Below are 128,171 nucleotides of genomic sequence, written 5' to 3'. Positions count from 1 at the left end.
CTGTGTAGACTCAATCCCCCGTAGGTCTCTAATGATCACAGAGCCCAAATACTGGAGGAGAAACATTGCAACAACATCATATAAATCCACTGGAAACAACATCATTCATAGATTGGTTAGAAAAACAGAAATCAAACTTCCACATTTATATGAACATTTATTCATTTAGTGTACCGTTCTAGCCAAAGCCATTTAACATAAGGTATGTCTGTGAGATGTAAACACAGACACAAATCATCTTGATAAATCAAATAACATCAGACTGATTCCTTCTAAATGGATTGCTGTGACTGAATTGATTGTGCGTCGCATCCTCTCGGTTTGATTCCAGGAGTCACATTTGAAAAATAACAATGATGAATCAAAAGAGCTCTTTAATATTTAATGAGGTGCTAATTACTGGATCTGTCTTTGTGGTTTTGAATATTTATGACTTGAACCACAATCCTTTCAAAAAACTATTCAGAGTTGGAGCCGTGGCCCATTGGTTAGTAGTGCACATGATATATTGAGCCGTGGTGCTCATGGTGACTCCATGAATTCGATTCGGAGTCGTGCCGTTTTCCCGATTCCATTCCCTCATCATATCCTGTCATTCCTCTGTAATCCCTGTCAATAAAAGTGGCTGATAAATACAATAACCAACCCTAACATGAAAGACTTACTTTGGCCTCATAAACACAGGACTCTGTGATGAGCTTCTCGGGGTGATGGTGCCAGGTGGAGACAGTGGTGTAGGTGGCAGAGTGGCTCGATGGACGGACATTTAGACGAGATTGCCGATCTGCACGACGATCCTAAAGGAAACACAACAAGTGAAATCTGTGTCTCACAAACCGTGTATTGTTTAAAAATGCATTATATTATATTATATTATATTTTGGCACCAATTGTGGTGAATCAATGATCAGAAAGCATAGCTGAGTTCTAATGTAACATGACAGTATATATACACACATTTATTTATATGGAATATTTGATTCTGGTCACTTCAGTTCTTGAGTGTTTTGGTTGAATCCTTGTTTACAGCAAATGGGAGATTCCACCGTCATTTTTCCAAAGCAGCTGAGAATTTATTTTTAAAAAGAAAGCTTTGAGGTTTGAGTTACATTTAAATATACTACATTTTTTGCAGCATTGTACTATTCTTCAACACATTAAAAATGCAAAACAAAACAACTTATAAATGATTTATGTGTTTTGTGTTTTTAGACAGTTGTGTAATGCTGGTGACATCATAAACATTAACACCAGAGACATGACTGTTGACAACTCCATAAGTCAAAGTCATATTTAATGTGTATATATTTTTATATATAAATAATGAGTAAACTTTAATGTTGAATATTTTCAGAATTATTTTGACCCAAAAATTTGTGCGATTAAATTGTTAAGTTACTCCAAAGGTGTGGTTGATCTGTTAACATTAAAAGCGTTATTATATTAAATTTTTAAACTATTATTCTTTATTGTCTTTTAATTATATTTTCAGACCCTTCAAGGGCTTTGAAGGTTCCTGTTAATTTGTATAACCTCTCCAAACAGAAAATGGATTAAAACCTCTTTCTGTTTATCTTTAAACGACGATATATCGCGTTACACCGCGGACACTGAATTGTTGGACGAATTTAAAACCTAAGTGAATAATGTTTCATCTCTTTTAAAGATATGTATTGAAATAAGTGTCCTGAGACATCTCACCGGCTCTGTGACAGCTCTAGACTTTGTAAACAGCAAACAAAAATGTATCCGTGGACTGTGGACAATGACGCTTTTCACCTGTCAGTCATTCTGCTCGTTCTCATAGTGTTGTATTTGAAGTGGATCAGTGAGGATGTGATTCATAATGTTTGTCAGTTGAGGGCGCTGTTGTGCCACTGTTGAACTTGACAGCCACAGGAACAAACAATGCTCTTTTGCTCAGTTTTGGTCTCAAAATGATCTTTGGAGGGCGGAGTTTTGGAACCAGGGGGCGTGGCTAATTCAACGGCTCAGTCACGTGAAAGCACCAGAACGCTAAAATCGCTTACAGCACCTTTTAATACTAACATGCTGTATAGGGGCATCACTGAAGCATGTTTATTGTATTTATTTTGAGTCCCTAATCCTACCCTTAAACCTAACCCTAACCTCACCTTACAACATTAAACATGGTTACAATATAAACACCATATTACTGTAGTAACACCATAATTAATTGCATTAAAACTATGGATTCTGCATAAAAACATGGTTACAACAATATTACTATTGTTAAACCATAGTTAATTTTACATGGATCACGATGGATTCAACTCCTAGACCGTCATCGTGACCAAATTTTTATATTCATTTTAATTTTTTATTATACGTATTATTAAACGAGCTATTAAGAGTGGAGACAGGAAACAGGATGGGAAAAAGTGAAACAAAAGGGGGAATCAAACCCAGCTCATCTTCACGAAAAAAGCGCATCCACACAGTTGTTTTTACACTCTACGCCACTGCAGCGACACTACGGGCACTGCTTGTTTTCTGGACTACTGAAGTGCAAATGGCCATGCTGTGTGAGAGGTGCTATTTACCCTAGTGCAAATAGTCACTTTGTATATTTGAGTTTTCATTCATAAAATGTTTATTCCTCACATGTGAACGTGATCTTTCACCAAAGGAGCGGAGGGAGATACTGCCGTCCTGGTCCAGCGCTCTGCTCTTCCTGCCCAAATCCCCCAGCGGTAGCAACATGTCCATTGAGCGACTGGTGTACGGATCCCTATAACTGAGTGGTGAAGTGTTCTGAGACAACAGGTCCTGAATCTGATAAACAAAAACATTGTTGAATGTGCATTGATTACATTGATTGGGCAGATGGATATTGAGCTGTCTTGTGCTGACTTTTGTTCTGCTAAATAAATCATGTCCGTCACCTTGAGTTGGGAGAATCGGTTGGATTTTGAAGGTGCTTCGTCATACGGTCTCTCTGTTATTGAGGCTATGATCCTTTTTCTGTGACCAAGAAGGCCAATTTTTAACACCTGCATAGAGAAGATATGATTAATCAATGTATGATTACATGAAGTACAACAATCACAGGGGCCCACAGGGGCCTGCACTCAACAATTATCACTATACACATTAACACAGAGTAAATTTATGTAGTCAACACTGGAAAAAATTCATTTTCTTGTTTTCTAGGAAAAAATAACTATATATTATTCTACATAATATAACATTATTGGTTGAATATTTCTCTCATCCCATTGGCAAATATACCACACTAAGCATAAACAACACCAACTTCTTAGAGATTTATGTTTAAAAAAAATGTAGACAAATATAATGTTTAAGAAAAACTTTTGTGTATTTTTTATGAAGGCTAGAAACATAATTACATTGACAATTTCAAGCTCCCACAGGTTCTTCACACATTCCAAGGTGCGGTAGCCGCTGGACAGGAAGTTCTGCAGATACTCTCCAAGACCCAGAGTTTCTAACCATGAGGCCAGAGAGGTGCTGCCATCGCATCCCAGAGCTTTTACCTGAAAAACATTCTCTCAAAATAAACTGCAAAACAGTTTTATATAGCTTATATAATTCACTTGAGAAAAGCCCAGAGATAGTTTCTTGGTCACAACTATAAGAAATGTTCACTGTTAAATAAAGAAAACCGTAGGAGAAGTGGTAAGTGATTTATTTTTTTGGACATTTAGCCAAACTTAATAATGCATGATTGCATTAGATAATAAAATATAAAACTAAGTGTCATCTCTGCTCAAATGCAGCTTGAGCTTTTCTCAGAAACAAAATACATGCCAATTGGTTTTATATATTAAGTTGTATAATACAAAGACATTCATACATTTTAAGTGAGGCTTAAGTGTCCAAAATACTTCTTGGAGCCACTGTATATTACTACTGGAGGAAAAAAGAGAGTTACCTTCGGAAGGCTTTTTGCTGCATGAAGGATTTTCTTCCTGTGGCCAGGGTCTGTGATGCCAATTCCATGAAGGTCCTCATCTTCCATTACGTTACTCCCCTGAATGCATGTATGAAAGTACACATGATTTACTATTTCAAAGACAGACTGACTGACTGGCAGACAGACAGACTGAAAATTCTCCCCAACCCTGAATAACCTGCTGTGCCAATCAATGCCCCCCTATTGGACATATAAAAGCCACTCACCATGAAGCGCAGGTCATCGAAGCCGTTGAGCACCAGTTTGCTCTCGTACTGAGGGAAGCCCACGTGTTCCAGCCACTCCCCCACCGACTGCTCCAGCACACGGCTTCCTGCTGCATCTGTCGACAAAGCATGCCGTTTGAGCAGTGAAAAACCATTCAGCCTGTAGCAGCGGCACTCCGAGGCCGAGATGTGGCATTGCCACATCATCTTTGGCCAGCAGAGCCGTGGGCAACAGCAGCAACAGCAAGGCAGTGTTCAGGCTTGAGCAACGGGCCTCCACTAGAAGCAGGGGCCCAGAAATACAGACTAAACTAATGATGGAGATACCTCCACAAGCCCTCAGTGTTGCAGGGATGAGAGCCAAGGCTGAACAGGGTATGGAGGTAGACCTTGGCAGGTAGTCCTTTGAAGTTTAGCGTCAAGTAATAAAGTCCTGTTAATTGGGACAATTTGGCGTTACTCTTCAAGACAAGGGCAAAAAAATTAAGCAACAGTTTTCTTGGATTAAGGAAGATCTTATAAGTTCAACAAGAGCTTTTGGCTCACAGTAAATTATCGATATACACAAAATGCTACTAGGAAGTCGCAGAAAATATATCTTTGCATGCTCTGCCTCTACGAAATACGCTTTCCAACACAATGCAAGATTTAAATTTGTCCTTAAAATGGGCTGCAAGACCCTTTTGTGAAGCCCTAAGAATTGTTTGGAAAATAAGAATAATGCCAATGAGTACACTAGGAGTCAATGACCCTTAAACCCAATGACCCAACTCATTAATGAACGCTCCACCACAATGCCAGTTCTTCAACTTCAGAAGCCTTGCATGACACCAAGTCATCCTTTGAAAGTTCTTCATCGCACATTCACCCATTTCTTCGTTCTTCTGCTTCCAACTTGTTGATCAACAATCCCTCCTATGATTCGAGAGTAGACCAGCGTTCTGGTCACAGTAATCCACGGATTGCTGGTACTTCCATGGAGTATGCCATCAAAGTGAGGAAAAGCCAAGCCTTGATCCAGCAGAAATAACGTGAGCACGAGCAATGAACATATAACCCAATAAGAAAGCCCCTTTGGTGGCTCAGTCTCTCTTCTTGAAGCTCAGCCCCCTGTTCTGGTCACTCTGTTTCTCTAGCAAATGTTTTTAAGGATCTTGCGGCCCCTGATCATGCAGCGTTCCAGTCACTGTAATCCAAGGACTGCCGGTCCTTCTGAGCTTTGATGCACCTCGCTGGGCTAACATGCCAGAACAGAGTGCCCCATTAAAGCAAGGTAAAGCCAAGCCTTAATCCAGCAGAAATAAGGTGAGCTACAACAATGGACAGATAACCCCATATGAATGCCCTGTTGGTGGCTCAGTCTCGTTTCTTGCAGCCAAGCCCCCTGTTCTGGTTGCTCCGTTCCTCTAGCAGACGTTCCAAAGGGTCTTGCACTCGGGGGCAAGGTTTGCTTCATCCCTGATCCAGGAATGCTCAGTCACAGCCGTAGCTGCATTCAGCGCTCACAAAGCACAACATCCAGATGACACACTGCTTCTCCAGAAAGCCATCGGTAGCGCATTTCTTTTATGGTTGCAGCTGGTAATCACCTTAAACATATCTTTCTCCTACAGTTTTGCTTGGCATCATCTCTTTCTACTCTTCCTCTCTCTCTATCCTCACTCACTTGCTTTCTACTCTCAATCTCATTGACAGAGTCATCTCTATAAGCTCTGCAGGGCTGCCATATGCTGTCTGTTGCCGAGACCCGCTGCACGGCATATACGCTCTGTTCGTTCTTCAATCCCCCTCCCTCCCCGTCTCTCTCTGCCTCTCTTTCTCTATCTGTCTCACATACACACACTCTCCAATTGTGGCCATCAATCCCCCCTTTCTCTCTGCCTCTCTCTTTCTCTCTCTCTGCCCCTCTATCTTTTCCCCACTCCCCGTACTGATTAAAATTGTACGCAGACTCTCTGATCTTGTTGGTGCAGAAAGGACACCATCGGAAGCAAAGTGACAAACCCAAATTTCATACTACTGTGCCAGGATCAGCCAGAGGATGAATGAAGAGAGAAACGTACAGGTTCCACTGTCCATCCATCCCCCATCCCCATCCCATATCCCCACCACACTTAAGTGCTTCCAAAGTCTTTGCACTCTCACTATGAACAATTAAATCGCAGCCAAGCCAAATACTAAGGTAAATCATCAGAGGAATTACATTTATGAACGTGTCACTGTACCACTGGGGGCAGCATATTAAATGTTAAGTCAGCGAAATGCACCGTGCACATGCTGCACATAATGTAATCCCACCCGTTGCCCACCTTCGCATTGGACACATACGAGTTGAATTGTCAACATTTGTGAGCTTTGCCAGATTTTCATATGTATGTGTCTTCCATACAGATGGTGTCAACTGCATTTCCATAGCATAGCATGTTCTAATTCAGTGTCACACATGAGTGCTGCTGCATGCATGCATGGAAGGCGTTATCTGCATGCAGCTGAGAGCAGGGGAATCATATGAACTGTCAGCCTGCCAGTGTGTAAACAGACATTGAATCATGCTTGAGATGTAAAGTACATCCAAACACCCGCAGACTTGAAAGGACAGTAACCTCTATAGGAGGGATAACTATCAGGACATCACTAACCTTGTTAAGCCACATAAACACTGAGAAAACATTGCAGAGTTGGTGACTCACCTTGCTATTCATATCACTTACAAAAAGTGGTGTTTCCATGGTTTTGTGCACATTTACATTTAAATTTCCATTTGCAGACGGTTGCATTCAAAGCAACTTGCAAAATGAGAAAAATACAAGCAATTTATCAAAAAGGAGCTAACAATGTTTGCAATGCTGCAATATTGCCATTTTTTGGACATGGAAATACCCTTGTAAAAAGTACTGTGATGGTACTATGGTCACTTGACGTCACTTACAAAAATGTACCCTCACAGTACCAAAAATACCATGGTACATGTCAAAAAATTCATAGTACTTCCACAGTATTTTCGGACTGTTTTATTGTAAGTATTGTATGTACCATGGAATTTGCATGGTGTTCCAGGGTACTAATAATGGTGCTACCATGATACAAGTCCAAATAATCCATTATAGTACCATGGCACTTTTGGTACTTTTTCAAACACTTACCCTCATGGGATCACATGTGATCACAAGCACATTCCAGTACTAAAAATACCATGGTCTCCCATAGTATATATTCAAGAAACCATGGTACTATCATGGCATTTTTGGTACTGTTAGTGTGTTTTATGTAAGTGTGGAACTGAAAATCATGTACTATTGTATTTGTATGGTGTTCCAGGGTACTACAGAGGGTACTACCATGATACATGTGTGGTGTGGTGGTGGTGGTGGTGGTGGGCTAAAGCACATAACTGTTAATCAGAAGGTTGCTGGTTTGATCCCCACAGCCACCACCATTGTGTCCTTGAGTAAGGCACTTAACTCCAGGTTGCTCCGGGGGGATTGTCCCTGTAATAAGGGCTCTGTAAGTCGCTTTGGATAAAAGCGTCTGCCAAATGCATAAATGTAAATGTAAATGTAATACATGTCCAAATAATCCATTATATTATATTATACACATGGGATCACAAGCACCCTTCCAGTACTAAAAACAGCATGGTCTACCATAGTATATATCCAAGAAACAATGGTACTCCCAAGGTATATTCAAACTTCAAGAGTACTTTTTTGTAAGTGTGTTCTTCCAAATTTCTTCTGTAAACACCATAGTACTACTAAGAAATATAGTGATGTTCCTCCATATATAGCTACTACTTTGGGAGGCACTTTGCAAGAAGAGAGAAATATCAAGACCTAATTACTGAGTATCGTGTCATGGCCACGGTAAATGGATCTCGATCTCATCTATTTAAAGTAGGCCCTCGGGGCCCATTGGGGATAACTGTGTCAAAATAGCAGGTAAAGAAACATCAGACACAGACCAAATTTGGGTGGAAATAGAGACCATGTGGTGAAGAGAGTGAATCATTGGTTGTTTAAGATGGTGGTGAAGTAGATGACTCAAGGGATGATTCAACCAAAACAATGCTTTTTACAAATACACCATCACTCTTTGTTGGCTGTCACAGTGTCTACGGTTAAAGGCATTGTTCTCCTAAAAATGTAATTCCTAATTCCTAACATCGCCTTTCGTGTTCCAAAGAAGAAAGAGCATCATAGGGGTTTGGATTTAGATGAAGCCAACATGATGATGATGGCAGAATTTTTAGGTGAACTATCCCTTTAACTTTGGCAGTCATACTTCAAAAACCACTTTACATTCAGCATATTGTTTTACTATTGTTCATTGCTCTTATCGTACACAGCTGGAGAGAGACAGCCCATCTCTCCTCACTCAAGTGCTGCTGTCATCTTTACCTTCTAACGCTGGCTGATGCTCCTCAGAGATCTCGATGCTGGCAATTAGACTCATGATCCTTTCAATCTAAGACACAACAACAAGAACAGAAGGGTTATAAAATGCAATAAAATATTTAATTTAGCTGTAATCTGCCATGACAGGTTATTCTCCACCGGACTTTGTTAGAACTGATTTAAATTCATAATTCATATCTGTTGTTTGCCAGGACACACGTTTTGCATTCAGAACAACTGAAAATGTTTAGGCTACCACTCTTACTATTTCTGCAGTATATAGAATGTATACTGTGCACAATATGCACATTTTCAGTATGCATAAAATACCTGGACGACCTATGACATATTCCAAAAAGTGCAGTAAATGGTTGGACATACGCTGGTAAATACGCTGACTACCAAACCTGGAGTCACAAGTTAAAGTCCAGGGCGTGCTGAGTGACTTCATTCAGGCTTCCTAAGCAACCAATTGGCCAGGTTGCTAGGGAGGGCAGAGTCACATGGGGCAACTTCTTGTGGTCGCTATAATGTCCAATGTTCTCGCTCTCGGTGAGTTCTGAGTGGATGCTGCGGAAAATAGCGTGAAGCCTCCACACGCCCTTGGTCTCCGCGGTAACGCGCTCAACAAGCCACATTAATATGTGCAGATTAAGTCACTACGCCACCATGAGGACTTAGAGTGCATTGGGAACTGGGCATTCCAAATTGGGGAGAAAAGAGGAGAACCCTTGGTTTAAACACTCATACCCCGGTCATTGCATCGCAAGTGCAACACTTGCAACACTCGGATGAGCTACATTGCAATTTGATCCCGCTCAAACAAGCTCATAAATGCTGAATGTTTATAATGCAAACATCAAAATGGATCATCTTACTAGTCATGCACTGCAGTAAGTGTTTAGATGCCATAAGATAGCATTGCGTGAGGAACAGGGCAAAAAGTAAATGTTTATGCACTGATAATCTGTCGTTTTACTCGTGATTTGTGTGCAAGGGAATAAAAGTCATTGTTGTTGTAGCACCTCTAGTGTTCATTTCACCTGGAAACTGCTACGAAATGCACAACAAGCCAAGTAAATATAAAAAAACTCAAGCATAGTAATGCGATTCTATAAGGTCAGGTTGTAATATTAGGCAGCATGTAGCGCATAGTGCACAGAATTCAGTAAGTAGTAAGCTAGTATTACATTCTGAACACAGTCATCAACTATTTCCAGCGAAACTTTCTCTCTGTGTAGGTTTAGAAACAGCCAGAAATATAAAATAAATGGAGGTGGTATTCACATTAAAGAAATTAAATCGGATCAGTGAGAGCCTAAAGGAAATGAATAACCCAGTTAGCACATACTGTATATAAGAACTCCTTTCCTTTTCTGAATGAAAGCTTAGAGATTACTCGTCTCCAATCAATTAACTTTTAGGAGAGGTCTGAAATAGCAAAACGTTGGTTTTTCATGTAATATTTAACGTCTGGAGAAGTAATCTGCTGTGTGCTTGTGGCATCAACGTGCTAGCAAGCCACTGGATTCATTTAGCAGTCAGATGCCACGCTCCACGTGGTAGATGCCCTTTAGCGATACAGCCCTTCATTTTTCCCACTTTCAAGTAACCTACATACTAACTTACAGTGTACTATACACTCTCCATGTCAATCCATTATAGAATGCATATTACATCATCACACTCTCCCATGGTAGACCTCACAGTTCCCTGAGCTGACTATATAATGCACATTCCAGACTTCATCTGCCATTATGTGTTCTGGAGCACAGTCAATTTATAGTTCATGTGATGAATCTCAGCTCTATATAAAGCTCTTGCTATATATCTATCTATCTAAATAAATGAATGCTGGTGGCTTGGAAACTCAACACATTAAGTGACGTTATTTATTCCAAAATATGTGAACCATGTGAACTCAAAATGTACTGTATTGAAGGCCTGAGTATACTTGGGTTCTGCATGCTGCTATGTCTTGCACACTGTGTGTTTTTAGTATTTTCTGTCTGTGCGAGACGTCTGCACATGCACCTGGCATTGACTGGTGCAAAGGAATATCACAAAGCAATTGTAGTGCACATGTGTCGAATGCATCCATTCAGGCTCAAAAGAGTATGCTTTGAAGTTAAAATTGTTGCAACTCTATGTTTAAATCTTTATATGTTGGATAATTAATTTGATGTCGTTTATGTAAAAAGGCCATTACATTGTCAGACGATAGCTACTTTGTAAAAGTTACTTTAAATGTATAAAAATATATTCAGATGAGATCTAACAAGATTTTGAAATGAAATAACACATTTTATGAATAACTTTTAAAACTAGCATGGACTGATGGCTTCAACAGAAGCACCTACCATTGATTAATGGGCTCACTGTATACTCACTTTAAAGTTGTATAGGCTATCGTTAAAGGGACATTTCACCCAAAAATAAAAAATGTATCCTCTCATCATTTACTCACCCTCACGCCATCTCAGATAAGTATTTATAAATGTGAATTTCTTTCTTCTACAGAAAAAATATTTCAGCTCTGTAGGTCCATACAATGCAAGTGAATGGTGGCCAGAAATTTGAAGCTCCAAAAAGCACACAAAGACACCAGAAAAGTAATTCATAAGACTCCAGTTGTTTAATCCATGTCTTCTGAAGAGATATGATAGGTGTGGGTAAGAAACAGATCAAAATGTAAAATATATACTATAAATCTTCGCTTATGGCAAGACCTGACAAGTAGGTGGCAATATGCACGAATAATTCTAATAAATTTTTTTTTTAAAGAATAATGTGAAAGTGAAAGAGGAGATTTATACATTTACATTTATGCATTTGGCAGACGCTTTCTATCCAAAGCAACTTACAGTGCACTTATTACAGGGTCAATCCCCCCGGAGCAACCTGGAGTTAAGGGCCTTACTCAAGGACACAATGGTGGTGGCTGTGGGGATCAAACCAGCAACCTTCTGATTAACAGTTATGTGCTTTAGCCCACTACACCAGCACCACTCCATATAGTAAAAAAGGACTTATAGGAATATTTTGGATTCAATACAAATTATGATCACTCTATAGCATTTGTGGCATAATATTGATTACCACAAATAATATTTTGTTTTCTTAATAAATAAAAAAAGTTACAGTGAGGCACATACTATAGAAGTGAATGAAAACCCTAAAATAAGTGTAAAAATTTATATTTCTTAACTTTGCAGCTCAAATAATACATGAGTTTTAACAGAAGAATTCATTTAAATGCTTTTATAAAATTATAAGCTTCACATTTCTGCCTTTAAACCCTCCAAAAAATTGCCATTGCAAGTGCCTCACTGTAACCCAGATTTGTGCTTTTTTTTTTTTTTTGTGGTAATAAATATTATGCCAGAAATGCTGTTGATTGAGCATAACTCGTATTGAACTCTACTTTAAATACTGATCTGTTTCCCACCCACAAGTCTATCACTTCAGTATTGATTAAACCACTGGAGTTGTGTGCATTACTTTTGTGCTTTTGATCATTTTGGTACTGTGCTGGGTCACCACTTGATGTCCGATGCAAAATCTGGGTCCTGAAGCAAAACCAGCTGATATCCACTGATCTAAAAAAATTTGCAGATTAGTAATATAGTTTTTGAGGAATATACTCAAGTGTAGTCTTTATATCACCTCTGGAGAGACCAAGAGAGAGACAGAGAGGGTGGCTAGAGTTATTGCGGTCTTCATCCTAAGACATGGAGTTCCAGGGCAGTTCATGAAAGGCGAGCGGGTTCTTTCTGCAGAGACAGCAGTATGGAACATCACACAATGTCCAACCTAATGAGTGAATATGTATTAGCCAGCGACTTGTGAGGTGGGGGAGTAATAAAGATTTCATACAGCCCTGCCTCCTTCCATGTGCCAGAGTAGTAACAAGATTACAGGCATCAGAGTCCAGTTTCAATATACAGTAATGGAGTGATGGCAGAGACATCAAGCCAGGACTGGAGTGAATCAGGGTGGGATAACATTACCACCACAGTCTCAGTGTGGAAGCGACACATTTTGCCATTTACGATTCATAAGAACTAGAATGCATAATGAAGATGGGCAACCATCGGAAACATCCAATCTATTTGTGATAAATGTACTGTACATTCAGTAATGCTAGAATATATAGATACAGCATTTTACATTATACATTTAGCACCACAATATATCTTGTTTGATTTTGAAAGTCCACGTGTGTTTGGCTTGAGAATATAAATAATATTTTAATAAGAAATTTAAAAACACACACACACACACACACACACACACACACACACACACACACACACACACACACACACACACACACACACACACACACACAGGTGTCGGACAGCTGCCTGTAAATCCCTCTCTGTCGCACTGCCATCTTCGGTCGGCCTTTATCCCTCTGAGGGCTAATTAGCCTGATTAGGGGCCAGGTGTGCGGAATCACGACCTGGCCCCGCCCTCCACCCTGCCACAACAGTTTCAGACATAGTGTATGTATGCAAGTATCCATTGTTAAATATAGTGTGTGCGTTTTAAGAGAGTTTATTTTATAGACTTAAAATGAACAACAATGACAAAAGTGCCCATAGCGGAATAAACACCCTTCATTTGAACTCTTTCAAAAATGCAAAAACTGAACACAAAGCTTGTAAAAACTCTAAATCATCTAAAGCTTTTTAATTACATTTTTATTTTCCAATAAATGTTTTTATTGTATGCATTCATTTACTCAAGCAAAGGCACATAAGCTCTGATTTTCAGTGAAAAAGAGAACTGCCGATGAGTGTTATTTGAGGCAGTGCTCCGTGCACATGCAGAGCTATAAGTGTTTGGAACGGGTCGTACAGTTACTGCAGGCGAAAGCATTTCCCACCCACTTCTTTTCCCCCGTGCACATCTTTCACTTGCCATCTGAAGACATGCTCCCCTGACATCTTCCGTTAGCATATGAATTATGAAGAGACTTATATTGCCATCTGTGGAAAGCAGGATTGACCGCTCACCCAAACACAAAATTATTTTTAAACAGGTTTTCTGCAGAAGTACTGAAACATTAACATACTGAGGTATGGTGATCGTATAGGCACAGCGAGTGTTTAAAATGTGCACGTCCTTTCTATAAATTCAAATATAAGCAATATTGTCATGTTTGGGGTAAAATGGATTGAATCAACATGTGTTGAATGCGGCAGCCAAAAGTTTGGAATAATGTACTGAAGGAAATTGATACTTTAATTTTAAAAAAGTGGCATTCAACTGATCACAAATTATAGTCAGGACATTACTGATGTAAAAAACAGCACCATCACTCCAACAACTTATCCTTGAGTAATCATGCTAAATTGATCATTTGGTGCAAGAAAAACACTTGCCATTATATCAAACACAGCTGAAACCTATTTGGTTCACTAAATGAAGCTTAACATAATCTTTGTGTTTGTTTTTGAGTTTAGACTGGCATGTCTTCAGGCCAATATTAGATCAAAAATGGCAAAAAAGGAACTCATCAGTCAATCATTGTTTTGAGGAATGCTTGAAATTGCCAAAAAACTGCAGATTTCATACAAAGGTGTAACTACAGTCTTCAAAGACAAAGGACAACTGTCTCTAACAAGGACAGAAAGAGATGTGGAAGACCAGATGTGCAACTAAACAAGAGGATAAGTACATCAGAGACTCTAGTTTGAGAAATAGACGCCTCACATGTCCTCCGCTGACAGCTTCATTGAATTCTACCTGCTCAACACCAGTTTCATGTACAACAGTAAAGAGAAGACTCAGGAGGCCTTATGGGAAGAATTGCAAAGAAAAAGCCACTTTTGAAACAGAAAAACAAAAAGAAAAGGTTCGAGTGGGCAAAGAAACACAGATATTGGACAACAGATAATTGGAAAAGAGTGTTACGGATCTTAACCCCATTGAGCTTTTGTGGGATCACTTAGACCGTAAGGTGCGTGAGTAGTGCCCGATAAGAAAGAATGCCAGACAGAATACAGGAAGTGTGGGGTGAAAGGTCACCGGAGTATTTTTATTGTATGGAAAAAAGATGTAATGAATGTGAATGGTGACTGAGGTTAACATTCTGCCAAACATCTTTTGTGTTCCATCCATCCATCCATCCATCCATCCATCCATCCATCCATCCATCCATCCATCCATCTTCAACCGCTTATCCGAAGTCGGGTCGCGGGGGGAGCTGCTCCAGCAGGGGGCCCCAAACTTCCCTATCCCGAGCCACATTAACCAACTCTGACTGGGGGACCCCGAGGCGTTCCCAGGCCAGTGTGGAGATGTAATCTCTCCACCTAGTCCTGGGTCTTCCCCGAGGCCTCCTCCCAACTGGACGTGCCTGAAACACCTCCCTAGGGAGGCGGCCGGGGGCATCCTTACCAGATGCCCAAACCACCTCAACTGACTCCTTTCAACGCAAAGGAGCAGCGGCTCTACTCCGAGCTCCTCACGGATGACTGAGCTCCTCACCCTATCTCTAAGGGAGAAGCCCGCCACCATTCTGAGGAAGCCCATTTCGGCTGCTTGTACTCGCGACCTAGTTCTTTCGGTCATGACCCAACCTTCATGACCATAGGTGAGGGTAGGAACAAAAATTGACCGGTAGATCGAGAGCTTTGCCTTTCGGCTCAGCTCTCTTTTCGTGACAACGGTGCGATAGAGCGAGTGCAATACCGCCCCCGCTGCCCCGATTCTCCGGCCAACCTCCCGCTCCATTGTCCCCTCACTCGTGAACAAGACCCCGAGGTACTTGAACTCCTTCACTTGGGGCAAAACCTCATTCCCTACCTGGAGTACCTTTTGTGTTCCATGGTAGAAAAAAGTAATACGTGTTTGGAGCAACATAAGGGTGCGTAATATACGACAGAATTTTCATTTTTGGGTGAATGTTTCCTTTAATGTAAGTTCAGAAGTTACTAATGAATCTGAGGAATGTGACCATTGGCTTATACATACGGGAAATGCTGATACAGCTTTTTCCACCAGGATACTATATGAGTGCACACCAGCAGGTTGGCTCTGTCTCACTGCACATTAGGGCTCTGCTCGGACTTAGAGGTTGTTTTGTATTGGTGTGTGGAGAGTAGCACCACATCATCCTCTGCCTACCCTTCAAACAGTCATTTCTCCAAATGCTCTCCATCACTCTCTCTTAGGCCTATAAATTTAATTCAAACATGATGGGAAATGCCATTAGTGGACAAATGCAGAACAGGATGTTTGTAAAGTGATAGTTAACCAAAAAATGAAATGTCTGTCATCTCTCACCACTGTTATATGGGTATTCAACAACATGATGGTGAGTAAAATATGTAAGAATTTTCATTTTTGCACGAACTATCCCTTTAAGAACAGGACCCTCCACCCAGATGATCTGACAGCAGTTTGGGTCTTTCCATAAAAGTGGTTTAAAGTAAAGTTTGAATAATGCTCCGAGATCCGACAATTGGATAATTCTACACACTTTCTTAGACTCACATTAGGCTACTGTTTTATAAAGCCTTGAGTATAAATGTGATCACCTCTAACATTTCCCTTTAAAAATGGGCAGTGGTATAAAAAATAAAAAATAATGTTCTGAAAGCATAAAGTGCTTCTCAAGCACACTGATGCGTGCACCGTCAGCAGAGCTCACGCCAAACTCCAGCGAAAATATTAACAAACAAATATAAAATTTGATGGTGAATGCAAAGCTCTCCGGTTTCACTTTAATTTAACAATAGTGTAAAATATTTTTCTATTGCATGATCTAATATAATCTAATATAATGTTATATAAATATTTTTTTTATTAATAAATAAAAAAAGAGTTCTAAAAAAATAATTGTAAATGTAAAATTTTAGCGTAAGTATTTTTTATTTTTTAAAGTATTTAAAAATATTTTGATTATTTAAAAAGTAATTTTTCATGGCATTCATAAAGTTTTAAAGCGTTAAAAAGAAATCAAATATAAGTTTTTTTATCATTTAATTTATACTGCATATTTTAAGTTAAATATGTAAAAGTGTCTTCTTTAGCAGAATCCAAACAAAGATATTTAGCAGAATATCTCAGCTCTGTAGGTCCTTACAATGCAAGTGAATGGTGAGCAGACATTTGTAGCTCCAAAAATCACATAAAGGAAACATAGACGTAATCAATAAGACTCCAGTGTTTTAATCCATATCGTCAGAAGCAAGTGTGCCGCACAAGCCCTCAAAAGTGAAGCCAAATGTCTCGATCGCCCCCCGGTGACTGGTCCTAGTATAGGTCATAAACCCCACCTCCCCATGTTATTCAACGGGACGCGAGACCAACTAAACAATTAAATTACACTTCACAAATCTTTTTTTTAAAAGATAGTTTCTGTCATTTACTGTAGTTTCTATCACGTTGATGTAATTTCAAGTGTTTGTTTTCAAAATAAGTTTGTTTGTAGTTATTTGATGCTATAAAAACGGTGCTGTGACATCATGATTGACAGCTGTGATTGACAGGTTCTCTGAGCGAAGTAGTCACTGAAGCACCAACTGACTTTTTTCAGGATCTTCAGAGGACTGAGGAGATTGGAGCTTTAAATTTAATATCTAAATTTCTATAATTAATCATTTCACACCGTGATAAGTCAAAAGTCAAAAGTGCAGGGTCGTGTCCTTGCGATTGATTCAGCAAGAGTGAGGGCGGGGCCTTGATTTGGCAGCTTTACTTCCTGCTCACTACTGCGCAGGTTTGGTCCCGAAATCGCAACTGAGCAGATTCAAGTCCCAAGATGTCAGCACCATATCGGGATACTGGAAGCTTCAGTTCTCACCAATGGAAAAGAGCGAAGGGGCGTCGTCCATCTTTTTTTACAGTCTATGGTCAGAAGTAATAGAATAAGTGTGGGTGAGAAACAGATCAAAATCGAAGTCCTTTTTTTACTCTAAATCTCCACTTTCACTTTTACTTTCAGATGCGACTTTCAGATAAAAAGATTAAAAGTGAAAGTGGAGATTTAGAGTAATAAAGGACTTCAATTTTTGGAGCTACAAATGTCTGATCACCATTCACTCGCATTGTATGGACCTACAGAGCTGCGATATTCTCCTAAATATCTTTGTTTGTGTTCTACTAAAGAAAGAAAGTCATACACATCTGGGATGGCATGAGGGTGAGTAAATGATGAGAGAATTTTTTTGGTGAACTGTCCCTTTAAGGTGAATGAAGCACCTATATTGACATAAGACAATTTATATGAGAGTTAATCGTGAAAGACCTAAGAGAAACAATTAATCATCATAGCCCTAAAACAGACAATTAATCGTCAATTAATTCATAATTGTGACAGCCGCATCGGGAGCATCATCTTGACGTATCCCAATGGCAACATTTCGTTTTCTAAACTGTCATTATTTGCTATTACTGATGTAACTTTTTACGTTAATGTTCACAGGCACTGAATTGCTGCATTAACTTTTGGTAAGATTTTAGAAAGCCTGCATTGCCTACAATAGTAGCTGAAAACAATGAGCTTGTTTGCATGCACAGTCTTACACCAGTTCTGCTTAATAATCTGACAACAAATGCGGTCATATTAACACCTTGAAAAGCTTTCCTTTATCTGGGTTATAAATGGTTTAACCAAAAGGCATGTTACTAAACTACTTGGCAAAATACCTTTGTGTGTGTGTGTGTGTGTGTGTGTGTGTGCGTGTATTTATCACTTTGTGGGGACTAAATGTCCCCATAAGGATAGTAAAACCCAAAATTTTTGACCTTGTGGGGACATTTTGTCGGTCCCCATGAGGAAAACAGCTTATAAATCATACTAAATTATGTTTTCTGAAAATGTAAAAATGCAGAAAGTTTTCTGTGAGGTTTAGGTTTAGGGGTAGGGTTAGGTTTAGGGGATAGAATATAAAGTTTGTACAGTATAAAAACCATTATGTCTATGGAAAGTCCCCATAAAACATGGAAACACAACATGTGTGTGTGTGTGTGTGTGTGTGTGTGTGTGTGTGTGTGTGTGTGTGTGTGTGTGTGTGTGTGTGTGTGTGTGATTATTTTATATGTTATACTTACATTACATTAATTTTACTGAGGTTAAGGGGATTTTGGACACCAACAACACCCCTTAAAAGGAATGTACCAAGCTCAATGCAAGTTAAGCTCAATCAACATCATTTGCTGCATAATGTTGATTACCATAAATATTATTTAGACGTGTCCCTCTGTTATTTAAAAAACAAATGCTGGTTACTGTGAGGCACATACAATGAAAGTGAATGGGGTCAGTTCATAAACCAATACATACTTTTTCAAAAGTACAGTCACAAGACATAAACATTATATATGTTAACATAATGTTTAGTGTGATAAAATCACTAACAAACCTTACCTGTGAAAGGTAATACCCAATATTGCAACTTTATTGTCATGACAATGTAACGTCATATATTTACGTCTTGTATACAATTGTATAATTGTATACAATAAATGTTTATCGACTGGCCCCATTTAATTACTTTGTAAGTGGCTTACTGTAACCGTGATTTTTGCTTCTATTAAATAGATGAGGGAGGAGTCTAAACCAATGCATTTAATTGATTTTAAATTGCTTTAAACCTGGAACATTCCTGTAACCAAGGTAAAATCAATGTAACAGATAGTCTTGAGTGGCCATATCACCAAAAAGATGAACACATTTGTCTCAAAAATTGCCTGCGAGATATCTTCACAAAAGTAACAGGCGATGGTTAGAATAAGCATGATCAATGATTTAATCAACAAGTGTGTAATTTTCCCAAACACAAACTGCTAGTGGTGGGAAAATTAAGCTTTGTGAAGGAATGGGGGTTTCATTACAAATGTATAGACTGTTCAAATTACTGCCACCTGCTGGTCAAAAAAATAAAGCATTTTTAGCTAAAAAGTACTTAAAAAGGGTTAGTTCACCCATAAATGAAAATTATACCATAATTTACTCACCCTCAAGCCATCCTAGTTGTATATGACTTTCTTCTTTCAGCCAAACACAATCGGACTTATATTAAAAAATATTCTGGCTCTTCCAAGCTTTATAATGGGAGTGAATGGTACCTTAGATTTTGAAGCCTAAAAAAGCTCATCCATAAATAAAAAAGTAATCCATACGGCTCCAGAGGGTTAATAAAGGCCTTCTGAAGCGAAGCAATGTGTTTTTGTAAGAAAAATATCCATATTTATAACTTTATAAACTATAATAACTGGCTTCCGGTAACTGAGAAGCGCACGTTATTTACAGCAAAGTAAATGGCATTTTTTTTAGCTATACTGTAGTATTATATTAGTCTTAAAATGGTGCTTTCGTGCATCTATCCAGTCATTCCAGTCGTCCATTCATGGCAGCAAACACTCTCAGCCTCTGTTGGCATTACCTCACATTTCCTGCATGAGCACCACCACGTCTCCCGAACTCTCCGTCTACCAGATCCTTGTGTTTGTGCCGCTGCTGCAGCCTCCTCCATCTCCCGGTGTTCCTGGTCGGTGTACTCCGGTTCAAACAAATAGGGCTGGGCAAAAAACTAAATCTCCTCTTCTCTTAAATCGAAATCCTCTGACATTTTTCTTTAAAAATCCTTGTTGTTGTCTTCTTATTCGTGACCGGCATTTTGTTTTGCTTTATCCTCTGCGCTTCTGCATTCGTCATTTCTCACAGGCGCTTACGCTACGCCTACGTCATACGCTGGAACTCGACTCTCTTGTGAACCTGCGGACGGCTGTTACCAGAAGCCAGAGATTATAGTTTATAAAGTTAGAAATTAGTTTTTTGTATTTTTCACACAAAAACACATCGTTTCACTTCAGAAGGCCTTTCAAAACCCCTAGATTACTTTATTGATTGATGAATGCACTTTTTTGGGCTTCAAAATCTAAGGTACCATTCACTCCCATTATAAAGATTGGATAGAGCCAGGATAGTTTTTTTAATATAACTCTGATTGTGTTTGGCTGAAGGAAGAAAGTCATATACACCAAGGATGGCTTGAGGGTGAGTAAATTATGGGATAATGTTTCATTTTGGGTGAACTAAACCTTTAATATTCATCTTTTTCACACCAAAAGCCACTAAAGACTAATTCATTTAAACGCTGGTGTCGTGTGGATGATGTTTATGCTGAATGTCTGTGATTTTTGGAGCTTTTTTTTGCATTTTAAGGACCTACTGAGCTGAGATATTTTTCTATTTTTATTTAAATGTGTTCTGCTGAAGAAAGAAAGTCATACACACCTGGGATATCATAGGGGTGAGTATATAATGAGAGAATGTTATTTTTGGGTGAACTATCCCTTTAACTTGTATTGAACCCGGAATATTCCTTTAAGCTCCGATAAGCGCTTCAATGTGATATATGTTGTTGTTGTTTTTTCCACAAGCTTTGAAGCTTTGGTATCAAACGTCACATCACTACAAAATGCTGATAAAACATCATGAGGTGTGAAGGCAGCCGCAGCAACCATTCTGGTTATGACTAAAGCTCTCACGCACGGGGAGGGGAGCTGTTGTGTGTGCAGCGTGGGCTGACCCCTGGGAAGCTTACAGAGAAGATGCGGAGTGACAGTTCAGGCTCAATTAGCCCCATGTGCTGCAGCCAGCGTAGAGCAGCAGAAGGACTGATGGGTCTAGCCAAGCGTTCAGCCTTCAGCCACTGGCGCAAATACTGTCAAGCTCTTCCTACCTCTCTCTTCAACCTTACCCACTGCTATAATTCCTATTCCACAACCAGTGGCAAGAAACGTTCATTTAAAAACAAAGCACACTATGATGTTTTGTTAAGCTGGCTTTACACTAGCAGACCCAGAACAACTCGAATTGGGTGGGAGGTTCACACTTAATGACTGTTTTCGCTAATCTTGCCCTCCTAGACAGTGAGCCTGTCACATTTACCAATTAAAACGGAGTGAAGGTGTCACACTAAATGACAGAAAAATTAGCTAAAAAAACACTTTATACATGAACTGCATTCATTGGTCACTGCCTTCGTGGCGTGTTCCCACTCCACCCACAGCCAGTGATAATTTCAAGCAAGCTGTATATGTATTTTCAGTGTTTCAAAGCATTAAATCAGCTGGGAGTCCAGACAGTCAAGTGATTAATACCTCCTGCTGAGAGGTGCTAATGGGCGATCTGTCTCCTTCTCTCTGGCAAGTGATTATATTAATGAAGCTAACATCTGAAAATCATTGGAAAATCAGCTAGAAGTTTTGCATATAGCCAGAATATTGACTATCTGCAAAACGACTGATCCACATTGCAGCTTATTCTGTCCATGTGCACTAATGCGTCTAAAGCTGAAGTGTGACATCTCTGCACCACCGGAATGGAATTGCAAAAATAGACATTGTTTTCAAACTGCTTTCCGAATACGTCCCCCATCTGCTGCTGATCGCACAAACAGATGGTTCAGCCTCCAACCAGAGGTGGAAAGTAACTAATTACATCTACTCTCGTTACAGTACTTGGGTACATTTTTCAAATTTTTCAACTTTTTTAAAATAAATAATAGTACTTTTACTTTTACTTGAGTTGATTAAAAAGTAAGTATTCAACTTCACTACAGTTACTTTTCATCACAATTACAAAGTACAAAAAAAATACATAATATTTCTGAATATTTGTGAAGAACTGTAATACAGTGATTTTCTGCATATTTCATTTTATTCTGGAAAGGTGCCGTTCATTCAGGTACGAGGGAACCGTCTGAACACTTAAGCACTGATCAAACTTCACTTGTTTTTAAGGTTGGCAAAGTTTTAACTGTGTCAAACATTAACACAATGTAGTTTAACATATGTGGGGGTATCTTGTTTACTTGCTAATATATGTCTAAAACAAACTTTTTAAATAGCTTAGAAAGATATTTCTACACCAATAGTGTCGGAAATTAACAGGGCCAAATTTTTTTTTAAGAAAAATTCAAAATATGGGGGCAAAAAATTCCCACGTAACGAGTTCCCGTATTTTATTAATAATATCTGATATAGTTACAATTACATACATTGCGATCATCTTTTGACATTTCACTGAACATAATTTTTTTTCCCGCCGTCCTGTTCCTCGCACCATCGTGCACACAGACGGGCTCTCCACTTCTGTCAATCCACATCAGTGCGGAATTGTGCTCCAGCATTAAATTCCGTAACTGTTTGCCCGTCTTGTTATAATATAAACCGTCCTAGCGGTTAACACTCTCGCTCATGGTGCTGTTCTGTACTTCCCTGCCCTGTGCTGCTGTTTATCTGTCTGAAAAGCCTCACACACTAGAGGCCAAAAGTGCGCAAGGGATGGATGTTATATAAAGAAGGTATGAGAAATCCCAAAACAATGTAACCAAAATGCTACAATTTACTTAATACTAATATCTCAATATGTTAAATAAACATAATGTTAATTAAGACTTTATTATTATGACTAATACAATAATACATATACAGAACAACCACTTTTAGTGTTTGACTCAATCATATCTCTCACAAAACACTGTGTGAAATGTTTATTTTTGCCTTATTTTATTCAGTTGGCATGTAGAAGTTGATAAGAGTTTGCTTAATTATATCATAAGACATATCATTGACCCTTTAAAGCACTTCTAACCAATCCTGTCTTGGCAACTGTTGCCCTGCCGAGTTTAGTGAAGGATCAATTAAGCTTCGGTCGCAAAACTCTGTAGGTTCCTTATTTTTGTACATTTATGTAAATAAACAGAAAAGTGTTACGATCAAATACACTTCAAAATTCCGCCAAAAGTGTCTAAAGTGAACGTTAATGGTGGGACAAACAAGCAGATTTGCAGCAACTTAATGACTACAGACCCGTCGCTCTGAAGTCTGTTGTCATTTGAGAAACTGGTGTTGGTGTTGGGTCCATCACTGGACCCTTTCTAGATCCCCTTCAATTTGCTAACAGAGCAAACAGGTGTGTGGATGATGCAGTCAACATGGGATTGCATCATATCCTGCAACATCTGGACAGACCAGGGACATACGCAAACGCAAGGATCCTTTTTGTGGACTTCAGTTCGGCTTTCAACACCATCATCCCAGCTATACTCCAGACTAAATTAAACCAACTCTCTGTTCCCACATCTATCTGTCCGTGGATCACCAGCTTTCTGACAGACAGGCAGCAGCTAGTGAGACTGGGGAAATTCACCTCCAGCACATGTACGATCAGCACTGGTGCCCCACAGGAATGTGTGCTCTCCCCACTACTCTTCTCCATGTATACCAATGACTACACCACCCAGGATCCCTCTGTCAAGCTCCTGAAGTTTGCAGACGACACTACAGTCATCAGCCTCATCCGAGATGACGATGAGTCTGCATATAGAAGGGAGGCTGAACGGCTGGCTCACTGGTGCTGTCAAAACAACCTTGAGATTGGCATACTCAAAACAGTGGAGATAATTGTGGACTTAAGGAGGAACAACCCAACATTGACCCCGCTCACCATTCTGAACAGCACTGTGGCAACAGTGGAGTCATTCAGGTTCCTGGGCACTACCATCTCACAGGACCTGAATTGAAAGACCCGCATTGACTCCATTGTGACAAAGGCCCAGTAGAGGTTGTACTTCCTTCACCAGTTGAGGAAGTTCAACCTGCCACAGGCGCTGCTGATACAGTTCTATTCAGGAGCCATTTGGCAATTTTCCACTGCACATTACAGTTTGACTCGCCTCAACTCTACTCGCTTTACTTTTCTGAGCTTGCATTTCCACTGCAGTTTAGTGCCTCCTCAGCGTGGGTGGAATTAAAGGCTGATTGTCTACTGCTGTGACATCATTTTAAACACGACACAAACTGACCAAAACAATACCACAACCGCTAGCTGTTAGCTACTAGCTCATTGTGCTGAATAAAGCAGTTGTTGCATGGTGATTTCACACAAGTGTAACAGTTAAATTGGCCTGTTGATTTAGAAGCAAGCTTCCAGTAGTTGGTCAACTAAATAAAAGTGAAGCTTTCAAGCAGAGTATAGAGTTAACATAACAAAACGTACCATCCTCCATCGTGGATCAACGCCAGTACAGGGCACTCTCCCTCCCATTGCTCGCCGGTTTAGATAGCGTCCATTTGGTCGAACCACTTCCACTTTTCCTTGATGGTTCTGTAGTTACTTTTACGTTTTTGGAACTTTTCCCTACACTGTTGGTAGGTCCGGTGGAAGCCGTGTGCGACCAACAGCTGAGACACTTCCTCAGAGATTTTTCGTTTCGCTCATCACTAACGAGTGGACCGTCTGCACCTCGTTTATTGACCATGGCGTGGTTTTGCACACAGCTGTTTTTTTTTACTCAATTCGAAAGTCGCGTGAACAAACGATACTGCTATCGCTGTAACTAACTTTAAAACTAGCGGGTTGATGTCGCGTGTCAGACATCCAGTGATGCTGGTAGTGACGATTCTCCCTGAACAATCAGTGATCTGCAGGATTTTGACGTCACATTTAGTATTGGCTTGGCTCGCTTGGAACCTCGACCGAGGTGGTACTAAAAAAAGTATCAGGTACCAGGTACTATCCACAGTGGAAAACCCCAAAAAAGCGAGCAGAGTCGAGTAGAGTAGAGTCGAGCTGTACTATGCAGTGGAAAAGCCCCAATAGAGTCTGTCCTCTGTACTTCAGCAACTGTCTGGTTTGGTTCAGCCATGAAATCTGACACCAGAAGACTACAAAGGACAATTCTAACCGCTGAGCAAATTATTGGTTGCCCTCTGCCCTCCGTTTAAGAACTATACACATCGGGAGTGAGGGAATGGGCTGATAAAATCACTCTGGACCCCACTCACCCAACCCACTTAATTTTTGAACTGTTGCCTTCTGGCCGGGACTACAGAGCTCTGAGCACCAGAACCGTCAGGCACAGGAACAGTATTTTCCCTCAGGCTATCCATCTCATGAACAGTTAAAACTATACTATAACTGATTTTCATTTGTTTCTATATATTGCTTTTATTTTATTACATTTGTTCTTTGTTCACAATTACAGACTGTTGACTTGTCTTGGATAATTACTAGAGAACTTGAAACAATGTTTCCATAATTAATAAACTAAGTGTTGTTATTTGTTGTGGTTTTAAAACAGGCATAGAGAATCCTCAGATTTCACTCCGACTCTATATTGTGTATGGTAGATCTATAATAACATTGTGAAAAATTAGATCTCGTTCTATAGAATTGGGAGCACCCCTGCTGTAGACTTTTGTGAATTGTACAGATAATTTCAGAGACAAAGCAGAACACACAGTTCTGCTCATAGACATCTAGTTTACTTAGTGCTTCAAAACAAAACACCAAGACTTGATGCTACTAACCTAGAAAACATTTGCAAATCTTGTAGCTACTTAGTGCTTCCGGAAGAAGATTGTGCACCTTGCCGCATGACATTTGTGTAAATCCAGCCAAACAGCAATTTTCAGCTTTTTCTCCATTGATGGCCATTCAAAAGTAGCCATGTAGCGTTCTGATGATCAGAAAACTCCATGTTGGTTAGGATGCTGCCTGCCACAGAAGGCAGCTGTCTATGTTTTGGACCTGATGAATAGTGATCAACTGACATTTATAGTTCAAGTGTTTGGCTAAGGAAATCATTTTTATATGATATATGCTCTTGATTCAAATGAGGCAGCCACAGAAAAATCCTGAAATCATCACTGCTTCGATGTCAAGTTAATCAAGTCAGTGAAATCACTTAAACTAAAATGGAACAAAATGAGTCTCCGCTCCTGTAATGCATCCACTGGCAAAGAGCTGCAGTTTTGCTTGGTTTAACAAAACGAAAAAAAACATAAAAATAAAATAGACCAGTATAGCATTCACATTCAATATTCCTTATTTGGGTGTGAAAAGGGTGTTTAGATTTGGAAACCCTCCCCCAAGAACCCTCATTCCATTCATACTCTGCCCTGTTAGTTTGTCAGATCTTACCTCGTCCCATTCGGATGCAAATGAGGGCATCTGCTCCATTTCCTTCCCTTCAGCTGCACAGTTGGAAAGGGATTCGCTTCGGTCACCTAGAGGCCCGTCTTCCTCACAATTAGAGGAAGCCATCAGGTCAGATTCGGATTTTGAGAGGTTGCACGTCAGCTTCAGATGCCCTGGTGTCTTCGTCCAAGCTTGGGTTGATGCTTCACTCTTAAACTGGATGCAATGGCCCGATGGGGCGTCTGCGGCAGGATTGGACATTCCTGGGTTAATGCTCCAGGTTTCTGTCTGGTTTCTGGACTCTTCTGTGAACCAAATCCTCTTACCTGCATTCACCAGACAGTTAGTCCACCTGGTATCAGTTAGTGTAAGCCTGTATTTTCCATGGAATTAATCTCAAACTTAGAGGCTCTGTCCTGATCTACAGCAGTTTTAACCACTGTTTAATGCACTCGTGGTAATATAGTGTTTTAGAACTAAGTAATGTGAGGGTGCCTAGTCATTGTCACAGGAGTCCACCCCCAGTTTGTGTTCCTCCCCTTGCCAAGAAACTCCACAGGGTTTATAGAGATCATTTCCTTCCCTTCCCTCCCTGTCTGTTTCACTCACGCTCTCTGATATACATGCCCCATTTCTGTGATGTTCACTAAATAGCACTTTAAAACAGCCCTAACACTAGTGAATGGGGCCAGATTGTATTCAAGTAGCATGCTCTAAAATGTGCAAAATACTGCCTGAAATAACAAAAGGGTTTCAAGGAGGATTCTTTAAAGGTTGTTAAAAACTAAAGTGAACTAAATTAAAATAAATCAAATAAACTTAAAGGTATATTTCAACCAAATTAAATGAAATATTTAAAGGGATATTACACCCAAAAATGAAAGTCATTCTTTACTCTCCCTGTCTGAAATGAAAGTAATAGGTGTTAAAAGGATGATTATATAAAGGTTTTAATAAGGTTTGAAATAAATAAATAAATACACTTAATGGTATATTTCAACCAAATTAAATTACATTTGATTTATAATTTAATTTAAAGGGATATTTCACCCACAAATACAAATTCTGTCTTAAATAACAGTGATAGGTGTAAAAATAATGCCCCTAGAAAGGATTTTAATTAGGTTTATAATAAAATAAAACAAAATAAAATAAAGGGTTCACACTAAAAAAATTCTGTCATCATTTACTCACCCTCATGTGTTCCAAACCAGTGTAAACAGACAAAATGACAGCCTCAGTCACCATTCATTTTCATTTTATGGGGGAAAAAAACACAATGAACTAGAATGGTGACTGAGAACATTCTGCCTCTGATCTAAAAAATAATTTAATGCTGGAATGGTTCTTTGTGTTGGAGTTTAAGGTCCTTTAATCCAATTGTATATATCAAACAACAAAAAAGGTTTGTGCAATAAGCACCAAAAAGGGTTCTGCTATTGCTATAAGTCATAGAACTCTATATTTGGCTATTCAGAACCATTACAAACTTAATCCAAATGTCCATCTCAAAGATATTACAATGTTGCATATTTTTGTACAAAAGTCTGTTGCACGCTGTACACAGCAATGCAGTGTCTACATTAGCCCTGACCGCCATCTCTAAACCTGAATTTGAAATGTTGATTATCGTAAGCAAACACACATGCATGCATCTTAAGGAACTTACTTCTTTGTGTCTCCTGTTGTGGTTAGTTCTCCCAGACTTCTTTGTCATCTCACTCTAGCTGACACAGCGATGCTTTGGTCTTGTACCCTGGATCACAGACCTGGCCTTATTACTAGTGACAGCCTGGCTAATCAGGTTACTGAAGCTCTCACACAGGCCTGTAGGTCTGGCTTTTCACGTTACATGAGGTTTGTTGTGGGGTCAGCCTCAGTGAATGTTTGGTGTTGTGGACAACGTTCCTAGTTCCTAAGCTGCCAGGTGATGCAGCTTATTGAATAGGTTGTATTGAACAGAGTGTACGAAATGCATTTGACCATTATCATACATGTTGAACCAGGGGCGGACTGGGACTAAAAAGTGTCCCTGGACTTCTGGCCCAGAGCGGCCCACCAAACCAAGCCTGCAACACACAACACCATAACTTTTCGTCTTTACCACTGAGCTACCCAGACCCCCATGTCATGCTTCATATGTTGTCTTTGGTTGTCACCATCATTGTGATTTGTATGTCAAAATCCACAGGAGGTACAGAAATAATGCACTCAAACAGAAATGCACTACAATGTGCAAGAAATTAAAAAATATAAGTCATTGTCTCGGCTTTACCTTACGAAGTTCATTGAGTGTTCACTCTGTAACTGATGCGGGCATGATGGAGCCCAGGGCATCTGCCTATTTCGCCTGTAGGATGGGCTGGTAATTGCCTAGCAATGGGCTGGCCCAAATTACCCAGCGATCCACTGGGAAAACTCCCGGTGCTCCTGATGGCCAGTCCACCACTGTATAGAACAAGTGGAAAGCCATCTAATGACTAGGGTAGAAACTACCCGTGAACAGGCTTGGTATTGCATTTACAAACAACACATCTTTTTTTTTTTTTTTTTTTTTAAGAAAACTGAAAATATGGAAAGTATTTTGACAGTCAACACTGCAAAAGTCTTAATTAGTATCTTTGTCTAGTTTTCACATAAACCTTCCCTAGTATTGTAAAAATGAATGAGACTATACACTGAAGATAAGTTATCTATGTATAAAACATATGCAGTTTTACTTCTCAGGGCAAGTTTACCATGTTTAAAGGATGCTTAGGTATTTTATTGGAAAACACGACACTAAGTGGATGAAATAATTTGTGTGTGTGTGTGTGTGTGTGTGTGTGTGTGTGTGTGTGTGTGTGTTACATCTACCATAACTATATACCATAGTGCTACCACAATACGTTTTTGTAAGGGATGTAAATACTTTACTACTATTGTAAAAGGATTATTGTACACTGAAGACACATTCGAATAGCAACAGCTGACGTCGCTCCGCACCACAGTGACGTCGCAAGTGACGTCATGCCCCGCCCCACCCGCCCGCAGCCATGCGTACTGAGCTTGTTGTCGGGTCGCTTGTTATGACTGGAGAAGGCCTCGGACTCAATTAAAACTTATCCCCCGTTCCTGCCCCGGGACAGCCGCGTGCTCATGGAGGGCATGGACATAGATCTGGATCCGGAGCTCATGCAAAAATTCAGCTGCATGGGCACCACGGATAAAGATGTTCTCATTTCGGAGTTCCAGAGGCTGCTGGGCTTTCAGCTCAACCCGGCTGGCTGCGCCTTCTTTCTGGACATGACCAACTGGTGAGTCTGGGGATTGGACTGCGGCCTAGTGGGAGTGCTGGGTCTTTTGTCAACATATAGAGTTTACTGCTGCGGCTTTCTTAATTTGAATCACTTAAATGTCAAATATAGCATTGAAATGACTGCTGTCGTGAGTTATGTTGAGTTTAAACGGATCTGAAGCGAAAGAGACAACAAGCTAACAGCTAGCTGTATGTTTCTATAGCCAGCAAATGTGCGCGTTTCGATTAATTATTATAAAACTATAAAAAGGTTATAAAAGCCATGTTTTAGATTAGTGAGCCATTTTAAAACGTTCTGATAAAATATGTCACAAATCACATATTTTGTTTTATTTATATCAATTGGCAACCATGTAGCTTGTCCGTAAAAGCTGCTAGCTACTACGTTGGCTGTGTCTCAAAACCTAGTGAGCTCCCTGAGCAACATTTTTGAGCATCTTATTGCTATTCTGCTGACTTGGAACGCGTCATTGAGACCCCAAAAATACTGGTTGCTTGAATTATGCTGTTTCAAAAGCGCTTACTATGCCCAAAAATGCTGTCTAGGTAGAGAGTTAATTATGTTTTGAGACACGGACTTTGTCTAATGTTGCTCAGTCACGACTCAACTAACGTATTCTGTATTTTTTTTTAATGCTAGTGAGATGTCAGTTTTATTATTAACTAGCAATATTTTCAAGTGTTTAGATTGTAAGAAAAATGACTTTGTTTGTTTGCCTAACCGGTGTGTTTACTGACAAGGGGAGGTTGTTGTAAAGTTTTTGCTCAAAGTTACGTAATGCACGAGTGTACTTGTATCTCACACCAGGTCAACGCAAGTTTGTCCCTTAATAATGGCAAATGAGACGTGTACAAACCTGCTAAAAATAGTTACATAATTAAATTCCATAAGAAATTTTTGAAAACCAAATGTGCATCCAGCCTTACAAAAAAAAAGTACTGTGAAGAAGGGGCATAGATTCCACGGGGTAACCAATAATCAAAACAAGCATGTAACACCCCCCCTTCATGCTTCAACCCCCCCCAATATTCAAGCCAAATCTACGCCATTGCTGTGACAGTGGTACCATGGTAAAGTGATGGTATGAGATGGTAATTGCATGCCATGTAACATGACCATAAACCTTGATACTTTGAGAAATGCCATGGCACTGAATGATTACCATATTCCTGCTACGGTCTTGACACCATGCTCTTGATAATTCAGTGCCATGAAACCTTTCTTGTTGATCTGTCTGTCTTATCAGGAACCTTCAAGCAGCTATTGGTGCATATTATGACTTCGAGAGTCCAAACATCAACACACCGTCGATGTCTTTTGTGGAAGATGTGACGATTGGAGAAGGGGAGTCAGTTCCTCCTAACACGCAGTTCACAAAGACATGGAGGATACAAAACACAGGTGTGTGTTTTCTAGGTGTCATCAAAGGCTGAAGTTTAACTAAGTAAAAGGTATGAGAGGCTGTGCTGTATTTGTAATATAGTTTTGCCTAAACAGTGTTATATTAAGAGGCAAAATTAATACAGATTTTGAGAATATTGTCAAAATATGGGGAAGTGACACATCACTGCCCTGTATTTAAACTATGCTCTGCTCTGTCAAACTTTGATGTTTTTTTAATCTGTATGCATTACAGGTACAGATTCGTGGCCGCCAGGTGTATGTCTGAAGTATGTTGGTGGGGATCAGTTTGGTCATGTGAACATGGTGATGGTGCGGTCTCTGGATCCTCAAGAGATCTCGGATGTGAGCGTGCAGATGCGCAGTCCAGCAGTACCAGGGATGTATCAGGGCCAGTGGAGAATGTGTACAGCCACCGGACTCTTCTACGGAGGTGAGGCGCTAATGATAAAAACAACAGTCAATGGGCCTTCTACACGAATGGCTATTTAAATTGTACCTAAAACTACTTGGTGAGTAAATTGTCCCATTAATTTGAATAGAAAGATTTGCATACTAATTCATAGCTGACTAGGTCATGGTCAAAATGTAATACTAACTCTCTGCATACTGTGAGTGTATATTGTTTATTGCCTAGCACTGTATAAAAACAATTGGATTTGAAAGAGTATTCATCGATAAACATTTTCAAACAGTAGTATGCTACAGTGTTGTGACTTGATCTCATTATGTTGCAAGTTTAATTCATCAAGTGTCATCCACTTATTGTAAAAAAAATTAATAATAATTCTTGCATTCTTTTGGAATAATTTAGCAATTTTGAATTTATCATATATTTTTGAATTCCATCTGACGGGTTAAGTAGAATTAACATGTATGGTTGACATTACTTCTGGCTCATTCGTCACACCGGAAATGCAATTGGACATGATCAACCATGTATGTTGTACATTTTGGCAGAAGTAGTAGGGTATACCATGTATAAAGAAAACTTCATACTACATACTGCCAAAGTAGTATGAAATTCTGAACATATCCATTAGTTCTACAACCATCTTTGCTGACTTGAAGGACACATTACTCACCGAAGTCCCCCTGTTGTATAGATGTGATCTGGGTGATTTTGAGTGTGGAGGAGGGAGGTCTGCTGGGCGTCACACAGCAGCTGTCCTCCTTCGAGACGGAGTTCAACACACAGCCACACCGCAGTCTGGAGGGAGACTTCAACCCCTTCGCCTCACCACAGAAGAACAAGCAGGACACCAATGAGGATCATCTAAAAGACCCTGGGGGCCCCTGGGAGGCCCCCCTGGACTCCATTCAGCAAGATCAAAATGGACTCAATCACAGCTCTGTAAATATTACACCAAATGGTCTCCAAAACAACTTATCAGTAGAGACTTACAGCCTGGTATGTATGCAGTTTTGAATATTTCATTTAATTGAATACCATGCGTCTTGAGATATACTGTTGGTTATCATGAAAAAAAGAGAATGGGAATGAGTAACGGCGAAAGATATAGCTAAAATGAAATTTATCAATATTTTTCAGCCTTTTCTTGATATTAATTTGCTCAGAATTGACTTAAAACGGTCAAATGCAATAAAACTGTCAAACTCAGTCAAAAATAATGTTTTAAGTTTTGATTTTATATGTCTATTAGATGTGAGTAAACAGACATATTTACGTACATAAAATCTTTTCTACATGATAAATGCCTGTAGGACATCCGTGAACATTTTTGAGCAACGACTCAAAGGAATCAAATCGAATCAGTTTGATTGATTGAATCATAATGTTTCAACTTTCAAACCCTCAAGCTTTTACATTTAATTTGTGCTATTGACTGTTTAAATGTGAGACAATTAAATTAAAACAACATCGCGTGACCAAGAGGGACTGCGTATTGGCCAACTCATCTTATGAGTCTTTAGCCAACTTTATGCTAACTCAAATGTTTGTTAAAATCATTGCAATATTTTAAATGTTTCTTGTTGTTCTCACCAACAAAATCATTGTCAGTACTAGGGGTGTAAATCGGATGTTTCATCACGATATGATCGTATATCGATTCTCCAGGCCTGACAGAAATGCGTACGGAGTACGGACGTGGCGACATGAGAGTATTTAAATAAAGGTACATTTAAAAAAAAAAATTATACCGATATTTACTCGTTGTATCGATAACATTGAATTGTTGGTTATTGGATCAATGAATCGTTACACCCCTAGTCAATATGTAGTAAATATCCAGTATATCCCTTGGTCCTTGGTGGGAGCTGTATTTCAGAATTATGAACTATTACTATTCACTGTCTCAGAATAATTTTCAACAGTCCACGTTTGTGAATATGATACAAACAATTGGGCCTTTTTTTCCAAAGAAAAGATTCAGTCCAGAAAACCAAGATTGAACTAGGGTTGTGCCAATGGACGATATCATCGTCCATTGTGATGGCTGACCAACATCATCATGTAGAGCCACCATCGTGATGCCACGCCCCCTTTTGCGAGTCTTGCTAGTGTGACTCACTAATCCTAGTCTCTTCTATAGTTAACCTAAAAACTTTGCAGGGATTGCTCTGTAAATTAAATTGAGAATATAACTAATGCATATATGCTATTTTAAATACTGTAGTATATGCCAGAGACGTGACGTGTTAGTCTGTGAAAATACCGTGTCAGGCAGGCTACACAAATATTGATCTTGACATTGTTAGCTTCTTGTCTTTTTTTACATGTCTTAACACTGTACATTTAGATTAAAATATTTTATGTTGTAGGCTACAAGAAAATAGCCTTTATTAATTAATTATTAGTAGTTGTAGAGTCTCAGAAAATCTTGCTCATTGTCACATAGCTCTTGTATACACTGAAGCGGCAGTTTAAGATAAACCCAGACCAGCGAACGTCAAATAACTTTTGTCTGGTTAATACATTTAAAGAAAAATTTCCTTGGCCATAAATCCATAATGTCAAATCAAATGAAAGAAACAAGGTGAATATGAATAACACACATTTATTAAAACATAGAAGAACAACAAATAAAGAACTAGAAATCGGGAACAACACTCAGACCGAAACTCGGCATTAACATTTCACTTATAATTAGCAGCACAATTAACTTCAGCACAGGCTACAAAATAAATTATGTTATTGAAATATTGTAAAGTGGTCATATGAACTACACAAATGAACGTTTAAAAAATAATATGCAAAATCGAATAGCTCACAGAACGGATGGCTGAAAAATGCGTAAAGAAGTCTAATATCTTTCACCATAGACCATGTTTAAATTTCGATGTTTCTGGCCAGAAATACCAACATATTCACTTTATCTGGTTTTAATAAGCTGGATTGGAGTAACTACACTACCCGCTGTGCTGAAGACCCTCTCTGATGGAGTACTGGTAGCACATATGCACAGATATTTCCGTGCTAATCTTGCCATGAACGGAAACCTTTTGTCGTTCGTTTTCCACCAAGTCAGCGGGTCCTCTTCCCCATCAATGGCCATTTCCTGCAGGTACATGGTCATTTCTGCCTCAACCTTTTGCTCATCAGTGAGTAAAATAACGAAATTATAGTTTTTAAGTGGAAAATAGTATTTATATAAAGAGATATATTAAAATAAAAAGTGCACAACTCTTCTTAAGTGAAAGCTAAAAAAAAAAATGCTTCACGTGTCGTGCAACCTACTGATAAAGCGCCGACGAGTCATTAGTTGGGTTAGTAAAATAACGAAATTATAATTTTTCATATACTTTTTGAAAATTATATGAAATTATATAATCCCCCCGCCCCACCCCACCGACGATATCATCGTCCCATCGCGATGTTTTACTGTCAACATCGTCAACTGCCAATTTAGGGGACATCGCCCAACCCTAGATTGAACACTCATCAAGTTTTTTCACCACCCTCTCAAATCTTCCTTTCATGCCAGAAGTCTAGATTTGAAACCTCTCAGTGTGCTGACTACTGTGTAGACTCACATAGAAGGTCATGAAATGAAAGAAAGGCCCTTCCCTTTCCAACAACATGTCACCTTTTTGTTCCCTGCCCTGTGTTTTGTGACAACTAACTTAAAAAAGCACATTGTGATGATTCACAGCATTTGGTTACACCTTTCCTCATTCTGTGCACATGTGATACAATAGCCATTTATTATATTCCAGACCCAACCAGATGCTTATTGTAGTACACTATCGGTCGAAAGTTTGGGTACACCTACTCATCCTTTATTAATACTATTTTATATTTTTTACTATTTACTAGATTTAAACATCAGCACTATTTATATTTGTCAACAAAGATAATTTCAAGCATTTCATCACAAGCCTTTAAATCAAAAGATTTCTAAGATCATGAGAAATGTAAATTCAATCAAGTGTGTCCAGACTTTTGACAGTGGGTGTTTTTTTTTTTTTTACCGGAGAATAGTAGAAAGTTATGATCGGTAAATTTCCATCTAGAACATTAAAAAGGTCGTATTGGCTCACTGCTTACATTATTAAACCAGCCTATTTCATAACATTTGTTTTCAGCAGATATAAGCATTTAAAATCTACAGTCAGAATTGTTTTTGACATGATTTACTGCAAAAATTTTGTCCAGTAAAATTTACATTCACATTTATGCGTTTGGCAGACGCTTTTATCCAAAGCGACTTACAGAGCACTTATTACAGAGACAATCCCCCCCGGAGCAACCTGGAGTTAAGTGCCTTGCTCAAGGACACAATGGTGGTGGCTGTGGGGATCGAACCGCCAACCTTCTGCTTAACAGTTTAGTGCTTTAGCCCACTACACCACCACCACTTCTTTCTGGAACGAGAAGGCACCCTTCCCCTCGATCTGATCAGTGCATCTAGCTGTGTTCTAACTGCCGCTGATCATGACTTTGCAGGGTACTTAAAAGGGAGCACAATCCATGCTTTAGGGTAATTCCAAAAATATTTTTAAATAAGGTTCACTTAAAAAGGAAGTTGATAAATGACCGTTCTCACTTTTCAGCTCTTTGAAGCTTTCACATTTGAGGGTCTTTAAGGTCTGTAAAACAACAAAGGACCTCTTCACATCATTTCTGCTGCCAATATGAAATAAAAACAACATTTGTTTCTACTACATCATCCAGAATGCTAAAACGCATGCTTATGTGTTGTTTATGACAGAAAAATATTTACACACTATGTGAATTCATCCAAAGCGACTTACAGTGCACTTATTACAGAGACAATCCCCCCGGAGCAACCTGGAGTTAAGTGCCTTGCTCAAGGAGACACAATTGTGGTGGCTGTGGGGATCAAACCAGCAACCTTCTGATAAACAGTTATGTGCTTTAGCCCACTACGCCACCACCACTCAGTACTTAAAGGGTTACTTCACCCAAAAATGTAAATTCTCTCATGATTTACTCACCCTCATGATATCCCTGGTGTGTCTGAATTTCTTTCTTCAGCAGAACACATTTTTTTTTTCTTTCAAAAAAATAGAAAAATATCTCAGCCCAGTAGGTCCTTAAAATGTTAGTGGATGGTGATCCGACTTTTGACAGTCAGCATAAATGTCATCCATCCATCCATCCAGCAGTTAAATGAATTAGTCAAACAATTGCTTTTGATGCACAAAAGATCAATGTTTAAGTACTTTTTAACTATAAACCATCGCTTCCAGTCAGCAGCATGCGTAATCGCGTTGGCATGTTCACGCGAGAACTGAAGCACGTGCGACACGGACACATTCCGTAACAGCAGTGCTGTTTTAACTGAGTAGGAGGAACAGAAGCTTGATTTAGAGTTGTATCAGTATGTTTTTTACTATGGTGCATTTGTATGTCTTAACCGAGAGAAAAACTTAAGATTATGTCCGTAACATGAAAACGTGAATTCGTCACACGAGGGACCATGTGAACTCAGTGCTCTCGTGAATGCGTATTCTGCTGATGACCGCAAGCGATGGTTTCAAAGCAATTGTGTCACTTTAGAGGGCTAATTAGTTTAACCGCTGGAGTCGTATGGATGATGTTTATGCTGACTGTCTTGACATTTCTGGAACTTTAAAAGTCGGATCACGATCCACTATCACTTTAACTACAAAAGTCTGTCTTTGGGCTGTGACCAATGAATACATGGTCTGTGTGCACTTCAGGGAGAATGGGTGAGGTGACGCTCTGCTCTGTGTGAGCTCGCATGATCAGAGTGGTTCATGTGTATTGTGGAAGTAAAGTTCTGCAGGTTCACACAATCACGCAATTCCAAACATTTTTAACCTCTACAAGTTAGTATTTAAAAAAAAACACGACACGGTATCTGATTTCTGTTTAGTCATCAAATTTTAGTCATTTATTTGCACATGAAGAAATGTTTAATATATTAGGAAGAAGGAAATAACAGTACACACAGTAGTCCAGCAACCATGTTAGCGATCAATTTTTTTGGGATCTACATCACCTGAAGCTGTTTGGAAAGTTTAGAGTGCGTCTGGACTGTGGTCTGTGTAATTCTTCCTCTCCTCAATCAGACACGAACTGCAGTGCTGTTCTCGCATTTCATCATTCAAGTTTAATGTGATATCATGTTACGTTAAATGAGATTAATCGACTTTTCGACGAAGAACGTTTTTGTCGACAATTTTTTATTATCAACGTTTTCGATAATGTCGACTAATAATTTCATCCCTACACAAGATGCTGGATCTGCTCAAGTTTTGAGAGGTTTGTTTATATAAAACGAGATATGTGCATATTGGCATACGGTATATTATATTAGTTTTATTGATATTTACCTTTTTATCATTATACAAGACAATTAAAAGTTACAGGGAACATGAAGAGAGACAAGGAGAATGAAACAGGCAAGCACTTTAACATTATGAGGTCAAACACGTCTGCCGTGGCTCTGATTGCGGGCCGTTTAAATGAGACACATAACAACAAAATGAATTGTGATTGGTCTTTGAAATGTCTCCGTTACTTCAAATGCAAGCTGGCAATTTTCGGTGCCCTCAAGAAACAAATTGGCCAAACAGGAAAATGTATTGGATTTATCAGCCTTTGCGATATACAGTTGAAGTCAGAAGTTTACATACACTTCGGTTGAAGTCATTAAAACACATTTTTTAACCACTCCATAGGTTTAATATCAGCAAACTATAGGTTTGGAAATTAGTTTAGGACATCGGCTTTGTGCATGACACGTAATTTTTTACAGCAGTTGTTTACAGACAGATTGTTTCACTTTTAATTGACTATATCACAATTCCAGTCGGACAGAAGTTTACATACATGTTAAATGTGCCTTTAAGCAGCTTGGAAAATTTCAGAAAATGATGTCAAGCCTTTAGACAATTAGCTTCTAATAGGAGGTGTACTGAATTGGAGGTGTACCTGTGGATGTATTTTAAGGCCTACCTTCAAACTAAGTGCCTCTTTGCTTGACATCATCGGAAAATCAAAACATACAAGACCTCAGGAAAAAAAAGGTGTGGGCCTCCACAATTCTGTTTTATCCTTGGGAGCAATTTACAAACGCATGAAGGTACCACGCTCATCTGTACAAACAATAGTATGCAAGTATAAACACCATGGGACCACGCAGACAACATACTGCTCAGAAAATCAATCCTAGGACAACAGCAAAGGACCTTGTGAAGATACTGGAAGAAACATGTACACAAGTATTATATCCACAGTAAAAAGAGTCCTATATAGATATCCTGAAAGGCTGCTCAGCCAGGAAGAAGCCACTGCTCCAAAAACACCATAAAAAGCCAGACTACAGTTTTCAAATGCACATGGGGACAAATATCTTTTTGGAGAAATGTCCTCTGGTCTAGTGAAACAAAACTTGAACTATTTGGCCATAATGACAATCGTTATGTTTGGACGAAAAGGCACAACATCCCAACGATGAATATTGGGGGTGGCAGCATCATGTTGTAGGGGTGCTTTTAGGATAGACTGGTGCACTTCACATAATATATGGCATCATGAGGAAGGAAAATTATGTGGATATATTGAAACAACATCTCAAAACAGCTGCCAGAAAGTTAACGCTTGGATGCATACAGGTCTTCCAAATGGACAATGACCCCAAGCATTCCTCCAAAGTTGTGGCAAAATGGCTTAAGGACAACAGAGTCAAGATATTGGAGTGGCCATCATAAAGCCCTGACCAAAATCCGATAGTACATTTGTGGGCAGATCTGAAAAAGCATGAGCGAGCAAGGAGGCCTACAAACCTGACTCAGTTACACCATTTCTGTCTGGAGGAATGGGCCAAAATTCCAGCAACTTATTGTGAGAATTTGGTAGAAGGTTACCCAAAATGTTTGGCACAAGTGAAATAATTTAAAGGCAATGCTACCAAATACTAACAATGTAAACTTCTGACCAACTGGGAATGTGATGTGAGAAATGAAAGCTGGAATAAATAATTCTCTCCACTATTATTCTGGCATTTCACATTATTAAAATAAAGTAGTGATCCTAACTGACCTAAGACAGGGAATGTTTTGTACAATTAAGTGTCAGGAATTGTTAAAAACTGAGTTTAAATGTATTTAGCTAAGGTGTATGTAAATTTCTGACTTCAACTGTATTGGTTTACCACTAATTTAAATATATTTAAATTAGCAATTAGTGGTCGCTATTTTGGCAGGCAGCACAAGGGGGACCTTCACAATATTAGGCAGGTGGTTTTAACATTGTGGCTGATATGATATAATATAATGCCTATATTGTTCAAAAGTTGAAAAAATTGTTATTCATATTTTTTTTTTTTAGCTATATCGCCCAGCCCTATATAGAAGTACGCCATCCTGAGTTGTGTGTCTTTGGGATGTGAAGTCTGTAACTAGCATTACAGTGATTGTTGAAGAGGCTGGTAAGAGAGATTACCTCTCACCACAAGATGGAGTACCATGCAAACATTTGAGCTAAAAATTTAGAAGTGTGATTAACCAGCAAAAAGAGTCACTGTTGATTTGCCAAAAATTAATGACAGCAAACTCGTTGAAAAAATGTGTTCTCTCTAGTGTAGCCTTAAAATATTCCAGGTCTTAATTTAAGTTACAGGCTATTTGAGATAACAGTAACCTGAGGGGCTAAAATTTATGTAAAACTGGATGGTGTTAGTGGAGCTTGCAAAGTAAAGCATCACCATTATTGTTGCTCATACTTGTTAAGGGTGTAATTTGTCCCAAACCATTTGTACCACAGACATGAATGACTAATCATGCAGTTTGTTTCTTAACTGTCATATTTAGGATTTTCACCTGGCAGCTGATAAAATCCCATTTCTAGAAACCTAAATGTCATACTTGTGTGGTCTCTAAAGCACAAACTGGTAATCAGAAGGTTGAAGGTTCGAGCCCCATAGCCACCACCATTGTGTCCTTGAGCAAGGCACTTAATCCAGGTTGCTCTGAGGGGATTGTCCCTGTAATAAGTGTACTGTAAGTTGCTTTGGATAAAAGCCTCTGCCAAATGTATAAATGTAAAGGTCTTATGACTTGGTAGCAACCATCTCAATATCCCTAGCGACCATGTAGCAACATGCAAAATAAACACGAAAAAATAAAAAAACTCTGAACTTCTTGAGCAACTTCATAGCAATGCTCTGGCAACCACACCACAACAACCCAACGTCATGATGACTAATTTTGCACTGGCAATCACGATTTTTTTATTTTTTGGCAGAAAATGTCAAAATCCAGTTACAAAGAATCTAGTTTTTCTTTTGTTTGCTTTTACATTAGATCTTTATCTCACTCTTTCTCATTATCCACAGGGCATTAATGGACCCTTCCCATTCGGGCAGTCTTAAGGAACAGAATCCACCTGGTAGCTCATCGGAACTGCTGCATTTGCCCTTTTCTGGGGTTCAGTGAGAGGAGGAACAGATTTATTCTAAAGACTTGGTGACCCTCCCTTCACCCTGATGCATCACAACATCACATTAAAGTGTGGACAGATCTGTTTGGCTCCAAAATCACTATTCAACCAACACTGACACCCGAGATACGCATGTGTGAATGCTAGATTTAGATGAGTGCTAGAAATCCTAAAGAGATATGAATAATACACCGTTTTTGATCTATATTGTCACATTGCAGCAGTAAATTCAGAGGTATGTGTGGGTGAATGGATGAATGTTTGAATGTTTGAATCTCATGAAGAAAATAAAAGGGGGGGCGGTTATATTTTGCTTTAGAAAATGATGCCTATTGAGGACCAATAAAATTATTTGCATTGTTATAATATTTTATGACATTTAAAACATTTTCTACAATTATCTTTTATTGAACTACCTAATTTGATCCAGATATTTGAGTTTTTGTTTTTTAAATATATAATATGGTTTTACAGTGAATTATACTGACGTACCATGTTTATTTTAAAAATTAAAACCAGTACATCAAATACTAGCATGATTTATAAATACTTCACAGTATTGTAGGCTTCATTTTCTTTATGCAAAGTATTTTTTCTTGTGTCTTTTGATTTTAGGGTGAAATGTGACTGGGACATGGTCTTGACAGGTTTCGTGAGATTCACCCAAATATGTGTGCGTGCGAGTGTTTCAACCATGCGCAAAAAGCCATCAACAAAGATTTAATGCCTGTTAAGTAGTTTTATAATTTAGATCAATGTTCTTTGACTTTACAAACTCAACAATTTCAAGTAAATAAAGGTCAACATGCCTACTTGGAGGTTTAATTGTGTAATTGGTAGATTTCCAATTCTCTGTCATCCACTACAAAATTGTTCTTGAAATCTGCTTTTGGATCAGTAGAAATCCACAACTACCAGTACTGCATACATGAGCACATTATGCGTCATTTTATTGCAATATACAACTGTACTGCCATCACACAAGTCAAATGATAGCTGTTGTCAGAGATGCCCTCACTATCTTGTTGCTGTTCTCATATTTGTTTACATTTATGCTTTTCTGAGTTATTGAGTGCTGATGTTGGTTTCCATTCATAATAATTCATCAGATATAATAGCAAGCTGGAGATGTGGCTTTGGTTCCCTTGTTTACTGGCCTAAGAGTCCATAAGCACATCATTGGAATATTTTCCCAATTCATATTTTCTGTCATTCATATAGACCTTAGATGGTAGTTGTCTTAAATGAAGGTTGAGCTGAGGGTGTTTTAATGTGGGAGAGAGTAGGAATTGGTCCAGTTAAAGGAATATTCCTTGTTAAATAGAAGTTAAGATCTATCAAAAACACTGGTGACACAGAAAATAGTTTTGACTTGTACCTTAGTTTGTAAAAACTCACACATGCACTGTCAGTTATGAACTTAAAATGGAAGTCTAAGGGGGCAACCGCTTGCCCCATAGATGTCCATTGTTAGTCCATTTCTCATCACCCTTTTGTTTTACTGTCTGAATGATTTTCTGTGGTCACAGATACTGACGAAAGAGCTTAACTTGCATTTAACCCAGAATACTCTCTTAATTTGAATGCCCTTGAGTAATAACTGAATGTAAGAAATTGTCAATTTTGAGCTCAAAAGCTTCAAAACATTTGAATGCGTGAAAAAAAATGTGGAATTATTTTGGTTTAAATAGTGCCTCTGTATTGATGGAAGCCTCTTGGATGTTTATATCTTGCTAAATATATCTGAAAGGTCATTTTCCGTAAACTCACCGTAAAGATTAAAGTCTTCATAGATCATAAACGAATCAAATCTTTAAAAAAACAGTCCCCCATAATGCTTTTCTTTTTATTTGTCCATTTAATAAGAGACAAGTTGGGTCATGCAATTCAAAAATAATCACCTGGTAACCTAAAGCAGAATGCAAATAAAGGACTGACATTATTATGTCAAGGCACAAGAGATTTGTGCAATCATGTCATGTGAATGGAATAGTCAGGCGTTTTTTGTCAAATTCCCCCTGAGTTCTATGCACTTGGAAGGTTTTGCCATTAACAACACCAACATAGCGTCCAGATTTGTTTTATTTACTGTGTGGCTTCACTTTTACATTGCGACAAATCTATGCAGTGTTTTAAGGGACAGTCCCTTCTATTTTTCAAAAAGTTGCACTCAGTTAAAGCATAAAAGTGGTAAATGCTCTTGAGGCTGGTCGCCATTTTACATTGTCGTAAGGACTGATGAAGACTCTTCACTTAGAGCTCGGCCCATAGACGGCTCATTGGATGATGTCATAGATTTATCATTTAAGTCTTTAAACTGTTCATTTTGAATGTCCTCATCCCAAGCACTGCACACATCATAGCCTCCTTCCAATTTATAATTACCCTCTGGATTTTTATTTCTATTTTTTGTGTTGCTTATGCATGTGAGAAGTGTGATTGATTCATTACTGCGTTATTGTCTTTTTTTCTGATTTCTCTTTTTTTTTCTGTTAGATCTGTTGGGTTTTCTGCACCGTGGCATGGTGTATGATTGAGATGAGAGTTTGCATAGTCCTATGATAGCACAGTGAAAAATAAGATATGAAAAGCCTTTTCCTGTATGTACAATTTGAACATTTGTATGATTAAATTAACAGTGAAACAAAAGAGTATTTTGTTTGAATGTCTTCTGCTACATATTTGAGGGATATGATTGTTAAAGGAATAGTTCACCCAAAAATGAAAATTCTCTCCTCATTTACTCACCCTCATGTGTAAGTCATGTGTATGACTTTCTTTCTAATGCAGAATACGAATTAAGATTTTAGAATTTCTCTGCTCTGTAGGTCCTAAAGGCCAAAGTTTGCTTTGTTTACTTTGTTAAGAAAGTTTACTACGTCCGCATTGCTGATCGCTCCACGCCTGCATGCGTGATATACATTTAGTCATAATGCAGTCCACACAGACAGCGCACCGGACAGATTTTCTAGACCTTTGCACGCGGTCATCTGCATTTCCGGCACTGACTCTACTGCAAGAGTTTCACAATAAAAGTTGTGGTGGGCATGTGTCAAACGTGTTCATATTCGCTCGTGGTCAGAAGAGTATACTCACAAAGGCAACGTGGTCAGTCAGAGACACCAGACTTGGCAGGATGGTTCCAATTCCCTCCTACTAAGGTGCCCAAACACACATCTGTCAGACACTAGGTGGTGCAATCTTATGTTTTTTTGCTGCCCAGATGCTTTTAGTGCAGAATAATAATAACCCTGACCCTTACCCTAATTGCCTTAAAGTCCTATTTGTACTACTGTGATTAAGTTATTGAGTGCCCTTGCATCGCAAATTGATTAAATTATGCGAATGTCAATAACTCAAACCCTAACCCTAAATCAAACCCTAACAAGTAACCCTAAGAAGTATACCAGGGCCTTCACAATGCAAGTGAATGGGTTCCAAAATTTTGACACTACAAAAAGTACATAGCATAAAAGTAATCCATATCTTCAGAAGTGGAATGATAGGTGTGGGTGAGAAAAGTAAATGTTTGCTAAAAATTCTTCTCCCTGCCCAGTAGGGGACGTATGCATGAAGGAAGTGTTTCACCAAAAACACAAGTGAAAGTGGAGATTGACTGAGCAGGGAGGAGAATTTATAATAAAAATGTACTTAAATATTGATCTGTTTCTCACTCACACCTATCATATTGCTTCTAAAGACATTAACCTCTGGAGTTGTATGGATTACTTTTATGCTGACTTATGTGATATTTGGAGCATTAAAATGTTGGCACCCATTCACTTGCATTGTATGACCTGAAGCTGAATGGAGCTGAAATATTCTTCTAAAAATCTTAGTTTGTGTTCAGCAGAAGAAAGAAAGTCATACACATACGGGATGGTATGAGGGTGAATAAATGAAGGAATAGTTCAACACAAAACGAAAATTGTTATCATTAACACACCTCCGTTTGACTTTCTTCCATGGAACACAAAAGGAATTGTTTTGGTTTTCAAATTTAGCATGCAAGTCTTGTGGACTGCTTTTATGGTGTGTTTTTGTCCTTTTTTTTTTAGCTTGATGGCACCTGATCGCTGTTTTAATTGTATGGAAATAAGCAGCATGGGCATTGCTCTGCTTAACATTTCCTTTTGTGTTTAGCAAAAATAAATAAAAATCAGGCTTAGAGCATGAGGTTGAAGATGATTTATTTGAGGTGAACTCTCCTTTTAAGAGTCAACTCGGTCAGTTTATTATTTGCTGCATCTTTTTTTTAAACTTTCATAAATGTATCGGTAGTAAATAGCCTATGAAAACATGACTTTCAATTTTTAGGCTTGCATCATCTACATAAACTAACCTACTAGCACTCATTTTGGGAATTACCCATTGTAGAGCCTTTTGATATGCAAATACGGTTGGTAACGAAGCTGTTCTACCTATCTGTACAAAGATGGGGAGCTGTACCTTTAAAGGAATATACTGTGTTCAATATAAGTTAAGCTCAATCGACAGCATTTGTGGCATAATGTTGATCAACTCCATATTCATTTTGACTTCTCCCTCCTTTTTCTACAAAAAAATAAAAGCAAAAGTCTGGTCACTTCCATTGTAGGTGCCTAACTGTAACCTCAATATTTTCGTTTTTTAAAGGAAGGACGAATTTAATTATTTTTTGTGGTAATCAACAATATGCCACAAATGTTGTCGATTGAGTTTAAGTTGTATTGGACCTGGAATATTCCATCAATGGGTGAATCTCACAAAAAATGTCAAGAACACGTCAGTGTCATGTTTCATCCCAAAATCAGAAGAAAAAAAATTAGAGAAGAAGATTTTCCTCAAAAGAAAATAGTCTAATTTTGGACCATCAACACTTTTTGCATTGTCATGGCAACTGAGCACTCCCACTCCCATATGAAGGGACAAATGACTAAAAGTGTAATCATTCAATATTTAGATATGTAAATAAATATATCTAATTAAAAATATAATGCTTAAAAACACTGTAAAATCATTAATTATTAAATCACTAAATAAATCAATACATTTCCCTTGAATTTCATTTGAGCACTGGTTTGCATTATTTTTCATTTAAGCACAAGCTTTGTGTTTTTATTTTCAGGGTTATGGTTATCAGCACATCACTATAAATATATGAAATATACTTAAAAAATTAACTACTTAAAGATTTATTTTGAGTAGTTTGGCCCTTCATACTTCCCTTTTATTACTGTAATGGGGAATATATATATATATATATATATATATATATATATATATATATATATATATATATATAAAATAAAAGTTTTACAAAATGTATTTATGCAGATTAAATGTTTATTACCATAATGAGAATCACTATTTAGAAAAGTTAAAATTACAAATGAACTTAAAATTTAGAACTAGAACTTTTTTGCTTTATGCGATATATATATATATATATAGCTAAACAGTTTTGGTGTTTTTTATGACCAAAACCATGTAATTATATCTTGTCCTTATCATTATCTGAATTCCAGTACAACACAAGGCAACCCTGATATGCTATAACCCTTCAGCAAGAACATACCCTTGTTAAAACTAATTACCTGGGCTGGGATGTGTTGATCTGTAGTGAGGAGTCCATATCTAAGCAAATATTTGCTCACATCTCAGGTCTTGTGGAACTTGCCTAGGCACTATCGCAATATAACCCACCTGACAAACACACACGATCGTCGAAAGCCCTTAAACAAATGCAAAGCATTTCCTCTTGGTTTGACAGCTGTTTTCCCCCCAGACCTGCAACCACTTGTGTATATTGAAGCGGCAGGCAAATTCTGTGGTATTAGGGTGATGTTAATGGGGTCTTGTATGAAAACACTGATTTGAGCTAAACTGAGCCTTGAGCATTTTTCCTTCCTGTGCTTAAACACTTAGCAATAAAGTGCAACAGTAGGGTTCCAGAGGTAAAAACTAAGATTTTCACCATTGAGAAATTTATTTTTAGTGAATAAAGACAGACCTCCAATAAGCTAAGCTAAAGTAATGTTTTTATGTAGTTGTACCTGCACATTAAACTGGGATGGTAAAAAGTGTTTTAACATCAAGAAAATGTCCCACTTTACTTTGAAGCCACAAGTCAGTGTTATTTCAACATCGTTTTTTAAAAACCATGTTGAATTGCCGAATTCCCAATGAAGAACTACACTACCCATGATGCTGAAAAGAGATCCACCAATCAGAGAAGTCACATTACAACAATGGAAGTGAATTGGGCAAATGTCTGAAGGGTATAGAGGCAGAAACATGAAGCTAGTAATTTTATAAAAGCACTTACGTTTTGTGTAGTTTTTGAGCTGTAAAGTGGATAAAATAACGGTTTTAAGATTACAGCGTTCTGTCGTCTTGGCAACAACATTGTAAAATTGGTGAGTGATGTTATTACACTGAAATCATGTTAACATGCATATTATTTACATCCTGTGGCTATAGTTTTGAAACAATGAGTATGTTAACATTTAATTATTGGCCTCACTATAACCCTGATTTTAGCTTTTTATGTTTTTTTTATTTATTTATTTATTTTATAAAGGTGAGAGAAGTAGAAATACATTTTTGTGATCAATATAATGCCACAAATACTGTCGATTGAGCTTGTATTGAAACAGTAAAATTCCTTTAAATACTTCCAAATCTAAAGCTGTGAAAATTCACAATTAGTATTCACAATTTTTGTTTCATATACTTAGATTAACATCTGAATCCAATACTGACATTGAAGCCTCGAGGACCAGGACAATTGCAAACAAGGAACTCATTTGCATTTGTATATTTCACAAGAACACAATTTCCTTCAAACCTACATTGTGTATGTCATTAAGACGTGCATTTTCATTGATGATTCCCTTGTGTGGGAGGTAAACACACAAATGTGTATTGACACAGATGGGTGTAATAGTGTATTGGTATGGTAAGTAATGTTGTTGTGCACTCTTGAAGTTCAAATGGCTGGCAGCCCAAATATTTTGTTTGGCATCCTAGCACAGTTAGCTAAAAGGATATCTTATAGACTTTATAAAGTGTTTTAGCCACATACTGATAAAGAATAACAGTTCTTACGTTTTGTCGATGCTCTGTCCGATACTGATCCTAACTCCTCAAACGAACATACTTTCAGTTCGCCAGCATTTTTTGTGCACCAGATGAAAAGAGCCCGTAATTTAACTTTTTTGTGGTTATTAAAGCATTGTATGTAAATGCTGTTGAAACATCCCTTATGTAGCTAATATGATTAATTGCAATTTTTTGGAATGCTGTATGTACTTTTTAAGACTTTTAAGGTAAATGAAAGTGGTACCTGTTCAGTATGGTATATATTCAGTATATATAACGATCTGATACCATCACTAGACTTTGGACTATGTTTCTGCAACAACGATTGTATAATAGTCATGTACATTTAATAATCATATTCCTAACATTCCTGTTACAGCACTTTTAACTCAACATCTCAATGTACAGAGGGGAGACAGCCAATGGACAGCCTAACCTAACCCTAATACACCGTTTGAATCTCATTAAAAAAAAGTTCCAGTGATGGAAATGTTAAAGAAGCAATGATAGTGGTCTAATTACCATTGCTTCTTTAAAGTTTAATTAAGTCAAGTAAAAAAATTTTATTGCACTTTTCACAACACACATCGTTTCAAAACAGCTTTACAGGAAATCATGCATTAACAAAAACAAACTGTAATATCTATAAATTCTTAGAGTGATTATTGTGTAGTTTGATTAAAAATATTTTAAAATGTGTATAGAAATTAAATAATAATTTTATTTATAACCCCAGTGAGCAAGCTGAAGTCGACTGTGGCGAGGAACACAAAACTCCATATGATGTTGGTTAATGGAGAATAATAACCTTGGGAGAAACCAGACTCACTGTGGGGGCCAGTTCCCCTCTAGCAAGACAACATGAATATAATGCCAACATTAGTTATTTGTGTGCAGTGCAAGTCATGGTTTTAAATGTATATATTAAGTAGGCGTTAAGGTCCAGTGTTTTTTAAAAATAAAAATACAATATTTTTTCTGAACTTTTAAGATTAATGTCTTTGATGTCAATCCTGGATTAACTGCAAAAGTTCACATATATTCATTGTCCTTTGTTAGTCTTTTGTTTTCTTTTTTTTTTGTCCAATCTGTAATTTTTTGTAACTCTGTTTTGTTGGAATTGAGTAGATTGATACACTCTACAAATTTGGAGAATGTTGAATTTTCATTAGGTTTAGAAGAAATATAAAGTTGGGTATCATCGGCATAACAGTGTAAACTTATTCCATGATTCCTGATAATATCTCCCAGGGGAAGCATTTATAAGGAGAAAAGCAGAGGTCCTAAAACTGATTCCTGTGGCACTTCATACTTTACTTTTGTTTGGTTTGACAATTCCTCATTTACATATACAAAGTGGTAGCGATCTGCTAAATAGGACCTAAACCATGCTAATGCAACTCCACAAATGCCAACACAATTCTCTAGCCTATTCAAGAGAATGTTGTGATCTATCGTGTCGAAGGCAGCACTAAGAGCTAAAAGCACTAGAAGAGAAATGCTGCCATGACCAAATGATAGGAGAAAGTAATTTGTAACTCTGATAAGTGCAGTCTCTGTACTGTAATTTGGCCTAAATCCTGCCTGAAATTGTTCATATATTCCATTTCTTTGTAGAAATTAACATATTTAGGTGGACACTACCTTTTCCAGTATTCTCAACATAAATGGTAGATTTGAAATCTGTCTGTAAATAGCCAATTCTTTAGGATCAAGCTGTAGCTTATTAATAAGCAGTTTGAAAACTGCCATTTTAAAGTTTCTTGTGACATGTTCTAAGGATAGCGAGGAGTTAATAATATTAAGAAGAGGTTCTGAGATTACTGGCAATACCTCTTTTAAGAACTTAGTTGGTATTGGAGCTAACATACATGTTGTGGCTTTTGATTGTTTTATACGTTTTGTTAGATCTTCATGAACAATGACAGTGAAGGATTGAAGTTGCTTGTGAGCAAAATTATGAGACACTGTTTTCTGAGGTGCTGTGATAGTTCATTGCATAATTTTAATTTTATTTCTGATTATTAAAATTTTTATCAGTAAAGAAATTCATGAAGTCATTACTATTGTGCTGTGACGGAATATCTGGTTTAGTCGATGCTTTATTCTTTATATTACTGTCGTAACTTCCGTTCCTTGATGGAGGGAATAAGACGTTGTGTCCCTCTTGCCACAACACTGTACCTAGCCGCTGAAATGGCCGGACCTTGTCTCGGCTCCTCAGCACAAAACCTGAATGGAATCGCATTCGAGCTCCTTTTATACCTGTATATCCAGGGGAGTGGCATGCAAATTCCACTCGCCAATTCTCATTGGCCTATTCTCAAAGAATGGGAGGTGTTCATGGCTCTCAAGAGCGACCCCTAGTGTTACTACATCGACACAACATCTCGTTCCCTCCATCAGGGAACAGAGGATAAGACAGTAACCAAGATGGCACTATCCTTCCATGCACTGCAAAATAACTCTAATTTTGCATTCTTCCACTTGCACTCCATTTTCCAAGCTGCTCTCTTGAGAGCATGAGTGTGATCATTTTACCATGGTGCAGGGCTTTTTTCTATAATTGTCTTATCAATCGACACTATCAAGAGAAGAGAAGACTGTTTATATTTTCTGTAATTTCATAAGTTCTTCTAGATTTTTTGTCTTACTGAGTATGTGAGACAATTCTGGAGGATTATTAGTGAAGCTATCTTTAGGAGTTGAATGAAAAGGACTACCTGAGTGATAGCATGGTGTAGATTGATTGACATTTGCTGATCGCAACAAACAAGAGACGAGGAAATGATCTGAGATGTCATCGCTCTGCTATAAAATTTCGATAGAATCAACATCCACTCCATATGACAGATTTAAATCCAGCGTATGATTATGGTGATGAGTTGGTCCTGTCACATTTTGTCTGACTCCAAGAGAGTTGGGAATATCAGTAAATGCTAATCGCAATGTGTCATTTTCATTTTCTTTGTGAATGTTGAAGTCACCAACAATTAAACTCTATCTACAGTATATTAACTACTAGATTTAATTTGATCTCTGACTAGTGAAGTCGGACATCATTAGTGCCAACATAAATAACAATTTTAGAAAATCTAAATTTTGCATTAGCCAGCACTTGATGTAAGATGTCCGAGCACCCAAAATGCATTTAACAATGTTGGCTGGAGTCTCTATTTCCACGTTCTTTACAATAGAATCACCAATTATTAGGGCTCTTTCAATATGATTCTCAGTGGGTGCATCACTGAGTGGGAAGAGTCAATTGGCAACCCTAACAGAAACGGGAGAGTGGTGTCACTTAGCTGAGCGAGTATGCCGCCAAGACATCACCTGATTGCCCTGCTGTGGGGGCTCTAGACCCGGAACCACAGTGTGTGTGTGTGTGTGTGTTGCTCACTGCACAGAAATGGTTGCGCGTGGTATAATACACACAGATGAAACAGTAGAAAAGCAGAAAAACATGAAGTACACAGTAAAATGACAAAGGATAAAATGATGAACGTATAAGAATAAGCAATGTTGAGCAGGTTACTCATGCAGCGTGCCATCAGCAACATGATTCATACTTTGAATCAATAGTGCCATATTGCCACTACCTCATTGTACATAGTGATGGTACACTGATATGGTTAATTTACTAGGAGAAGCCTTGTTGCTTCGCCTTAGATGATCTTCCATGACTCATCGATTTAGCCTATCTGTAGCAACAAGATTTTGGTTTTGCTTAACCTACTTTAGAGGCAACATTATGTGATTGTTCAAATTGTAGTACTACATTTAGTCCTATTGAACTCAAACCGATTAAGGCTGTATGGTTTTATCCCATTCTGAATATGTGGTTGCATCCTTCTGTGTACTCATAAATACTTGTTCTTGCTATTCGAGGGCTTGTTGTGGAGGTACCGATAAATAAATAAACTTTAACTTCATGCCTAAAAGGCACTATTCCCTCATGTTTTCATCATCAATCATGGGAAAGTCTGATGGATAAAGGATTAAACCCAACTCAAACTCCAAGGATTTCATGTGTATAAAGTCACAATGAACCACTGACAGCATCAATTGAGATCTGCTCCCATTCTGATAAATGGCTTAAATGAACTTCATCTTAAACAGTCACCTTTGGCTGTGGCAATAACCTTTCTGTTCATAAATGTTATCTATTGCTTGAGAATGCTGTTTCAAAGTAAGACGTTGAAAGGAGCACATCTTAAACGTGCAGTCTTTCTAACTGCCATGCAAATTAGCCCCCTCTGGGAAGTGTGCTTGACAAACACCAATTTCAGAGAAGGAGCGTAAAGTCAACCTTTGTTTGGAGCTAGACATTCCCCATGCTTCCTAATTCTGATCTGAACAGTGCATCTCTTTGTAGACTGGGAAAAACATTCAAAATAGTTTGACACTAATACAAGAAATATTCTGGAATCATATAGTGCAGCAAAATATATAGTTAGCAAAAAATTTGTATCTCTGTCTTGTTTTCCAGTTAAATCTCTATATATAAACATTCTTAAATCAAAATAAATTTACATGAGAAGCAAAATTGCATTAGAAATTAAGATTTGTTTTCAGAGAAAGTATCTTCATCCATCCATCTTCTAGAGCCACTTGTCCTATGCTGGGTCACGGGTATTGCTGGAGCCTATCCCAGCTGTTTCGGGACGAAGGCAGGGAAACACCCTGGACAGGTGGCCAGTTCATCACAGTGCAACACACACAGACATAGGAATAGCTTAAAATGACAGGCTGACGTACAATCTTTCGCACTCACCCTTTTTAGTTTCTATTTTTAATTAAGTCTGTGTTAAATGCGTATATGGTTTGCATTGGCGTGTCTGTTTCACTGTGCAAACACTGCACCATGCTGAGTGCTTGTAGACAAATTATAAGCTCATTGACGCAAGCACAACTCTCACACACTCAAATGCGCATAAAATATATAGAAATGAATTTTAGGTCCTACATAATGATTTGTTACAGGCCTTTGAACACAGCAAGACATCAGTACTGAACATTTGCATACTAATTAGGTTTAATGACTATATAAAACCAACTTGCTTCTTAATATATATATTTTTTTTCTTTCAAGCTGCATGTAAACACCTTTACCAGAGTTACCGGTTTATCCAATGTGCGCAAGTGTTTTGAAATATAATGCAGAGAATAATCCCTTGATTTCAAATCTCACGTAAACATGTTTTTCTTGCGTTGTTTTTTTTTTTTGATAGTTATAAGCAGATTTTTGGCAGTTATCAGCGTATTGGTGTGCATGTATAACATGCTCTATTTGGGTATTTATAATGTCATAAAACAACCCCATCTACATCTCTGAACACCAAAGAGTAGTTTAGAAAGGCCGTCATCAAACTATTGATCATGCACATTTCTTTCAATAGTTTTCATTTGAGATTAAAAAACACAATCTCAGACATTTCAACAGGCAATTCATCTGAATATTTTTCTTTTTCCTCTTCTGCATGGGGGGTTAGTGGTCCACAACAACAGACTGGCATGTCAAACGCCTTTAGGCTGGGAATGGGGCACTGAGACAATGTTTACACAGCTTAATAATGCCTGTGTATAAAAGTGAGACCTGGAGTCAGTGAAGCAGGCATTCCTTCACTAACTTCAAGTCTTGTGCACACCCATATCAGGTATACACACACACACACACACAGAGGCCAATGAAGGTTGTCATTGGCAGTATTAGTCATTGAGGTTAGTAATGTGGCGCAACACAACTGCAGTTTGTTGCATTTATGATAGAACTGTCGCATTCGATAGCGTGTTGAGCCTGAAGGAGAAACAAGAGGCCTATAATTAGTCCCTGCATCTGCAGACCTGCACATCTGAAACGACAGGAGACAGGAGATCCCTTCCCTCTTGTACCTGCAACACTGTCTTTACCTGGACAGGTAAGTCTGCATTCATCTTGTATATTGATATCGACCTACTGTCAAGGGTATAGCATCTAAGATTAAACCATAAATGTATTTTATGTTAAATTCTATTAAAGAAAGACACACTTGATTGAATGCATGTTTCTTACAATATAAAGAAGCTTTTGATCCAAAGGCTTAAACTTGAGATTAGCTTTGTAGGGTGTCTACTTATGAATTTTTTACAAAACTGAAATTTTAACCTTAAAAGTTTTTGAAATGGATGAACTGGAGTGGATAGTGAAGGAAAAGGAGTCACCAAGTGTCCAGCATACATGGGATCTCCTACAGTAGTGTATAAAAAGCATCTCAAGAGGCATTTCTAGATAACAAATGGAAATTTTGCTCAACTAAAAGACATAATTCGGTCATTTATTAATTCAGATACTTCCATTTGCATTAGCTGATCATTTTGATGACTTTATTGCTTTGTTAAATGTGGGAAATAGTAATCATAAAGGGTCGGTGCATCCAGATTTTTGACGAGTAGTGTATTTCTGAATGTAGACCACTATTTGTGTCATTTCGAACAGCACAAACAAAGAAATTTATCTAAAAGGTGAGTATTTTAGTTCTGTGTGCAGAAGAATGAAGAATGTAATGCTTCAGCTTTATATGCCTGATATAAACTGAAATTCTGAATGCACTTGTTCAAAACTGACACAGTTCACCTGCCATTCACAGGCAACGAGTCTTCATATAAAAAGATAAAGGGGTATTTGTCACCAAAAATTATAAGGTGCAAAGCTCCATGGTTCTAATCTGGCCTGTTTCCAGAACAACACAGGCAAACTGCAAATGTCTGTTTTTTCCCCCGAAGGCAAAAGAGCAAGTGACTTGTATATGGCTCACGTCCAGATGCTTCAAAAGAAGAAAAGAGCTTAGTTCCCCAAGGCAAATGTAAAGTTTCATTTGACTGCCACTAGGGCTGAGCACAGTATTGTGACTGAGCAAAACGGACTCAACTTATAATAGCTTTAAGTTGAGATAGCTCACAGCAAATTGTTCACCCAAAAAATGAAATAATAAAAAAGTATTTATTTAGCTTTTTGCTCGTCCCAAACCTCTATGACTTTCTTCCTTGGAACACAAAAGGAGAAATCTCTTCTCTTTTCCCATTCAGTGAAAGTGGACAATGATTTTTGCTGTCATGCTTCAAGAAGAAGAAAGTAATCCATACAACATGTGTGCTATATTTAAAATCGTCTGAATGCGTGAGGAACCCACCAACATTTATGACATTATTCGCTGAACATTCTTAGCGCTCAAATCTCATTTGCACTTCTGCATATTCATAATTGGATTTATTGACGTCAAAATTTGTGCGATGCATCGTCACACAGCATTTTTTTATATATGTAATTGCGACAAAATGGGCTTTATACGAAAACGTACAACTTTTATTCCCATAGAGATCATCCAATAAACAAATAGAATTTCAAATCAATAAAATATAGACACCAAATTTTAGCTAGCCTCCTATCCAACCATTTATTAGGTTTATGGTGTGGGTTCGATTACTAAGAAAAACTTGCTCTTTTGCCTTCGGGGCAGCTGTGGCTCAGTTGGTAGAGCGGGTCGGCCACTAATTGCAGGGTTGGTGGTTTGATTCTCAGCCCACACGACTCCACATGCCAAAGTGTCCTTGGGCAAGACACTGAACCCCAAGTTGCTCCCAATGGCAGGCTAGCACCTTATGAATGTATGAATGTGGGTGTGAATGAGTCACAGTGTAAAGTGCTTTGAATACCGTTAAGGCTTAAAAAGGCACTATGTAAGTGCAGACTATTTAGGTGTTAAACTTTGGGAAAATTTGATTTCTTACGGTTTTGCCATCTCGTACTACTATTACATCTTGTAATGAGACCTGAGTTGGACTTGAATGAGATTTGAAAGCTGTTTCAGAGGGTACAATTTTCGTCTCTCACTCGAAGCTATGGTATAAGTACACGGGATACTTATAAGCCCCCATGCACACTTCCAACCAAATCGAAGAACAAAATGGGTGTGACGTTGTTTAGAACTAAATCTGACCAAAAAGGTGTCTTTTGAGTTCGTGTTGTTGGATCGTGACAGCTCGCCAGGGCAAACTTTAAGGGAAACTTCTTCCCGACTTAACTCCCTCTTACTGCCATTGGTCCACGTTGTCATCGGTAGTTGTGACCTGGAGCTCCCCCTACTTTGAAGCCGATAACTTCTGTTTAGTCAGATAAGATCTACATGAACACACTGGCATGCAGAGTTATTGCGAGTTGGTACAAATGTACCTACATCTGTACGATCGTTCGCATAGAGACCTTTTCCAAGAACATGTCATGTGATTTCTTTCTTTAATTAGTCTACACAAAAGTAATCGAATCTACTCAAATACTCGTAAGTGCTCATTCACTCATGTGCCACCTGTAGCCGAAAGCCTGTTCTGCCCAAAGTGAGACATGCCAATCAACATTGTTTGTGTACAGTATATTCTGACACTTAACACTGTTTTATACACCCATCTTTGCAGTGGTATCGGTGTCATCATAAATGACAATAACAGATTGTAATAGGCACAAATTATGGCTGCGTATAGCGTGTTAGCGCATTAGCACCATGAATGTAAAAGGTAAACATTACAAATTACACATTATCTTTTCAGTGGTTAAAAACAGCTTCTTTCACTGATCTTGTGTCAATTATACTCATAGAATGAGACACGTAATCATTGATAATACATTTTAATGGCACAATTGTTAATGCTTTACATCAATTAATATACATCCTCATAGTATGAATGTTTGCAAGCAGTATGTCGTTGCTCAGCTGTTTCGAACTTCCTTTTGGCTCTGAGCAAATAACAAAGAAGTACTTTGCTGTGAGTGTGCCAGGGCCTTAAAAGTGCTTGTAGGCCTACAGTGCTTTTTTTTTTTTTTTTACTTTTTGGAGTCTAAAATATCATCCACTTACTTTATATGGAAAAAAGTGGCTCAAAAGTTCTTCAAGATATATTGACTTCTGTGAAATGTTAGAAGGAAAACCAAACAGTTTTTTAATGATATGAGAATGACAATATAATTTTAATATTTGGGTGAAGTGTCACTTCAAAGATTGAATCTCAATCTTTTGTCCCCTGATGGTGACATGACAAGCTTGACAAGAAGATAAGGTCAACTTTATAAAACACAAGCCTGAGAAAACCTGGCACAAGTGCATCACACCTGCTTCAGACGTTAAGGAAGTAGACAGAAAACATTCACAATAAAGAACAAATGCGATCTTGAATAATAATAAAAAATCCCCGTTCGACCACACTTGGGCCTAAAGCTCACAGAATGCATCAGAGATTTTGATCAAAACGTTAATGTCATCGGTTGAATGACTTAATATGACAATTTGCATATTTTTGTTTTTGTTTTGTGTTTTTTTTCTTCAAACAGCTGGGTGAGTTGTGTTTGTTAAGACATTACTGCAAAAGTTTTAAAGTTGTTACAGCATCAACACTGATGCTTTAGTAAACATTGAAATGTAGGAGTGTGTTTCTGAGCAATGCAACAAATTGGCATTTTAATTTCAAAAGCTGTTTTGACCTTGAATATTGTTTTTAGAGCCATTGTTGACGATTGTTGGTTCAGCCAATCGTTGTGTGACACCTCACTGAAACTCGATGTGATATGATATGTTAGGGGAGCCACTGCACTAATTGCTTTTAATGATTGCCAAAGTGTTCATGTCCTTACAATGTAAATAAGCCGAGTATTGAGCAGAAGTTGTTGAAACCATGGAGTCAACGGAGCATTTCTTCCAGTAAGAGAGATATTTACTGATATTGTACCATCACTTGTGCACATTCATACTGAATCTCTCTCATTCAGTGCAGAGACTTGTTATTAATTAGTAATCTTTTTCCATTGCACTCAGCTGTGCTGGTTGCTATGCCGGAACAAATTCCATCATATAATGAAACAATACTACAGTGATCCTATTTTGAGGGGATTTTTGTATTTATTTGCTGAACATGTCACACCTGACTAAGACATGGATTATAGATATGGAAATATGGAAGGGTTGTCTTTACATATCAGAAAATTGTTTTAAAGAGAAGTTGTTTGATGGTTATCTATAACCACTAAATGTATTGTAACCCATGTCTCTTGTCAAAAAGTTAGTCATGTAGTCCATTATATGTGTAAGTTTAATGACCAAATATGATCAAGAACCATTTTTAATGTATAGGGTTTTTGAGTATATTTGTCTATATATATATATATATATAAATGACCAAATCTTTCTTATTCTCCATCTGTGCTGCGTTCTTTAAATCAGATGATTATGGGAACATATTTACTTATGATGACATGAGCAGAGGAGACTGCTCAACCAATGCCCTCACAGACTCTATTTATGGAGAATTTATAGCATCTAATAAAACTTACATTACCCAAAAGACTGCAAGGTCACTTTTTGGGCCTTTTTGCCAATTTTCTTAATAGCCACAGTTGAAGATTAACAGGAAATGGCAATGAGAAAAGGGGGAAACAGGATCAGGAAACTCATATTAGTGGTGTTTGCTAGGGCGATCATCACTATTAATACTGCTCAAACGTGGAGTTAGTGATTTCAACAAAGCTCTACTCAAAGCATTAAACTTTGGCACATAACTTTCCCTGTTAGTGCTGCATGCATGAAAGATTCCTCAAACTTTGATATGAACTTGCATTAAAGTAGGGACTCGAGCCATATGTATGGAAAAGAATATCAGAGAGACTTGAGGGTGTACTCTTTTTTTTGGACCAGTTAGCAACCACCTAGCAACCCCCCCAGAACACCTTAGCAACCGTATAGTAATGGTCTAAAAACCTTTAGAATAATAAGCAATTAAAGTACTTTGGCTGACAATTGTCTGGGACTAGCAAGCACTTATGCAGTATATACTGTGTGTGTGTGTGTGTGTGTGTGTGTGTGTGTGTGTGCGTGTGTGTGTGTGTGTGTGTGTGTGTGTGTGTGTGTGTGTGTGTGTGCGCGTGTGTGTGCGTGTGTGTGTGTGCGTGTGTGTGTGTGTGTGTGTGTGCGCGTGTGTGTGCGCGTGTGTGCGCGCGTGTGTGTGTGTGCGTGTGTGTGTGTGTGTGTGTGTGTGTGTGTGTGTGTTTATATATATACTGTATGAATAAGACTTGATGTATGACATATTGATATATTTAGATTTTTGGTCGCCCCCTACTCTTTAGTTGGTTGAGATTTTGTTAGTCATATATATATAAATAAATGTACATATATATATATATATATATATATATATATATACTGTATATTCACACACACAGAACTGTGTATACTATATATATACTTTTTGCCGATAACAAATCTCATAAATGTGAATCTCAAAAAAACATGTCTAGGCCACATTTCAGCCCAAAATTAAAGAGGAAAATAAAAAGAAATAAAAGATAAAGAATTGGCAAAATATTTAGCATGAAGCCTATTTTGATGGCAAATAGATTTATTGCATTGTGTTTTTTTAAATGAACATTTACTGTATATTTTTGTAAAGCAATTGCTGTACAATATTTGTATTATTATTATTAAAATAGCATATATACTACAACATATATACTACAACAAATACTACCGCAATTGTTATGAATGAGGCAGCGAAGGCAGACGAGGAGATGCGGTTCCAAATGCAGTTCAACTTTACTTTATTTGAACACAAAAAACACAAAGGAAAACCCACAATGGGGAAATAAACACAACACCGAAAACACAGGCAGGGGACACACACACACGGGCTAACAACATTCAACGATTGACAAAGACAGAACAAAAAACCAGGGTATAAATACACAAGGACAGGATGATTACAAATGATAAACAGGTGTGAACAATGACACAAAATGGCAGTGATGACGGCAGGTGGATTGTGGGAAATGTAGTTCTAAACAATAGACTGGTGAGACACAGAACACAGGGCAGACAACAGGGGAATGTGACAGCAATGAACACATTAATTGTTTTTATTAATTTGTTGAATGTTCATTTATTGATATACATTCCCTGTGTAATTAACATTAATAATATGTTAAATTATATGTAATAGTAATATGTTATGTAATATGACTAGGACGTGTTGTTCGCGAGCTTGATCTTTGTGATGTTACATTATTGGTTCTTTAGATCAGTGTAGTAGTTTCTGGGTTCCTTCAAGCACCAGTACAAAAATCATTTTCTAAAAAAACTTTAAGGCTCTTCTATGACATCAGACTGTGCAGCCATTTTGGATTTGTTATTTTGGTGACTGCGACTCAATTCTTTTTAAAGTGCACCGTGCATAAATAAAGCAACATGAATAAAACACGAATAAGGCAATCTGACTGCTGGGAATATCCTACGTTGTGGCTTTTGCCGTGAGAGGCTGATAAACACTCATTCTTTAGCAATGAATGCTGCTGACCTGGCAAATGGAGCATCTCTTAACCCTCCTGAAATGAATTTTAGAGTCTTTAACCAAACTCATTTAAGGATCAGTCACGGGCATAATCCCGCGCCTGGGGAGCGTGTTTGCATCTCCTCGACACTGCTTTCTCTCTGCTGGTCGGAGTCAATATAGACTAAACGCGCCTGTCTAATGGGCTTATCGCAAGCTGTTGCGAGCAAGAGCGGACACTAGGTTACAGACTGAAACTAAGCTGGGCGCAGATGGATTGAAAAGCACGCTCCATCTTTTCCTTAGAGAATGGGGGTGGGGTGAGTTTGGGAATGAAAACAGGTATTCTTTAAAGAAGGATAGCTTCATTTCCTTTCGGGTTTATCCCAGGGTGGCTTCAAAGACACTGACCGGTCCCTCTGTTTGTGTTCGCATACAGAAATGTGAAAGAAGTAGAGACAAATGGCTTGAACTTTGACCCTCCCATCCATTCCACTGCTGCATCCAATATGACTGATGCAGCAGCACTGCAGTGTAGTCATTGAATCATGGGTAACTCTTCAGTTTGGACACTTTTGACTACTTGAAATCCTAAAACATTAAACTTCTCTAATCGTACAGTGGCAGCATCATTATTTTATTTGTATACAGAGATTTGTAGGTCCTTTACTGAAATCAGTTGACTTCAGCACACTTTGTTGGATAATTCTTCCAATGGTGAGAGTCCAAAAATGGGAAAAAACTAATTTTTTGTGTTGTTTTTCCATAGTTGAAGTGCTTTCATCTCCAGAAGTGTTTCAGATCTCTTAATATGCTTTTAGATTGTGGTTCTGAATTAACTATCCTTTATGTATCTTCGTTTTAAAAGCCCAATATGGTTGATTCCCAGAGATATGAGTCTCTCGGTGTGGCCCCATTCGCAAATTGTTAAATCTGACCCATTTTCAATGGGCGAGTTTACATGGTATGGAGCTAATTTGTCTTGTTCATCAAAACAAAGGTTTAAAGTGCAAATAATGTTGAAACTTTAAATGTAACTTTACTTGTTCACATAAAAGCAATAACGTCAAAATCACAACCAAGTGAGGCCTAGCTTTATTCAGGTTTTGGATTTTAACAATTTACTTATGGAGCCACATTAAGACCTTAATATCTCTGGGATTTAACAATATAGGGCCTTAAAAGTGCAGATACAAAAAGAAAAGTTTATTCTGAACCATATTCTAAAAGGATATTAAGATATCTTTAATATTGCTGGTGTTATAGACACTCCAACCTTGGGAAATCATAAAATGAAACAAAACACGTTTATTTTTAAATTTTTTGGACTTCAATCATTGGCATGCAATGCAACAAAGGCAGCTAAAGTCAACTGATTTTTGTAATAGACCTTCCTATCTCTGTGTAAAAATAAAATAATCACACTGTCACCTTTCGAAGATTATATTTTGACACCCCTTTGGCTCCAAAATTGTCAGTTTGAACCCCCTCAACAAAATAATGCATTATTAAATATAGATCCATGGTATTTAATGTCTTTCACCAGTAAAAAAACTAAAAACGAAATAAAAACTAAACTAAAATAAAATTTTGAGCTGGGGACCTCTGGTTGAGTTGAAACAGAATTACTAAAACAAGTATCAAATGTCCTAGAATACAGATCTGATCCTTCAAGCGTATTTGGATGTTGTGTGTGATGGTTTGGATATTTAAAACTGTTTCTGATGGTAATCTACCCTTTATAAAGTAGAATTATTGTGTAATAATACCTCATTTCCTCCACTATCACTGGGTGTGGAACAATCACACAATTTTATGAATGACGGCGACGGTGTGTCCAAACAAACAGATGTTGTCTGAGAACATGTGGTAGACGAGGAATGGGCTGTAGACATATGCTCTAAATTGATGACAAATTACCAAATCTTTCTTATTCTCCATCTGTGCTGCGTTCTTCAAATCAGATGATTATGGGCACATATTTACTTATGATGACATGAGCAGAGGAGACTGCTCAACCAATGCCCTCACAGACTCTATTTATGGAGAATTTATAGCATCTAATAAAACTTACATTACCCAAAAGACTGCAAGGTCACTTTTTGGGCCTTTTTGCCAATTTTCTTAATAGCCACAGTTGAAGATTAACAGGAAATGGCAATGAGAAAAGGGGGAAACAGGATCAGGAAACTCATATTAGTGGTGTTTGCTAGGGCGATCATCACTATTAATACTGCTCAAACTTGGAGTTAGTGATTTCAACAAAGCTCTACTCAAAGTATTAAACTTTGGCACATAACGTTCCCTGTTAGTGCTGCATGCATGAAAGATTCCTCAAACTTTGATATGAACTTGCATTAAAGTAGGGACTCGAGCCATATGTATGGAAAAGAATATCAGAGAGACTTGAGGGTGTACTCTTTTGTTGGACCAATTAGCAACCACCTAGCAACCCCCCAGAACACCTTAGAAACCATATAGTAATGGTCTAAAAACCTTTAGAATAATAAGCAATTAAAGTACTTTGGCTGACAATTGTCTGGGACTGGCACACACATGCAGTATGCAGTATATACCGTGTGTGTGTGTGTGTGCCGTGCGTGTGTGTGTGTGTGTGTGTGTGTGTGTGTGTGTGTGTGTGTATAAGCTATATATAAGCTCTTGAAAAAAATAAGAGACCACTGCAAAATGATTAGTTTATCTGGATTTAATATTTATAGGTATGTGTTTGAGTAAAACTTTAAATTTTTGTAAATACTTACAACATTTCTCCTAAATTCCCAAAAGCAATATTTTCATTTTGAGCATTTATTTGCAGAAAATGACAACTGGTCAAAATAACAAAAAAGATGCAGTTTTTTCAGACCTCAAATAATGATCTGGGGGTGCTTCAGAAAGGCTGGAATCGGGCAGATTTGTCTTTATTAAGGACCCATGAATCAAGACACATACAAGGTTATCCTGGAAGAAAACTTGCTTCCTTCTGCTCTGACAATGTTCCCCAACTCTGAGGATTGGTTTTCCAGCAGGACAATCAAGGTGTGGATGGAGGACCACCAGATCAAGACCCTGTCATGGCCAGCCCAATCTCCAGATCTGAACCCCATTGAAAACCTCTGGAATGTGATCAAGAGGAAGATGGATGGCCACAAGCCATCAAACAAAGCCGAGCTGCTTGAATTTTTGCATCATGAGTGGCATAAAGTCACCCAACAGCAATGTGAAAGACTGGTAGAGAGCATGCCAAGACGCATGAAAGCTGTGATTGAAAATCAGAGTTATTCCACCAAATATTGATTTCTGAAATGGTAAATGGTCTGCACTTAGATAGTAACTTTTTAACATTAATGGTATTCAAAGCACTTTACACTGTGACTCATTCACCCATTCACACACACATTCATACACCAATGGTGGCAGAGCAGCCATGCAAGGTGCTAGCCTGACATTGGGAGCAACTTGGGGTTCAGTGTCTTGCCCAAGGACACTTCGGCATGTGGAGTCATTGGGGCCGGGATTCAAACCACCAATCCTGCAATTAGTGGACAACCCACTCTGAGTACATTTTGCCTTCATGAGCCGTCTGTTTAAAATGCCAACTGAGCCACATATAAATGTATATGACACTAACTTGATAGATCGGTGTACACGCCACATATTTTTATCAACATCATCTCTATTTTTGACTTGATTCAGACCACACATTTTTTATTCATCCATGAAAATATCTACGGTTTGCACTTTTACAAATGCAACAATTTCATATTTGAAAGTTTAATATGTCAAAATGACATGTGCATATGTGATCTGTGTCGGCACAAAAAGCACACTATTCTTTCCTGACAACACTTCATGGGTTGCCTGTGATATTCTTCACGTTACGTCGAGGCCCAGACAACATCTTCATGATTTATGATGGTCCTTGTTTCTGTCACATGTAATATTTTACAGCCCTTTTGCATTTCTCAGAGCTGTTTTTCAGTCGGCCCCATGATACCTCAAGATACTGCAGTAGACTGATTTTAATATTACACAGTCATTTCTTAAAGAACAATGATATTTTTTGTTCAGAATATAAAAATGAAAATTCTGTCATTATTACAAAGAACATCTGCCCTCATGCTGTTCCAAACCCATACGACTTTCTTCTGTGCATGGAACATAAAAGATGTTAGGCAGAATATTTAGTCTTACTGTTCAATTTCATTGCACCTTTTTTCCATACAATCAATAGAAATGGTAAATGGCGACTGGGACTGTCATTCTGTCCAACATCTAAGTTTATGACTTGGGCCAATAAGCAACCACAAAGAGCACCCTACCAACCACAAAGCAACATGCTAGAAACCAATTACTTGGAACACCCTTGCAACCGCATATCAACTATTTAGAAACCACTTAGAACACCTTAGAAACCGCATAGCAACACCCTGGCAACCACCTTAGCATTATGGTAGTGACTTTTGTACATGCAAGCACCACTAACATTTTCTTCAGAAATCGTACAAATGTAGTTTGTATTGATGTTGCATGTCTATGCTCATGTTTCTAATACTGATGTGACCACCCATTATGTCTTGACTGCTTGTTAAACTAGTTTTCAGGTTGTCGTCTTTGTTCTGTTTCTTGTTTTACCATGCAATCCATTATTTTATTTCACTTTAAGCATGTTTGCTTTCATAGTTGACAGTTTGAAGAGTCGGCTCCTCAAGGCTCTTTGAGAAAACTCTTGCATTTTCAATGGCATTTTAAACAGACGGCTCATGAAGGCAAATGTATTTTTACACTGAAAGCGTAATTGTTTTCAAGTGAACATGTAATCTTAGCTGCCGCTTTCTTTCAAGCAATCTTCCCACTTTTAACTTTGTATATATTTCTTCTGGCAATTGGAGATGGTTATCAGTTCCAACCCCACCTCCTCCTGTCAACCTACATTTGAAGCATCTTTTCCTCCTCTCACTCTTCCCTCGAATTGATTAAAAACTCATGCTGGCACAGGAGACAGGAGACTGGGGACGGCACCTTGAAAAGTGGGCCTCAAAACTGCTGCTTTACTCCAATGACACTTGCCATTCTGTACAAGTGACCCATGAGTAAGTGACTCAAATCCATTTTGCTGGCCCCATGCTGCACTGTGACTTACTTTGAGGCCAAATGGCCATTCCCGGTTGTCCTGGGATCCTTAAAACAGAAACAGCTTCACCTAGGCTCAGTCATTTCTTGGGATAGTTTGGGTTGGTTGTCTTGAGTTTGCAATGGAACACCATAACTATGTTGAAGAACCAACAGGAACACTCTTGTGTACGGCAGCTCTGTTATGCTTATTTAATCACAAAACCCAAGGCAAAGATCTCACAATTTGTTTCTTGCATCTCTACCATGTATAACCTCTTCTCTTGACCCTCTACAGGAGACAATGGCCAGTCCAGTTCGGATCCAGACAGAAAACCCCATTCTTCAGACGCCACGTCCAGGTTTTACAGATACCTTGCTGGCTGTTCTTAAGCGAGAAGATGGCGTAGTGCAGACCACGGAGGTGGTCGACCACAAACCCCGTCTAGATGGCTTGGACCGTGGACATCCTGGACTCTATCTGTCCTGCTTCGACATGCCCTTCACTGAGGACGCCACCTGGCTGGTGAGGGTGTCGGATTCTTCCACATTCGTGGAGGCCACCGGGCCCCGACTGGAACCATGTCAGGAACCAGAGCAGTGTCCTGTCATTGACAGCCCCGGGCTGGGAACCTCGCCGCTGTCGCCTACCCTGGAGCAACAGGTGGAGGAGAGATCTTTGGAGCAGGTGCAAAGTCTGGTGGTGGGAGAAGTTCTGAAGGACATTGAAACAGCTTGTAAACTTCTAAACATCACACCAGGTGAGACATATGTTTTCAATCATTCTCTTCTGAACCATTTTCCCATAAAGGAAATTCAGGGTTCAATAAACGTTAAGCTGAATCAACAGCATTTGTGGCATAATGTTGATTAACAAAAACTCGCTCTTCATTTACACAGTGAAGCTCTTTTAATAAAGCTATAAATGTTAGAATATGCATAGTTTAGCTACAAGTATAGCCACAAGATGTAAACGTTAAACATGTTAGCATGAATTTAGTTTGACAAAATTGCTTACTAACCTCATGTGAGTAATTCCAAGTTAATTCCAATACCGGGATTACAGGATTTAGTTGTCATGACAGCGAAGTTATGATATTAGATATAACTTTATACAGTTATACAGATAAGGTTCATGTCTTTAAAGTGTTTAACATTTATTTAGAGACAGTCCCACATTTATACCATTCAGTATATCAGTTATACAGCTAATTCACATTAGAATCAGATTTGAATTCAGATTATGATTATATGCATATCCACATAAAGAGGTTGTGCTTTTAATGCATAAATGAGAAATGATAAAGGTTCAATGCTTATGCAAAATCCTGTCAAATAAGGCATTTAGGCAAGAGAAAATGAGTACACGTCTCAACTTCACACAATTATACCGGCACAAACAAATGGGAGCTGGGATTCATTTCAGATTCAGATTTTATGCATAAAACAAAAGAGAAGTCAAGTGATTCATGCATTTCATTTGTGTCAATTTGATTCAGCTGCAAAAGCTCTGAAACGTACTGCATAGTGGAAAATACTTCAGGTGATGTATCCAATACAGCTTCAAGTGACACATCCTGTCAAAAGCTGCAAACATAACATACTGATGATTTCATGACATTTATTCAAATGAACATCTCATCCTTCATCGCTCAGGTTAAATATGAGCGACAGACAGCTCTGAGTTATGATCGAGCCCGTGCAAACATTCATAATGAAACTGTTGAAAAGGCCTTTGACTCAAATATCCCTGAAGGCAGTTGAAAGTGTATATACCAGGATCTGCCTAATCCTCTGGAGTTTCACTAATGCTGTCTGAGCTTTGTTGCACTAACTTTCCTTACGGACTTCCGAGCCCCTCCCCTGAACGATGATGCTCCCTACAAAACAAACACTCCGATATGTCTTGCACGTTGTACATATCGGGTTTTAATATGTGTACGTCTTTAAAAATAGATTTACTGTTTTTATGCTACTCTTAATCAGTATTTTGGTTGTCTAGTAAAATATCTGAACATCCTTAAAACAAGACTTTTACTACGATAATACGACTTGTGTTTATTTATCTTAACCCATTATCTAACTAAATGATATGAGATTTATGTTTAAGGCAAGAAAAAACGATTTGCCAATACGGTAATAAAAATTCAAGATACACAAAAAATATATATTTTAACAGTTGCACAGTTACATTTTCTTACCAAAGTTCCATCAAATAGAATTTATTCATCTTTAACAAAAAAAAAATATTTGCTAAAAATTACACTATTCAAATTGATGGAATTTTGTTATAAAAATTTAAATGTGTACATTTTTATTTAAGAGAAAAAAAGAGTTTTCTCTTAATACATATCTCATGCAATTTTGCTTAAAGTTAATTTATCTTGTTATTGGGTATTTCTAGGTTTGGGTATTTTTTACTAGAAAACTATATACAAATACTGATAACAGGGTCCCCGTGGTCATGGAAAACCTGGAAATATCAGGGAATTTCAAAATTGTGATTTCCAAGCCAAGAAAAGTCATGAAAATAACTAAAACCTTTAAAGCCATTACAAATAAATGGAAATATCTATTGAGAATATAATTCTTTCTAGTTTTTCCTCACAATCTGACATGTGCACATTGTAAATATTGGGGTTTAATGCTTCTGTGTCTTCAAAAAAGTATATTTTCTAAACATCCATACATTCACAATAAATCTTGATTTAAGTGTATTTTTCCTAACCCATTACATCACAAAAGTTTTGCTAGATTTAAGTTTAAGACACTTGATAATCTTAATTCAAGCTATATTCACAAGAAACAATGTCTTAATATCATTTGCAATTTTGCTTCAAGTTAAAGTAAAAAATAAATGTATCTTTTTTTGTAAGAATATTTGGGTATTTTACTAGAAAACACAACAAAAATACTGATTACAGGGTTTACATGCAAGCTTTTATTTTGAATTATTTTGAAACCTGAAATTCATCATAAAAGTGTTTTTTTGCCGTATGAATTTCTTTAGTCCTCTTCTCATCAATTGTTATGTCAATGTATTTTCTGTCACATTGTGTTACTATTGATTTATTGAATTTCATTTATTTAACAGCACGCTCCTCCAATTTGTGGCGTCGTGCCAAATTTTGTCCCTTTAAAAAGTTACGCCACCTTGCGTAAACACCCATCCCCTCTGTTTGCACTTTTGAATAGTGCTCTACCTCACTAACTCTCTTTAAGGCATTTCAAAACATTTGGAGTCTATCCAAACCAAACGGAATCCGAGCGGCATTGAAATACAGTGTGGTTTGTCAAAGCTGCTCCAGACAGATGGTTGGTCAAGATGAATGAAACATCTTATGTCATCTTGCAGACCCAGTGGAGTGGAATTGTGGGAATGTACAGAAGTGGTTACTATGGACGGAGCATCTTTACAGGCTTCCACAGGTTGGCAAGGCCTTCCGAGACCTGGATGGGAAAGATTTATGTTCCATGAGTGAGGAAGACTTCCGACAGCGGTCGCCACAGTGCAGTGAAACCTTACATGCACATCTGGATATATGGAAATCAGGTGAAATACATGAGTGTAACCCCAACAATCATGCACATATTCATGCCACACACTCAAACAATACCATTATGATATGTTTCATACTATATTTGGCATTCCCTTGCGTGTTTAGCTGCCTGGATGAAGGAAAGGTGTTCGGTTGGAGAGACCAGGATAAGAGGTATGTCGCAGGCAGATGTCAGCCTGAAAAATATACAATTACACAACATTAAAAACTCCCCTTACAGAAAAGTGCCATGGTTTTACCAAAGATATATATATATACCAAAGAGAAGTCATGCACTTTTCATCAGTTTCAAGAAATGTATAACTCAACCCTTAAATACTGTGGTGCCAACACGGGGGTGGTGTTGGCGTTGGCGTAGTGGGCTAAAGCATATAACTGTTAATCAGAAGGTTGCTGGTTTGATCCCCACGGCCACCACCATTGTGTCCTTGAGCAAGGCACTTAACTCCAGGTTGTTCCGGGGGGATTGTCCCTGTAATGAGTGCACTGTAAGTCGCTTTGGATAAAAGCGTCTGCCAAATGCATAAATGTAAATGTAAACATGATACAGTGATGGTATCAAATGGTAATAATGGTACTTTGATATATGTACCACGGTAGGCTACTGAATGATTACCATATTCATATACCATGGTATTACCATTAACATAACTAACCATGGGCCTTCGCTTCACCCCACTCAGGTTAGCCAGTTTCAAAAGACGTCATCGCAACTCTGTAAAGTTACAAATTTAATATAGTATACCTTATAAAAATATATACTCCGATATGAGTGAAAACACTGGAGACCGGAAAAAGAAAACAGGCTTCCGCTATAAATCCTGGAACACTACCGCAATGGGTAAAAAGGTGAATATGCACACACTTGTGACCGCAAATCAGTGCTAAGTTAATACGTTGCTTGGCAACCGTCCTACAGTTACACTAATGCATTATATTACATGTCGGAAGAATTGTTTGTTGCGGCCATTATAAATACTATAAATACATGTACTTACTTATTCGTCTTACTGTCTTTTCTCATTGGTTTATCTCTTTAAAATCACTGTAATGATTTTATAATCACAGTATTTTTCTTTTTCTGGCTAGGAGTCTATGGCAGCCCATAGAACCCTTTGGAGGAAAGTGGTGAAATTTGGCACACTGATAGGGGAGAATCTGAAAATCAACTAAAGCAAATTTGAAGTCTCTAAATCAAACCCTCTAGCGCCACCAACAGTTCAAAGTTGCACTTATGTTTATGCTAATAACATTTGAACCGTGAAACAACCTTGAAACTAAATTTCACATAAATGTTGGCATGCATCATCTGGGGACACTCACGGCCTGTTAAAATGAAACTTGGTATTTCATCTCATGATTATGTCCTGAAATTCCATGTACATTTTCAGGACAGCGCCACCTACTGCTAAAAATCTGTAAAAATGGCTATATCTACAAATAACCCTCAAACTGCTTGATTAGATATGATTAATTTGGTCTCATTGGGTTATTGGCTATACTTGCTTAGCTGCTGACTCTGCTGTTTAAGTGCTTATCCCCAATAGTTGCAGCCTGCAGCTATATTTGAATTGATGATTGTTTTAATGACATGTCTTTACATGTGTTGTCCATCAGAACCAGAGGAAATTTGGTCAGAGGCAGATTCATCATGTTCTGGTCAGCCGATCCACCTGTGGCAGTTTCTTAGAGAACTCCTCCTGAAACCTCACAGTTATGGACGCTGTATCCGCTGGCTAAACAAAGAGAAAGGTGAGAACACAGTTGTTGGACACTTACAGGTGAAATCCCAGCTGAATATGCAGAGTAAGACATTTGTAGGTTGACTTTGTGAAGAATGTAAACACTGTATCTGTGGAGCATTGAATATGTGGGGGGTTGGGAAGTCTCACACCCTGTTAGTTATCTGTGTTATGCTATAACTGAAGGGTGTGTGTGTGTGTGTGTGTGTGTGTGTGTGTGTGTGTGTGTGTGTCTTTGCAGGGATTTTCAAAATTGAAGATTCGGCTCACGTTGCACGTCTCTGGGGTTTGAGGAAGAACCGGCCAGCTATGAACTATGACAAACTCAGCCGCTCCATTCGGCAGTACTATAAAAAGGGCATCATACGCAAGCCAGATGTCTCTCAAAGACTCGTCTATCAGTTTGTGTATCCTGTTTAAAGAGATAATGGTTTGATCCATCCATATCAGAAGATGGGCTCAAACTTTATGAACTGATGAGCCCTCCTAAACATTTCTATCTACTTTGGATCCGGAGTTTTCCACAAGCGCGAAACAAAGAAAAATGGCCCAAGATTTGAATTATTTTCTATGCATAACATGTAAATGTGCCTGAAAATGTCAAATGAATTGTTTCTTATATTTGCACTACTTTAAAAACACTTGTGATCCACTTCAACACTGGATTCCATTAAACATGGTACTTTTACTTTCTGTTACTTCAAAAGCCTGTCAACTACACTACCAGTCAAATAGTGGACATGCCTTACAGAATACATGTTTTGCAAGATCTTAAAAATCCCCCCGGAGCAACCTGGAGTTAAGTGCCTTGCTCAAGGACACAATGGTGGTGGCTGTGGGGATCGAACCAGCAACCTTCTGATTAACAGTTCTGTGCTTAGACCACTACGCCACCACCACTCCATCGGCTATATAAGTAGCTGCTTTCCTCACGCTGGTTTCTTTCGGCCTTCCACCTCCCCAACTTTCATAACGCCTACACTATCTATTATTTTTTCAACTGTCTTTCTATTTCTGGCTAGATGGTTCTTGGGGGATGGATATTAGAGGTCTAGCCCAGCCCTATGCTTGAGCCCCTTTGTTAAAGACAGCACACTTTTGACTGATAGTGTAGATTATGTTTAACAAGGTTAAAAATAAGAGAGATTCAGTAAACTCTTTAAAGCATGTTACAAAGAAAAAAGCCAAAACTCGCAAGATCTGCCTGTCAACGTACACTTTAACCCATTTAACCCTCTTTAACTGATAAGGTGTAAGCGTTTCTTTGTGGACTCAAGCACCTTTATGTACATTAAAATGAGCGTGCATTGTTCTAAGCCAGCTTTCATATTCACATCACCGTGTGAATACTGCCAGCATGTGCAGTGGAAAGGATGCCAGTTTGGTTTAATCTCTGGCTTGCACCCAACAAACATCACTTTTTTTTCCTGGTTTGTGATTAATAGCACTGCAAACCTTTCATGTGGACTTACAAAAGACAGTTACTTCAGTTCACCTGACTCATACATTATCATCCACTGTTTCACACACCTCACTGCTCACGTCATGTTTTATGCCACTGATGCAAGAGAGGGCTTACCGGCGGCCCATGGATTTGTTATAATAGTTGTATGTGTCACTTGTGTTGTGAAGGTTAATTGACGCAGGTTTCTGTAAGATACTAGTCAGAAAGGCTTGTATTTTTGAAATCTCAATTGTAAAATGTGTAATCTGGAAGAGTGCTCTTGAGTTTGCATTGGAACAATCCTTCCAAAAACAACAGTTTCACTTTAATGTTGACATTACTAAATATTATTCATACTTTTGCAGCTCCTTTATTAAAATATACTTTTTTTTTTTCATTTAGTCATCACCTGTCTTTTTATTTGAAGTTACAGTTCTGTCATCATCATTGCACCATTATAGAATTATGGAATACCAGCACAACTATATAGTGGAACTGTATAGGACAAATAGTCCTACGGTATTATCATGGCATTATTTCTTTGGATATTTTCCAAGGAGAGTAAATGATGACAAGCGTTTTTATTTTTTGGTGAACTATCCCTTTAACATCTGATATCACTACTGTACCATTTTACCACCCCAGATTTATTTGTAAGGATATATATTTTATTATTTACACACTAATGTAATATTTACGCATTCCAGTTTCATTACAAAATTACATTAACCTTCGTGCGTCAATAAAAAAATTTATTCAGAGGTCCTTCGAGGACAAAAATGTCCACGTCAAAAAAACTACCATAAAAATATTATATATTAATATTATTTTCCACTTTCAATTAGTTAATTTTAACCAACCTCAGTCCTGATCATAACTATCAAATTCATTTTCTTATTTTAACCCTTTAAATGCCAGTTTGTTTACATAATGCCACTGTTGTTTTTATGCAACTAAAAAAAACTTTTCCATATACTAAATGCAAAGGGAATTGTTTTTTATTATAATTTTTTTATTTTGTTTATTATTATCACAGTCTGGGATGTGTGAATGATTAGCAACACCATTGATTTTGATGCATTATTATTTTTTGTGCAGTGTCAGATTTAAAAAAAAACACACACACACACAGGACATCAAAAACTGCCATAAAAATATTATATATTAATATTATTTTCCACTTTCACAAATTTTTTAACCAACATCTATCCTGATCATAACTACCAACTATTCATTTTCATTATTTTAACCCTTTAAATGCCAGTTTGTTTACATAATGCCACTGTTGTTTTTTAGGCACGCACGCACACACACACACACACACACACACACACACACTCTGACATCCATACCAACACACCCACACAATTTAAGATGCATCATTTATTCAATTGGCCTGCAGTGATCTATAATACAGCAAACAGAAAAAAGGGAAAAAAGCATGTATTTGCTCCATAGGCTAAACAAGAGAAAAATGGCACCATCTGGTGGAAAATAGATATTTTTTTTAATTTTGTAGCCAGGGCTCCGAAATGAAAGCACATCATAACATTTGTGATTTTATGCTTTAATGGCACTGGGATCAAATATTACAGTTTTAATGGGTTTCAATGGGGACATTTTTGTCCTGAAGGTCCTGAGTGTCACTATTTTATGTACACAGTTTATTATAGATGTATTTTATGTATTAGAGGTTAAAATATCAAAACTCCACCCCAAATACACACCTTTGGCAAAATGTATGCCGTTGGCATTAATACAAAAAACTCAAATGAAAAAGACAAAAATATTCTGAAGGTCGCACAAGGGTTAAATTGAATTAAGTGATCTTTAACAAAATTAAATTGTGTGTGTAGTTATCTGTCTCCCACACCAGTTTCCTTATACTAAAGGCAAACAATGGCAAAAATATCACTAAAAGAGAAAGACATTTTTTTGCATATCACACCATCTGTCACTGCATCATGTGGTCAACTACCTGCAACAGACTTCTGCAATGCTGACCTCTAGTGGTGACTCCAAGCTTTGCATTGTCAACATCCAACACTTGTCTCAGTTTTATCTGTTTTATTGTGAACTTGAATGGAACATTTACTACAATGACATGAAGAGTCGAACACATCAGTCTGTTCTAAACATGCCGTATAAACAGTTCATAATGACACAATGCATAACACCTGACTGTCACACTACAGTCAGCACATTGCAAATTGAATCCGTTCTGGGTTGCATGTTAAAAGACATTCCCAATCTTATAACAGACCAAAAGGCAAAGAAGGATTCAAATGCATTTGAACACACTTTTAAATATCTTTACATGTGTCCAGATATCACTTTGATCCACAGTTCAATGGTCCTAAAATCATAACTAATTCCTTAGTCAAAATGAAGGGACTCTTATTTAATCCCCTTTCAAATTATGATAGAAATTCCATTAACATTCCTTTAGGATTTTATGACAAGGGATATTAAAAAATACAAGCCTGGGAGAAGGCTTGAAAAAAGACTTTACATTTTGTTAAAACTGATTTTAAAATGGTATAGTGCATTTCATTTACATTTGTATCGAGGCATAACATAAAAACATTTGTTATGAATGCTTAGAAACACCCATCCCGGTTTGAAAATGCCCACAGATTTGAAAAAACCCATTAATGTTCTGCAGAGCCCTATACTTGGGAAAAAGGGCCACTAGTAGGTTTAGCATTGAAAATTGCACTTCAAAATAAAAGTCTAATATACACATTGCATAGCTCATATTGGCTATGCTACGCTTCATGGACGTCTTGACTCATGACATTACTATTGTAAGCACAGTAATTCATACTGAACATGGCTACATGGACGTACAGAACTGTTCCCTTGCTGGGGTAAGAGGGAAATTATGTGTTTTGGGTACTGTAGATTTCTTGTTGTAGATTTAAGGAAATACAGCTTGAAGCAAGTCAGTCAGGCAACGAAAATGTTGTGCTAAAATCTCAGATTCAAGCAGTGTGGGAAAAAAGTCTTTAAGGCCTACTTCCATCACGAAAGGCTGTCCAACGCAGAAGGCAACTAAATGGGCTCAACGTAGTTAGCCGGGTACAAGCCCACCTGACCATTATTCAAACGCCCTTTACACCAACCCTGCTCGTCCTCGTCTTCCAGTTTGGTGAGTTCAACTCCTGTAAAAATATAAAGATCATATATTTCAAGGAATTGGCTACATACTGACTCAGAACTACTTTTATTTAACAAATACAGCAAAAACATGCTATTGAGATGATGTAACACTGATCTTGGATCAGCCTCTAAAGACAGTTCTTCCCACCAAACAGGAAATGTTCTGGAAATCTTGGATTACATTATGCAAACGTTGTGTAAATGTTAGTAACGAAACTAACTTATTATACTATCTTATTGTTAACAGAAAGTCCTTATGTTAATAGAGTTTGATCAAAGCTCTCTTAATATAACATTTCATTTTTTTATTTTATTTTGTTTAACATTAATATATGTAAAATACATATTAAAATACAATATTTAATTCCTACTGTTGGATCCATGTCACAGATGTCCATAAAAATTTATGGAATATTCAGGTTAAATATAAATATTTAAAGGGATAGTTCACACAAAAATGAAAATTCTCTCATCGTTTACTCAGTGTATGACTTTATTTCTTCAGCTGAAGACAGATAAAGATTTTTAGAAGAATATCTCCATACAATGCAAGTGAATGGTGTGCAAGAACTTTGAAGCCCCAAAAAGCACATAAAGGCAGCATAAAAGTATTCCATAAGACTCCAGTGGTTTAATCCATGTCTTCAGAAGCAATATGATAGGTGTGAGTGAGAAACAGATCAATATTTAAGTCCTCTTTCTATAAATCTCCACTTTTAATTTAACTTCTTTTGTTTTTGGTAATTTGCATTCTTCATGCATATCGCACCTACTGGGCAGGGAGGAGATTTAAAGTTAAAAAAGGACTTCAGTATTGATCTGTTTCTCACCCACACTTATGATAGCGCTTCAGAAGATATGCATTTAACCACTGGAGTCTTATGGATTACTTTTATGCTGCCTTTTGGGACTTCGAAGTTCTGGTCACCATTCACTTGCATTGTATGGACCTACAGAGCTGAAATATTCTTCTGAAAATCTTCATTTGTGTTCTGCAGAAGAAAGAAAGTCAAACGCATCCGGGATGGCATTAGGGTGAGTGATGTGTCTTTAAATATCACTCTACACAAATTTATAAAAGCTAGATATTGCAACGTTCCCACAAATGAAAATGAAAATGTTTAGAAAAATGTTTTCAAGAAATAGATTTGATAGTTAATTGTTCTCTCTCACACAATATCTTCTCCTGTTTATATGTGTTGATCTTTAAGTAATCAGGATAGTCAAACCCAGCCAGTAGCTCTATTATTTATACTGCTATCATGTAGCCAGCACATTAGAGGGTAAACACTGTGAAAGGAGACAAGCAGTAATGGATTAGGGTCTAAAAACTCCAAGTGTTTTGGCTTTAGACTCACCTGCTTTAAAGGTGAGCTCATCTTGTTCTTGGCCATCATAGTCGTACAGCGCTCTCACTCGCACCCCTTTACTTTCCTCATCGAATCGATTTGCAGCACCGTTCGTTTTGCTGGTTGGTTGGGCAGCAGGTGGTTGCTCGTCATCAGACCATTCTGCAGAATATTGCTGGTTCTTCTCATAACTGCTCACGCTGAAGAGAACACAGATACAAGACGATCAGGTTAAAAGAACAGGATACTACTGACTGTAGTCCTTAAAGGAATAGCTCACCCCAAAATGAAAATTCTGTCATCACCCTCATGTTGTTCCAAACCTCATGTGACTTTCTTCAGGCAATGTTACGCAGAATGACAGCCTCAGTCACCATTCACTTGTTTCATTACATGTTTTTCCATAAAATTAAAGTGAATGGTGACCGAGTCATTCTGCTTAACATCTGCCAGAAGAATGTCATGTGGGCTCAGCGGTTGAGGCTCTGGGTTACTGACCAGAAGGTCGGGGGTTCAAGCCCCAGCACCGCCAAGATGCCACTGTTGGGCCCTTGAGCAAGGCCCTTGACCCTATCTGCTCCAGGGGTGCCGTATCATGGCTGACCCTGCACTCTGACCCCAGCTAAGCTGGGATATGTGAAAACAAATACATTTCACTGTATATACGCAAACATGTATGTATAATGTGTGACCAAAATAAAGGCTTCTATTCTCTACCAAAACAACAATTCATTTCAATTGGGTAACGGTCGATGCTATATGTCCAAAGCAATACATAAAGGGCTAAAAAGCTCGAAATATGTTGTAAATAAGGGAATAAAGGTCTGTACCTGCCCCGGTCTCCAGTGTGTAGTGTGCCCTGATCTCCACCGTGTGTGACTTGAGTTAAAGTCACTCCATCATGATTCTTCTTCAGTTTCTCTTTCTTACTGATGGAGTGACTCAGATCTGGATTGAACTCCTGATTCATAGTCAGAAATGAATTCATAATAAATATAAGATAACTGTTAAATAACAATGGAAGCCAATAGTCTGTCTTTCACAAAGAGGTATCGGCACAATGATGGTATCAGATGTTCATTTTGGACACTCTTTTTTTTGGGGGGGGGTGATAGGGTTCAAAACAGTGTTACTATGAATGCAAACTTTAATACAGTGAAAAAGACACTCTATTAGTATAACATAAATATATATATAAATAAATAAAAATTTCCAACATAATTTTGAATGTCGATGTACTAAAATAAAATATTTGATGCCATGAGTGTACCTTAATTTACTATTAATATTATTATGAATGGAAAATGAAGCAATGTGTTACAATTTTACCTGGTCGCAAAAAGTGGCCAGTTCATTTTCCAGATGAACTTTCACCTTTTGCTGACCCTTTATGCTTCGCAGAGCTAATGTGTACTTCTAAATCACTTGCACCTTTATTAGCAACTGACACATAAGTGCCAGTTTTACATGTCATACATCCTACAGATCTCGACCTGGACGAATGCATGGGAATATTGTGCAAATCTTTTGTAAATTTGCACTTTCGTTTGGGCATTGTTTCCACTCAGCTGTCATTTGCTGCTGCTGTCAAGCAACTGTTTGATGCCGAACACAACAGCACTTCATGCGTTCACGGATAGATTGACAGGCAGGAATTTGGACAAAAGTTGCTGCAAGCCTCTTGTAATCGACCAATTGGTGAGCGAGAAGGCGGGACTTACAAAAAGGGGTTAAAGCAATGCAAATATGCGCACACACACAATGAAGTATTAGACCAGATGCACATCATAATGCCCAAACACATTGTCATTTTTACAGTCATTTTAGGGGTTTAGTGTTTGTTGACTACATCGTCATGGTAACGAAGTTGTAAACTTGCCTATGACTTTACACAGAAAAGGTTTCTAAGTGATTTTATCACACTAAAATCATGTTTACGTGCATATTGTTTACGTCTTGTGGCTATACTTTTGAAACAGTGAGTATTTTTACGTAAAATATGGCCCCCATTCACTTCCATTGAAAGTGCCTCAGTGTGACCCAGATTTTAGCATCTTGTAAAGAAAAGGAGGAGTCAATATTATTTTGTGATAATATTATGTCGCAAATGCTGTCGATTGAGCTTAACTTGTGTTGAACCCGGAATATTCCTTTAAACTAATAAAACAAAAAAACACCATATGTTTTTATAACCAGGGTGATATATAGTGGTAGTGATCTTAAAAAAAAGAAGACCGTGACTTCTGGCAAAGTCCCTTTAATGCTGCATGCGGGATCAAGTGAATTAATGAATCATTCATGTGAACGAGTTCATTTACATGAACTCTTTGAACAAACCAACTCCCTAAAACGATTTGGAGCTTCCTACTGATAGTCCTTTACCTCAAACCGTGGCCAGCTCATGTGCATGCCAGATCCGTGGGCATTGCTAAACCACTTGAGGTCTTCTTGAGCGCTGGCTGAGCTGATGGTGTGCTCCAGTTCTCTGTAAACCATGGCATAGCTGTGGGTAGAGTTTCAGAAGTGTAGATTATGAATGCAGTGTGCTCATTTAGGAAGCTCCAAACAATCACAGCTTCTACTCCAATTGAGGCTGCTATTCAGTATACTACACTGAAGACCAAATGTGTGCTTCGCAGCTGACCTTTGGCTCTCGGCGAGGTGGAGGTGTCGTTTGAGATCCAGAAGCATCTCCCTGAGGAAGTTCAACCTCTTTTCCTCAAACTGCTGGCACAGATCAAACACCGTCTCCATGTTCTCCATGTACTGCGGCGTGCACTTACTCAGCTCATCCAGGCTCTTCTCGTATTTCTCTTTGGCCTGTAACACCAAACACACCATCTAAAGTGACCTGTAGCTTTAAATATGTGATCATTTGTAAATAACATTTACATTTATACATTTGGCAGACGCTTTTATCCAAAGCGACTTACAGTGCACTTATTACAGGGACAATCCCCCCGGAGCAACCTGGAGTTAAGTGCCTTGCTCAAGGACACAATGGTGGTGGCTGTGGGGATTGAACCAGCGACCTTCTGATGACTAGTTATGTGGTTCGCCACCACTAATCCAATAAACACACCAATAAACATCTGGAGAGGTTGGCCAATCAAAACAGAGGATATTTATATAAATGTCCTGTGTGTTTCTAAGGGTCAGAGATATTTTTAATGCAAACTAGAACTTAAATTAAATATGAATGAAAGAAAAAGGGAAATGAGAAATTTGGGGAGAAATGTGCTTAACTAACATGAAAATATTTTTATAATGCATAATAAAATATCTTGATGATCTTCAAATAGGATGCAATTTTCATGCAAATATATATATATATATATATATATATAAATAACTTGTATATAAGTATATTGTGGTAAAAAGTTATTTGGACATTTTCACGAGATTCACAAATTCAGCCCTTAATTAATAACTTACAAACACTTATTTTTTTTCTCTTCCCAAACACAAACTAATTGAATAATATAATCATATAGGATGGTTTTATGGGTCATATGGGATCGTTTTACAGCTACATTACAGATAACTACAGTCATAACTCAAATGTCCATCTTTTCCATTGTTCCACCGTGGCTGGTCCAAGCCCAATGTTCCCATTAAGATCTGGCACAGCTCATTCCACTGGGACTCTATGTTAAGTGCTTATAATGGAGCTTATAAAGGCTGATGAATTGCCTGTACAGTGTGTTAGAGGGCCATTTATTGAAAATATTTGAGTTCCTTCAAATTAAGTGCTCCAGAGGTAGAGCGGCATTATGAAAGAAAGCTCTGGGGATTTGAACTAGCTGGTTTAATGAATAGTAGATGAAAAGTCTTGATGATATTTCAGTGAGCAACTTTAATAAAAAAAATAAATAAATATATATATAGATGTAGAGAGGTGTAGAGAGTTTACACACTCACCTAAAGGATTATTAGGAACACCATACTAATACTGTGTTTGACCCCCTTTCACCTTCAGAACTGCCTTAATTCTACGTGGCATTGATTCAACAAGGTGCTGAAAGCATTCTTTAGAAATGTTGGCCCATATTGATAGGATAGCATCTTGCAGTTGATGGAGATTTGTGGGATGCACATCCAGGGCACGAAGCTCCCGTTCCACCACATCCCAAAGATGCTCTATTGGGTTGAGATCTGGTGACTGTGGGGGCCATTTTAATACAGTGAACTCATTGTCATGTTCAAGAGACCAATTTGAAATGATTCGAGCTTTGTGACATGGTGCATTATCCTGCTGGAAGTAGCCATCAGAGGATGGGTACATGGTGGCCATAAAGGGATGGACATGGTCAGAAACAATGCTCAGGAAGGCCGTGGCATCTAAACGATGCCCAATTGGCACTAAGGGGCCTAAAGTGTGCCAAGAAAACATCCCCACACCATTACACCACCACCACCAGCCTGCACAGTGGTAACAAGGCATGATGGATCCATGTTCTCATTCTGTTTACGCCAAATTCTGACTCTACCATCTGAATGTCTCAACAGAAATCGAGACTCATCAGACCAGGCAACATTTTTCCAGTCTTCAACTGTCCAATTTTGGTGAGCTCTTGCAAATTGTAGCCTCTTTTTCCTATTTGTAGTGGAGATGAGTGGTACCCGGTGGGGTCTTCTGCTGTTGTAGCCCATCCGCCTCAAGGTTGTGCATGTTGTGGCTTCACAAATGCTTTGCTGCATACCTCGGTTGTAACGAGTGGTTATTTCAGGCAAAGTTGCCGCATACTGGATGTTTTTCCCTTTTCACACCATTCTTTGTAAACCCTAGAAATGGTTGTGTGGGAAAATCCCAGTAACTGAGCAGATTGTGAAATACTCAGACCGGCCCGTCTGGCACCAACAACCATGCCATGCTCAAAATGGCTTAAATCACCTTTCTTTCCCATTCTGACATTCAGTTTGGAGTTCAGGAGATTGTCTTGACCAGGACCACACCCCTAAATGCATTGAAGCAACTGCCATGTGATTGGTTGATTAGATAATTGCATTAATGAGAAATTGAACAGGTGTTCCTAATAATCCTTTAGGTGAGTGTATATATATATATATTTAATTTGTAATTTTTTTTGGTGCACAAAAAGGTTAACCTGCTTAAAAAAAAAAAAAAAAAAGGCTAAAGCCCACCTAATCATTAGAGAAGAAACGCACACATATGTACACGTCAATTACAATTTTTTATTTAATTACATGTATTTGGAATTTATATATTTCAAAGTGTGGCTTTAGTGTCCAAATACTTTATGGGTGTAAGTAAATATTTACAATTATTTATTATTTGCACACAATTCAATTATTATTTAAATGTATACATTATGTATTAATCTATTAATAATTATTTGAATTAAAATCATTATTTTTATTTGTATATTTAAATGAAATAATTGTTTAAAAATACAATAGTTATTGCAAATAAAAGCTTGATTTAACACATTTATAAGAATTATTATTCAAAATAAATAGCAGGATGGATTTTCTTGGCTGACCTTCTGAACGTCGTTTTTGCATTTGTCCACCTTCTCCTGGAGCTTCTTCTGTTGGTCAGATGTCACTGATGCCTCTGCTTTACTGTTGGCTTCTCTTGTAGATGCTATTTTCTCTTCCTTGCAGGCCATATGGTATGTTTTCTTTGCTGTTTCCAACTACAATTCCAAGACATTTTCCTGTCAGGTTTTTGTCGAACACAGTAAGCTAAACAGTTAGGCACGTAAAAACAAAGCAAAGTCGGTTAAATAATTTCTTTGTGTCTACGTGAGCGGTTCTTGGCCAGGATCTCATGTGACTGTACATCATTTTAAAGACGTTTCTCATACTATTCATGTTTAAAACGTTTGCACCTTTAAGAAAATGTTTTGAGAGGCTTTTAGTGGAAATGTGTCACAAATGAAGGGGCTGTTCACAAAAAGCTAGATGCAGCGCAACGAATTGGGAAAAAAAAGCAGGTGTCTCGAGACACGTTTTTCAAAGTTCAAGTTCTTGACACACACAGTCTAAAAAAATGAGAAAAACAGCGAGACGTGACACAATGTTCAAAGACATCCATCTAGTGCATGTTTACATAGGAAAACGATCAAACACAGATTGAACAAAAAAGGCATTCTATGTGACAGCCCCTCACCTCTTTGAGTTTTTTGGCCCAGGGTTTCTGGGCTTTTCTGAATCCCTCCTCCGCCTCTTTGGTCTCCTTGAAGCCGCCCATCATCTGTTTGTGGTAGGACTCTTTCTGCCAGGTCTTCACTTTCTCTAAGTCTTCGTTCAGCAGGCTGTTTTTCACCTCCAGGTGCAGCTCGCTTACCTTTTCTGCCTCCGTCATCACAGCTAACCAGGCTCTCTCCAGAGAGTTGTACTGTGGCCCTGCCAGACAGACAACATGCCAATAAACAACAACGACACTGATTGAGTGAGAAGCAGAGAGAGAAAGACATGCTTATTTAGAAAGAAAGATTGAGAGAAGAAAGAAAACATTTGCTTTCCAGACAGTCACTTCACATCTTAAGGATTTTTAACAGTGAAGTGCACAAATGCAGTTATAAAATCTGTCACTTTTGAATGCAGAATTTGTTATCTTGCCAAAATCTGAGCACAATTTGAGACATTGTTGAGATCTCTTCTGCTACTTTAGGGGAGACAAAAGTGAGATTATTAAGGCTATTTTTCTGGAAAATATGGGAAGCATGAAAGAGGTATTGAAGAGATCTCATTTGTGATTTTTCTTTCCAATGGGGTTCTCCGTTGCTTCCCCATAAATCATGTGGTTCCAGTACCTCTCTCTACCAGCTGTCTCCACCTCTTAGACCAGTCAGTAAGTTGCTGTGCGTAGGCCTTCTCTATTTTGGCACGCTCCTGTATGCAGTTCATCATGTCATTGCAGAGCCGATGACCATCCTCGATTCGCTTTACTGTACGCTTGTAATTGCCAACCTGAGAAACATGGACAGTCTTTATGGACATTGCATTGAAATGTATGGCCAGTGAATCAACTACAGTGAGACTTAGAACTCTATGTTAAAACCATACTAATCAAAGTAATGTATGGTTGAGCTTTAGAATGACTTCCAAATGAGACAGAGTATTAAAAGTCAATCAGTCAATAAGATAAAATAACAAGTGGCACGCCAGGAGCAGTCATACCACACTGGCAAACCTCAAATTATCTGACATCCAATTATATTGGCTAGACAAAGCTGTTATTCTAGAGACATTGGTTAGGGGTTTTAAAAATTAAACCAAGACCAAAATTATAATTGTACCCCCTCCTGGAGACCTTCAGACTGTTCCATCCATCCATCCATCCATCCATCCATCCATCCATCATCAAACATTCCATCCATCCATCATCAAACATTCCATCCATCCATCCATCCATCATCAAACATTCCATCCATCCATCCATCCATCCATCATCAAACATTCCATCCATCCATCCATCCATTCATCATCAAACATTCCATCCATCCATCATCAAACATTCCATCCATCCATCCATCCATCATCAAACATTCCATCCATCCATCCATCATCATCAAACATTCCATCCATCCATCCATCATCAAACATTCCATCCATCCATCCATCATCAAACATTCCATCCATCCATCCATCATCATCAAACATTCCATCCATCCATCCATCATCAAACATTCCATCCATCCATCATCAAACATTCCATCCATCCATCCATCATCAAACATTCCATCCATCCATCCATCATCATCAAACATTCCATCCATCCATCCATCATCAAACATTCCATCCATCCATCCATCATCAAACATTCCATCCATCCATCCATCCATCCATCCATCCATCCATCCATCCATCCATCAAACATTCCATCCATCCATCATCAAACATTCCATCCATTAATCATCAAACATTCCATCCATCCATCCATCATCAAACATTCCATCCATCCATCCATCATCATCAAACATTCCATCCATCCATCCATCATCAAACATTCCATCCATCCATCATCAAACATTCCATCCATCCATCCATCATCAAACATTCCATCCATCCATCCATCCATCATCAAACATTCCATCCATCCATCCATCCATCCATCCATCCATCCATCAAACATTCCATCCATCCATCATCAAACATTCCATCCATCATCAAACATTCCATCCATCCATCCATCATCAAACATTCCATCCATCCATCATCAAACATTCCATCCATCCATCCATCCATCATCAAACATTCCATCCATCCATCCATCCATCATCAAACATTCCATCCATCCATCCATCATCAAACATTCCATCCATCCATTCATCCATCATCAAACATTCCATCCATCCATCCATCCATCCACCCATCATCAAACATTCCATCCATCCATCCATCATCAAACATTCCATCCATCCATTCATCCATCATCAAACATTCCATCCATCCATCCACCCATCATCAAACATTCCATCCATCCATCCATCATCAAACATTCCATCCATCCATCCATCCATCCATCCATCATCAAACATTCCATCCATCCATGAATAATTACAGAAGGTATAAATAGGTAAAACTAATTATGCAATAATTATACATGTTTTGTTGCAAAACTTGGATTAATATGTTGGATTAATACAATTTCTCTGTCATGTGACATTTTAATTTCTTAGAATTGCAATTTAGTAAATTCCTCTTCCTGTCATTCCAATTCATCATCCTGTGGGGCGTGGCCAATTACATGTAAATTCAAACTTCAACCCTTATTTCAACTAATTAAATAGGAGGCAAATTCAAAATTCTGAATTTGTACAACTCTGGTAGTCTATACAAATAAGACTTTATATTCATCATTGATTCTATAATTTTTTAGGAACAGCAATTAATATGATTTTTGGCCTGACCTCCCAGAAGCTGTCCGTGGTCTCGTCAGACATGGCGATCTCATCTTAGGCACTCAACATCCTGGGAGATTTGGCAGAGCAGGACTGAAGCTACAGATGCTAACAAATGGAATTCACCATGCGCTGCAGAACAGAGAAAATGGCAAAAATTATAAGATCATTTTAATGGTCATATTTGGTAAGACTTAAGATAAAAGGTCAGACAAAAAGCCAGCTGTATGGTTTCGGTACCCCAACTTCACAAATTCTAAAGATATATTTTATTTAATTAATCTATTTAGCCTTTATTTAATCAGAACGCCCCATTGACATTGCAATTCCCCCTTATTTTATTTTATTTTTGGCCTTTGCCAAGTGCTAAAGAGCATGTGCACCAGCCACCAGGTGACATCTCCAACATCAGTTTCTCTTCAAAGTGGGACATGGTTAGCAACTGATACAAAAACTAAATAATTTAACACACAACAGCCACTTAAAACATCATGCAGTGACCTTACAGTACAGTAACACTTCCTTAAAATGGTAATAAATCATCAGATTGGACAATGCATTTTAAGAGCTGTGTGATGAAACGGTTGCTCCTAGTGTATGACCACATGACCAAGAAAGTCTTTGTAAACAAACATGTATAAAGATCTAACCCTTCGATTTTTGTAGTAAACAATGGTCAGATAGTGACTTGGCATAAGGATACCCATATGTGATCTTTACACTGCAAAAAGTCGGTATCAAAATATATATATTTTGCGTTATTTTCTGGTAAAAAAATATATAAACATCCTTAAAAGAAGGAAAAAAAAAATACTTAGGATAGAAAAGAAATGCCATAAAATATTAAGTCTCATTTGTAGAGAAATCTGACACAATTTGGTGTGGATTATGCTTAAAACAAGAAACAAATATTTGCCAATGGAGGTTTTTTCTTAACCCATTGGCAAATAGTTTTTCTTGTTCTAAGCATAAACGTTACAATAATTTTTTTACTAGATTTTTACTGGAAAACAAGGCACAAACACTCATCAAGAAAATGATTTTTTTGCAGTGTAGTTGATTTTTGTGTTAGTTTTATGTTTGTCTAATGTAGTTTTCCGAGCATTCAGGACTAGTTTCTCTTTCTCAGAGCAGTTTTTAATAATTGAGAGGTGGTGTATGGCTCATTACCAACTTGAAATTCTAAAAACAATTCAGCATAAACATTTAGCACTTTTGCTTAATTACTGATGAATAGGAAACGAGGTAGGGCCCAAAACAGAGCCTTGGGGGACTCCTATAGCAATTATGTGCAAACTAAGTCTTTTGATTTGAAAAAGCACATCTTAAGATGGATCTGCAAGGTTATTTTAAACCAATATAGTCCTTTCACTAATTCAATATTTCTTTAAGCAGTGGTTCATGATAACGAATGTATTTTAACCTGAATCACAACAGAGCAGTCGTCTGACAAAGCAGGTTGTTGCTCTTTCCTAGGAAGAATTGTAATTCAAAGAACATGAAGTAATTTTGCCTCTGCAAATGTACAATTACTTAAGCTAATGTGACATTAATAATATGACAAAAGTTACTTACATTTAAAGAATCTCTTCTATTTGATAAGACTTTAAAGACAAATCTCTATCAGTTTTTATAATATACATTTAGTGTTTTTATAAATGTGATTTTTAGTTCAGCTAAGCTTAATTCACGCTGAAGAAACCAAAAAACCTCTCTCAAACATAATGTGTTAGTTCAATTGTCATCTCTAAATCCCAATACTGAATTTATATTCTCACTCAGAGAAAGCCACTTATAGGGCATTGTTGGGAGGGGGCTGAAGAATTTGGGTCAGTTGTGAAATGATAAATAAATTATATTGTAAGTTGCTAAATAAGCAATATTAAGGGGTCTTTGGCCTCAATGTAGGCGCCATGTTCAGTTAATCCATTCAAATGTCTGGGGATGGTGTTTTAATCATTGCACATGACACTCTTTGGTATGTCCGACAAAAGAACTGTAAAAGTGGAAGGGCATCCCATCATATTGATTAGCTGGGCTCATAGCAACAGTTTCTCTCCAGTTGTGCATCAGATTATAAAGATCTTATCCCACATGCAGAACGCATGCAGTTTAAAACCATTGCATTCACATTAAATCATTAACTCTGGACATTTTCTATATTTAGAGCAAACCTAATATCTAATAACTTTTGATTTGCACTGATACACTGCCAAAAAAAAAAAATTATTTAAAAATTGTATTTAGTATTTTTTATCTGGTTTTCTTATCTAAACTTTCTTATACATTTATGGAGAAGCTAAATTCTAGATAATTGTGTTTTCAGAGAATATATCATGAATATATTGTTTTTGCTAAAAAAAAAAAAAAAATGCAATTGTTTTAAGCATAAATCTAACAATTTATTTTGCAATTTGTAAAAAAGTGAAGTTTATGCTTAAAACATGAAAAAGTGCCAATTAATGAGATGCACTCATAAAATATTCTTGACAAAAGTAAGATTTAATCAAATGGCTTGAATTAGATTTCTTTAAATATGCTTAAATTTGCTTAATATAAAATTAGTTGTAAAATTTGGCACAATAAATGCCAAAACAAATGAAGTTGCTTTCCCATTTATGAAAATGTATTGTTTAAAAAACGAATTTTGAATGAATTGTGTATACTAGCTTTTAAACGTTCATACTCCTAATTAATTGTAATGAAATACATAATATATTCACAATTAATATTCAACACAATTTTGCTTCTCAAGTAAATGCATCTTGTTTTTAAAGATGTCTCAATATTTTCTTTGAAAAACGTCACAAAAATACTGTTCAAGAATATACTTTTTGTCGTCTTACCTTGATAATTAATGCTGTTTATCTCAGCCAATATCATTCAAATTATATTACAGTATTTAATGCAACCACAACAAATACAATCAATACACCAATAGAATAAAAGGTCATTCCAGGAATGAATGTGCTTAAAAGAAATCACATAAACACACACACAAAGGTAAAGACTCCAGTCAGTTGCATATGAGCATGTGTAAAAGTGAGTCAGACAGCCCACATACACTGTCCACCTCTTTCTACTGCTCACACCAGCACAACAAACCCCCACGGTTCACCCAAACAAAGCTCAGAACATCCACACATCATCTCCTCCATACTGATACAAAGTCCAATCCTGCTACAACAAAAGGCGTACCCGATCCCCTGCGTTCCACCGTAGCACAGCTGCGTTCAGAGCCAAAGCACGTGGGAGCCCTCCGCCCCCAAACACCAATCAGAGCTCCACTCTTTCTGTTCTACTTGACACTTTTGTTCTATTTCAACTCTTTCTTATTAGGGAACTGTTTGCTTAAGCTTTAGAAAGATCTTTAATAGAAGATGTAGACTAACTCGCTCTATGTTAGATGCTGGGGAGGTATAGTGCCTTCTCGATGCACAAAGTGGTTGTGTGTGTGTGTGTGTGTGTGTGTGTGTGTGTGTGTGTGTGACTTGAATTATTCTGACAGTGGTGGAGGGCTGAAGGGGTTATGGTGAATTCAGCTTTAAGGCTTCTGTTTATTTGGGAAGAAAACAGCACTGGGGAAACATTATTGTGTGAAATTGTTTGTAATTTTGAAACTGTGCATAGTTAGGATACATAAAATGATGGCTTTGAAATTAGTTTTAGGAAGACAAGGCGATACTTTATTTAATTTTCTAAATGAAATTTCCTTCACTGTCATTTCCACCACGGAAATCTATTAAACATTACAGAATTTGAGATGTGCCGCAAATGACACATATATACACACACACACACACACATTTGCTCAAAATGTAAAAAAAAAAATGCACATTAGAGTACCAATAAAAGAAGAATTACTGTATACTTTAAAGCTAAAGACAAGAATAATGAAATACTATTCAGCCTTCAATGGGTTACAAAAACATTAGAAAATTGTATTATATAGAAAATTAGGGCTGTCGATTTAACGCGTTAATTCAGTGCAATTAATTTTACAAAAAATAATGCGTTAAAAAAATTAACACAATTAATCGCACAGTCCCCGGACCATAATAAGGATGATTCCTGAGAAATGCAAGCTTGTAGTTCCACCTGTTTACTCCAGAGGGCAGTAAGTGAAATTTCAGCTCTATGAGCAACACACAGTTTATACAGTGAAGAAAACATATGCGTTATGTTCTTGCATTCAAAACAATCGAAGGCACGCAAATGCGATCTAAGGGATCTCAAGATGTGTTTAAAGATTGAGTATTAAACTATATTTAACTTGACACATTGACCTAAACATTTTATGTTTATGACGCAACACACCTGAGACGCTACACAAGCATGTCTGACGCAGGTGTAAATTGACGAGTCCTTAAACAAGCCCTCATAATAAATCTCCAACTGATTGACAAATTCACTTGTGAAATGGATTGATGAACTGTGTGTCAATGATTGACTTATGATCAATAATATGGTAGTAAACAATACATTGTATTTTAAAGCCACTTTTTGTATTGTCTTTTCAAAGATGAACTCTTCTGCTACAAGAATGTAAGGCATTTTAATTATCTGAATATTTTTATATTTATATATATATATCATTTTTAAATATTTAAAGATAACTATGTATAATTCTATATTGATATTTCTCTGCAAATATTTGTATATGAGATTTAATGCAATTAATCACGATTAATTAATCGGGACACCATGTAATTAATTGACAGGCCTAATAATAATTAAATTTTATCACAATGTTTGTGTAGTATGTATTGAGTTAATTAAAATTAATAACAATGTGAGATGTTTTAAATTTTGTGAACTGATGGAGATATTTTGATTCTGATTGAGCTGTTCATATCATTGGACAATTTGAATTAGAGGGGAGGAGCCTCAATGATAAAAGAAGGTCTAGTGTTTGAAGCGGAAATAAAGAAAGTCTAGAGAAGTTGAAATTCCGAAACAATTCCAAATATTTTTCCATGTAAAGTATTAACTACAACATAGTTATTGATCAATAAATATATCTTCCAGTGTTATAAAAAACAATTATGAGACAATATTGAGTGTCATGTTGACAACTCCATATCAACTTAAACAAAACAAGCCTGTTTTAGCAGGCCAGAAATACACTTATGCTTCAAGTTGTAGGTAATAACAGTCCAACCTGCTCTGTTGTTTTATCAATATGGAAAATGTAATCAAAGGATTCATTTTATTGTACAATAAATATACTTTGGGAAAGAGCAAAAAGACCCTTCAAAAGTATCTATAGTCAAAAGACTATATATTAGATACATTTGAAACAAAATATTTTGACTTTTTGTTTAAGTTCTTTCTGGACAACACGGGTTAATATCAGAACAAATGACCAGTCTGGTTTTGTTTCAATAAGACAAAAGCATAAAACAAACCCTAAACATGAAACTAATGTCTGCAATTCTACAGCATTACCTAATTAAAATCCACAGATTAAATTCTAGCAACAAATCTAAATGACTTAAAGGGTCAAAGGACTCCAAAATGAAGGCTAATCTCCAAAGTAGTAACTAACATTAGTTGCAGAAACCAGAGACGATAGATACTGAGCTACACATAACATATAAGCTACACATAAACTACACATATATATATTTTCTACACAGCTTACATCATTTTACTAGCACACCCAAATGACTAGTAACATCATACACGTGTTACACTTGCTATAGTTTACTTCCATGTAGCTCCAAGTCAATCACTGAAACATCAGCACCACCTTGACTAACAAATAGCAAGTATAATATGTATGTGTTCACACATTACGAATACTGATAGTTCACCTTTGTCACACAGAAAATCACTGTGATTTGAATGAATACTCATTTGTATTATTAATTTGTATAAATATGAAATAATCATAAAACTATGATTTATGAAATTGTAAAAAAACCTGCACCATTACGATCAAAGAACATATTTCAAATCAGCAATACAATTGTATAATACTTAAATCATAAATTGTGCTTCTTTATCTCATATTACGCCAAAAACGCAACATATCAATGTCGAAAAATATCAATACTTGCTGCCGTGCACAAAAATCGTCATCTTCATCCTTGTCTCCTCTTCATCTCTGACACCCAAGGGCGCTCTCGCCCGCACCACACATTGTGTAGTACCACACATGTTGTGTAACATTGCCGTTACCGTTATCACTTTTGGGAGTAAAGAGCAGTCCTCCCTTAGATTGGTGAATGTCCCTAAAGCACAGCTTCCACACGTCTCCTTATTTTGCGCTCCGCAATATCGGTGAACCTCGTTATATTCAATTAATGCTTGTCATTGGCAGGACAACCAACAGAGCAATTTGTAAAAACTAAATTTAAAAAATGAACAACTGATGAACGAAGCAATGGTTGTGTAAAATAAATAGATCGTTCTACACTAAATTATTGCAAAACAATATTTAATTGAGTAATTAATTAGGTTAAATGTGCATACACATTTCCAGCCAGGTAAATTACAAATGTTTATAAAGTTACGCACAAATATAATAAAGTTACACTAATGAGCAGAACTATACGGTCACATTTCAGAACCTTGCACAAGGACAGCGACTAAAGAAGCACTTAAAGCACGTCCTTGAGTGTTTATATTAAGCTCCATTAGATCTGCATTGGCAGCGAGGCAGCAGTGCCCTTCTACTGCAGCACTCATGAGACCTACAGATCAATACAGCCAAGGACTCTCAACACTGCATTCGTTTCTGTATGAAAAACATGTAAGACGCTCAACAGAAAACACCATTAAAGCACAATAAGCGTAGTCCATGTGACTCATGCACTATAATCAAATTCTTCTCAAGCTATGTGATTGCTTTATGTGAGAAAAAGACTGAATTTTAAGACCGTTATTCAATTAAAATCTCCCCCTCCACCTCAGCTCTCAGAGTTGTTATTTTTTAGCAAACTGTTCCTTTAAATGTATTCCACCATCAGATTTTGTGTTGACCTCATAATGACAGAAAATCAGTATTGTTATGAACTCGCTGGATCAAGCTACCTCCAGAGATTCTTGGAATAATCTACTTAACTGGCCTAATTCTCCTTTTATAAACCTCTAAATGACATAGTTTGGCCATTATGTCCCATGTTGTAGAAGTTTTGCTGCTCCTGAAAATGCAAGAGTTGCAGGATTATGATCAGCTGATCCCAGGGTTGATAAGTACTTCAGATCTTTCAGTTAATGGATCACAGCAGCAAACGATTCTCGAGTGCCCGCATACTAATATTCGGCACATGTAGTATAACCTGAGCCATGCTTTAATGCTGCATCATGCATTTGTTAAGTGACTTAAAGGGACAGTACACCAAAAATGTAATTTCTCTCATGATGTTTTTCCAATCTTATATGAAACCTGTATTTATTTCTTTAGTCAGTGGAACACAAAAGATGCTGTTAGGCAGAATGACAGCCTCAGTCATCGAACACGTCCATCAGTGTATGGACAAATGATGCAATGAAAGTGAAAGGTGACTAAGGCTAACAATCTGCCGAACACCTCCTTTTGTGTTCCACAGATGAAAGAAAGTAATATGGGTTGAGAACAATATGAGGGTGAGTAAATTATGGCAGAATGTTAATTTTTGGGTGAACATTCCCTTAAAGTTTCCTTAAAGATAGGAGAAAGTATTTTAACTCACCTCTTGTTTATGTAATAAAGACTTTTAAGGTAATGAACTTTGCTAGACGTTAAGTATCACATGCACAGACACAGGGGTATTAACATTCGTCCCAAAAGACATTTCTAAAAGAAGGGGGATATGATCCTACTAGTTATACACATGGCTACACCCTTGTTCGATACTGTGGTCAGGCAAGGGTCAAAATGGTGCTAATTGCCTTTTAAACGCTGTTCAGCAAACAGTGAACTGGCTCCCACCCACTGCAGGAACGAATCCATACCATTGATCGGGCTGATGAGAATTAAAACAGTCTGAGGCCAGCTGATATCAGTAGCTGAAATGATCAATGCAGAGGCTCATACCTGAATGGCTCCCGTTAGTAAGCCTAGTATTAATAAATACAGTCATAAAGTGGCAGCAATGCAATGATGTTGCGTATGATTCAATTCTATTCTGATCTGTTCTATCCTGTTATATTCCATTTTGTTCTATTTGATTTTTTTTCTTTTGTTTTTTCTATTCGATTTCATCTGTTATGTTCTGCTGTATTCTATTCTATTCAGTTCTATTCTACTCTACTCTGTTCTATATTCTATTTTATTGTACTGTATCTGTTGTACTCTATTCTAGTCTTCACTGTTCGATTTATATTCCATTCTGTGCTATTTTAATCCATTCTGCTCTCGTCTCTCGTCCGTTCTGTTTTATGTTATTCTATTCTTCTCTGTTCTTATCTGTTCTACTCTCTTCTAGTCTTCACTTTTCTGTTCTGTTCTATTATAATCACTTCTGCTCTATTTTGTTCTTTTTTTCTATTTAAATATATTATTTTCTATTATATTTTATTCTTCTTAGCTCTGTTCTGTTCTATTGTATCCTATCTGTTGTATATTCTGGACGTCCCTGTTCTTTTCTATTCTTTTTTCTCTGTTTTATTTCATTCAGTTATATTCCTTTCTGTTCTATTCTGTTCTGTTTTATTACACTATTCCAATCTTCTATTCTATTCCATTCTGGTCTTTTCTATCATGTTCTATTCTTCTCTATTCTGTTCTGTTCCGTTCCATTTCATTCTGTTCTATTCTAATACATTCTATTCTATTCATCTCTGCTCTGTTATATTCTACTGTATCCAATCTGTTGTCTATTTTGGTCTTCAGTGTTCTATTCGATTTTTATCTGTTCTATACTATTTTGTTCTCTTATCTTTTTTTATTCTTTTTGTTATTAATAGTATATTATATACCTCACACTGCATATAATTAAATTCAATAGATATTTGACAAATGTTTGCATTCGATTTTTACATTACAGTTTGATCTAACAGCTATCTCTAACCTATGAATCTAGCTCAACACCATTTAATAACACTTACTAATTTCCAATAGATGTGCATCAGCGATTTACTTTGCTAATGTCTTTTCAGTTTCACATGAGTTCAAACCCAGTTCACACTAACAGCGGCCTTTTTCTTTACTCTCAGAAGTCCAATTTTCCCCCACAACCTGAAGAAAAATTCAAAGGGCCCTCTACGCTTCAGTGCCTAAATAACCATATTAACGTTTGGTTGCTTTTCCTGTGTCTCACAACAGGCTCATTGATCAGAGGGAGCCATTTCAAACCGAAAACGTAGTCTTAGAGCAGCTCACGGCAAACCACATACTAATGAAACTATAATAAATGAACCATACCACCATAAAATGAGCAGTCAGCATCAACCAACAAATTAGCATTAAAGGCCTTTAGATTATTTTCAGGTTCTTTTATGTATAATGGACCCTTATATTTCTCTCACACTTTCACTTGTGCATCTATATATCACAAATATCCACAACAAATTTCTTTCCCCTAGTTCAGTGCATCCATGTGTGAAATACAGAGGATGAGGCAGCAAGAAGCGTCCTTTTTGAACACTGCATTCAAACACACACACACAAACACACACAGCCCTGAATGTAGTGCTAATAGCTGCAAAGTGACAGGATATGTCATTAATGTATTTATCAAATAAAAAATATACACAGTATATATAAAACTAAATCAAAGATGATGGTCGCACACTGGACATGCACTCCTACTGCAGCTTACAAAGGATTCCAAACTCATTTTATATCTGATATACGGAGTGGTGGTGGGGTAGTGGGCTAAAGTACATAACTGGTAATCAGAATGTCGCTGGTTCGATCCCCACAGCCACCACCATTGTGTCCTTGAGTAAGGCACTTAACTCCAGGTTGCTCCGGGGGGATTGTCCCTGTAATAATTGCTCTGTAAGTCGCTTTGGATAAAAGCATCTGCCAAATGCATAAATGTAAATGTAAATGTATATCTTAAACAAAGAGGCAAGTATTCCCACAGGCAAAGGTCCAAATATTCATCAATATAGCCTAATCTTAGAGTCATTAAGAAGTCAACTGGCCAAGATTTACTCTAAATCTCAGCTCCGTATACTACAGAGGAACGTTTAAGTGCTCAGAGAGGTTGCTCTTTCATAGCTAATGAGATTTTGGGCACTATTTTAAGAGTGCTAGCACTAAGCGCAGCGCTGTGCAATCCGTCATATGTGATTGCAATTTCATTCTGAGGTTGGTAGAGTAAGTGGAGCACAAACACTCCCACCAACGCTTTGCACTGGCAGGAAAATTACGCTTAGAATATGCACGCTCGCAAAAATCGGAAACCACCATCGTTGCACATAGCGTTGCACTCAGTGCACTCACGACAATAGAGTAATTAATGTTGTTCTCAGATACTTTCCATCTAAACTGTCTCAAACTGACCATTTACCATCATGGTAAATGGTCTACACTTATATAGCGCTTTTTTTAACCTTAGAGGTTACAAAAGCGCTTTACACTGTGTCCCAATCACCCATCCACACTCACATTCACACACCAATGGCGACAGAGCTGCCATGCAAGGTGCTAGCCTGCAATTGGGAGCAACTTGGGGTTCAGTGTCTTGCCCAAGGAGCATGTGGAGTCGTGTGGGCCAGGAATCGAGCCACCAACCCTGTGATTGGTAGCCGATCCGCTCTACCACCTGAGCCACAGCCGCCCCTATCATGATCATGCCAAATCTGAGCTCAGTTTGAGACATTGTTGACATCTCTGCTGAAACACTAGGGGAGACACATGTTAGATTCCTGGGCCGTGGAAGTTCTCGGGGGTGTCTTGGGGAGAATGGGGGGTGCAGCCCATTTGACAGAAGCCCCACAACCCCCCAAGTGCCCCCCCCCCCTCCACTCACAGATGGCTCATAGAAATATCTAACAAACTGCACTAAGCTTCAAATAATGTCCCACTCGACATCATTTCATTATTCCTGAGGAAAAGCAAAGCAGAGATTATGAAAAACTGAAGCTGGTTTATTTATAGCAGATCTTTTTAGACTCTCCGTTTTACTCTCAAACGCTTAGCCTCAATCAATACATCCTACCATCCGAGTCTTCAATTTCTTTGCCTCTTTCGCAGACAAACAGAAACTTGGGCAAGATTGCATGATTGATGAATGCAGGGTCTCACAGCAGCCAAGAATGTGTGTATGAGGATTTGTATATGTGTGGTTGGTAAGGTCACACAGCAGATGAAATCCACACTAGCTCAGACACACATGAGAATCTGTTTAAAAAGCCAGCCAGCCTCCTGGTAATACGACGCTGGAGAGCTGCAGCAGATGAGATCTTGTTGCATGGATTCTCTGAGGCTTCGAAGAACAGCGTAACTATCCGTCTATAAAAGACGTCATACTGTCAGAGTTGTGACCTTTACACTCTTGAGAACTAATTTTATTCAATGGTTTTTGAAGCACTTTAGGTTCAGAAATGAACCTTCTCCAACAATTCACCCTCTACTATATTGAAAGCACTACAACACAATATACCTTGTGAATTTATTTACTTATTTATTTTAAATATACACTCATTTCAAATCAGATGATTGCAACACACTCCAAAAAAGTTTGAGACGGGCAATTTAGGACTAAAAACAAAAACTAAAAACAATTTAGGACTAAAAACAAAAACTAAAAACTTTGTTATTTCAACAAAAGTTGAAATAACAAAGTGATGTGAAACCGGAGATGTTAAACAGGTGAGGCAATCGTGTTAGTGTAAATAAGGAGCCTCCCTAAAAAAAAGCCTAGTCCTTCAAGAGCAAAGATGCGGTCGAGGCTCAACAGATGTGTCAGCAAATAATCCAGCACTTTGAGAACTTTGTTCACCAAAGATAAATTGGAAGGATTTTGGGCATTTCACCCTCTACAGTGCACAATATATTTAAAATATTCAAGGAATCCAGTCAAAATGGGTGCATAAAGGGCAAGGCCGAAAACCATTTCTGAATTCTGCATGATATACGGTCCCTCAGACCGTCATGCGTTTGCAATGGATATCATGGGCTTGGGAAAACTTCTGTAAACCTTTGTCAGTCAACACCACTCGCCTCTTCATCCACAGATGCAAGTTAAGGCGTTACTATGCAAAAGGAGAAGCCGTACATCAACACTGTCAAGAAGCGCCAGCGAATTCTCTGGGCTCGGTTTCATCTGAGATGGAAAGTAGAACAGTGGAATCGTGTTTTGTGGTCCGACATATCCACATTTCAAATAGTTTTTGGTAAAAGCATCCGTTGTGTTCTCCGGGTCAAAGAGGAAATGGACCAACCAAGATGTTATCAGTGTCAGGCCCAAAAGCAAGTGTCCGTATGGGCCAGGGGTGTGTCAGTGCCCATGGCATGTGTAACATAAACATCTGTGAGGGCACCATTAATGCAGAAAGGTATGTAAAATTTTTGGAGAAACATGCCATCCAGACACTATCTTTGTCCCTGCATTTTCCAGTAGGACAAATTCAAACATACTGGCCGGATTACAAGAGCATGGCTGCATATGCAGTAGGGTTGCTCCGATTCCAAACTTTTGGCTTCAGTAGGATACCAACCCTGGTAACTCGGTATCGATACTAAATTGATACTATAATCAACAAATAAAAAGCCTCACATTTTTGAGTGTAACAGAGTGCGGATGCTAGATTGGCCTGCCTGCAGTACTGGCCTGTCTCCATTCCTAAATTTTTTATCTTTCATATTACCCTGTAGCTCAAGACTGGTTACCCATTGAAGCTAAGCAGGGTTGAGCCTGGTCAGTACCTGGATGGGAGACCTGGGAAAACTAAGGTTGCTGTTGGAAGAGGTATTAGTGAGGCCAGCAGTGGGTGCTCACACTGTGGTATGTGTGATTCCTAATGCCCCAGTATAGTGACAGGGACACTATACTGTAAAAAGGCACCGTCGTTTAACTGAGGTCCTGACTCTCTGTGGTCATTAAAAATCCCAGGGCACATCTAGTAAAGAGTAGGGTGTAACCCTGGTGTCCTGGCCAAATTAGCTAAATTCCTCCCATTTTCCCTTATCAATCATAGCCTCATAATAATTCCCATCCATTAATTGGCTCTATAACTCTACTCTCTCCTCTCCACCAATAACTGGTGTGTGGTGAGTGTACTGTGCACTATGGCTGCCGTCACATCATCCAGGTGGATGCTGCAAACTGGTGGTGGTTGAAGAGATTCTCCCTATACTATGTAAAGTGCTTTGAGTGTAGTGTCAGCAAAAGTGCTATATAAATCTAACACTCATTCAATTGAGAATGTGTCGTGCATTACAATGCACAAAATACAGCAACAAAGACCCTGTACAATTGTACAGCAGAAGACCTGCATAATGGATGATTGGGGGAAAATTCCACTTACTAAATTTAACAGATTTGTGTCTTCAGTCCCCAAACAGTGGAGTGGTGTTGACGTAGTGGGCTAAAGCAAATAACTGTTAATCAGAAGGTTGCCGGTTCGATCCCCACAGCCACCACCCTTGTGTCCTTGATCAAGGCACTTAACTCCAGGTTGCTCCGGGGTCTTTAAGCATATGAACGCAAACAATTCTGGGACCCACAACAAATTCTTATCTGCATCTGACAGGTTTCCAAAACTAACAAAAGAAGCTACTGATGAATTAAAAGAACAGGGATTTATACTATTATGAGGTTAATGGTTGGAATCCCATGAGGGCAGTAAAGGGTGAAAGGAATGAGTAACTCGGGTGATAACATTTGCACCCTTTAGCATTACTCTTGACCCCAATTAGCTTAAAGTGAGCAATGACATGCAGAAATGACCCTTCCCAACCCCAATTCATCCTTCACAATGAACTTGCCTAGATTGATAAAATACAAATGGTTCAATCTGGGTTATCCAAACCAACCAACACAATTGTTTGAAATGTAGTACCAGCATACTGCATGCTATACTGCATACTACTGAAAAAGTATGCAATATTCCACAATAAATGTTACAAACTGTAACGCTACAACATAGTTGTCTCAAGACTTCACTTTGTTTCATGTTTAATTCAGCGTATAGGGTCCAGTTATAAAATTCACAAATAAATATGGTTATTTTTGTTTTTCTAAAGCCAAGTTAGAGTAAAGAAATTATCTTTGACAATTTTTGGCAGTCTAAATCAAATTTGTCAAACTAGAAATGGAAGGTAAATGTGTTGATGTTTTGTCAGGAAACCTAAAAATGTGCTTCATGTGGTAACAACTATATTAGAAAAAAAAAAAGAAAGTTTTATTCAAGTTAAAAATGCTATTTAATCTAAATGAATCCAACTAACAAATTAGATTACACCAACAAATGTCAATTTTATGGCTTAGATCAAGTTCTGATCAATCAAGTAGGTTTTTTCAGTGTAGGTTTTTTGGACATCCATGCATAAAGAAAATTAAGATACAACGTATTTACATTTACATTTATGCATTTGGTAGACGCTTTTATCCAAAGCGACTTACAGTGCAATTATTACAGGGACAATCCCCCCGGAGCAACCTGGAGTTAAGTGCCTTGCTCAAGGGCACAATGGTGGTGGACATGGGGTTCGAACCAACGACCTTCTGATTGAGTATGCCATTGCGAAAATAACCTATAACCTAGACTGTCAGAACAACTCCATGGGTGAGCAATGTACCCAGTCATATTGATAAAACCACAAAAGCAATCTGTTCATCTAAAAATTAATTCAGCGTTTAAAATGTATTTCCCATTATTGCCTGAAAATGGCTAACTTCAGCATATTTTGAAACTGAAATGTATCCTAAGAAGTCTACCGCCTCTGAGATCCTTATCCAACAGATGCCAGGAAGTGTTCAGAGCATGAGGATTCTGTAGCCTATGTACCTTCAGTTCAGTTAAAGCCTTTTAGGACACTATGTCAGTCACTATCTGGAGTCCAGAAAGCTTTAGAGGACAGATATGGGGATTGAGTCAACTATCAAGGGGATTGAGTCAATCCAATGAGCAACAATAACTGCCTTTACTGTATTGGATAAAATGATAGCAAGAACAATAACCCTAAAGGTTAAATTCACTTCAAGGAATATTCCAGGTTCAATACAAGTTAAGATCAATTGACAGCATTTGTGGCATATTGTTGATTACCAAATCTTGTTCCTCATTTTTAGGTTTTCTGGGTTACAGTGAGGCACTTACAATGGATGTGAAGGGGACCAATCAGTAAACGTTAAAATACATTTCAAAAGGGGGCCTGGGTATCTCGGCGAGTACAAATGCTGACTACCACCCCAATCCAGGACGTGCTGAGTGACTCCAGCCAGGTCTCCTAAGCAACCAAATTGGCCCGGTTGCTAGGGAGGGTAGAGTCACATGGGGTAACCTCCTCGTGGTTGCTATAATGTGGTTCGCTCTCGTAGGGCGAGTGGTGTGTTGTGCATGGATGCCACAGAGAATAGTGTGAAGCCTCCACACGCAATCTTCATGGTAACACGCTTAGCCACATTATAAGATGTGCGGGTTGATGATCTCAGACACGGAGGCGACAATTATGATTTAAACAATTTTGCAGCTCAAATAATACACAAGTGTCAACAGAATTAATGTAATGTAGAATTTTACAATTCTGCCATTAAAACCTCCAATAATTTGCCCCATTCACTTCCATTGTAAGTGCCTCACTGTAACCTCGATTTTTGCTTTTTCTAAAGACTAGGAACATTTTGTTAATATTTCTTCTGGTAATCATCATTATGCTACAAATGCTGTCGATTGAGCTTAACTTGTATTGAACCTGGAATATTCCTTGAAGCAGCAAACTTTCAGTAGGTATTAATTAACTTGAATGTCTCTTTAATGTCTTATTTAGATAATTGATCTTTCAAGTGGGGTGGCACAGTGGCTCACAGGGTAGTGCTGTCACCTCACAGGTCCCTGGTTTGAGTCCCAGCTCACCCAGGGCCCTTCTTTGTGGAGTTTGCATGTTCTCCGCATGTTTGCGTGGGTTTCCACCAGGTGCTCCAGTTTCCCCACAGACCAAAAAACATGCAGGTTAAGTGAATTGGAAACTGTAAATTGCCCACAGCTGTGATTGAGAGTGTGAATTTGTATGTCTGTTGCCCTGTGATGGACTGGCCACCTGGTCTCCCTGCCTTCAGCCCGAGACAGCTGGGATATGCTCATGCACTACATGGGACAAGCTGCAATAAAAGATGGGTGGATGGATCTTTTAAGCGGTGATATAGTTATTGCTTGGTGAATATAAAAACATTTTTGGGCAAGAACAACACAGTAAATTTGTTCAAATGGGTTACTTTTTGTTAGAAATGTACAAGATCATATACTTGCTTCCATGAATTATGCCATTTCTACTTAAAAAAAAAAAAATACAAAAACATGCATTACATTTAATGATATACAACCTATATTCTATGTGCATACATTTTATCATGAATACGTTTCGGAAATGCAAAATTGGTAAAACACGGCATAGTGCCAAGGCCATGGGTTCATTTTCCTGGGAACAAACACACTGACAAAATGTATAGCCTTCCTTGAATGCACTTTAAGTAAAGCGTCTATGTCAAAAATAAAAATTAATAAATATCTCAGAGATAAATACAAACATCAGGGGGCTATATAGAATCTAAAGCACAAGGAATGCTTGTATTCCCCATTTAATTAAAAACAGAAACCAGAACGTTGTCCCTGCGGATGACATTTAAAATAATAGATCACCCAGTACTATAGAGGACATGAAGGGACTTGAATTCAGGACCTTGGAGAGTTCAAGACCCTCCAATGAGATTATTTCACCTTTGACTTCTGCTAAAGTAGTATAAAGGACATCTGTGAACAAACAGTTAGTTTAACAGTGTAGTTGGGATTTAGACTTAAACACACTTATGTGGATATATGCTGTTGGTGGAGCCAGCTCAGACACCAATGCACGATCAAACTAAATGACAGTGAGACAACCACTAGGCATTTAATCAAATGGCACACTAGTTGTAATGATTAATACTTTACTGCTACTGGGTTATTAAAACAATCCTTTTACGTTTATCATGCAAGGACATTGTGAAGTCCCCCAGACCTCCCCGGGGAACAACAGTGATTGCTTTCACTAAAATGCTCCATTGTTAGGTCTGCGTTGCGGTAACAGGTGTCCTGAATTGGCTTCCTCATTCATACTCTCATTGAAATGCTGCTGGAGACAGTAGCGGTTAACACTTCTCCAATGCATTTTGTATTTCTTATTAAAGAAATATAACGTACACTTAGGCTTATAAAAAAAGCACTGTGGTGGTGCCATGGTACAATGAGAGAATCAGATGAATACATGGTATTGTATGATTATTCATTAAGTAATCATACAGTACGGTACTCTAATAACCATGGTATTTACATTGGTACTAAAAGGCACATGACAGAATACAATGGTAATACCATGGTACATGTTCGGTAGTATATGAGATCAGGCTGCAACCTACTGTGATTATTACCATTATGGTATCAAATAAACCATTTTGATGTATATGATGCTCCAAGGTACTTTAAAGTATACCATTATACTACCATGGTACTTTTTGGTAGATTTTGTTAATGGTAGGACTCAATTATGAAATAAACTATAATAATGTACTTATATATGGTGATAGTGTATGTATATGGTCCTCTAAAGTGCTTAAAATGTATGATGGAAAAAAGGTATTAACAGAATAATTTTTTGCACTTTAGTAGTTAAGTAAACAAACCTGCACTTCATTCAAAAAAAAAAAAAAAAATTTGTCTGATTATCCAAGACATGAATGATTATTTATAGCCTATTCTTTAAACAATATATTAGCCAAACATTAAAGCAGTTCTACGCCAGTCAATGTTTAACAAAATGTTAAATATTTCCAGTGCGTTATAATTTGCCATATGCACATAACGCAACTGAGGTGTAATATGATGAATGCAACTGAACCACATGCATATTAAGAAGAAGACTATGAAGAACCGCAGTATTCTTAAATTACTGCGCAAGCGTTTATCATCGTGCATATAAATAAATGACATTACCCGACTCAAAACGACATGTCTGTTCACATTTAAGCTAGTCATATAATTCCAAAACCAAACATTGAGACATACCAAAGAGAGAGATGAATGAGAATCCACGCTCCTCTGAGATCTACACGGTTCCTCAACTTAAGAGAAGCTCAGTAACGTGGGATGAGAAGTTCGTTTGAGCGAGTCGGTTCCTTTGAACATGTTCATTTCATCGAGGCGATTCATAAGCGTATCGCCAATTCGTTTGACTCCCTACGTGTTGTTTTTTCTGTAATAAAACAAATATAGGGTCACATGTATTTAGTTCATCGCTATGTTTTCCAATACGTGGTGTCAAATGTTCTCTATTACAGCCGAGTGATTTACAAACGCTTGCGAATCGGTTCAACCAAATCAACACATACTGTTTCAAAAGAAAGATTCATACGCAAATCGGATAAACAAAAAGGTATCGGATGAACACAGTCAATGTTTGTTTTTTGTGGGTGTATCAAATGGGGGATTGTCATCCTGGAGACTCATGTTACATATAAATGACCTTTACTGAAGCACCAGTAACAGAAATAGTAAGGATTAGGTGACCCATGCTAATTTTTGTTTTTTTACTATTTGAATAATTTACATACAGTAGGCAAATTCTCATGCAAGACAACTGTTCACCTAAAGTGACATCTTTTTATACACACACACACACACACACACACACACACACACACACACACACACACACACACACACACACACACATATATATACACTCACCTAGAACTTTATTAGGAACACCTGTACACCTACTTATTCATTTGATTATCTAATCAGCCAATCATGTGGCAGCAATGCACTGCATAAAATCATGCAAATATGGGTCAGGAGCTTCAGTTAATGTTCACATCAACCATCACAATAGGGAAAATTGGTGGCATGATTGTTGGTGCCAGACAGGCTGGTTTGACTGGTATAACTGCTGATCTCCTTGGATTTTCATGCACAACAGACACTATAGTCTCTAGAGTTTACTCAGAATGGTGCCAAAAACAAAAAACATACAGTCAGCGGCAGTTCTGTGGACAGAAACACATTGTTGATGAAAAAGGTCAACAGAGAATGGCCAGCCAGGTTTGAGCTGACAGAAAGGCTATAGTAACTCAGATAACCACTCTCTACATTTGTAGTGTGCAGAATAGCATCTAAGAATGCAAACACATCGAACCTTGAGGCGAATGGGCTTCGACAGCAGAAGACCATATTGGGAACTATTTTTAGGACCATACTGTTCCTAATAAAGTTCTAGGTGAGTGTATATTACAGCTTTCTGAAAGAAAAGATAAATGTTGTTCCACTGAAAAGTAATTTTAAATAGTCTGCACTTATACAGCGCCTTTTATTAACCTTAGAGTTTACCAAAGCGCTTTACAATGTGTCCCATTCTCACACACACACACACACATTCACCAATGGTGGCAGAATGCAAGGCACTGGCCTGCCATTGTGAGCAACTTGGGGTTCAGTGTCTTGCCCAAGGACACATTGGCATGTTGAGTCATGTGGGCCGGGAATCAAACCGTCAACTCTGTGATTAGTGGCCGACCCGCTCTACCACCTGAGCCAAAGCCACCCATTTTTAGACATACGCACTGTAGTCTACAACCCCAATTTTGAAAGTTGGGTCAGTAAGAAAAATGCTAATAAAAACAAAAAAGACTGATTTATAAATTATATTCACCCTTTGCTATATTCAAAGCACTACAACTACACATGTAAGATGTCTTACCTTGTGAATTTCATTGTTTTATGAACAATAATTACAGTAATTTCAAATCAGATGCAACACACTCCAACAATTTGGGACAGTCGAGTGTTTTTACCACTGTGAAACATCAGCATTTCTTCTAATAACACTTATTAAGCATTTAGACAGTAAAGACACAAGTTTGTCAAAGCTAGAAAGTGGAATTTTCCCCCAATCATCCATTATGTTGGTCTTTAGCTGCACAATTGTATGGGGTCTTCATTGCCATACGGTGCGCTTCATAATGCGTCACACATTCTCAATTGGAGATGGTCAGGACTGCAGGCAGGCCAATCTAGCACCCACACTCTCTGCTTACACAGCCATGCACTTGAAATCCGGACATGTGGTTTGAAGTTGTCCTGCTGGAAAATGCAAGGATGTCCCTGGAAAAGACAGTGCTGGATGGCAGTATATGTTGCATCAATTTATACATATCTGTCTGCATTCATGGTGTTCTCACAGATGTGCGAGATACCCATGTCATGGGCACTGACACAACCCTGGCACATACAGACACTGGCTTTTGGACCTGATGCTAATAACAGCTTGGATGGCCCTTTTCCTCTTGGCTTTGTTTTTCAGACCAAAAATCACACCATCCAACCATCCAAGATGAGCAGCGCTTTTAGACAGTGTTGATGTACGGCTTCTCCTTTACATATTTAAGTCTTAACTTGCATCTGTGGACGCAGCGGCGAATGGTGTTGACTAACAAAGGTTTACTAAAGTAATCCCAAGCCCATGTTCATAATATTTATTTTAAATGACTGATGATTTTTATAATTTACAAATCACTCCTTTTTGTTTTTATTAGCATTTTTAATAGTCCAAACTTTTTCGGAATTGGGGTTGTATTTTGAGGTACCTTGGCATTACCATACACTGTAAATCAGACGAGTTCCTTAACAATATTAAAAGACTATGAAAGAAAACTATTTAGAAATGTTTTGGGCATAAAGACACATTTTTGGTAATACTGGTTAAGTTTTACCACTATCTGTAATTAGGGTTGGGGAGTAACAGAATACATGTAACAGGATTACGTGTTTAAAATACAAAATATTAGTAACTGCATTCCACTACAGTTACAATTTAAATCATTGGTAATTAGAGTACAGTTACATTCAAATAGTGATAAATGTGGGTGAGAAACAGATTCATATTTAAAGTCTCTTTTAAACTATAAATGTCCATGTGGCAGGGCGGAGGGCGGGGCCGGGTCGTGATTATACACACCAGGTCCCTTATCAGGCTAATTAAGCCTCTGAGAGGGATCGGGTGTGTATAATCATGACCCGGCCCCGCCCTCCGCCCTGCCACAGTCCACTTTTACTTTCACATTCTTCTTCTTTTGTTTTTACCGATTTGCATTATTTGTGCATACCGCCACCTGCTGGAACGTGTGGAGAATTTATGGTAAAAAATTACTTTAATTTGATCCATTTCTCACTCACACCTATCATATCGCTTCTGAAGACATACTTTTAACCACTGGAGTCATATGGATTACTTTTATGCCACCTTTATGTGCTTTTCTGAGCTTCAAAGTTCTGGCCACCATTCACTTGCATTGTATGGACCTACAGAGCTGAGATATTCTTCTAAAAATCTTCATTTGTGTTCAAACGAAGAAAGAATCTGGTACGGTATGAGGGTGAGTAAAATGATTAGATATTTGTCATTTTTGGGTGAAATATTAATTTAATGAGCTACTTTGCATTTGTTGCATGCACTTAAAAAAAGCTGAATCATGCTGCAAAGAACCATTGAAGAACCTTTACTATTAAGACTGTGACTCCTGATGTAATATTACAATCGAGAAATTTGACATCAAAGTCAAAATAGCATAGGTGGTGTGTGTATGAATGCAGATGCGGATGGCAATGTTAACTTCTCAATGTGTTAGCGCAGGTGGAGCAACAATCATAGTTAGTGTATGGATCATTCCCATCAGTCCACAAACCTCAGGCACTAAACGCATTACCGCCTCCAAACACAGATGTGAAAACAACAAAACACTGTTCACTGCCAAAAGCAAAATGCAAAACACAGTGCTGAAATATTAACCAACACAGCCGCTGAAGATGAAACCAGAGAAGTCGGGTTTGCAGATTGAATTGTTCCCAGATCCAATTCACCTTAAAACGAAGATTCGAATCTCACGTAGATTTGCTCTGAATCACATACATTTAATGACAAACAAAACTGACCTTGACCTTGCTTGAAAGCCAGTGTGCTAGTGTAACATACTTTGGTTTTCCTCTTTAATATTCAGCAAGGATGCATCTGCAACAACTCATAATGATCTAGCACAATCAGATGGCAATTATCCAAGTACTAAATGAAGTGGATTTTGTGTGGAATTGTGTCTTTAGTAATATGGATGCCTTTTCTTTGAGTAGACAAGGAAGTTAAGATATAAAACGTTTCATCACACCTGGTTTCTCTGAACAACCATGCAAGGAAAACATAATTTCCTTTAGCATTTAACTTTGTCCAGGCAGGACTGAGACATCATTATCTGATGGACAGTATTGTCATTGTCATTATTGTCATATGCATTGTTGTCAAAGCAGTTGATGTTTGTTTTAGGGACATATTACTGACATTATTACATTACCTGCATCTCTCTTGATATTGAATTTTAGTAAACAATGCCAAACACAATTTGGAACATATTTTAGGTGTCTGGGAGTGAAATTTAGTTTCCATCTCATTTTTGGTTAAACATTTTTTTTCTCTGTTTTTAGAAAGAAATAATAGTTGTTTCAATTGTATTTAATTTGCATAAAAATATGCATTTAAATTAAATGATTTACACATTTACATTTTATTTTTTTAAAATCATAAATCACTTTTTGAAGTGTCATTTTTAATAAAAGTAAATCAATCAAACTTTAAAACAAACATTTTGTTTAATTTACAACCTTTTTTTATTATTCCATTCTGTTAAAGATTACACAATTCAATTAGATGGACATTTGTTATGATACTGAAATGTGTAACTCTTTAAATTTTGTGTGTGTATGTGTGAAACAAGCGCGTTGAAATATCACCTCCAGTTCAGTAGGTGGCGCTGCGCAATTCACACGTGGCTTTTTCAAGCGCTGTCGAACAATACAGGAAGAACAGCGGATGACGTTCTTTTCGGCTCCGGTCTCTCAGCAAGCGTAAAGGTAGGCTGAAACAAGAGCCGAAAATCCGGTCAAAATCCTCAACATCACTATATAAAATGTGTATTTTAGAGTGTATTTGCTTCAAAGATATCCCTTACACATTTATATGTCTCAGTCTTGAGGAAAACAACACAAGCTTTATAGTATTTTTAAGGCAGGATATGTGTCAATGTACGCTGTGTGCTAGCAGCTAGTGTTCTCCTGTCCACATTTCGTTATAGTCACAAAAAATGAGAAGGGTCTTCGCAAGGAAATGCTAGAAAATTGACAACATACGTGTTAATGTGAATACCCATTCACTTGGCATGGTATTATTGGACCTTCCTGTGGCATACAGTCACGAACATGTTAACTTAAAAACTAGTATTACCATTATTTATTGTTTTTTGGACCTTTATTATGGTTCTGTTCTTTTAGCCACATATAGTCGTATTTGTGGAGTATCATGTTACAGTGACCATACGTTTTGTTTTTAGCAGTGGATGCTGAATGGATTCATTAGAATCTCTTGCTTCTATTTTGCTTTTGCTGTCCAAAAGCAAGAGACGTTTAATGCAAGGACACATTTAACCCTTGTGTGTCCATTTAAAAAGTTACTCTGAGGACTAAAATGTCTGCATCAAATATAGCCATAAAATATTATTTTCCACTTTTACTGACACTTTTATTTTAACCAACATCAGTCCTGATCATAAGTACCAAATATTCATTCATTTTCAGGATTTTAATTCTTTAATTAGTTTGTTTATATAATGCCACTGTTGTTTTTTTACACACGCATTTCTCAGTACACACACAAACTCACTCTGACATCCATACCAACACATCCACACTATTTTAGCTTCATTTATTCAATTGGCCTGCAGTGCTCTATAATACAGCAAACCTAAAATAGGGGAAAGCATGTATTTGCTCCATAGGATGGGTTTAAATGGGTACATATTTGTCCTGAAGGTCCTGAGTGTAACTATTTTGTGTAGACTGTGTATAGATGTATTTTGGGAACTGAGTTTGAAACATCTAAATTCATGCCGTTCACATTAACACAAGATTGTGGTGCTTCTGTATGGCATCACTATGGATAGCATGTTATTGCCATTATGCTAGCATCTAATAACCTGGTAACACACATTTGTAATTATAATACCAGTGCTTTTAGTATGATAAAACAAGGATGTTGGTTTAATAAATCAGCTGCTCTTTTGGACCTTTCTTTAGTATGATTAAAATTATGGCTGTCAAGACAAAAAATGTTTCAGACTTTGTGTTATTCCCACAGCTTTTTGTTGTTGTTGGTGGTGCAAGTCTACACATTTTTATCTGTTTTTGTTGTGTAGATGTTGATGCCCAAGAAGAACCGCATTGCTATCTATGAGCTCCTCTTTAAAGAGGGCGTCATGGTGGCCAAGAAAGATGTTCATCTCCCCAAACATCCAGAACTCGCTGACAAAAACGTACCGAACCTTCACGTCATGAAGGCCATGCAGGTGAGGCCACCTGACTGAATTGGTATCAACCCTGTTTGGTTGGCTCATAATGAATTTGTATAAATGTTTGCAGCCGTTTTAACCTCATGATGAGCTTTACGTTTTTATCTATATTGAAGGGCTTATGAGGGGTTGTCTAAGGATGTGTCAATGTACACCTGCATAAGACGCTATTTTAGCGTCTCGTTTGCGTTACGTCATAAACATAACGTTTTTAGGTCACTGTGTCAATTTAAACCGTTTGAAGCTTAGAAAAACACGTCTTGAGATCCCTGCATTTGTATTTGTGCTCCATCAAGCTGTGTTTGAATGCAAGAATGTGTTTTTGTCTGTTTTTGAGTGAGGTTTGTTCTCTGTATAAGCGTGTTGCCCAAACAGCTGAAGTTTCGCTTACTGTCCCCTGGAGAAAATAGGTGGTACTTCAAGTTCGAATTGCTCCGATGGAAGGAATATTCCTTAAAACGGTCCAGGGACATGATTACTTAAGTAATTTTTTTTAATCAAATTAATCACACTGAATTAACGCGTTAAATCGACAGCCCCACTATAGTGCTATGAATGGTTAAGTTTAAACTTCTGCCATCCAGTACAATTGAACAAATGATGGCCTGTAGTTCCTCTGAATTCAGTTAAATGAAAAGTGGAAGTTGTGTGTGTTTTAAGGGCATTTTCACACCTGGCTCAATACAATTAGTCCGAGACCACCTGGACGAGGTAATCTCGGTCCGATTGCAAACTAACTCTGGTGCGGTTCGCCTGGGAATGCAATCGGACCAATGAACCAAACAATATCCCTATAAAACCATGAGCATACCTGATAGATCTGTGGAGAAGGAATCTGCAGGTCAGCTTGTCACTGTAATTCATAATGTAGTTTTAGCTTTTGGGGACTATATTAAAATAATTGCATGTTTAAAAATGGGAGTTGTCTCTTTTTGCTGTTTGCATGTGTTTGTATGGTGAGAGAGCTCTGTGACTAGAGCTTTTCAATGCAGAAATAATGCAAAAGCAACTAATGAGGGATAAAAATAACATGACGTACATTTTACAACTCATATTCATCCCAAGAGATGGATAATGTTAATTTTGCGGTGCAACCTCTGTCTTGAATGTGCGTTCTGTACCATGTGACAGTGTGGCACAATCGTGACGAACAATACTCACATTTTTACAGATAGACCTATATCATTTTAACTGGTATATTGATGTTTGAGCTAAATTCGGAATGGCGAACAAACATTCTGACCAATGAGTGGACAGATTGCTCTTTTAGGTCCGTTTTGAAATGTTGCCTTGTGAAAGCAAGCTGAACCAAGACGAAAATCAACATTGTAACAATTTTAGCCTCCGTTTCTGAAATATTCAAACGAGTTACAGGTCTGAAAACGCCCTGAAGCGTAGATGCAAGGTTCAGAGGCTCTACTTGTAAATTGCATCGTTCAGGCAGAAATAATTGTGTAGTTATTATCAGCAAAAAGTGACAATGTTGTGATTGTGCTGCCCATTTTCAGTCTCTGAAATCATGCGGATACGTCAAAGAGCAGTTTGCTTGGCGCCATTTCTACTGGTACCTGACCAATGAGGGGATCCAGTACCTAAGGGACTTCCTGCATCTCCCCCCTGAGATCGTGCCTGCCACCCTCCGCCGCCAGACCCGCCCAGAGACCGCCAGACCACGCCCCAAGGGTAATGTTGCTTTCTCATCTTAAAGGTTCACCCAAATGCTTAAATGGTCCATTTAAGCATTTGAACGAATAACATTCATAGTAGTATTAATTAATATGGAAGTATAATTTAGAGGAAGAGCTGATGTTAAAATGCCACAAACCCAATTAGTCAAACGTGTGTTTTGCAGGTCTTGAGGGAGAGAGACCGGCTCGTCTGGCCCGTGGCGAGGGAGACAGAGACGCATACAGGCGGTCTGCAGCTCCGCGTAAGTACACAATGCATACTGTCTGACCACTGACGTTAGCACATTCTTTAGATGTGGCCTCTGTGCAGCAAATACTGGTGCTAATATGTCTATGTCGAAAGTTTGAGGCCATGTTTGCACTGCACCCAAATCCTTTTTATTTATTTACTTATTTTTTTTAACTTATTTAGTAATGAGTGCTGCACTGTCATTTTGTAAGTGATGAAATCAGATCAATTTGTTTCCGACGGTGTTGTTTATTTCTGCTGTATTTACTTGTGTTGCTATTGTAGTCCAATGCCACAAGACTTTCTTCAGCTATTGAGAATTGGTATCCATGTAAAAAGAGAGGTCGGAAAGCTGGGCATTTTACCAATGTTCTTGGCCAGCTTGACTTCTGTCTGTGGTTCTAAACTCGTTAGACAACATAAGTGACAAGTCTTATGGCATTTACTTCTGCTCACTCATTTACTCTTCACAAATCACTTCATAGCGAATGCCACGTAGTTTACAGTACGTTGTAAGAGTGAGTGAAAATGAGAAAATTCGGACATATCTGTACACTTGCGGGATAGTGTTTGAATTTGCTGGGAAACCCATCTTAAAATGGTTTTATTTTAATTGATTGGGTTCTTGAAATGCTTTGTTCGGACTGCAAACTAAAAAGATTTAAGCGGACTCGCTACGGATATTATTTTTGTTGCTTATCTGAACACAGAATTAGATGACGTGTGGTTTTGTTGGAGACTTTATTTTATGGGGGTTTGCTCAAGTTCATAAAACTAACAAGGTGTACATTTGCACAAACAGCTGGCGCAGACAAAAAGGCTGAAGCTGGTGCTGGTGCAGCCACAGAATTCCAGTTTGTAAGTACTGCTGTTAAATCACTTTTTAGACTGCCATTTAAATGAATGATTCCTGAAAGAATTAAAGCTTGAACTGTTCAGCTGGAAAAGGGCAAATTTAGGTTCACCATTTGAATACACTCTTGTTTTATTTTTTTTTCAGAGAGGTGGTTTTGGCCGTGGCCGAGGACAGCAGCCACAGTGATATTTCACATTATCTGTACAATAAACTTTCAAAAGTACTTATTCGTGCATCTGACTCATTATTTATATACATTACCAATGTTATTGATTAGTCAGTCCCTCCAGGATTTTGCGATTGCAAATAAATGCAAATTAAAACATGCTGCATTATTTGTAATTGCTTGCAATTTTGTATAATTTCCACAGTTGGCATGAGGTAAACATAACTTTTCAACATGTTTCACTGGCAAACAAATGCTTGAAAAGCTTGATGCTGCCGAGACTTCTCCAACTGCACATCTGCCATTCTACCATCTCCACGTATGGTTGCCAACTGTTACAAATTAGCTGGGACATCCCATATTATAAAGCCTAGATGCTCGAGGGGGATCCTATCATGTTCATTATCAAAATCCCTTGTCTAAAGGATTTCGCAGGACCACATAAGGGTGTGTAAATCTCAGCAAACATTTAATCTTAATTCACGCACCCAGGTTGATGACTGTCCATTTATTTGGAGTTCACATAATGCACAGTTGCAACTGAAAATGTGACAAAACATTCTCATGTTATATTTATTGAGATCAGAATTTGAAGTGCTCAAATTTGCAGTTATCTCAATCCCAGTTAGATCAAATGATTTCTATAAGGTGATGTGGCAATCGCAACGGGTCTAATTATTAGACTTGCATTATCTGAGGCATAACATTTTTTATATATAAAAATGATGGGTCTTCCATTGAACTGATATTAGCCAAATCATGGGTTTCATCTCTTAAATGCATGGCATTTTGATGTGTAATTAATTCATTTTTTTGTTGTTGCTAAATGCATATTCAGATATGCACTATTATATTTACAGGTTTTTGCACTCATACAGTCGACAACATTATTTTGCTACTTTTCACAGCAAAACAAAGATGGCATCTAAAATTATACAAAAAATTGAAAATATGCAACAAATTCAGTCATTTTGGGCTGCAATAGTCAAGCAGTGGTGTGAAATCCTATTTGGACTGAGTAGATTTGATTCCTCATCCCTTTGTCCACCAAATGGAATGTAAAAATTATTCTTGAGATCGGAAGTCACGCATATGTTTAAAAACATCCATTTTTATTCTGTTTGGTGGGACATGCTGGTCATTTAAGACCCGCCAGAGACTTAAAATACTGTTCTTTTTACTTTTTTTTTTAATGGGGATAAAATCACTGAAACCTTAAAGTGAAATACTGGTGTTTATTAGTTGGCACATTTATATTACATTCTCAAACTGGTTGATTTCACAATCCCAAAATGAAAAAGCAAAAAAATTCCAGTGAAGGGTACATGTGTTGAAACCGAAAGGGTCACAGCTTTTGATGGGAGAGTTCGTAGAGTACACTGATTTCAGTCATAGTTCCAACATCCCATCTGAACCAATTAAATCTCTTAAAACTCTATACCTGGGCAATTTGTTTTGTAATTTGTGGCAAAAGAAAGAAATAACCTATTAAAATTTACATTCATAGTCCAACCCTTAAAAGCAGGGCACATTTATGGTGCTCTTTGAGACATTTGCCAGAAATGAGTTCCACATGATGAACTATAAACTTTAAATGCAGCAGATTGGATTTCACATCCTTGTTTTCTAGAAGGAACTTGACTCCATGCTCAAAGACCATTCATTAAAATACGTGCACTTTATTCTTGTGGTTGGGGCCACATGTTGACTATACATATTAAAAATAGAATAGCCGTCATCACAAATACCAATCACAAGATGTTGATAGGTATTGCATGCTACACTAGAAGTAGAAGGGAAGATTTAAACCACAATCAACTGTAAAATCCTTGACGGTGTTAATAGAAACGAATCACAGGCATGTAAACTTTATAAATCACTGTTGCAAGTCAACCTGATTTTCAGGTTATCATTACTCACTCAGCAGTCAGATTAACAATAAAAACTTTTAATGAAATGTTGAATGACGTGCGCTTCATCATAAATGCACTTAAAACTCCCAAGACAAGCAAAAACAATGCCTTTTAGTTGAGTAAATAAGCCTAACCCTCAGCGATCTGAAGTGTACCATATCTACACATCATAACGACAAACGCTTGACATTGAAGTTTTGTCTTTGATCTGTACAAGAGAAATAAAGACACCAAAACATTGCGCTAACTACAGAGCTCACAATTCACAGTATTGTGCCAACCGCTGCTTTCCAAAAGGTTTACAAAGCATGCAGTTTGGCTTTGAAGAAGTACTTGACATTTCGAAAGAAAAGATATTTGAACGTTTTTAGGCTAAAACAAAATGTTACATGGCTTGCCCTTGAATTAAATTGTGCATGCTGATTGAAACCTCCCAGTTGTTAATGTATAGCAATGATAGAGTGGATGAGGATGTCGAGTCACTGAGAGGTTAAAATAAGTAAACTTGTGGGGTCTTCTAAAGATACTAACATCGAAAGAATCGGTAAGCAGCTACTGCAGTCTAGGGCCCGTTTTGCAAATGCACATTGCATCAAACAAAAAAGAATATATAATTCAGTAGGGATGCAACTGACAATTATTTTGATAATCGACTAATCTAACGATTATTCGAACGTTCGGCTGATTATTGCAACGATGAATCATTAGCTCTTCAACGACTATTCAGCTTCTGCCTCGACTTAAAAGGTTGTAATAAAAGTGCTTGCTAACAATAAAGAGGACAAAATCATCTTTTAAAAATACCTCTAAATGACATTACTGAATTAAACTTAATAAAAAGTATTTTTTCCTTTAATTCAGTGAAAGAAATTCACTGCAAAAAATCCTATTGTTTTCAGGTGTTGTCTTGTTTTCCATCTAAAATGGTCTAAAAATCCTTAAAACAAGATACATTTAATTGAGAAGCATCATATAAGATATTTAGACTAACTTCAAGAGAATGTATCTTAAATATCTTATATGCTGCTTTTCAGGTGAATGCATCTTTTTTAAAGGAATTTAATATATTTTTAAATATTTTTATTTTTAAAGACGCTCTGATATGCATGTTTTGCTTCAGCGGAGCAGCAGCTCCAGCTCTGCTTATTCCATAATGAGAGCGCTTATTTTGTATTTTTGCATTATAATTCCCTCACTCTTTGCGATCTACATCACCTGAAGCTGTTTGGAAAGTTTAGTGCGCGTCTGGACTGTGATCTGTGTAATTCCTTCTCTCCTCAATCAGATGTGAACTGCAGTGCTCCTCTTGAGTGCAATCATTAGAGTTTAATGTGATCTCACGTTACGTTAAATGAGAAAAAAAACGACTATTCGACCACGAAAATTTGTCGACAATTTATTACTGTTGTCGATAACATCGACTAATCGCTTCAGCCCACCTATTCAGTCTCAATCTCTATTCAAATCGCCCTTTTGTCCTGAACTATGCTTCATTTTCTTCTCGTCCGTATGGCAATTTAGCCAAAATGAAAGTCAATACAAAACAACCCATGTGTGTTCACAAACCGTTTTACTTCCGTAGTGTGATGTATGGACAAGTGAAACAGGATATTCAAATGAGAGATAAAAAGGAGAGTGGGACTTTATCCATCAGGAATGACTTGGACTTTCAAATCTTTTGTTATTTGCTATTATTGACAAACCTTTTGACATCAACACAACTGTATTAAATGACTGCATTAACTATTGGTCAGATTTAAGAAATGCTACAATTGCTTTAAATAGTGAGTATTTAAATGTTTATAAACTGAGCCCATTCACGTCATTGTACGTGCTCCACTCAAAGCCAGATATTTACCCTTTTTGCTGTCAAGGTCGGAGTCAAAATTATTATTTTGTTCTGGCAAATAAACATGCCGCAAATGCAGTTGATTAAGCTTAATTTGTATTGAACCCAGAACATTCATTTGAGAAAGTATCTAGGGTAAATTTTGATTTCATGTTGACTTAAAAAATATATAAAAACGTACAACAGATAAGCATAACAGCATAAAGTCGGAAAACCTGCCGAATCTTTCTGACACCATATCATAGCATAATTAACCTCTGGGATTGATTTCAGATTTTACAATAAACACAAAGTCTGTCAAACATTTGCTGTGGAAAAATTCTAGATCAAAAAGTGTAAAATCGTACAATTAAGCTCCAGTCTAATCAGGTATTTAACTTAAACCCTATGTGTTTTTGGAGGCCTGTACGATATTTACAAGAAGTTCAGAACACCTATTTAACATGAAGTACAAGTTAACCATTCATCGCATCACACAATCTCATAGGACAAATAAATACCATTGCTCATGCAAAACTAATAACTTCTCACAGATCCACGCATTCATGTTCTCTTATAAACGCATTCGTTAACAAAAACAAATTGGCGCTCGCTCACACATACACACGCAGAGGAAAATGAATGTGTAAAAATACTGAAAGCCACATGCTAACGCACCATGTGTATATCTTTACATCACAACAGTAAAAAGTAGTTCTTGCATTCGTTTAATCTCACACTTGGGTCGCATAGAGGGCACTAAAAGTACGTGGGTCGTGGGTTTCATGCAACAGTCCGCATAAAACAAAAATGAAACAGGAGATAGTGGAAAGATAACATTTACAAAACATCGTTTTGAATATTCAACCAACACTTGTGACTTTTGTGCTACTTTCCTGACAATTAAGAAAAAAAGAATCAGAATAAGAGCGAGAGCGGCGACGGAAGCATCCGGAGTGTCGCTGTTTTGCATTAGTTATCTGATATCAGAGACGGAGCTCTGATTAATGCTGTAGGTGGACGACAGGTCTCCGCCTATCGTGGCCACTAGAGGTGCCCCATTACTGTTCAGACAACCTTCATGAAGAGCCTTGAAGTAGGTGGCCTGTACTGGCTTGTGACACTGCAACACTTGTATGGCATCGTCAATTTTAAACCATTCCCTTTTTCTCCCTGTCAAAACAATAAAGAAAAGCAGGTGTTACAAGAGGTTTAAGGGTGTTACAAATCAACTGGTATAAATGTTCAATGTCTAACCCCAAATAAATACATAATCTACAATAATATGTTACATTAAATTAATGTAAAAAAGCCGTAAAAATCCAATAAAAATGTAGGACCATATTTGTTTTTTTGATCTGACATTATTTTCAGGACACTTTAACACATTTTGCCTCCCAATTCTCAATACTGCAATGCATGCGGATATTTTACTTTTACTATTAATATTATATTCAATGATGATTCTCATCACAGTAACAGTAAAAATATGTTTTGAACAATGATTACTGTAATTAAAATGTAAAAAATAAATAAAGGAACGTACAAACTGAGTACTGCTGTGATGTATAAATACTTCATTTCAATAATATATAATTTTTTGCATTGCAGTATTTAGAATTGGGGGTGGGTAAAATGTGCATAACACATGAAATAATGTCACAATGTCAAAAATAGGCTTTTTTTTTCTATGCAAAATAAAAGGTCTTATTTGTTGCTTTTGATTTTGGAGTCAAATAGGTTTAGTGAGATTCAACCTAATATATGCACAGTACATACAGTATACTGTAAGATTAAATAAATTCATTATACTGTTTATGCTTAATACTTAAATATAAATATATAAAAATAAATGTCAATATTCCAGGTACTAGAAATCTGAATAAAACAGTTGGCATATGCTTAGGTTTAAACAACCCATTTGGAACTTCCACATTAAATTAATATTTATATATATTTCTATTAAATATGTTTATATTTATTATAAATATAATTTATGTATATTATTTATAATAATGAATACATACAGTATATATATGTGTGTGTTTTATTTGATTTATTTACTTACATCTACTTGTATTCAAACATGAGCATGCATGTTTTAGTTTATTCAGAATATGTTGGCTTGTCATGTTTGTCATGTAAACAAGAATTTTCCAATTGCTGTAGAGCATGTAAACCTGTTTTTTGGAATGAATGTTTAACTAGTATATGGGCCTGAACTGGAAAAGTATTTGCATGTAAATGTGTTCATAGAGGTTTACTCAAAAATAATTATTCTAATTTACTAACCAATATTTACTGAATCTTCCCAGTCCTCCAGAACTTCGGTTACGATGAGAACGTAGACATACGTTCGGTGTTTCCTATCTCGATTCTGAATAAAGAACAAAATGAAATTAAAAACGTCATGTACACTGCAGATGTGTATCAGAAACGGATTACAATAAAGTTCTCTTTGTTAACATTTGTAAATGCATTAAGGATCATCATATAACATTGAATAATATTAAAGCTTTTAGTTCATTTATAAAAAAACATAATTGTTCATTGGTAGGTCATGTTAGTTCATAATGAAACAACTAATGTTAACATACAGTACGCAACTTAGTATATGTTGATATTAACATAAACAAGGTAAAATAGTGATGAAAAAGTATTGTTCATGTTAACTTTAGTTCGATAAAGTTAACAAATAAAACATTATTACCAGTGTAATAATAACTAGTTTTCTCATATTAGTTTGACTTACCTCAAATATTCCTACAAGTCTTCCTAAAGTGCCCTTGACTCCAGCCTATCAAAAAAATGAATGGATAAACTCATTGTCATAAACTGTTTCTAAGCACCCCCAGAAAATATTCTTTGTTGTGACTGTCAATAGTTACTATGAAATTTTTTTTTTTTTTTTTTTTTTAAATAAATTGTTAAAAATAAATGAGAGACCAATTAAATCTATATTTGGTCATTTTAAGATTATTGGCATTGGCCAATCACGGTGTCTGTATGGTAGCGCAGCAGTTCCACTTTGTCAACGACCGCTTTGTCAATAGTCAATGCACATTTTATTTTTTCAAATTAAATCCAACATATACATGTAAGCCACCATTTTTAATACGTCTCATTTGCTATTAGTTCAAATTGTGTTTATCATATATCAGCATAATATAACCTATGAAGATTAGAGGTTGACCGATTTTTCTAGATTTGCTTATACCAATAACTAAGGAGGTGGAAAAGGTCAATAACCAATTAATCGGCCAATAGTCTTCAGGGTTGCTGCACAAATTTAAGACATTTTTGAAGACATGAACATATAAAATTAATACTTTATCACCATATCAAAACAAACTCACAATGTAAAAAAGTTTAAAATACATGTTTTCCACATATATATCACATTAAAATTGGTTTATGTACCATTATATAAATAAATAAATACAAATTAGAGGTCGACCAATATTGGATTTTGCTGATACGATAATATATTGGAATAAAGGCAATTCATCTGCCAATACTTTAAATTTGGTAGCCTATATTAAATGTTCTTAGTCTTTATTTCCTGTGATGGGGAGGGCCAAACAGAGGCTGAAAGAGTCCAAATTGAATTAAATTCCAGATGCAGTTTATGGTGCAACCAAAATACCATTAATTAGTGGAAATATATATATATATATTGACTCGTAGAGCAAAACTTTTCATTTTAAAGAATGAAACACAACAGAGACTCTTATTTTGAAATGCAAGTGCTTCCCTTTTTCCAGGAGCTCATTCAAACAGAAAAGGGAAATAAAATGTAAACTCCTTCAATAATCCACAACGTATTACAATATAAACAATTAAAAGTAAACTTTGTCACAATATGGCCTAATGATTGCAAACTGCTCTGCAACAGATGGAAACACCCCAGAGTGCTTGAAGAAATACAACAGTGCCGCGTTTTCACGTTGAAGGTGGCGTCGCATGCAATTATTTAATGAAATCATATTTGAATTGAAGTTTGATAATTACATTAGGTAATATCAAGATTACTCTCTTTCCGCCTCCAAATTTAAGACCTCTTTAAATACAAATTAAAGGTGGGGTATGTGATTTTTTTTTTGACCATTTTTTCAAAATAACTTGAAATCCTATTCCTAACCCACTTACTGGCTGTAAATTAGAAGCACTGAAATGAAAATTAAGCAATTTAATCATCTGTGGAACGGGCAGGACTCGAAAAACTCCAGCCAATCATTTTCAAGACCATCTAGAATCATTGGACAGAAAATGTGTCAATCAAACGGTCGTACCATGCCCCCTCCCCCCACCACTCTGGCGCGCATGTCCCGTTCGATGCGCATACTCAAAGCTCGTGACCCAGTAACAGGAAGCGATTGTATTTATGTATGGAGAATAGAGCTTTTATAGTGCTAGTGGGGTTGTTCCACATTTCTATGAATCCTGTTTTGAATAGAAGACCGCTGTACAGACGCCAGGGCTGGCGATGTTCTTTTTTTTTACAGTTATGAGAAAATCAGCTCTACACCTTTCAAGAGTGGTATGCGACCCCCTCCTCCTGCTGTGTCAACAATTTGCTCTGAAAAATTGTCTGACAGGTGAATGCACTGTTTGACTAGTGAGTCTAGAACACTGCGCATCTGAGTTTTCGCTCGTGCATGATTGCGCGTCCATGTTTTTCGAATGGGTGGAGTCAGGGCCAGCGTTGGAGGAGAGAAGGTAGGACCTTAGAGTTGTGTATTTTCAAAATCTGCCGGCCGTTTTGCAAATCACATACCCCACCTTTAAGACATTTTAAGGATCCGTTGGAACCGTGGTCTTCTAAAATCTATTTATAGAATGTAAAAAAAACACAGATATAGAGTTCATAATGAATGAAATCCCATTTTTTTTCCCAACATAATTCCAATAATAACCAGAAAAATTAAGTTTGGTGCATAACGCAGGACATTTTAACTTTCAAAAAAATCCCAAAATACATAGTGGACTCTTATTTTGAAATGACAGAGACTTGGCTCTGATGAAGATGGATATCTAGGTTACCTCACTTCAATTTAGAACACAGAGGAATAAAATAAACTATCGGCAGCTTTCGGCATAGATTTTTGCTGATAACGATAGTTCTAAAACTATTGGCACCGATTCATTGGTAAAAACCGTATATCAGTTTATCTCTAATGTAAGATTTTTACAGATAACAATAGTACCACAAAGAAACGATCAGGACGATTAATCTGTAAAACCTCTAATGTAGACATAGCCATTGGATAAACCCATAATGGTTTCCACTCTTCGTGAGCTTCAGATATTCTAAAGCAAGAACTTTGACTGAGTCTTCCAACAAAGTGAAGTAAGCCTATTTTTTATTGTCGCAAACGTAAAAGATAGTCATTACTGTGTGGTCAGGTTCTTCAGTTTGCTTTGTCAATGCCGAACCATTGAATGTTGGAATCAACATGTTCATTTCACAGCTGAACTTTCAAGGTATTTGAGGTAAAAAAATAAATACATAAATAAAAAGAACATGAGTGCATTCTTCAGTCAGTGGCAGTCTAAATCAGTCCTGAGTGATAGTAATCCATCACAACACTTTAGGGCAAATGTCAAGTCCCTAACATGGCCAGTGACTTCAGCTTTCAGTAGTTAATTGTCGTCAGTCGTGGTCTAAATTTAGTCCTAAATATACATGACCAAGATCAGATCAAAATCAAAAGCTTCATCAAGACAAATAAACATTCGCAAAAATATAGTACAGTTGAACGTCTTTGACATTTTGTCATGGTGTGTTTATGGTCTATGGTTGCTTCCACATGTGTTAATGTTACGCTTTTGGCAACTGTCTGTCTGCACAGCAGTTGAGGTGTGAAAAGCAGAACTTAACCGGAGTTTAATGCCCTTTAAAACTCGGCTGTAATGCGATCGTCCTCATAGACTGAGCGTCGTGGTTATTGCAGTCTGTCAGTTGGCCAGTGAAAGTATCATTTGTAAGACAGAAGTGTGGAAGGAATCAGCTGACAGATCATAACCACTTATCCTCATGAGAAAAGGATATTCAATGCTTGCACAATGGAACTGATCTGAGGATAAAACAAGGTTGAAGTCGGATTTATGCTTTACCTTCAATAAAATATTTTACAGTGCATTTAATATGCAAGTTGACAAATTTTACATGGTAACCATTACGTTTGGGTCACTATGACAGACTTGTTGTCTAATAACTAACTGGTATATAAGTGCTTTAATTAACGTACTGACAGCATGCTGTGCTGTACTGCAAGTCCTTTTGCCATAAATGATATCAACAATTCAATAAGATAGAATGCTCATTCTTGATATAAAAAAATGATGTCATTACTCGTAGAAATTATGGCAAGCCGATTTAGCTTTTATTACTCCCAGCGTTACTCGTTGTAATCGCATTTTTACTAGTTATGTTTTCATTAAAAAGCTCTAAAATAGATTTTCTACAACTACGATTTCCAATTACAGAGCTCTATCATTTGTCAACTCTTACTAGCAAAAACTCAATTGAAAAGCTCTCTAAATAAAAATTAAAGGGAGTCAATAGAAACATATGATACACGTACGTAAATATTCAATTGTAAAGCTATGTAATTGGACTTGGAGTTGTTGTGCTCAAACAAACCAAAATAACTTGGCTTCAGGTGCGTAGAGCCAAACTGAGTTAAAAATATGCAGCATTGTGCCTTTAAAGCAGTTATTCCACTGCATGAGAAGTCTGCTTGTTGAACCTGAAACCAGTTTAATTACACAGCGCTTCCTTGTGACCGATTAAGATATTCGACTAGTCAGGCAACCAACCGACTTCTACCAAAATAGAACCACATTTTTTCAACCAATGAATTTCAATGACTTTTAACCCTGTTTATATATCTTTGAGAGATGCTTATCAAAGGTCAAACCTCTTCACAAACTTCTCGGGCTGCAGCAACGTTGGGCTCTTCCTCAGGCTCCATTCCACCTCCAGGTACGATCCATTTATCTGGATGTCTGCTGCTACTCACCAACAGCACCTATGAGATCACAACACATAATTACAGTTTTCTGTCTGTCTGGCAAGCCGTAAATCAGCTGAATTAATCAACCGATATTTGGCCATTTTGATATTATTGGTTGTTGTAAAAACCCATATAGGCATTGATCACTACAAGCTTGTACTTTTTAGTTACTGATCCTCAATAAAGATGCAAAAGTGTCTTGAAAATTTAATAGCATGCCATGCTTTAGGAATTCTAAGAATACACTGAGATTTTCCGTGCAAAAAAAAAAAAAAAGTACTGTGGTGATCCCATGGTACAGGGATGGTAAAACATGGTCATACCATGTTACTTTGATATATGACATTGTGCACCAAAGAACCAAGGGGACAAGTCCAAAACACTGGTTTTACCATGATATGTCCAAAAACCATAGTGATACTGTACCTTGGTACATGTATAAAAACCATGGTAATACCATGGCACATCATGAAACCAATGGCATCCTTTATCAAGGGACCATTCTGAGAATAGACTGAGATTTTCGTCACAAAAAGTACTGTGGTGATACCATGGTACAGGGATGGTAGTTATAGATGGTAATACAGTGGTGCTTTTATTTGATTTTTTTTATCCCCTTTTCTCCCAATTTGGAATACCCAATTCCAACTACTTAGTAGGGCCTCATGGTGGTGCGGTTACTCACCTCAATCCAGGTGGCGGAGGACAAGTCTCAGTTGCCTTCGCTTCTGAGACCGTCGATCCACACATATTAACACATGGCTCATTGTGCATGACACCTTTGAGACTCACAGCATGTGGAGGCTCATGCTACTCGCCACAATCCGCGCACAACTTACCACACGCCCCATTGAGAGTGAGAACCCCTAATCGTGACCACGAGGAGGTTACCCCATGTTACTCTACCCTCCCTTGCAACTGGGCCAATTTGGTTGCTTAGGAGACCTGGCAGGATTAAAATACAATGGTTCTTTGATAAACGCCATATTACTCCAAAGTACGTCAAAGAATATCAGGATATTACCTTGGTACAAATCCAAAACACCGGTATTACTTTGGTATAAGTCTACAAACATGGCATTACCATAGTACATGATGAAAACCGATGGCATCCTTTAAAAAAGGAAAGATTCTGAAAACAGACTGAGATTTTCCTTGCAAAAATAAATAAAATAAAAAAAGTACTGTGGTGATGCCATAGTACAGGGATGGTAAAAGATGGTAATACTATGGTACTTTGATATACTGTATATCATGGTGCTCTAAAGAACTTCAAAGACCACCAGGGTATTACCATGGTTTGAGTCCAAAACATGGGTATTACCGTGGTTTGTATTTCCAAAAGCCATTGTAATACCATGGCACATGATGTAAAATGAAGGCGACCATTCTGAGAACAGACTGAGATTTTTCTTACAAAAAAGTATTGTGGTGATGCCATGTACAAGGATGGTAAAAGATGGTAATACCATGGTACTTTCATATATGCTATGGTGGTCCAAGAACTTCAAAACATAGCAGGGTATTATCATAGCACAAGACCAAAACATTGGTATTACCATGAAAACAGAAGGCATCCTTAAATGAGGGATCATTCTAAGAACAGACTGAAATTTTCTTTCCAAAATGTACTGTGGTGATGCCATGTACAGGGATGGTAAAATATGGTAATACCATGGTTGGCTACTTCAAAGAATACCAGTGTATTACCATGGTACATGTCCAAAACACTGTTATTCCCATGGAAAATATCCAAAAACCATTGAAATACCATAGTTACATGTACAAAACCCGTGGCAATACCGTGTTACGTGATAGTAATACAAAATATGGCATCATTTAACTATTCTGAGAATACACTGAGATTTAGTTTAGCTCAGGCCTGTTGAGCCGCATGCTAACTGAGAACGACGCGACCAACCAGAATGCTAGCGGCGTTGACAGCTTGTTTTATTTTCATTTTAATTAAAACGATCCAGTTTATCAGGTCGCGTCGCTTTAACGCGATGCTAACTACTAATTTCAGTCAATCCGCTACTACCAAGATGCTAACTCGCGTTTAAAAGTGAGGCTTTTTAGATATTAAGCCCCATGCGGCCAGTTGACGCGTTGACAGACGCATGCACGATCCCCGTTCCGCGTTCTCCCGGTTGCGGTCCGTTCCACCGGTACTCACTCACCTCCTCCTCGGTGTCGCTCCTGAAGCACAGGCAGGCGGCCCGCTTCTTAAACCCGTCTCCATCATACGTGCGAGTCTGGTTTGACTTGAGCTTCATCATCTCTGGGCTCGGGCTGAGCGTCACGACTGAGATCGGAAGTTGAACCGCCGAGAACTGGAGATGCAAACTCCGCGAATGGAAACCCGGCGCTTTATTACAAGAGATATGTTCGTCTGCGCTTCATTTTTCTAAAGCCGAGCACATCTCGGATACTGACGCCATTAACGAAGGGGCTACGAGAGGCGCTTACAGAGAAAACGTACGTAATTGTTTAGGTGAATACGGTCTGCGTGCGTGATATTGAGCACTTTAACTCTTTCTCGCTTACCCATATATGCATAATAATAATAATAATAATGAGCTAATCAGTAAATACTGATTATAATATTAATTATATTTCTACTAATACTAATATTATTAATAATCCTCATAATCACTGATTCTTGAGATAAGGGACAAAACATGTCTTACAAAAATTAGTGTCCTCACTTTGCGTCAGATTTTTAAAATCCTGAATAAATCAGAAAATGTCCTGATAAGCTTTAACTCCTAGTATCCCTTTCCCACTTCCTGCTCATGCTGGATGCAACAGTAGGACACGTGGTCTGGTACAGTTGATATTTTTCATATTTTAAACAATGTATATGTCTCTGCGGTCACAGCTTCAACTTGTCAACACCGTCATTCTCAATTATTATAATTTCTGTAAAAATTGTGGGATCAATTTTGGCATTTTAGTTTAGTTTATCTTCAACTGAGGGGGGAAAAATGGCTCCAGTGTTAAGATGGAAAAAGTTTTAATTTTGTCAACTCTTTAATTTTCAGAATAGTATGAAAACAGAAAAAGAAAAAAAAATGTTTTGTTATGATACAGCCTTATTCCAAAATGGATTAAATTCATTATTTTCCTCAAAATTCTACAAGCAATATCCCATAATGACAACGTGAAAGAAGTTTGTTTGAAATCTTTGCAAATTTATTAAAAATAAACAAAACAAATCACATGTACATAAGTATTCACAGCCTTTGCCATGACACTCAAAATTGAGCTCAGGTGCATCTTATTTCCACTGATCATCCTTGAGATGTTTCTACAACTTCATTGGCATCCACCTGTTCTAAATTCAGTTGATTGAACATGATTTGGAAAGGCACACACCTGTCTATATAAGGTCCCACAGTTAACAGTGCATGTCAGATCACAAACCAAGCCATGAAGTCCAAAGAATTGTCTGTAGACCTTCGAGATACGATTGTATTGAGGCACAGATCTGGGGAAGGGTACAGAACATTTCCGCAGCATTGAAGGTCCCAATGAGCACAGTGGCCTCCATCATCCGTAAATGGAAGAAGTTTGGAACCACCAGGACTCTTCCTAGAGCTGGCCGCCCGGCCAAACTGAGCGATCGGGGGAGAAGGGCCTTAGTCAGGGAGATGACCAAGAACCCGATGGTCATTCTGTATGGTAGACTGGCCAGACGGAAGCCACTCCTCAGTAAAAGACACTTGACAGCCCACATGGAGTTTGCCAAAAGGCACCTGAAGGACTCTCAGACCATGAGAAACAAAACTCTCTGGTCTGATGAAACAAAGATTGAACTCTTTGGCCTGAATGGCAAGCATCATGTCTGGAGGAAACCAAGCACTGCTCATCACCTGGCCAATACCATCCCTACAGTGAAGCATGGTGGTGGCAGCATCATGCTGTGGGGATGTTTTTTAATGGCAGGAACTGGGAGACTAGTCAGGATCGATGGAAAGATGAATGCAGCAATGTACAGAGACATCCTTGATGAAAACCTGCTCCAGAGTGCTCTGGACCTCAGACTGGGGCGAAGGTTCATCTTCCAACAGGACAACGACCCTAAGCACACAGCCAAGATAACAAAGGAGTGGCTACGGGACAACTCTGTGAATGTCCTTGAGTGGCCCAGCCAGAGCCCAGACTTGAACCCGGTTGAA

General features: G+C 37.7%; 6 protein-coding genes across 6 annotated transcripts in view; 3 read left to right on the top strand and 3 right to left on the bottom strand.

The window, feature by feature from the left end:
* Nucleotides 1–26,631, bottom strand: part of LOC127654426 (ankyrin repeat and SAM domain-containing protein 1A-like) — a 33,329-nt gene extending 6,698 nt beyond the window's left edge. The window contains exons 1-9 of the mRNA XM_052141616.1: nucleotides 26,512–26,631; nucleotides 8,562–8,628; nucleotides 4,165–4,280; nucleotides 3,917–4,015; nucleotides 3,372–3,518; nucleotides 2,907–3,014; nucleotides 2,626–2,796; nucleotides 666–797; nucleotides 1–51 (exon numbers count right to left, since the gene is read on the bottom strand). The exon at nucleotides 1–51 is cut by the window's left edge and continues 21 nt beyond it. Of these exons, the coding sequence (XP_051997576.1) occupies nucleotides 1–51; nucleotides 666–797; nucleotides 2,626–2,796; nucleotides 2,907–3,014; nucleotides 3,372–3,518; nucleotides 3,917–4,015; nucleotides 4,165–4,280; nucleotides 8,562–8,628; nucleotides 26,512–26,550 (930 nt within the window). The 5' untranslated portion in view covers nucleotides 26,551–26,631. The remainder of the gene's footprint in view (nucleotides 52–665; nucleotides 798–2,625; nucleotides 2,797–2,906; nucleotides 3,015–3,371; nucleotides 3,519–3,916; nucleotides 4,016–4,164; nucleotides 4,281–8,561; nucleotides 8,629–26,511) is intronic.
* A 2,907-nt stretch (nucleotides 26,632–29,538) lies between these two features.
* Nucleotides 29,539–43,752, top strand: LOC127654439 (protein ILRUN-like). The gene is made up of 5 exons (XM_052141637.1): nucleotides 29,539–29,804; nucleotides 31,054–31,208; nucleotides 31,444–31,641; nucleotides 32,315–32,619; nucleotides 41,000–43,752. Exons 1-5 carry the CDS (start codon nucleotides 29,647–29,649, stop codon nucleotides 41,033–41,035), a joined length of 852 nt encoding a protein of 283 aa, XP_051997597.1. The 5' UTR covers nucleotides 29,539–29,646; the 3' UTR covers nucleotides 41,036–43,752.
* A 10,069-nt stretch (nucleotides 43,753–53,821) lies between these two features.
* On the top strand, nucleotides 53,822–72,743 carry LOC127654436 (SAM pointed domain-containing Ets transcription factor-like). Its single transcript, XM_052141635.1, has 6 exons — nucleotides 53,822–54,104; nucleotides 65,939–66,401; nucleotides 68,996–69,193; nucleotides 69,306–69,353; nucleotides 70,818–70,952; nucleotides 71,184–72,743. Exons 2-6 carry the CDS (start codon nucleotides 65,945–65,947, stop codon nucleotides 71,360–71,362), a joined length of 1,017 nt encoding a protein of 338 aa, XP_051997595.1. The 5' UTR covers nucleotides 53,822–54,104; nucleotides 65,939–65,944; the 3' UTR covers nucleotides 71,363–72,743.
* Nucleotides 72,744–74,035: 1,292 nt separating this feature from the next.
* LOC127654430 (protein kinase C and casein kinase substrate in neurons protein 1) lies at nucleotides 74,036–103,958 on the bottom strand. Its single transcript, XM_052141623.1, has 10 exons — nucleotides 103,915–103,958; nucleotides 85,780–85,902; nucleotides 83,680–83,836; nucleotides 83,034–83,269; nucleotides 82,402–82,557; nucleotides 79,542–79,717; nucleotides 79,280–79,400; nucleotides 77,728–77,858; nucleotides 76,907–77,097; nucleotides 74,036–75,550 (listed from the first exon to the last, which is right to left on the bottom strand). Exons 2-10 carry the CDS (start codon nucleotides 85,810–85,812, stop codon nucleotides 75,441–75,443), a joined length of 1,311 nt encoding a protein of 436 aa, XP_051997583.1. The 5' UTR covers nucleotides 85,813–85,902; nucleotides 103,915–103,958; the 3' UTR covers nucleotides 74,036–75,440.
* A 4,777-nt stretch (nucleotides 103,959–108,735) lies between these two features.
* Nucleotides 108,736–113,287, top strand: LOC127654447 (40S ribosomal protein S10). Its single transcript, XM_052141648.1, has 6 exons — nucleotides 108,736–108,801; nucleotides 110,139–110,288; nucleotides 111,800–111,974; nucleotides 112,144–112,221; nucleotides 113,011–113,066; nucleotides 113,209–113,287. Exons 2-6 carry the CDS (start codon nucleotides 110,139–110,141, stop codon nucleotides 113,248–113,250), a joined length of 501 nt encoding a protein of 166 aa, XP_051997608.1. The 5' UTR covers nucleotides 108,736–108,801; the 3' UTR covers nucleotides 113,251–113,287.
* A 1,169-nt stretch (nucleotides 113,288–114,456) lies between these two features.
* On the bottom strand, nucleotides 114,457–126,491 carry LOC127654445 (diphosphoinositol polyphosphate phosphohydrolase 1-like). The gene is made up of 5 exons (XM_052141645.1): nucleotides 126,171–126,491; nucleotides 123,895–124,005; nucleotides 119,724–119,768; nucleotides 119,264–119,348; nucleotides 114,457–118,144 (listed from the first exon to the last, which is right to left on the bottom strand). Exons 1-5 carry the CDS (start codon nucleotides 126,267–126,269, stop codon nucleotides 117,948–117,950), a joined length of 537 nt encoding a protein of 178 aa, XP_051997605.1. The 5' UTR covers nucleotides 126,270–126,491; the 3' UTR covers nucleotides 114,457–117,947.
* Nucleotides 126,492–128,171: the final 1,680 nt, after the last annotated feature.

This window comes from Xyrauchen texanus, chromosome 13 (genome assembly GCF_025860055.1).
Source record: "Xyrauchen texanus isolate HMW12.3.18 chromosome 13, RBS_HiC_50CHRs, whole genome shotgun sequence".
NCBI classification, from domain to species: domain Eukaryota; kingdom Metazoa; phylum Chordata; class Actinopteri; order Cypriniformes; family Catostomidae; genus Xyrauchen; species Xyrauchen texanus.
Note: the sequence above shows the minus strand (reverse complement) of the source record. Positions and strands in the feature narration are given on the sequence as shown.

What these genes read in the sequence shown, in the direction of transcription:
- LOC127654436 (XM_052141635.1), top strand. Translation starts at nt 65,945, where the DNA reads ATGGCCAGTCCAGTTCGGATCCAGACAGAAAACCCCATTCTTCAGACG. An exon ending in TCTGGATATATGGAAATCAG is followed by an intron (nt 69,194 to 69,305) that starts GTGAAATACATG and finishes TTGCGTGTTTAG; the next exon opens with CTGCCTGGATGAAGGAAAGG. An exon ending in TGGAGAGACCAGGATAAGAG is followed by an intron (nt 69,354 to 70,817) that starts GTATGTCGCAGG and finishes GTTGTCCATCAG; the next exon opens with AACCAGAGGAAATTTGGTCA.
- LOC127654445 (XM_052141645.1), bottom strand. Translation starts at nt 126,269, where the DNA reads ATGATGAAGCTCAAGTCAAACCAGACTCGCACGTATGATGGAGACGGG. An exon ending in GGAGCGACACCGAGGAGGAG is followed by an intron (nt 124,006 to 126,170) that starts GTGAGTGAGTAC and finishes GTGATCTCATAG; the next exon opens with GTGCTGTTGGTGAGTAGCAG. An exon ending in GGAAGATTCAGTAAATATTG is followed by an intron (nt 118,145 to 119,263) that starts GTTAGTAAATTA and finishes TTGTTTTGACAG; the next exon opens with GGAGAAAAAGGGAATGGTTT.
- LOC127654447 (XM_052141648.1), top strand. Translation starts at nt 110,139, where the DNA reads ATGTTGATGCCCAAGAAGAACCGCATTGCTATCTATGAGCTCCTCTTT. An exon ending in ACGTCATGAAGGCCATGCAG is followed by an intron (nt 110,289 to 111,799) that starts GTGAGGCCACCT and finishes GCCCATTTTCAG; the next exon opens with TCTCTGAAATCATGCGGATA. An exon ending in CGCCAGACCACGCCCCAAGG is followed by an intron (nt 111,975 to 112,143) that starts GTAATGTTGCTT and finishes TGTGTTTTGCAG; the next exon opens with GTCTTGAGGGAGAGAGACCG.
- LOC127654430 (XM_052141623.1), bottom strand. Translation starts at nt 85,812, where the DNA reads ATGTCTGACGAGACCACGGACAGCTTCTGGGAG. An exon ending in GCAAAAACGACGTTCAGAAG is followed by an intron (nt 79,718 to 82,401) that starts GTCAGCCAAGAA and finishes TTGGTGTTACAG; the next exon opens with GCCAAAGAGAAATACGAGAA. An exon ending in CACACTGGAGACCGGGGCAG is followed by an intron (nt 77,098 to 77,727) that starts GTACAGACCTTT and finishes TGTTCTCTTCAG; the next exon opens with CGTGAGCAGTTATGAGAAGA.
- LOC127654439 (XM_052141637.1), top strand. Translation starts at nt 29,647, where the DNA reads ATGGAGGGCATGGACATAGATCTGGATCCGGAGCTCATGCAAAAATTC. An exon ending in ATGGAGGATACAAAACACAG is followed by an intron (nt 31,209 to 31,443) that starts GTGTGTGTTTTC and finishes TATGCATTACAG; the next exon opens with GTACAGATTCGTGGCCGCCA. An exon ending in CAGTAGAGACTTACAGCCTG is followed by an intron (nt 32,620 to 40,999) that starts GTATGTATGCAG and finishes CATTATCCACAG; the next exon opens with GGCATTAATGGACCCTTCCC.